Consider the following 130,466-nt stretch of genomic DNA (forward strand, 5'->3'; position numbering starts at 1 on the left):
CGAATTGGGCCCTAATGAAGTTGAAAATTGTTGAGGGAAAGGCTTCTGCAGCGCACTAGCAGTCTGCTCTTCGCTGGGTGACGTCATCCAGTGGAGTTTCTTGAGGAGTTACGATGCAGCAGATCTCAAGAGGCACAGGATTACAAAAAATCCTCTTCACGACAGAACGATAGGATTAATTAAGACATAGTGAAATAAAAACAAGACGAACACCGCACTTCATTCAAGATTCAAGGATTTTTATACATTTTCCATAGACTGACATTTCATTTTAGCAGCATTATGGGTTGGTCGAGGTATTTCTATGTTTATACACTGGAAATCAACTGAGCCATTCAGTCATGTACAAAAGAAAAGTGTGAACCATTGCATTAATACACACACATACTGTAGACAACACTCATTCCTAGTGACTTGTGCTTACAGACATGAAAAAAACACACACACGCACGCCCCAATCACATACTATACAGTACATACACACAAACATAAAGTCAGGTCCATAAATATTTGGACATCAACACAATCTTCATAATTTTGGCTCTGTACACCACCACAATGGGGCGACAATGGCTCGGGAGGTAGAGCAGTTGTCTGGTCATCCGGAGGTTCCCAGTTCAATTCCCGCTCAGTGTGTCAAAGTGTCCTTGAGCAAGACACTTAACCCTTAATTGCTCCCGATGAGCAGGATGGCACCTTGCATGGTTGCCTCTGCCGTCGGTGTGTGAATGTGTGAGTGAATGGGTGAATGTGAGGAACAAAATTGTAAAGCGCTTTGGATAAAAGCGCTATATAAATGCACCATTTACCATTTATTTACCATTTACAATGGATTTGAAATGAAACAATTGTGGTATTTGCATTTGGAATCTGTTGCTGTAAACTCTCAATATGAAGTCCAAAGAGCTGTCACTATCAGTGAAGCAAGCCATCATTAGGCTGAAAATCAAAACAAACACATCAGAGATATAGCAAAAACATTAGGTGTGGTCAAATTAACCATTTGGTACATTAAAAAGAAAGAACGCACTATTGAGCTCAGTAACACCAAAAGACCCGGAATACCCCGGAAAACAACTGTGGTGGATGACATAAGAATTCTTTCCCTGGTGATGAAAAACCCCTTCACAACAGTTGGTTAGATCAAGAACACTCTCCAGGAGGTAAGCATATCTGTGTCAGTCAGCAATCAAGAGAACACTTCACCAGAGTGACAAAACGGAAGGGAAAATGTCCCAACAACAAGCAGGACCTGATGACAGTTGCGGTAGAGGACTGGCAGAGAATCACCAGGGACAAAACCCAGTGTCTGGTGATGTCTATGGGTTCCAGACCTCAGGCTGTCATTGACTGCAACTGATTTGCAACCAAGTATTAAACGTGATTTTAATACAGAGCCAACACATTCTGAAAGTTGTGTCAATGTCAAAATATTTATGGACCCGACTATGTGTGTACACACACACACATACACACACATACACACACACACACACACACGTCTTGTGCTGGCAGTAGCTGTAGCAGGCTTCTGTTCAGAGTGGTCTGTTTTAAGGCAGGCATCCTTAATGTTGCAGTTTTGGCTGTCAGGACAGAGGGAAAATAGTGATTACTTGTAAATACAAACAGGGAAGGAGGACACAACAGCAGAACAATAATAGTTTCATTAGGCTGTGTCAGAGCTAGATAATCAATAAAACTATGACATCTTCATATAATCAATAAAACGATGTCATCTTCATTTTCTACACATACATTTTATGGTGTGCACTGTGCAGTCCATCTCATTTAATGAAATGTTTACCACATACAAGTCCATTCGTGTTTCTGTAGGATTCTTGTTGAGGCATATCTGCTTAATTACATGGTAGTCAGTAAAGAGGAGGAAGCGAGAGAGGGGGTAATCCCAGAGACCATTCAAAAGCAGACAAACCAAGTCATTCTCACTTCCTGTAATGAGTTACATGGCCTAATAAAATGGAGTATTGGACCGTGTTTACCGGCTGGGTATCGCAATACGTTTCTAGTATCCGTGTATCGCGCAACCCTAGTTGTGAATATATATGACAATGTTCTTTACCGAGCTACCAGGATGTCCTATATGTCTCTACTCACTCTTTGTGGATCCATCGTCTTCTCCAGGCCCCGAGCCAGTGGAGTGCCCATGTTCTGCCCCCTCCAGAGCAGACTGGAGTGGGAGGTGGAGGCCAGGCAGTGGGCCTTGGGGGCCCTGGACAGTGATGGGCTGAGGGGCGGCGGTGAGCCACCGCTGGTCTTGCGCTTCTTAGCCAGACATCTATGGTCATAGCCCACCAGCCTGCGATGCATCCCTGGAGGCCTCCCCCTGCCTCGGGGGGAGGAGTGAGGGGGACGGAGTGGCGCAGGAAAAGGGGGACCCTTCCCCGCACCCAGTGACATCGAGTGCCGCTCCGAGGGGTGTGGCAGCTGAGGAGGGCATGGCTTCTTTCCGTGTGACAGGGCACCGTTGATTGGTCCTTGAGGCGAGGGGGCAGGGGAGGGGTAGACCCTGGCGGAGGAGTGTGTCTGGTCCTTCTCGTGGAGGGGGTGGTCCCTGATGCGTTTAGAGGACTGGTCCTCGTCGCCATGTGGGGGCCTGCCGGCTTTGTCTGAGGCGCTAGCGGCATGCACAAGCTCCCGCTCCCTCAGCCAGGCCTTGCTGGGTCGGCCCACGGGGTTCCGCGGTCGGCCCGGCCCCAGGACAGCAGAGCGGAGGGTGGAGGAAGGCGGTTTGGTGCTGAGGGGGTTGTGCTTACTGCTCTTGGTGTCCGATTGTCCTGAGGAGGCGGAGCCAGGGCCGGAGAAGCAGCTCTCTCTGCCTGTGGCTCTGTGGGGAAAGGATGTGGGGGGAGGAGACCTGAGGGAGGAGCCACTGGGTGCGGAGGCTCTGCCCCCTTTCCTGACAGATGACCCTGTGGCACTGGTTGTGGCAAGATGTGACCTGAGACCTGTTGACACCCGAGGTATTTTTCTGCAAGTGGAAACAAAAACATGTGGATTATTATTATATATATTTTTTTTAACTTTATTTACCCAGGGTAAAATAAATTTTCTGTTTTTTTTTTTATAGTAACAATCTGATACAGTCCCACACATTCACACTGCTGCCCAGGTCACTAAGCAGCTCCACTGGAGCAGTTGGAGGTGAGGTGCCTTGCTCAAGGGCACCTCAGGGTAATTGTTGAGGGAGAAGAATGCGTAATGCATTCACCTTCCCCATTTTGAGGATCGAACCAGCTAAATTCCAGTAAAGTTTGCTTCTCTAACCTTAGGCATAGTACACATTATGTGAATATAAAATTAAAGAGAAAGATTACCCAATGGAAAACATTTCAGATATGGTTTTACTTATCTTCAACTGGTTCTGTTGGATTGCATCAACATCAGCCTCCTTTCTCAGTAGCTTTGCACAGTGGCTGCACCCTCAGGGCTACATTTCTGTATAGTTCTGCTACATTTCTGTATAGTAGTCATGTGAAGGTTGCAAAGGACATACGGTATATCTCTATAGTACAATAAATACAAAGAGTAGATGTACTTTTAGACGGAATGCCTGCCCCTCCTTCTTGTGAAGCTAGCAAACCTTGAGACACATGTAGTTCCATCACAGACTAAAACGTTTTTTTAGGAGCACACCACATAGCGCGCTGAGTCGCGAAGCGGTCGCACCGGGTTCGATTCCCCGACCCGGTGGCCATATGCCGCATGTCTTCCCCTCTTCTCCTCCCGTTTCACCCTATCTCCTCTATCAGTCCTGCGTGGCCGCTGCCGGTCCTGCGTGGCCAAAAAAAGCTGAAAATGCTATAAATAAAATCTTAATTTTTTTTAAAGGGCGGCTAAGTGGCGCAGTGGGCAAGGCGCTCGCCACTAATGCAGGAGATGCTGGGTTCGAGCCCAGCTCTCGGCATTGCTACCAGCTTGGCTGGTTGTTCATACTAACACAAGTTAGCAGGTGAAAAGATGCGACGGCTGCCTCCTCGTGTACCGGAGGGGACACGTGATGCAAGGCTTCGTCCACATTGCAGCCGACCAGTGGGAGGCATGGTCTAACAACGTTCGAGACAGGGGAGGGTAGAATTGGATAACACGAAAATTGGGATGGGAGACAAATAGAAAATGGGGAGAAAAAGTAGATCAAAAAATTAAATAAAAAAATATTTAAAAAATAATTTTTTAGGCAACCTAATTGTTTTGCTCAGTTCCATCTCTGGAACGTTTCAATACACAAGGTCAAGAACACTTCAGGTTATTCAAATGTATTTAGTGAGTGCTGCCACTAAGTCGAACCACTGAGTAAAGCTGGCTAAGCATGAAAGGGGGCTGAGGTTGCTACTGTCCAACAAATGCCTCAGAGTAAGTGATATCAGGGTAATATCTCAACATTAGGTGGTGTAGGAGCCAAATTCTTCATACCAGAGTATGGTGAATTTTTTTTTTATTGCCCCATTAAATGAGTTTATTATCATATATAATTATGGAAATCCAATATGGAGTCTTACCTGGTCTACTCCCTTTTTTCCCATGTTTCCCCTTAGAGAGAGAGAGTGGTACCATACAGTTTTTGACCGCACTTAATTGTTAAGATTGTCTTCATTTACAAAACCCTTTTTGTTTGTTTGTCTGTCTCTAATGTAGATGGCTGAGGTGACACTCACTTCCACAAGTGAGCGCTGATGTGGTGCTCCACCATGGCACTGAAGGCAAACCGCAGGTGGTGCAATCGCCGGTCAAAAGTGAAGATGCTACAACCTAAAGTGCGGCTTCCAAAAGTGCATTGCTAAAAAAAGAAATAATAATTAAGAAAATAAAGAGAACAAGTACAGTTTTCTTTAGTCATCTTCATTCATCCAAGGACATAAAACCAGACTCTTTAACAGCAGTGTCTTATCTAAGAGTGATTAAAGCCACTGTGCAACTAAGATAAGACGTCTTTTGAGCAATAAACCTCATCTTATTAGTTATTAGTTGTGATAGTCAGTATCCGTGTACATTACAGTGTGTAATATGAAAGGAAGTATTCGTATTCTAGTGGCTGCTAATGGGACAGCTGTATGTTTTAGCACTCACCCCAAGAGGCTTTGGGTGCCAGGGAGTGGCGGGGAGGTCTCTGACCTCCTCCTGCCCCTCTCCCTCGCTTTCCTCGCTGGACAGCAGACTCTGGTTGAAGGGGTAGGGAGGCTGGACCTCCAGCTCCACAGCGCTGTCCCCGTCCTCCTCTGGACAGCTCTCCGACGACGACGACGATGACGACTGCCTGGACCTGTGGAGGGGAGACAGAGGACAATAGACCGTAAAAACAAAGATGCGATAACGACAGAGCATTGATACAATGAGCTCTTGTCCACTCCGGGCCCACATGCACAGTGTCCCAACAACATTAATGTATTGAATGTTTCAATGTTGGACTGAGTTGTATAGTTTACGATCTATTGCACGGTCCTGTGAGGTCCTACTGTCCTTGTGTCAGTATGTTACTATGAAACTCTTTTTAAGTTGCATCTCAACGCCAATATCACAAAGACCAGACAGATTCCTGTATATTTGTTGTACTTGGTGAATAAAGTGATTCTGAAATGTACAATAGGCATCGGCAACTACAATATGTACACTCCTGACTCCTGAAATGGAATGTCACGTTTTAGTTCCGTCAAGAGATTCGCGTGTGGATGCTGCACTGGTTCCATCGGGTGCTGTGTTTTGAATAGAGGCAGTGGTTGTGCCGCTCCCCGTGCTCATCTATAACCTCTAGTCTGCAAGGCGATGCACGCGCCGTGACAAAGGAAAAATATTATTAGCGTGTGAGCAGCTCGGCAGCGGACAGCGGCTTCCGCGATGGAGCCTGTGTGGTTTGGAAGTCGACGTGCCTCCTAAATAGAAACGAAGCATTCCGTACCTGAGAATTGCAAAGTTTCTGCCGAGGCCACATTTGCTGTGCTGGGGTGCCACTGGCTCCTCTGGGGCCTCTGTGTGTGGTGGAGTTGCTGGAGCAGTGTGGGCCTCCCTGCAGGCCGGGGGTCGCTCCAGATCCCGGCCTTTACAGCCCGTTCTCTGCTCCACAACCAGCTGATCGAAGGTCTTACTCCTTCCCAGGACTTTCCGCCGTTGGTGGATGGAATGAATCTACGAAGGGAGGAATGGCTTTTACTTCTCAAATTGGACACTATTTCCACTTAAATGTCTTTGTAATGAACCAGATAATATTTTTTTTTTTAAACACAAGTCACTTTAAAAAGGAAAAAAATCCACAATTTAATTCGTATTTGTCACAAAATGGCAGTGATTTCAGTTTATAAAAAAAACTAAAAAAACACTTGCACCAAGATGTAGGTTTTCGAGTTATATAAATGAAACGGAAAATGTTGGGCTGCTTCCTATACCTGAAAAACCCTGGTGGACGTGCTTTTTCTTTGGATGTATCGAAAGCACTCCCAGTTAGCAAACCAACAAATGTGGACCATCCATTTAAGATGGAAGAATGACATATATACCATAGCTGAGATAACAGTAATATTTGGGTTTATTTGCCAAGAGGGACAGTGAGGAGATCCTGAGGGCGTTTACATTGCACATGAGCTGCCGCGTGCACAGCTTCTTCCTGCCTGGATCCAGAACGCCACAGTGTTTGTCCAGGTCACATTCTTTCTCTGGCAAAAGAAAACAAACACAGTAGCCAGTCAGCAGCAGCAGTGTGACACAGACAGTCAGGGATCTACAGTCACTGGGTTTTCAGACTGTCCGCCACGTACTTGAAAAAGATGGCATTCATTGACAGCCTTGTTATTTTGGGCCTATGTGTGTGTATAACTAATGATACAAGATAGGCGGTCAGGTGGCGTAGCGGAGATTGCGTTCGTCACCAACGCCGGAGACGCTGGATTCGTCTGTTCGAATCCAGCTCCCGCCGTTGTCTCAGCTTGGCTGGCCGTTCACACTAATACAATTGGCAGTATTAGAGAGTGGGAAAGCTGGCGGGGTGGGTCCGGGTCGTTGTAAACAGCGACTCCTACAGTTCGGTCGGGGCGCCTGCTCAGTGCGGATAGGATCTAAGGGGGGTAGTGTGATCCTTCCACACGTTACACCCTCTCAGTGAGAGTCCGCGCTGCCAGGTGAAAAGAAGCGGTTGATTGGCTAGACGTGTGTTGGAGGAAGCACGTGATAGCCTCCACTCTCCCAGACCGACTGTGGGGGGTAAGTGCGCAGCGACCAGGAAGGGGATTGGGAATTGGCATAACGACTAACATTGGGATGGGAGAAAATCGGAGAAAAAAGGAGGGGGAAAAAAGATACAAGAGTTTTATTTGTCACGGCATACGGGTATACAGTGAAATACGGGGGGTATGTAATTACTGGTCTGTTAAACCCATGTCCAGCCTCACACAATAGTTTAGAGTATATGTAATTATTAGGGCTGTCCTCCACTAAACTAAAGTTCTTAAGTCACTTAATAGTCATAGGATTTTGTTGACACATTTAATTTATCTAAAATTGTGTTTCCCCAACACGATTGTCCTTCTACACACCAATGCAATCATGCAGAAGGTCTTCTTTACATCTAGTGCTCATAAAATCCCAAAGCACGTTTGTAAATACATGCCAGACAAGTGCTCATCAACATGAAAACAAATTAATTTAACATAAAATAAAAAATACTTTTATCACCTAACCTAACATTTTATCACCAGAAATCTTAGTTGGCCAAGACCCTGAGGACCCATTAATTGACAAATTAACCGAGGGGATAGCCCCAGTGGGTATATCTTTTTAAGTTATATTCTACTACAATCCTGCACATCCCTGTCCTATATTCTATTCTATTTATATTCTAATTTAGTTTATATATTCCATTTTATTGTATTCTACTTAATTGTCTGTTAATGTTGATGCACCAAATGACCAAGACAATTTCCTTGCATGGTTACTTGGCAATAAAGACTTTTTCTGATTCCAAAGAAGAATACGGATTCAGGCCAGTTTAAGAAGCAGTTGGGTTGCTGTAGTGCAATAGACTTACTGTAGACTTTCTTGTATGTTCGACTATAGGTCCTTGGGCCCCGGAGAGGACTGTGCGGGTCATCCGTCTGCCCAGCGACAGGCTTCTGCAGCGGGGCTTTCTCTGGTGAAGAGGAGAGAGGCCCACCAGGGGGCTGGGGTCCCGGCTGCCAGGGAGGAACCCTGGGGCGAGGTGTAGAGGAATAGGGAGGCGAGGGGGGGGTCTCCTGAGGGAACTTTTCCACCGTAGGTAAACTGTGGAGATATAGGTAGAGAAATAAAATGCAGACTTAAAAGACGAGAAACCGTGGTGAGATGTGTTTTTTCATACCATTAAAAAAGACAGAATAAGACTTATTTTCTTTATGATCATCAAGGTCTCCGAGCCGTTGTGAAGTATAACAGCTTGTTCCAGCCTGACTTACTCTTTCTGGGCCTTGGCTGGTCGGTGCTGTGGAAGAGCAAGTGGTGTGGAGGGGGGTCTGCTGCCCTTCTGTCTTTCACTGGAGGAAGAGAGGACTAAGGGGGGCCGGTCAGGACGAGGCCGCTGCTGGGGGGCAGAGGGTGAAGACTGGCTGCACAGCTTAGTGAGGGGGCCATGGCGCCTCTCGCAATGCTTTTCAAAGGCCTGGGGCTTGACCACTTGGCCACAGTGGCTGCACACCACCAGGTAGAAGTCATCATGTGCTGGGCAATGGCCATATATGTGCATATCTGTAGAGGGAAATGCAACGTTTAGAGGCTATACATTTAAAGGGTGTGTGTGGGGTATTGTACATTGTGCAAGCCATTCAAGTAATGTTCTAGCCACAGAGATTGTTGACGGAGTTTCATGGAAATCTCACCCTCTTTGCTGAGGGTCATGGTCTCTGTGAGTTTCTTCCCATACTTGCTGCATTCTTCCACGTTCGACCCTGCTGAATGTAAAGCAAAGACATTCAACATGATACATGTAAATGACAACATAGAGAAAGACACACAAACAGATGCTACCGCTAGACTAAGCGGTGGTTGCAGTTGTAGAACGTCCATAATGTGCCATGTCGTCAGGTGTCCAAGAAGTGAGTCCAGATTGAACAGGACACACTCTCTGTGCCTAACATACACCCGCTGTCAACAGTTTCCTTGTTATCAGCCAAGCCCTTGCTAACTAGCTGGCTTGTTTCGCTGTTGTCTTGTCAAATCCCTTAAGCAACGCTGCCGTGCTGTGTGGAGTTGGCTACGTTGTTGTTACACCTGCCCAAGGTTGCGCCTCTTTTATTGGCCCATAGCTAACTGATACGAGTCTGGGTTGTCTTGGCAATATGTTACATCAATGGGGCACGTAAGAAAACTAAATAAAGTAGGGTTTCTGGATTGTTGACTGACGCACTAACTGGCTAGCTAACGTTTGCTAGCCAATGTTTCTAGTAAACACATCCTGCACTAGGACCCAGTGGGTCTTTTGTTTGGGTTGCGCTTTATGTCGGGGACGGTGCTTTATTGCAGAAATAAATCACAGTATAATGTGACAAAAGGGAGTTTTGGGTCTAGGGGTGTGACTCACCTTCAGGTGCTAAAATATTTGCCCTATCTATCCAAGAACTCCAATTTAATCCAACAAAATCGTCGAGATTAGGATTTCGCCGATCCAAAGCGGCCATTGCTCCTTTTGCGCGTTCACGAATTGACACCATCAGTTCACGCGCATTCTATCCGCGTCATTATTTTCGTGCCCGTGTCGGATTATAAACTGCGTGCTCGTGCTCAGAAACGGCACCATAAAGAGCGAATGCAAATAATGACTTGTTTTTGTATGTTACCAGTAATCTTGCAAATTATGACTAATCTATAACAGAAGAGGAATGTGTGTGTCTCATACCATAAACACGTTTACAATGAAGTTATTTTGGAGGGCACATAATCTTTCATATAAACACAAAGAATATGTCCAGCTGTTCCTCAGTAATTCTGCATGTCCTTGAGCAAATGAGCAGTAACTATCAGATGACCCTTATATTATTATATATATACATTATATTATATTCAGTTTGACAGAAAAGCACACATAGAAAGGACAAATCCAGCTCTTCCATTTAATAATTTACAACATGTTATTATGCCTACTATTGTAATGGAACTTGAAAACATTTACCTATCTTTCACTCATGCTACAATAACGCTCACGGATACACAGATAGTTACAGATCAAAAATCAAGTACCAGAGGGCAGGGGGCAATGCACTAGTCCTACAGCACAGTCTATTCTAAAACAAAATGATTGATAACAATCATGAAAAACAATATTGCCTTCCCTTATCACTAACTCGAGGTAGAGGAGAGGCACAAGGAAGCTAAAGCTCGTTATCCGTCAGTTGAGAGTTAATGGAGGAACAAGGAGTTAAAAATATTAGGACTAGTCCTTAATTGTTAGAAAACTTAAGATATACTGTAAATAGTCTACTGTAGGAGGTTGCTGGTTTCTTTTCTAAAAAAGAAAAAATATATATTTAAACATCACAACCCATGCAGGACAGAGGGGGAAAAACAAATATTTTATCAATGCAGTTTAAATTCAATATGGCACCACTGATGCTAAAATGAAATGTCTTCTTTCAGAAAAATATCAAATTCTTCCCCTTAAGTATAATGTAGGTTATACAATGCAAGATTATTGACATAACAGTTACATGCTCTAAACTGATACAAGCATCATCATGCACTTTTAATACAACAAAACACATTATGTATTAGGTAGCCTAACATGAAATGAGATTAAAAAACAAGTGGGGAAGAAAGAGAATAGAACCCCACCCTTCATTTTGACATATCTCAAAATGAGCATTTGAAAAACAGTGTTCAATCCATGCCTTTAAATACACACCCAGATGTGATATTTGTTGAGTCAACTGAAATGAGTTTCTGACTACCTATTCTTAATTGTCTCTTCTCGTCCAGAACATTGACATGTGTTATTACCAACACATTGTGTGAAGAATATTAATATGAACAGTATTTGAGTTCATAGCAGCAATTCTTAAAACATTTTTGCATTTGCCTCTTAGCTTGACCTGGAGCATTTACACAAATATTCATGTGTCATCAATCATAAAAGTGCTGTGTCTTGCTACACAATTTTACAGTAGGCCGCTAAGTAGATAAATTCAATACAGTATTATGTTAAATAAGTGGCTTTCAAACTTTTTCCAGAACAAGTATTTTGACACAAATTGAGTTGGCAGGTTATTGTTCAGGCTAATAGGACAAAGATTATTCAAATTTATTTTCAATGGACATAAGAGGGCTTTGATCCTTCCAGAGAATACTTTGGGGACCCATTTCAATCTTCCCAAGACCCACAGGTGGGTCCCACCCCACACTTAAAAACACTGTTAAATCATTGACCTCATGATGTTCTACACCTGCATTACCATTTCAGACATGTGGGGACTTGGGTGCTCCAATTTGATCAATTGGATGTAAAAACTTGACAACATTGTTCCTGCTTTGATTTAATTCCCAACTTTCAGTACCTTCAGGAACTTATTTCCTACATGAATTTGACCTAAAACATAAAACTGCACCACGTATCACAGACCAGTCAATGCTGGACTAGACCAGTGGTACTCAACATGGGGTTTGAGGCCTTGAGGAGGTTCCAGGGCATCCCCAGAATAATTGGGAATAGTTTAATTTAAGTGAGGCCAATGAGAAAATATATAAGAGTGACTATTCTAATTATAGATTTAACTTTCTTTTACTGGTGTCACATCTATATAATTCTGGACATAATCATATCGAACAACAAATATCTTCTCAGATGGGGCTCCCTGAGACAAAGGTGGTCCGTGGGCCTAATGTGTAACAATTCAGGGGTCCTTGGTTGAGAACCAGTGATCTAGAGAATGTTGCTAAGAAGAGCCAATACCAAAGATACACTTTTGCAATGAGGAAACTGTGCAGTTAGGATGGCCCGACTCCTCCTCCCTCCACATTCTCAGGCTGGTCGGCTGATTTGTGGAAGGGTGTTTCCTTGAAAATGAACCAGCAGTTGCCACCCCACAGGATGAGGTTGAGAAAGCCAAAGGTCTGCCAAAGGAGGATAAAAAAATAGAAAGACCGTCCGTCACATGTGTGTCGCAGTGTCAATACATAAATATGCAGGAATGGACGGTAGTCGCAAGTAGCCTACCACAGATGCGTTAAGCCGGCCCATGTGAGGAACCCCACCCGGGATGCATGTGTTGCCGGTATCTGCCTTGCAGACATCAATGAGGGTGACAATGGTTGAAGGACTGGTAGCCCATTTCACATCAGTCAAGCCTTTGCCCCAGGCCGATGCCGACGCCAACCACAGAAACGCCAGGGCTGCAGTTGCCAGCAGGTCCTATTGGTAGCATGGGAAAATCAGTACAGCAGTAATGGCAATTAAATAAAACCGCCAAAAACCCAAACCGCTTTGCATGAAGCAACATATTGGACACGGTGGCTGAGAGTTTTTCTCATTTCAATAGAAACGCCCCCCCCCCCCCCCCCCCCCAGTGTTAATTTACACAGTGCTGTTAAGTGCCCTTTCTCTGACCTGCTGAGTGCCATAATAAAGGGCAGCTTTCTCTGGGACAAGTCATTGGGGATTGCCGATACTACAGACATCTGTGGAATTAAATAATTATACTGATAATAAATACGACAATATTTGTATCATTAACAATTACGTTTTGCATTTATAGTCCTGACTCAATGAGGCATTGTGAGCATTATACACACACACACTGCAAACTAAATAAATAAGAACTAAACTGATCGCCGCGGATATAGCTACTGTATAGTGGAATATACTGTATTAATATGCCATATACTGTCTTCTTCTGTATGATATTATTTATTGTTGGTTTGATTCCTATTGCTAGAACTAAATAAATGCGTGAAGAAATGGCTTAGTGAGGCAGCCTCAGCGCACAAGCACACAGGTCTACTGTACGTGCTAAATGAATCGTTCCAGCAAAGTAGGCTTCTATTATTCTAAGGCCATGGTTACACTGGGGAATACAGCAAAGTTTTTGTTGCTGAATGATTACTTTTGCTGTCCAAGTTAAAAAGAAACGCCGTTTTGGCAGGAAAACTGAAAAGGTGTTTTCGTTTTGGATACTCGCCAAAACTCGCCGACAATGGTGCCATGTAATCTGCGTGAGCCGAATACGGAGCCGTTCTGCCCAATGCCCATGTGCAGTAGAGACCTGCACGGTTATTTCCAGTGTTTACAGCAGAGCTGTACCAAGTAGCTGCGGCTACCAACGCGTTGTCAAGTTATTGTTACCACGCAAGAGTCAACTGCATAAGCAGTCAACATAACAAGCATTAAACAAAATGACCCAGTCATCTATTCACTTTTGTTTAATACATGAGGCATTGTCTAATGTTATCTAGCTACTGATAGCTCCTGATATCAACGTCTGATATCATCAGTTTGGTGCTGGCTGGCTAGCGTCGCTTGTGAGCTAACGTTAGCTACCTAGCTAACGTTACTTTCAGACCCCGTTAGCTGCGGCTACCAACGTGTTGTCAAGTTATTGTTATAAGGAGCCCAGTCCAAGCTACAACAGTCTGCATTCCCTTTTGTTAAATAACATTTACATCCATTCATTCTGCTAGCATTAACGTTACCATGCTGCTAGCCACAATGCTATACTGTTATATTCAAATCACGTTAGCACGTAAGCTAACGAAATCTGCGATATTTTTGTGAGACTAAACTATCCGCTCTTGGTGGTAAATTGTGTTGATGTTGGTTTTGTTTCATCAACAAATGAGAGGCAGAACACAGTGAATGTATCCGTTTTGTTTATTGCACTTTCTTTGCTGAAAAATAAATGCTACGTTGGCTAAATGGCTCACGCGAGGCATTTAAAGATGGTGGATTGTTGATGTTTAGCAGGAAGTGTATTGGCACATTCAACTTTTCTGATTGGTTGAAAATGGCCTTCATGTTTGAACTACATCGCCACCTACTGCCACCTACTGCTTTGGCATTGTACTACATGTATATACATCACTGTGCTCAGGAGGCAAAAACGATGTCCAACTTGCCTGCCATTACGTAGCGTTCTGAAAAGCGAAACTGAAACTGAAAACTGAAACGAAAACCGGGCTTAGTGTAACCGCAGCCTAAATGTTACTTGTCCTTTCAGACAAGTTATGTTTTTGTAGGTTTTTATAGATTTTTGCTACCAGGGGCGGGCAGTCCGGTAGAGAGAGGAGGAATGGGAGATAGACCGGGAAGACATTCGGCAAAGATCACCGGGTCCGGAAGTCAAACCCGGGTCAGCCACGTTGCACTGTGACCGTAGTGCTGTATGCGGTGCGCCACTCGGGCACCGCATACAGCACTCCTTTGCCTTATAAGGAGCTGGTGGGGCGTGTCTGTATGCAAATTCAGGTGTATGAGAATGCGCTTTGCAGTTTAATGAGTGGCGTTTTTCATTCATGGGAACCAGAGGAGGATTTTTGTAAATTTGTTAGTATGAAGTTTTTACCAAGATATTTACAAAGGTACTTACGAACATGTTCGAGAATGAGGACCATTGTCCACAAGTTGAAAGAGGAACAATCTCAGTCTAAACCTAGACTCTCTCTCACTAATGACTCACTCCTCTTAATGACTTTTCACACAGAGCTCATGGGAAGTTAACAGTATGCTTGCCTGCTTCAAATTGACACTCAAATTCTTGAGGCAGGGGACATTGAGCATATTCACACAAGTTGTTCGAGAAAGTGAAAGCACACATCTCCCTCCGTTTCTGTGAATATCTCCCCTGCTAGAATACAGACCAATAGAGATGTTTTTGTACATTCATTATTGTGGGCCAATCTCTATGTATGAGAGTCCATTGTGGAATTCCCCTTTAAAACACATTCCTGGCCAAAAACGTATTATGTTTTTAACTCGTTTTTTCTTTTATTGGATTTTAATACCCTATTCAATGTCAGCGAGCTGTATTTTGCCTGACCAGACCGGGTGCCACACTGAAAACACTCCGGGCGGACTTTTCTACTAACGTGAACCTATGGCTTCACCCGATCGCATTGAATAGCCCTCGGGACCCCCGACTCACCACGCTGTGGTGGGTTATATCGTGGGTCAAATGGACATATGATCTACCAGATGGCAATCAAATAATTGGAATATTCTTTTTGGAATCCGACCGGCCACAGGTAAGGACAATTTATCGTCAATTTCAGCTTGATCGTGCAAGGATTTCATAGCCATCCCCCTGATCAGCGTATGTTGTGGTAATAACGAATGCCGTTATTGGCAATCAATTAATCAGAAGCGACCCCCCCCCCCCCTTTCATGCATTCATGATGAAACATAATACCATTTGATTTTTTAACTGTAGCGTGTGTAGGGACAAAACGCCAATGAATTTGGTATAATACACGTTGCAGCTTATAAATAGCCTCACAGGAATTAGCCCTGATCATTCCGAAATAACACTGATATTCACCATGGTATAAAACGGGAACGTTTTGATCCACTTTTTCTCCCATTTTCTATATATTTTTCTCCCATCCCAATTTCGTATCATCCAATTCAACCCTCCCCTGTCACGAACGCTGTTTCTTGCCTCCCACAAGCCGGCTGCAATGTGGACTAAGTCATACATAGCACAAGTCCCCTCCGGTACTTGAGGTAACAGCAGTCGCATCTTTTCACCTGCGCAGCTCGATCTCTCAGTGGCGAGGAGTAACGCGTGGGAGGCTCACGCTGCCCCCGACACTTCCTGATTCTACTGCGCAGGCGCACCAACCGACCTGTAGGAGTCGCTGTCCACAACGCCCGATCCCCACCCATCAGTTTCCCACCCTCAATACTGCCAACGACCAGCTAAACGACCAGCTAAACTGAAAGCAATGTGGAGCGCTGGGCTCGAACAGGCAAGCCCAGCGTCTCCGTCATTTGTGGCGAGCGCCTTGCCCACTACGCCACGTAGCCGCCCTAAAACGGGAACGTATGGATGGATTTTTTTTTTAATTTTTTGCATCTTGAACAGAAGGTTCATACTGTCAAATGACCATGATATTGTATCCATAGCTATAATATAAAATATAGATTTAGCTCTACAAACAACGTGATTCACAGTGAACGTTTGTAATGGAAAGCTGGCGTTCCAGCCACATTCCAGCCACATTCCAATGGCCGTGAATAGTCATAACTGTTCCAAGTGTTTATCTTATTTGCGTTTGTTGCAGGTGGCATATACAAGCACAAGCATTACACGCACACGCACACAAAACTAACCACAATGGGGCCACGGCTAGTCTGTCTGTACAAGTGTTGGTAGCCAAGGTAGAGGACCAGAGAGGCGGTGCTGTAGAGGAAGGCGAACACTCCGATACAGACGAAGAACTGTGCCGAAGAGGAGTGGTCTCCAGTCAGGTAGAGGTCAGTGGTGCCGGTCTGATTGGCTATACAGTTGGGGACTCTGTATGGATGATCCATCAGCCTGTGCAGGGGAGACGGAGAATATAATTGAGCAACAGTTTGGAGGGTCAGGACTCAGGACACAAGGAGCAGGGTTTGAGATAGGTCAACGTGCCACATGATCTTAATCCAGATGGCACGATAATAATCACGGGGCAGTTGTTTGAATGCAATGTTCACATGCATGTTAGTGATTTTACACACCTGAACGGGTAGTTAAAAGCGGCAGTTATCTCTTCACTGCTGCCCCCTTTACACTGAACGTTGATGCTCGTGGAGCCGACGTAACCCCCAGTAGTAGCAAAGGCAAAGATGGAGAATATCTGCAGCCACATCCCAAATACACAAGCAAAGGGAGGACATGTTGACACACAAAAAAATGTATCTCTCTCATATGAATTCGATTCTTGCCAGATTTGATTATTGATTATATTATTATTAGATTGTTGTGCAAGGGGAGTGCAAAGTGTCAAACAATAATGACAATCTGACAGACAGACTGTCACCAATATTATCTAATAGATAGATACGTGTTTTGAGGGAGAATGGTAACTAATATTATCTATAATAGATAAGTGTTTTGAGGGAGAATGGTAACCAATATTATCTATAATAGATAAGGGTTTTGAGGGAGAATGGTAACCAATATTATCTATAATAGATAAGTGTTGAGGGATAATGGTAACCAATATTATCTATAATAGATAGTGTTTTGAGGACTTGAATCTAAATTCTATTAGCCAGATGAAATATAGTTCCTAATTCACTTGGGGGGGGGCTAATCCGTCACATTTTACAATAGGCTACATCATTCCAATCTAGATCGTTTACAAGACTGAGCTAAAGCATTTGGACGTTGTGTGCCAATTTGATGGGCTGTATCAAACCTTTAAAACAATCGTACAACGCAGAAATATTAAAATCGCATAGCCTTGGGCGTGCTGTACGTCACAAGACCAATTTGCTAATCAATTTGGAACACGGAGCTGTGTGGGATGGACACATCATACATTCAACACAGCCTTCGTATAGTATGTTAAGAGAATACTTACCCATTCGAGCAACCTAATAAATGCCAGTGGTTCTTTCATGGGTCCCAGGTCTAGACTGAATCCCGACATCAGAATTTTCTAATGATAAACAGATACAAATGTTGCAACATAGCCTTAGTACTTGTCAAGTCATGGGCGAATATATTTATAGGAGCGTAATTTTTTCTCTCCACTAAACGTATCGCTCTTTCTGTAAAAGTGTTACCTGGGCGACTCCTTCCATCGTTAATCCAGAAAGATCTCTTGTTGGTGTCGGAAATGTATTTTTTCTTTTGCGGTTCTTTAGGGGGGAAGCTAGGTGGTCTTGTCAAACTTTTTTCCAACTTCAGCGTTAGGGTTTCGTAGTAGCGTTCACGTGACCGCTGACACTCTTAAAGTGACGGGCGGAGGTAGACATGTGCAAGTTAGTGAAAGTGGCTGCAAAAATACGTTTGGTCAGCATACATTTACCAGTCTAATCAAATGTTTATAAATTGTACTCTACATTCACACAGTATGTGACCACGTAAGGATGGGATTATGTTCGCATGTGTGCACTACAGTAGCTATATGAGTCACACACTCACAATGCCAATGGTGCCCCACCCTAATCACATTCATTCATCAATCCTGATTAATTGAAAATGGGGGACCCTGATGTAAACAAGACGAAAGTCTTTCTCTGGTCTGCATCCCCTTAACAATTGTGTGTATTGAGCTGTACTGTATTGTACCCATTCTGCAATCTGTTAATAAAGTGTTCAATCAATCAATCAATCAATCAAACGGATTTATGTATATTCTGTTGTCATTTCATGGAGGGGGGGTGCAATTATTTACACTTGGCCAGTTCCCGGGCCCTATAAACGTTCAACAGCTGTGGCTGCACTAGTTATGCCAATTCTATATTCACCCCTGCAGCTAACTATCAGGTCTGCATTTTTATGAATTTGCCCCACAATCACTTGCATATTCACTGTAACAACTGAGCGTCATCTGGTTATTTTTAAACTATCAGCTAATTTTATTCAGCCAAAACTGTGTAAAATGCAATTCATAAATGGTTCAAATTCAGCTCAATTCAATTTCAAACAGCACATAGTATTTTTTATTATGTATAGGTTACTAATAATTATTTAATCAATATTAATTAACCCCAATTCCAGTTTTACAGTGATATGCCTATCTCACATTTCCCCTTGTTGTGCTGTGAATTAAACCTGGGGTATTCGCACAAGCCATGGAAATTATGCCTATCATCATATCCTGACAGCTATACCATTATCACCACCAACATGTCCTCATGAGCCAGCCTGTGTATTGTATTCAGTCATATCAAGAGATGAACATGGATGATCACTGAATCACTGAACTGTGAGATAAGAGGCCTATAAACTGCTGGCAACCTATGGTTATAATTGGAACACATCTGCTCTAGGACTTCAGTTCAGTTAATTGACACAAGAGGTCGCCATTTCCTCACTGAGTGAGCATAAAATAAAATTGGCCTTGTTCACCCAAAGCAAGTGTAGCGTTCACAGTGTTCACCCCATGACTCCCATAATGCCATCTATTAGAGTAATCTGATCCTATTCACACGGGCAGTGTACGTAATGGCATCTGACATCGCTGTAGGCCAGTGTTTTTTGAACTATGGGTTGGGACTCAGAAATTCTGGGTCAGAAATCCAAAATGCATGGCTCACACAGCACAGGCCTTTTGAGTCCCAAGATGATAAGAGAAGTATGTAGTACCACATGTAGTACCACAACCACTACACCAGAGGAAGCTCAACAAATCATGTTAAACCCAGATTCGGCTCAAACAAGGGACTAAACACGTTTCGCAATTATGCCACAACAATGTGGAACGCCCTACCCAAAGCTGTAAAGGAATGTGAATCCCTGCCCACATTCAAAACCGCCCTTAAAGAGCACCTACGGGAGGCTGCAATTCGAAACTGGCCACCGTAAATGCCCAAAACCCCCACCACCTCCTAATAGACAGTCTCCTCCCCACCGCATGTATATATTCCCTCCCCGCCGTATGTATATTCCCCTCCCACCCACCCACCCCCTCCTAATGTACAGTCCCCTCCCCATCATATGTATATACTCTGTCAGGATCTAGGGGTAACAGTACTGTATATTTGAATACCGCCTATGTCACAAATGTATCAGTACTAAATACCTATATGTCCCTATGCCATAAATGTCATGTATGTTATGTATGTCATAAATGTCTATATGAATTGAAAATGGGGGACCCTGATGGAAACAAGACAAACGTCTTTCTCAGGTCTGCATCCCCTTAACAATTGTATGTATTGAGCCGTACTGTATTGTACCCATTCTGCAATCTGTTAAATAAAGTTTTCATTCATTCATTCATGTTTGTGTGAACCCAGGTCCCACGTCAACACTGGATTTACTCAAACAGGATCGAAAAAGGTTGAGAAATCAACACAGCTCTTTCTCTGGGCCAGTCGGTGCAAGTTCAGGTTCAGCAACACTTGTGTTGTGCCCATCCCATAATTCACTCTTTCTCTGAACCCCAAGTGGTAGGGGCTAGGAACAGTCATGTGTTTGTGGGAAGGCACAGTCTCCTCTGTATCACAGTGCACATCTCGAAGGAATAAGAGTTCCTTTGTTCTCCACCTTTTAATAGTTGACTGGGCTGTCGTGGGGGAGGGGTTGCCACTGCATTGTACCGGCCCTTTGCAGAGGAATGTCAGTGCTCCCCAGGCCAGTTGGTCGTGTATCTTGAAACATGGAATATGTATCCATTAGGGGGGTGGTGGTGGGGGAAGTCACAAGCCTTTTACACAAAACTTTGTCACAAACTCTCCTGACTTGTTCTACTACACCATCAGCTTTGCTCCTCGTGTGACGACTCCTCCCTCATTCTGGTCTGGCAAACTTGCCAAACTGGTCTGGCGTACTTGCCAGGCTGGTATGTCTCACTATGTGCTATAGCCTTCTCCTCAGTTGCCGGCAGAGTTTCAATTACCCTGTTAGTGTGAATGTTGAGAGCGTGTCCTCTCTTAGCCTGTTGGAAGCCGTAGAAGAATATGAGTCAGCAGCCATAACTTCAGAGGAGCTCAACAGTAATAAGCACCGGTTCAGATTTGTTGGTCAATAGGTGGGTTGTGTCCAGTCAGTCATATGGTGGCTTTAGCAGTGGGGATATTTTCTTTTTTTTCAGCACCACATGACCTGCAGTCATGGGTTCCTTTTTAGACCTTTTGCTCCATCACATGACATCACACACATCTAATCAAGAACAAAACATGTCTCCCTGCAGTCTGTATAATCAAACAAATCTACAGGAGTTAGACCGTTAAACAGTTTTTCTCCATTTTTGTGTGTTTTGTGTATTTTTGGGCAGGCCTGAAATCATGGCTCGATGACACTATATAAAAACTAGAGCGCATTAGCATGGTTCTCTCCACTAGGTACCCATGTACATGTCGAAATAGGCCGCAATTCGAAACTGGCCCAGATGAATGTCCAAACCCTCCCCCCACCCAAGTTCCAACCCCCCCCAATATAGTTTCCTCCCCCTCAAATGTATATATTCTCTTTTAGAAACTCTGTCTGTAAATAAACAGTACTGTATATTTGTATATCTTGTATGTCATAAATGTCTGGATGTAACAGTACTGTATCTGTATGTCATGTATGTCATAAATGTTATGAATTGAAAATGGGGGACCCTGATGTAAACCAGACGAAAGTCTTTCTCTGGTCTGCATCCCCTTAACAATTGTGTGTATTGAGCTGTACTGTATTGTACCCATTCTGCAATCTGTTAATAAAGTTTTCAATCAATCAATTCAGTCGGTTGAGTTTCCAAAGGATTTAATTGTTCTCGGGGAGTTGTCATGAGGTCATGCCTCAGCTGCCTGGCATGACTGCATGTTGCTAAAACGTTAGTGTGTCAACTGCAATACTGCATTCCATAAATTGTCTAACTTCTCTGCACTGACCAAATCTGCCCGTAAAAACACAGATCATTGATGATAAGGAGGGGACATCCAAGCTCAGCCTGTTATAATATCTTGTTTGAGCCTTCCAGTGCCACACACCAGACCACTATGGTCCAGATATGAAATCCCTCAGAGTCAAAGTGAATCCTCTGCAGCACGGGTTTCACTTGTGATTTTGAGTAGTGAAATAATTAGGACCTTGTAGTGCTGAGAGACGGGAGTCTGAGGCGATGTCCTGAAGTCGAAGGTAACTCCTTTAATATTCATCAGCACAACTACAAGATACAATACATTACTAGAAAGCTAAACAGAATGTCTGCCATTGCTTAAAGGCATGCTAGAGGTTTCTAGAAGGTACTACTATGACATCATCACCAACGTTCCAGAATGTTCTACTATGACATCATCACGAACGGTCCAGAATGATTGGGCAGTACTAAGGTTCTAGAATGTTCTGTCATACTATGACATCCTCACCAACGTTCAAGAACGTTCTACTATGACATCATCACGAACGTTCCAGAATGATCGGGCAGTACTAAGGTTCTAGAATGTTCTGCCATGACATCATCACAAACGTTCCAGAATGTTCGGGCGACACTAATGTTCTAAAATGTTCCTAACATTAGTCCGTGGGTGAATTATGTACCATTACAATCACTACACAAGCCTTCCCAGAATTCACCCATAGTCAAAATCCCCCCGGCGGGGGGAACAACTGCCCGGCCTCGGCGTGTGCGGAAAACCGGGGGGGGTAGGGAGCGGCGTAAGTGCTCTCGCCCTCCCCGACACCCGGGGGCACTGACATCTGTGAGGTCGCCGGTGACTCCGTGGGAGGCAGATCCCGGAGTAACGGCGGACGGCCTCTGCGGGGGGGTAGGGCCAACTCTACGGGTTGGGAAACGTCCACGTGTGCGGGCTTGATCCTGTCTACTGACACAGTCTCCTTCCTACCGCCCATGTCGATCATCAGGTCCTTGTCACCGTGCTGCAGGACCCTAAACGGGCCATCGTAAGGGGGGTGTAGGGACCCCCGGTGCGCGTCGTGGCGAACAAAAACGTACTCCGCCTTGTGCAGGCCGCGCGGCATCCGGGAAACGGGGGTACCATGCTGCGACGTGGGCAGCGTGTTGGCTGACAGCGGACCAGGGGGTCGTCGCGTCCGGAATAAAATCCCCTGGGACGCGCAATGTCTGGCCATATACCAGTTCCGCTGACGAGGACTGCAGGTCTTCCTTGGGGGCACTCCTAAGCCCGAGCATGACCCACGGCAGTTTGTCCACCCAATTGCTGTCCGTCAGGCCTGCGCGCAGCGCTGTCTTCATGGACCGGTGGAAGCGTTCGCATAGCCCGTTGGCCTGAGGGTGGTAAGCGATGGTACGGTGCAGCTTAACCCCCAGGCTGCTAGCGACCGCGTTCCAGAGCTCCGAGGTAAATTGTGAGCCCCGGTTGGAGGAGAGGTCGGACGGGGTCCTGAAACGTGCGACCCACATGCTGATAAAGGCGTGGGCCACGTCGGAAGAAGATGTCGAGGCGAGGGGAACGGCTTCCGGCCATCGGGTGGTCCTGTCCACCATAGTAAACAGGTAGGTAAACCCGTGAGAGGAGGGAAGCGGGCCCACAAGGTCAACGTTGACATGATCGAATCTTCTCTCGGGGACTTCGAATGCCGCCAGCGGGGCCTTAGTATGTCGGTGCACTTTAGCCCCGTTGGCAGGCCACACATGCGTCGACCCAGGTCGTCACGTCTTTCTTGAGCCCTCACCACACGAATTTCTGTGAAACCAACCTGCTCAAAGCCTTCCTACCGGGGTGAGACAGGCCGTGCACCGCCTCAAAGGCCCGCCTACGCCAGCTGTACTTGCGCTCCTTAGGGGTCAGTTGACGGCTGAAAAACGCCAGCGGTTGCCAGGCGCCGTCCACATACTGTTCATGTATGGCTCCCATCGCGTAGTCTGACGCGTCGGTGGTAATGGCGACCGGGGCCCCAAGCGCCGGGTGAGCCAACATAGCGGCATCACCCAGGGCCGTCTTGGTGGCCGCGAAGGCGGTTGTCCTCTCGGTCGTCCAGTCGACAGGCTGGTTGGGGGACTTGCTCTTCAGAGCCTCGTAAAGTGGCCGCATGATGTGGGCTGCCCGGGGGATGAACCGTGATAAAACGTCACCATCCCGAGGAACTCCCTGAGTGCTCGGGCCGTCGGGGGTCGGGGGAAAGCGGAAATGGCAGCCACCTTCGCCGGGAGGGGGGTCAACCCGAACTGGCACTTAGCCGGGTTGAGGATTAGGCCGTGTTGGCCAAGCCTCGTAAAGAGGCACCGGAGGTGTGCCAGGTGCTCCTCGGGCGAGGAGCTGGCCACGAGGATGTCGTCCAGGTAAACAAAAATAAACGGCATGTCCCTGAGCGTCGAGTCCATTAGCATCTGACTGTGCCGCGTTCTTAAGTTCGAACGGCATCCGCAGGAATTCGAATAGTCCGAAGGGTGTTACCACCGCCGTCTTCGGGACGTCCGAGGGGTGTACCGGCACCTGGTGGTAACCACGTACCAGGTCCACCTTTGAACAGACCAGCTTACCCGCCAGGTGCACTGAGAAGTCCTGGATGCTGACCGGAGTGTCGGACGTCCCGTGATGAAGGCCGGGAGGATGCGACCCTCTCTGCGTGCCCTCCTGTCTCCCTGTCTCCGGCAGTCTCGTAGTGGTGACCGGAGTGCTGGACGTCCCGCGATGATGTCGGGGAGGTTGCGACCCTCTCTGCGACGCCCCCTATCTCCCTGTCTCCGGCTGTCTCGGAGCAATGACCGGAGTGTTGAATGTCCTGTGATTAAGACGGGGAGGATGCGACCCTCTTTGCGCCGCCCCTGTGCCTCAAATAGATTCGCTATCAGCTCTATCTTTAATCTTTCAAAATGTTCAGTTGCTATCGCTATCAGCTCTATCTTTAATCTTTCAAAATGTTCAGTTGCTATTGCATGCACTCATCTGTGTTTCACTACACACTTGAGTGCATGCTTACCAACTGTTAGTCTGCAACACTACTATCACCGACATCTAAGAAGGGAGATCCCCCCTTGAATGGCCCTTCTAAGGTTTCTCTCCTCCACACTGCCTGTGGAGCATTTTTCCCTATTGTTAGGTTTTAGTGAGTTTTTCCTTACCTTCGCGTGGGGTATGTCTGGGAGTGCTTGCATTCTTTCATTTATTTGCATTTATTTTTAATTTGTTGGACCTTATGGTGTTCTTGTTCTGTTCTTGACTTATTGTTATGTTTCTTCTTGACTTGTTTAAAGAAGACGTGTACGGCCCATGGGGACATTAACGTGTGTTGTCGGGCCTTACATATAAATGTGATTTGATTTGATTTATGTGGGGGACTGGGTAGCGGTCTGGCGTCGTAGCGTCGTTGAGGCGTCTGTAGTCGCCGCACGGCCTCCATCCGCCATCCGGCTTAGGAACGATGTGCAGCGGTGAGGCCCAGGGACTGTCCGAGCGCCGGATAATCCCCAACCTCTCCATGTTGGCGAACTCTGACCTAGCAACTGCTAGTCTGTCAGGATTGAGCCGGCGGGCCCTCGCGTACACGGGAGCGCCTTCGGTCTCGATGTGGTGCTCGACCCCGTGTTTGGTGGTCACGGCAGAGAACGTAGGCTGTGTTAAGCTGGGAAACTCCCGTAGTAGGCGTTGGTACACGTCCCCTTCTGCGAGCGAGCTGGCTAGCCCGCGGTATACCACTTCATCGCGCATGCATGTCAATGAAGCATATGTCTGGGCGTCTACTAGGCGGCCATGCCTATCGACCACGAGGAGCCTGTGTGCACAAAGGAAATCCGAACTCAATGTCGGCGGTGACGAAATCCCACGTGAACCGCTGGCCCCCAAAACACAATTCCACAGTCCTCGTACCATAGGTGCGGATAGGGCTACCGTTGGCGGTCGTCAGTCGCGGACCTCCCTCCCCGCCGGCGGTGTCCCCCACCGTCGCGGGTAGGACGCTCCTCTGCGCCCCGGTGTCGCTCTCGTGTCGGGGCCAGCATCTCTGGGGCTAAGAGCTGAGTGGCTAGGTAGAAGCGGTCTGCCTCTTCTGCCAAGGCACGGGGCTCCGTAATTTCCATATTGGCGAGTGCCATTTGCACCTGCGGCGGCATGCGCCTGAGGAACAGCTCCATAAACAAACAGTTAGGCTGTTCGGCGCCCAGTAGGTTCAGCATCCTTTCCATGTGCTCCGACGGCTTGCTGTCCCCCAAGCCTTGTATGGCTAACAAGCGTCGGGACCGATCTGGCCGCGACAGCTCAAAAATTCTGAGCAGGTCTCATATTTATCCTGGGCCGGTGGAGCTGTGATGAACCCTACCGTCCTCGCCGCCGTAGTGCTGTTGAGGCTCGAGACGACGTGGAAATATTTTGCGGCGTCATCCACAATTCCCCGCAGGGTGAATTGCGTGCCTCCGTTTGGGCAAACAATGCCGCTGCCAACTGCTCCCAAAATTCTGGCAGTCTGAGGAACCCGGCATTTGCTATGTTCGGTTTGGTCTCTGAAACTTCAGCGAGAAGTTTGTCGGGGTTACCAGTGTAGTGCTGAGAGACGGGAGTCTGAGGCGATGTCCTGAAGTCGAAGGTAACTCCTTTAATATTCATCAGCACAACTACAAGGGGATTAATAAAGGAATATCTTATCTTATCTTACATTAGTTTCAAGTTCAAGTTTCTTTAATAGTTGTCATACAGAAGTACAGAATACTTTTATACAAAATGCTTCTTACTGTTACGCTCCAGAGACTGTGCAGACAAGATAAGTATGAAATAAAATAACATAGTATAGCATGTAAATTAGAAGTAAAAAAAAATTAGGTCACAGTGTTCAGTATAGACATATGTACAATGTTCGATGCAGAATAGACGTAACTGAGTTACCATATAATATACAATACTATGCAGTGTACTAATATACAATACTATATAGTGCAAGGCAGAAATGGGATTAGGTGCAATTTAGGTACAATTTACAGTAGGTGTACGAGTTGTAGTGCAAATCCTTTATCTTTTTTTTTGAACTTTCTTTTATTTTGTGTCATATTGAACATCACATTGCATTAATCATACAGTATAATATACTTGATTCACATAGTCAATGACATTTGTTACTCAGGCTCTTCCCTCTTATTCAATTTGTTTAAGGTATTCAGCGTAATCAAAATAAGCTGTATAATCCGAGTACGCCTCTTAAACAACCCAGTGGGGAGGGATTTGTACAATATTTTTTTTTATGATTTTTTGTAGGATAAGAAACGAAAAAATAAATAGAGAAATAAATTTAGCAAAAGGAAAAAAAAATATACTTTAACAGAAAAAAAAGAACAACAAAAAAAAAAAAAAAAAAAAGAGAGAGAGGGCGTCAGGCTCATGCTAATGTATCTCCAGGTACAAGGTTACAAGTGACCATCTCTGCATAAACATATCTTTTTTCAGTTGCAATTGTGCAGTCATTTCTTCCATTGTATACATCTGTCTCAGTCTCTTGGTCCATTGTTTGATTGTCGGTGGTTGATTTTGTAGCCATGCCATAGTTATCATTTTCCTTGCTATTAACAGTATCACTCTCAAGATATATAACGTATCTCCATAGTATGTGCCTTTCGGTATACATCCCAAGATATAGTACGATGGATTCAGAGGTAAGTCAAGATCTAGAATGGTTTTAATCTCATTTTTGATATTCATCCAAAATGTCTGCACCCTTGGACAGTCCCAGAAAATATGTGTATGATCTCCGATCATTCCACATCCTCTCCAACATAGTGGTGAGGACCCACCAGCAAATCCGGAGAGAACTTGAGGAGTCCTAAAGTACCTGACCTTGACCTTCCAGTCAAACTCCTTCCACATTGGGCTATTTGTGATTTTATGATTGCTTGAATGGCTGTCCTCCCATTCTTCATTTTCTATGATCACATTAGCTTCCAACTCCCATTTTTCTTTAATATAGGTGGTGTCTCCTGGATCGTCTAGTTGTAACATGTTGTAAATATTGGATATCTGCTTTCTTTCCATCAAGTTTTTTTCTATTGTGTTTATAAAGTACCGCTCCACATTTGTTGGTGGTCTCTTAATTGCTTCCCACTCACTGTGAGTCATTACATAGTGTCTTATTTGAAAGTATCTAAACATGTCTTTCGAAGGTAGATCAAAACATTGCTGTAGCTGTGCAAACGATTTAAAACAGTCTCCTTCCATTAATTGATTGATAGTAACCAGGCCCAAATCCGCCCATTTTTTAAAACCCCCATCCTCCATAGCTGGCCGGAATTCTGTATTGTCTGCTATTGGCATGGCCCTAGATATTGATCGTGGACCTCCCCCCTTTTTCCTTACACTTTCCCATACCTTTAATGTATTTGTAATCCATTTGTTACCAATCTTAATTTTTTTCCAGTATGCTTTCCCCAGGAATATTATGGATCTGAGAGGGGTCTTTGGAATTGAGTTTTGCTCAATCTGTACCCATCCTGAGTCTAGGTCCTTTTGTATCCAATGCACAAGTATGCGTAATTGAGCTGCCCAGTAGTAGTTTCTTAGGTTTGGTAGACCAAGACCACCCTTGTTCTTTGGCAAACATAGTGTTTTAAGCCTTACTCTAGGTTTTTTCCTCTGCCAGATAAATTTGGATAGGAGTTTATCTAACCTTTTAAAGGTAGTGGCAGGTATTGGTATAGGTAGAGACTGGAAGAGAAAAATAAGTCTAGGTAGCACATTCATTCGAATTGATTCTATTCTTCCCACTAGGGAGAATGAATGAATGAATGAAAACTTTATTTAACAGATTGCAGAATGGGTACAATACAGTACGGCTCAATACATACAATTGTTAAGGGGATGCAGACCTGAGAAAGACGTTTGTCTTGTTTCCATCAGGGTCCCCCATTTTCAATTCATATAGACATATATGACATACATGACATACAGATAGTCAGTACTGCTACATCTATACATTTATGACATACCAGATTTGCAAATACAGTACTGTTTGTGATACAGAAGGAGTCAAGAAAAGGGAGTATATACATTTGACGTAGAAACTGTACATTGGAGGTTGGGTGGGGGGGGTTGGGTACATTGGGATATTGACAACCATACTGGGTAATTTACATTGGAGGTGGTTGGGGGGGGGGGGGGGGCGGGGGGCATACTGTATAAACAAGTAACACTGTACATTGAGGGGGGGGGGAGGAGACACTGTACAAACAAACACAATTGTACATTGAACTATTGACAAAACCATACTAGGTAAATGACTGTACATTGGAGGGGGTTGGAATGATTGGGTTAGGATATTTACAGGGGCCAGTGTTGAATTGCAGTCTCCCGTAGGTGTCCCTTGAGAGAGGTTTTGAAAGTGGGTAGTGATCCACATTCCTTTACAGCTTTGGGTAGGGCGTTCCACATTGATGTGGCATAATTGCGAAACGTGTTTAGTCCCTTATTTGAGCCGAATCTGGGTTTGACATGATTTGTGGAGCTCCCTCTGGTGTTGTGATCGTGGTATTCACTGACCTTTGGGAAGTATTTTGACATGTACATGGGTACCTTGGTCGTGTAGTGTATCTTGTAGACCAGGCCCATTGCAAGTTGTTGTACTCTGTCGTCTACTCTAAGCCATCCTAGGTTGTCGAAGTGGGCAGGGGTGAGGTGGGTTCTAGGAGTAAGGTCAAGCAGTAGTCTGACCAGTTTGTTTTGAGATGTTTGTAATTTTGTTTTTAGCGCCTTTGAGGTGCTTTGGTACCTCTTGAGAGAGGTAAAATGTCCCATCTGGCCATGTCTGATTTGATTTGTACAATCAACTTTTCGTAGTTTGCTTGATATAACTGATTGCTGCTGGGAGTCAAAATGATTCCTAAATACCTGAATCCGTCTCTAGCCCAATGGAAGGGTGCTATACTATTCAGATGTATTGGCCATGTTCCCACTATCATCATGGCTTCTGATTTGGTCTCATTTATTTTATAACCCGACAGTTCGCCGTAATTTCTTAAATCCATCATTATGTTTGGAATTGATTCTAAAGGGTTTTTGATATAAAGTAAAATGTCATCAGCAAATAGCGAGATTTTGTGTGTAATGCCTTTTTGGTCATCTATTCCCTGTATCTGAGGGTTTGATCTAATCATCTCCGCTAGTGGCTCTATGCCAATCGCGAATAGTAATGGAGACAAAACGTCTCCTTGGCGTGTCCCTCTCTGTATGTCAAAGAAGTGAGAGCAGTGACCATTCACCCTTACTCTAGACTTAGGATTTTTATATAAACATTTTATCCATTCTATAAATGTGTTATTGAATCCCATACCTTTCAATGTTAGTTCAAGGTACAGCCAATCAACTCTATCAAATGCCTTCTCGGCATCTAAGCCGAGAAGCATTGATGGTTCTTTTCGAAATCCAGCCACTGTTTGCAGATTTAAAGTTCTTCTGATGTTGTTAGCACCCTGTCGACCAGTGATAAAGCCAGTCTGGTCTGGGTGTATCAGTTTTGTTATATGTTTCTGTATTCTTTTTTTAAGTATAGATGTCAATATCTTGAAATCGTTGCAAAGGAGACTTATGGGCCTATAGGAACTACATCTTGTGGGGTCTTTACCTTCTTTATGTATTACCGAGACAATAGCTTCTGACCAGCTTCCTGGTGGATCTCTCTCAGATAGGGCATAGTTATAAACTACACTTAATACTGGTGTTAATTGTTCAGTGAAATGTTTATAAAATTCATTTGAAAACCCATCTGTACCTGGTGATTTATTGTTCTTAAGCATCTGAATAGTTTCCCCTATCTCCTTCTCCGTAATAGGGGAGGTTAGCTCATCCGCCTCATCTGGGGATAGTTTAGAAAGTTTAAGGTTATCTAAGAAGTTGTTGATTTTTTCTTTCTTGTTTTCCAATTGCTGTGCTTTGTAGAGGTCGGTATAGTAATCTGCAAATGCATTAGCAATTTCTTGCGTTTGCATTACTTCCATGTGTGTGCTGGGGTGTTTAATCTTTGGAACTATCCGACTTGACTGTATTTTGTGGAGCTGGAATGACAGTAGCTTGCTTGCCCTATTTCCCATCTCATAGTAATTCCTACCAGCAAATCTAAGGGCTCCTTCCGATTTGTATGTCAACAGGTCATCTAGTTTTTGTTTGCAGGTTAGTAGAGCTTTTAAATCTTCTTCATCTCTGTTCAGTTTATGTTTCCTTTCTAGTATTTTTAACTCATTTTCTAGGTTCTGCTGTTTTTCATTTCGCTGTTTCTTTAGTGCACTTGAAATTGAGATAATTTTACCTCTCATTACAGCCTTTGCCGCGTCCCATAAAATTGATGGTGAGACATCCCCCTTATTGTTGAGATCAAAATAACTCTTCAGTTCTTCACTTATCCTCTCCCGTGTGTGAGAGTCAGACAGCATGGATACATTGAGCCTCCAATATTTAAAGATTTTATTGGTACTGAGGTTAAGTTGAAGAGTTAGAGGTCCATGATCTGAGATGGTCGCTGGTTCAATGATACATGATTCAACTTTGTCAATGTCTTGCTTGGAAATACAGAAGTAATCTATCCGAGAGTAGCTACCATGGACCCCAGACCTAAAGGTAAAGTCTTTCTGCCTAGGATGGTGGAAACGCCATGCATCTATAAGTCCAAATTCTTTTATCATTGCATTCAGTGATCTAGATTTTTTTGAAATGGGTCCACAATCTACAGGCAGTTTGTCTACTTTTGGATTTAGTACACAGTTGAAATCACCGGCCATAAGGATAATTCCTTTGGCATTACCAGCCAAAAGTGAGGCTATACCTTTAAAGAAATTGGGGCAGTCTTCATTTGGTGCATATATATTTAGAAAGGTTATGATTGATCCTCCTATTGACCCCAGGACCATAACATATCTGCCCTGGTCATCTGCAATTTCCTTTTCTTTGGTGAAGTATACTGATTTGTTAAATAGAATAGCCACTCCTATAAGCAAATCCTTTATCAATAAATATAAAGTGTGTTTGTGTGATCTAAAGTGTGGAGAGTGGGTGCTGCAGTGTGTTGTTTGTTTAAGTGAGTGTGTGCGTGCTGTGTGCATTTGGTGGTTGTTGCATAGTGTTATTGTTCGTTTAGCAGCCTGATGGCCTGGGGATAGAAGATTACTAGAAAGCTAAACAGAATGCCAGTGGCAGGAACTGCCACCGCTTAAATAGGCATGCTAGAGGTTTCTAGAAGGTACTACTATGACATCCTCACCAACGTTCCAGAACGTTCTACTATGCATCATCACGAACGTTCCAGAATGATCGGGCAGCACTAAGGTTCTAGAATGTTATGCCATGACATCATCACAAACGTTCCAGAATGTTCGGGCGCACTAATGTTCTAGAATGTTCCTAACATTAGTTCCGTGGGTGAATTATGTACCGCCATTACAATCACTACAACCTAAACAAACCTCACAGTCAAGTCTCAACCTTTTTCTATCCCCCTTTTCATTTAAATGTAAATATGTAGGCTATTTAATTCACACATCTGATAGGCCAATACGGGTTTACCAGTTGTAGTGGATTAGTGTGTAAAAATGAAGGCTATATAGGATATAACCAACACTGTCCTATATTGAGTACTAATCTGAAATCATATGCATGTGTAACTTAATATGGTTAGACAAGTGTAGAGGGAAGTAGGCTGGATCAAATACCAACACTGTGGATAGGTATATCTGACCGGCGGTTCATCACAATCACTACTAATACACTACTATTCATTACTCTCTCTCTCTCTCTCTCTCTCTCTCTCTCTCTCTCTCTCTCTCTCTCTCTCTCTCTCTCTCTCTCTCTCTCTCTCTCTCTCTCTCTCTCTCTCTCTCTCTCTCTCTCTCTCTCTCTCTCTCTCTCTCTCTCTCTCTCTCTCTCTCTCGCTCAACCTACCTTGAAACCGCTTTGACAGCTGAGCACATAGTTAGTCTGTGCGCTCTGGTTTTGAACCAATCAGAATAACCAACGCATTTGTCAAATGGAGGGCCGACTGAGATAAAGCTGGGAACGAGGTTAAGGGCCGACCAATCTCAGCAGTGTATTTCTTTCTGCGGAGGCGCTCGTCTCACAGACCATTGTCTATTTGAGTGTTCGACTGTTCGTTATTGTATCACTTTGGCTAAGGAGTTGCAAGTCGCACCACTTCTGCTAAACGTCCCATCAAATTAACGAATGTGTGGTTTCCGCCTTTTTATCACGTTTTCTTTTGCCGATGCAGAAGCGGAACTAGAAGCTTAGAGCGCACCCGCCGCCTCGAAACGTCTATGAGCCGCGCATACAAAGCCCGCAATAGCCGACTCGCTGTCAGGACTACTGTGTTTTTGTTGATGTCATCAGCAGAGCTGGAGCGACCGTCAATTTCTAGGGAAGAATAGGATAGACAAGGTCTCATTTTCGCTTCTTTTTGTTTGCCAGTGGCCCACGATGAAAATGGGACTGCTGGTGTACTGTGCTCTGTTTTTACTTATCAATTTAGCAGTCGGTTTAGATTTTAAGCAGGGAACCAGAAACCTGCACGGAGTCGGACAATCGATTTTTTTGAGGAGACCAAAAGGAGGTGCGATTATCGAGAAGAGGTCTCTTCCTGAATGGCTTTCCCCATCAAAGCACAATAGACACAGGAGAAGCACAGACCAAGGCTGTAAAGCAATTCAAGGATATGACACCAAGTTAGCCGACAACACCCACACCGTGAGTTACCCACCACACACAGGTCCTATTACACCTTTCACAGGTGCAACAATTGCATCGTTTAGTAAGGAATACACGATTTCTAACCCACTGTCCCAATTACAGGCCCACTAATCTAATCATATAATCTATTATAGAAGCACGCTGATCAGACTGTTTCTCCTGGATTGCTCATTCAACTGTAAACCACAATAGGAGGACATTTCAGAATATGCAGACGTCTTTATTCCTTTACAAAAATGGAAATTAGGCATATAGAATTTTATGTAAATGTTCTGCAATCAGCAGGAGTGATGCCCACACATGTTTTGGCTAGTAAACCTATTCCACCGGGCGGTGACCGGTCACATAGTCAAAGGCTATGGGGTCCTTGTCAGCATCCCCATGTTTATAACACCTTGCTTACCTCACTGTACCAACTCTGGACAGAAATAATGATGTATCCCGTCTTTGGTGATGATGTACTATGTAGTAAAAATTTGTTTAGTGCAAGTGTGCTGGAAGAAATCATACCTACATATGGCTTCAGGATTTGTCCTGCAACGTGCCATTTAGTACTGTACGTGATGCAGGAAGTCTACTCACGGTCCAGTGTAGGGCTAGACTACTAAGTTACTCCTCAAATGTTTACCTAATGGCCACAATTACCTATATTTTGTAAGTCAAGGATGTAACTATAGATATAATATATTATAGTGTCCCATTTTTCCTTCCTCACCGAGTCAGAACGTCGCTCTTGTTGTTGTCCTTTCATTTCCTAGAATGTTTACAGGGAATAAGGCCTAGATGAAACCTTGTGACTGCCAGTGAGGTAGTTATCATTTAATTGCAAGCAGTGCAATACAGACACTGTCTTCAGACCTCAAGGACCATGGCCTTGAAATCGGAGAGAGAGAGGGGGAATAATAATCTAAATTTGGTACACCAGATGTGGTAAAGATTTCACTGTCTCAGTACAGGATAAACCAGGTCACCAGTGTCTCGAGAGGAATTAATGTATTTACTCTTTAAAATGCACTCCTACCTTAAATACAGAAAGTGGAATTCAGCCTCTAGAATACAGTATCTTAAGAAGACAGCAACAGCAAACAGTGAATCCAGCTAAACCTGTTGTGTTTATCCCACGAGGTCAGACCTGTTAGTCCGTCTGCAGCCGCAGGCCCTCACAGAGAGAGCGCTGCTTATTTGCCTACATCGTCAATGGCATGTGATTCACTTTACGTTGCCTTCCCTAAAGCTTGAACTGTGTAATCTAACTGGAAGGTAACTCTCCTCCTGTAGTGGACCCTAGCAGCACCAGAGCTGCTTAGAGCTGACGGACGTGGTCCTGCTCTCGCACAGTCGAGAGCGGAGGGCCACTTGGAAGAGATTAGGGATTTAGATGTCTTTATTTGGGACAACAGGAGTCGCTAAGAGTAAGACTGTAAAAGCAAAAGTATTTTTGGACCTCAGTCTGGACACACACACACACACACACACACACACACACACACACACACACACACACACACACACACACACACACACACACACACACACACCCGCACACACACACACACCTCCTAATAGCCCGGACTTCCTCATTGACTTAATGTTTTGATTGTTCGCACCAGTTTGTACTGGTGTTTTCTTTGGGCCAGTCTCCGCTGAATACATTTGCTCACTCAAGTGCTGATAAGTAGCGCTTCACTTTATCCACTGAACTCGTAAAACTCTGCAAGGAGAGAGGGAGGAAGTGAAATGTAGAAATTCACCGTCAGTGGTGTGAATTCTTGAATAGGCCTTGCTTTGCATGTTTGTGTAAGGTGCTATTGTGCTGTGAATCTTCCCTTCCCTTTCTTTTTGACCTAATGACTCTAGTTGTTCTGCTAACTGCTAACAGTGTGTGTGGCAGCGTTTTCTGAGACACATGCAACTACTTGAGATACAGTACACATACTCCAGAAATTAGACCCCATTAGAAACAAAAATGAGTGTACAGGGCACTCATTGAAATACTTTAAAATTCAAAATGTCAACCCTAGAGTGTTATTACAAGATATTTTTTCAATTGTACTCCCCCCCCCCCCACCCCCCAAATTTGTAATTTTCATGTTGCAAATCAAGGTAATTGAAATGTTCATATGGTTCCTTGCCGGTCTAGGGTAAAATATCAATATCAATGAAGTGTTCAAATATGGTTCCTCGCCCTTCGAGGGGAAAACATTTTCCAGAAAGTGTATAAGAAATATAACAACAAAACACATATACAATTAAAATAATGTTTATTTTGAAACATCAGCAGAGGTGTTGTGGTTGCCTGGAAGTACTGAACTTCTACGGGGCAAGACGTGACTGGCCTCTGGCTGCTGGTACTCTTGAACACCTGGATCTTGAAGTTCTTCAGTGACAGGCCCTTCTCAGCAAGCGATGACATCATCATTCAACATAGTCACACTCCACTGCAGTGAGAGGGACGCTTGTCACTCAGGCCTGGAGTGTCCAGGTTGTGGGTGGGTGGGGTGTAGTCGGGATCTCCCACATCATCGTCTTTCTCAGAGCCCTCATCATCACTGATGGCAGGGTGGACTGGCACAACATTCACCCTATTTCTGTAAAAAAAAGTGTTTTGAGTCAATATCAAGCACCGTTTGAGTTATTTGTAAAGAAAAACAGTAGCAGTGAAGTGTAGATCTACTGAAAACAAAGTATATTTACACATACGTTGTAAATGGCATATATAACATTATAAATACCGGTGGTACCACTTATTTTCTTCTTAAAATGCAATCAGAAAAAACTATAAATCACTTCACAAATATAGGGCGGCTACGTGGCGTAGTGGGCAAGGCGCTCGCCACGAAATCTGGAGACGCTGGGCTCGCCTGTTCGAGCCCAGCGTTCCACATTTGCTTTCAGTTTAGCTGGTCGTCCGTACTAATACACATTGGTCGTATTAGGGGGTGGGAAACTGATGGGTGGGGATCGGCCGTTGTGGACAGCGACTCCTACAGGTCGGTTGGTGCGCCTGCGGCCCTGCGCAGTGGAATCAGGAAGTGTCGGGGGCAGCATGAGCCTCCCACGCGTTACTCCTCACCACTGAGAGATCGAGCTGCGCAGGTGAAAAGATGCGACTGCTGTTACCTCAAGTACCGGAGGGGACTTGTGCTATGTATGACTTAGTCCACATTGCAGCCGGCTTGTGGGAGGCAAGAAACAGCGTTCGTGACAGGGGAGGGTTGAATTGGATGATACGAAATTGGGATGGGAGAAAATATAGAAAATGGGAGAAAAAGTGGATAAAAAAAAAAATCACTTCACAAATATTGAATTACTAAGTACATTTTAGCAGGCTTATGTCTAAAAGTGTACATACTGTCAATTTCGCTAGTCTTAGGTGGCGGGATGATGAGGCATGTCCACTTAAGTTACGAAATATGGTTCCCCGCCCGATAAAGGGAGTTTTTACTGGTGTTTTCTTTGGGCCAGTCTCCGCTGAATGCATTTGGTCTGCTCACTCAAGTGCTGATAAGTAGCGCTTCACTTTATCTACTGAACTCGTAAAACTCTGCAAGGAGAGAGAGAGGAAGTGAAATGTAGAAATTCACCGTCACTGTCAGTGGTGTGAATTCTTGAATAGGCCTTGCTTTGCATGTTTGTGTAAGGTGCTATTGTGCTGTGAATCTTCCATTCCCTTTCTTTTTGACCTAATGACTCTAGTTCTTCTGCTAACTGCTAACGGTGTGTGTGGCAGCGTTTTCTGAGACACATGCAACTACTTGAGATACAGTACACTACACATACTCCAGAAATTAGACCCCATTAGAAAAAAGAATCCTATTAAGCTGTTACCCTTTTACAATTTACAATTTAGTAATTTAGCTGACGCTTTAATCCAAGCGATTTACAGATTTTGAACAACAATCACCAGGATGGGTACATCTCTGGCAGCTATGGGTCAGTGGCATTGTTCGTCAAATAATGTCAAGTTTGAGCATTACACTCTGAGTGCATAGTAGTATAGAAATATTTGCAAGATAGGTAGTAGTATAATAGTATATATAGTATAATAGTAGCGTAGGGGAGCTCCAGTAGCTCACCGCGTACCTCGGACGCCATTTCGGCATCGGGGACAACCGTGCGCGTCACGGATCTGGGGTACACGAGTTCGACTCCCGGACTCGCCGTATTTTCTCAGAGTGTCTTTCCCCCGATCTATACCCCATTCAACCTGTTTCTGTCGGTCATGCTTGACCAGAAAAAGCGATAAACGCTAAAAGAACCAGCTGACTGGTCAAAGTAAAAAAAAAAAAAAAAAAAAAATAAATAGTAGCGTAGTATTAGGGTACATAATAGTAAAAAGGTATTTTTTTTTCACATTATTTCAGATATAGTTTGAAGAGGTGTGTTTTTAGTTGACGGCGGAAAATTGGCCGGGTTTCAGTTGTCCTGAGTGGGGAGTTTGTTCCACCATTGTGGAGCGAGGACCGAGAATAGCCTGCTTCTCTTTGATGACCCCCCAGGAGTTTGGATAGTAGTGGGTCTGAGGCGGCCAGAAGATTCAGAGCGTAGGGGTCTTGAGGGTGTGTAGTTGGAGACCATTGACCGAAGGTATGAGGGAGCCGTTCCCCTTGCTGCACGGTATGGCAGGTCAAGAACCTTGAAGCGGATTCTTGCAGAAATGGGAAGCCAGTGCACTGCAGCTCTCTAAGAAGTTGGGTAACGTGGGCTGACTTTGCTAGATTGGAGATCGGCAGGCTTCTGCGTTTAACTTGTCATATTGTTTGTTCCAGTGAGTGATTTCAGGACCAATGCAGTCATGAGAATAATGGGTTTATATTTGTGATTACTAGCTAATCAGAAAACTCATATTTTTCTTTGCTTTCCAGTATGCCTTCAATGACTTGAGTGGATCAGTCTCACTGGCCTGGGTTGGCGATGGCACAGGGGTAAGTGATTTTATATTTGTCCATATTTGTCCACTGAAATGTTGTTCAACTGTGACACACTGATGATTAACGGGGCTACCGTGGACAGGGTGAGCAGCTTTAAGTACCTGGGGGTCCACATCTCAGAGGATCTGACATGGTCAACACACATAGACACAGTAGTAAAGAAGGCGAAACAGCGCCTCTACCACCTGAGACAGTTAAGGAAGTTCAGAGTATCGGGGAAGATACTCCAGTCCTTCTACTCAGGAGCTGTAGAGAGCATCTTGACCGGAAACATCACTGCCTGGTATGGAACAGCACGGCACAAGACAAGAAGTTCAAGTTCAAGTTCAAGTTCTTTAATAGTTGTCATACAGAAGTACAGAATACTTTCATACAAAATGCTTCTTACTGTTACGCTCCAGAGACTGTGCTAGACAAGATAGTATCAAATAACATAATAACATAATATAGCATGAATTTAGAAGAAGAAAATGAGGTCACAGTGTTCGGTATAGACATATGTACAATGTTCTGAGTTACCATATAATATACAATACACAATACTATGCAGTGTACTAATGTACAGTACTATCTAGTGCAAAGCAGAAATGGGATGAGGTACAATTTTAGGTACAATTTACAGTAAGGTGTACGAGTTGTAGTGCAATCCTTCATCCATAAATATAAAGTGTGGGGAGTGGGTGCTACAGTGTGTTTGTTTAAAGTGGGTGTGTGCTATAAAGTGTGTGGAGTGGGTGCTACAGTGTGTTTGTTTAAAGTGAGTGTGTGCGTGTGGATGTGTGTGCTATGTGCGTTTGGTGGTTGTTGTTGTGTAGTGTTCATTCATTGTTCGTTTAGCAGCCTGATGGCCTGGGGATAGAAGCTACTTCTGAGTCTTTCTGTGCTCACCTTGAGACTCCGGTATCGCTTGCCTGACCGCAGCAGTTCAAAGAGGCAGTTGTTCGGGTGACTGGAGTCTTTAATGATTCTCTTAGCCTTGCCCTTGCAACGCTTGTAGTAAATGTTCTGGAGGGTGGGGAGCCCCCCTCCAATTGTGCGTTCGGCTGAACGTGTCACTCTTTGTAGTCTGCTTCGGTCTTTTGCAGTGCTATTCCCAAACCAGGAGGTGATGTTGCCGGTCAAGATGCTCTCTATTGTACATGAGTAGAAGTTCTTAAGGATCTTCTGGCTGACTTGGAACTTCCTTAGGCGCCTGAGGAAGTAGAGGCGTTGTCGTGCCTTCTTCACCACACTGTTAATGTGTGTGGTCCATGTCAAGTCCTCGGATATGTAGGCTCCGAGGTACTTGAAGCTGTTGACTCTCTCAACCGGTGCCCCGTCGATGCTGAGGGGGCTGTAGTCCTTGACCCCCGACCTCCTGAAGTCCACAATCATCTCCTTTGTTTTGCTGACGTTCAGGGAGAGGCTGTTTTCCTGGCACCATCCCGCCAGGACCTTGACCTCTTCCAGGTAGGCCCTCTCGTCGTTGGCAGAGATCAGGCCCACCACCACTGTGTCGTCAGCAAATTTGACGATTGTATTGCTACTCCGCTGAGCCACACAGTCGTGTGTGTACAGGGAGTAGAGGAGGGGACTCAGAACACAGCCCTGGGGGGCCCCTATGTTGAGGGTGATGGATGAGGAGGTGCAGTTGCCTGCTCTCACCACCTGGGGTCTGCCAGTCAGGAAGTCCAAGACCCACTGGCAGAGGTCATAGCCCAAGCCCAGGTCCCTGAGCTTGGCTATGAGTATGGAGGGGACTATGGTATTGAATGCCGAGCTGTAGTCGATGAATAGCATTCTCACATAGTTCCCCTGCCTCTTGTCCAGGTGTGATGCTGCTGTGTGCAGCACATGGGATATGGCGTCCTCCGTGGACCTGTTGGGGCGGTATGCAAATTGCAGGGGGTCCATGTTGATGGGGAGGGAGGAGCAGATGTAGCCCTTTTCTAGCTTCTCAAAGCACTTCATGGCTATGGAGGTGAGAGCTACAGGGCGGTAGTCGTTGAGGCAAGCAGGCTTGGATTTTTTGGGTACAGGGATAATAGTGGACTTCTTCAGGCAGGTGGGGATGACAGCCTGTTCTAAGGACAGGTTAAATATGTCAGTGAATACTGGGGCCAGTTGGTCGGCACAGACTTTTAGGACGCGGCCGGGGATGCCGTCCGGACCTGCTGCCTTCCTGATATTCACTTTTTTAAAGGTCCGCCTCACCTCATGCTCTGTTACCCTGAACACTGCGCCTCCATCAGCAGCCGACCCCCCCCCCCCCATTGCCGAGGCTTGTGAGCTGGTGTTGTTATTACCAGCATCAAACCTCGCATAGAAGGTATTGAGGTCGTTTGCTAAGGAGATGTCACTGTTCAGTTTGAGGGAGGCGCCTTTGTAGTCTGTCATCGTTTTGAGCCCCTGCCACATAGCTCTAGAGTCAGCTTGTTCAAACTGGAGTTCAATTTTATCCCTGTAGCGCCGTTTGGCCTCTGACACTGTCCTCCTTACGTTGTGTCGCGCCACCTTGTGGTCATTCATGTTGCCTGCCACTAGGCCGTCATTGTATGCTTTGGTGCGCTCTCTCAGAGCTTCACGGACGGATTTGTCTACCCAGGGTTTTTGATTTGGGTAAACTTTCATTTTGGTAGTGGGGATTGTTTCTTTCACCCTAGTACAAACATAGTCCAGCACTGTCTCCGTGTAGGCCAGGGTTTCCGTTAGAATTTTTTTTTGCAGGTCTGAGTGTCCGGTAGATTTCAATCTACCGGACAAATGGGATAAATTCCGGTCAGAGTTTATTGAGCTTAAAAACAATTGATATGCCTATATAAAGAATGACATCATCAAGGCATTTATAATATTTTAACTTAAAACTAGGCTACTTTTGTGTATATACAGTCATTAATATATTCCAAATAAAATAAGTCCCTCGAGACTTCGTGCTGCTGCCGACTTGAGGTGTCGGTGGGCAGTCTGCCCGACCTTAATAAACAGCAGTCTGTTATAATCACATTTTTATGAGCTAACGAATTCCGTTATATTGGACATTTATATTAATTATATCAAGCGAAGAACTGAACATTATCGTGGGTTTGCGTGATTTATATCTCCACCTTCAATGTGGAACGCCCTACCCAAAGCTGTAAAGGAATGTGGATCACTACCCACTTTCAAAACCTCTCTCAAGAGACACCTACGGGAGACTGCAATTCAACACTGGCCCCTGTAAATATCCTAACCCAACCCCCTCCAATGTACAGTCATTTACCTAGTATGGTTTTGTCAATAGTCCAATGTACAATTTTGTTTGTTTGTACAGAGTCTCCCCCCCCTCAATGTACAGTTTTGCTTGTCTATACAGTGTGCCCCCCCCCCCCCCCCCAACCACCTCCAATGTAAATTACCCAGTATGGTTGTCAATATCCCAGTGTACCCAACCCCCCCCACCCAACCTCCTCCAATGTACAGTTTCTACGTCAAATGTATATACTCCCTTTTCTTGACTCCTTCTGTATCACAAACAGTACTGTATTTGCAAATCTGGTATGTCATAAATGTATAGATGTAGCAGTACTGACTATCTGTATGTCATGTATGTCATATATGTCCTGATGAATTGAAAATGGGGGACCCTGGTGGAAACAAGACGAAAGTCCTTCTCTGGTCTGCATCCCCTTAACAATTGTGTGTATTGAGCTGTACTGTATTGTACCCATTCTGCAATCTGTTAATAAAGTTTTCAATCAATCAATCAAAACCTCCCAACGACTTGGTGCTGGTCATAATGTCCGGTGAAAATAATTCCCTCTAAACACAATTTGATTATTTGAATTGTATTAAAATAGGCTAAAATTAAATAGCCTATGCGATGAACGAAACAATCATTTGTTTCATCGTTGCTTCACCAAGCAGCCGGTCTAATAATGACATTCTGTTGTCAGCGCGAGCTGGCTGCTGATATATTTACGTGAAGCATGGAGCAGCAGTGTTTTTAGGTCCGGTCTGGAAACCGCTCAGCAGCGCCCCCACCCAACAGCTGAATTGCCAATGGCTGAATTGGAGTACTGCACCCTGCCGGCCGGCAGATGGATGCTTCTCGCAAATATATCAGCAGCCAGCTCGCGCTGACAAGACAATGTCATTATTAGACCGGCTGCTTAATGATTGTTTGTTTCGTTCATCGCATAGGCTATTTAATTTTAGCCTATTTTAATACAATTCAAATAATCTAATTGTGTTTAGAGGGAATTATTTTCACCGGACATTATGACCGGAGAGATTAAATATGTCGGACTTCAACAGATTTTGCCGGTCAAAAACCGGTAATTACCGGCTAACGGAAACGCTGGTGTAGGCATTAATGTTATCTGTGTCGCGGAACACAATCCAGTCTGTGTGGTGAAACACTGACCGGATCGTCTCTTCTGACGTCAGATCCCATTTCTGCACCTCTCGCGAGACTACGGGAGTACTTTTAATTCTCTGTTTGTACTTTGGTGAAAGAAAAATTGACGCGCCCTACAGAGAGTGGTGCGCTCAGCCGAGCGTACCACGGGTATTGCACTACCTCCCCTGCAGGTTCTATACAACAAGAGGTGCAAATCCAGAGCCTGCAGGATAATGAAAGACCCTCACCACCCCAATAACAGCCTGTTCCAGCTGCTGAGGTCAGGCAGACGCCTGCGAACCCCAGCTACTAGGACAGAGCGGCTTAGGCTCAGCTTCTTCCCCCAGGCCATCAGAGTCCTGAACAATGAACATTGAGTACCACTGTAACACTTTAGCATGAGCGGGCACACACTCAGGCCGCACGCACCCTCACTTATTGCCAAAAGTGACAAATAAAACTCTTGACTTGACTTGACATGACTGGGAGAGACTTGGGACTTTGATTACTCAGCCGATTGGTCACAATGTACGCAGGGTTCACTTCACTCATACATGACAGAATGAGTTCACTCATATCAGGGTCTCGGGTCGCATGAATAAAATATCTTCGTCCCAGTTGCCTTATGCTGAACCTCGCTTTTCTCCACAGGTCATCCTGGTTCTGACGACGTTCCAGGTGCCGTTCTTCATGCTGAGATTTGGCCAGTCCAAGCTGTATCGAAGGTAGCGTACGTCTCATGTTGAGATCCATTGAGGGAATGAGTGTTTGTTGTTTTATTTGCATTTGATTTGACTTATGTTCACCTGTCTCCCAGTGAGAACTACGGCAAGTCATTCCAGGATGTGACCAGCCTGATCAACAACACCTTCATCCGAACAGAGTTTGGCATTGCCATCGGCCCCGAGAACTCTGGGAAAGTGAGTCATTGTTTGATGAAACCTGCCGCTGGGGCAAAATGTCACCACACATCCTTCAGCAAATCAATTGCATTTATTTATTTATTTATTTATTTATTTATTTATTTATTTATTTATTTATTTATTTATTTATTTATTTATTTATTTATTTATTTATTTATTTATTTATTTATTTATTTATTTATTTATTTATTTATTTATTTATTTATTTATTTATTTATTTATCTATTTATCTATTTATTTATTTATTTATTTATTTATTTATTTATTTATTTATTTATTTATTTATTTATTTATTTATTTATTAATTTGAATCTCGTATACTTGCGTCTCAGGTGATCCTGACGGCTGACGTGTCTGGAAGGGCTGGATCGCGGATCTTTGTCTCCAGAGACTTTGGCAACAGTTTCACCCAATGTGACCTGCCTTTCACCCCCCTGATGCAGATCGCCTACAACCCCCAGGACGCCAATGTGCTGACGGTCATTAGCAACGATGTGAGTTAGAGAGGGTGGGGGTGGTGTATATAGTTGTGGATGTGAGTTAGAGAGGGTGGGGGTGGTGTATATAGTTGTGGATGTGAGTTAGAGAGGGTGGGAGTGGTAGTGGTGTATATAGTTGTGGATGTGAGTTAGAGAGGGTGGGAGTTCTATATAGTTGTGGATGTGAGTTAGAGAGGGGGGGGGTGGTAGTGGTGTATATAGTTGTGGATGTGAGTTAGAGAGGGTGGGGGTGGTAGTGGTGTATATAGTTGTGGATGTGAGTTAGAGAGGGTGGGAGTGGTAGTGGTGTATATAGTTGTGGATGTGAGTTCGAGAGGGTGGTAGTGGTGTATATAGTTGTGGATGTGAGTTAGAGAGGGTGGGGTTGGTAGCATTATAGTTGTGGATGTGAGTTAGAGACGTTGGGGGTGGTAGTGGTGTATATAGTTGTAGATGTGAGTTAGAGAGGGTGGGGGTAGTAGTGGTGTATATAGTTGTGGATGTGAGTTAGAGAGGGTGGGGTGGTAGTGGTGTATATAGTTGTGGATGTGAGTTAGAGAGGGTGGTAGTGGTATATAGTTGTGGATGTGAGTTAGAGAGGGTGGTAGTGGTGTATATAGTTGTGGATGTGCGTTAGAGAGGGTGGGGGTGGTAGCATTATAGTTGTGGATGTGAGTTAGAGAGGGTGGGGGTGGTAGCATTATAGTTGTGTATGTGAGTTAGAGAGGGTGGGGTTGGTTGCATTATAGTTGTGGATGTGATTTAGAGACGTTGGGGGTGGTAGCAGTGTATAATAGTTGTAGATGTGAGTTAGAGAGGGTGGGGGTGGTAGCATTATAGTTGTAGATGTGAGTTAGAGAGGGTGGGGTTGGTAGCATTATAGTTGTAGATGTGAGTTAGAGAGGGTGGGGGTGGTAGCATTATAGTTGTATATGTGAGTTAGAGAGGGTGGGGTTGGTAGCATTATAGTTGTAGATGTGAGTTAGAGAGGGTGGGGGTGGTAGCATTATAGTTGTATATGTGAGTTAGAGAGGGTGGGGTTGGTAGCATTATAGTTGTGGATGTGAGTTAGAGAGGGTGGAGGTGGTAGCATTATAGTTGTGGATGTGAGTTAGAGAGGGTGGAGGTGGTAGCAGTGTATAATAGTTGTGGATGTGAGTTAGAGAGGGTGGGGGTAGTAGCAGTGTATAATAGTTGTGGATGTGAGTTATATGTATATAGTGTATATAGTTATTTTACAACCTGTCAGGATGCCGTCATGTGCCGTCACTTAGATCTTTATAGCCTATCTCTCCTAAACAACTCCAGGACTGTATCGTAAATCACCCATAGTTATAAACATACCACGAATAGAGAGCCAGAGTGACCTTTATCTGACCTGCATAGGCCATCATAGTTCCATTATACCAAGAGCAATACTCTTATCATAGTTCCATTATACCAAGAGGATCACTGCAACATGTTTATTTGGGTACGGTTACTCTGATGGTTGGCCTGTAAACTGAGTTATTCTTATGGACAGCTTTCATATAGCAAAATCTTTATACATCTGTGAACTAGGGGTGAACTAAACTGATACATTTGTTGATAGTAAAATGGACCGTTTGATGAGTTGAAATAATGAATTTCTTCAATCAAGGACAACCCTGCTGTTGGCATCTGTTGTGCTACCTGGAGTGTATAGGCCTCTCATGCATTGTCGTCATCACGACAAGCTCCAGTTCCTTTTTTTCCACCCATGCTGAAAATGAACAGCATTTTTCTTTCCTGTTTACCCATGATTCTGTCCATTAAACTGCATGTGGGGTGAGAGTTAAAATTACGTTTTACAGGAGGCTTTTAAATGTGGCTAGTTAAAGGAACACGCCAACATTATGATGGGAAATGAGCTTACCGTCCTCTCCAGAGTCAGAAAAGAAGATGGATACCAATTTCCTTTGTGTGTTCAGTAGAAAGCTATAAATTGGTATCCATCTTCTTGTCTGACTCTGGAGAAGACGGTAAGCGCATTTCCCATCATAATGTTGGCGTGTTCCTTTTAACTAGCCAAATTTTAAGAGCCACTTTGCTAACACTAATTGACCGGATGTTGCAATGTCATAGAGACATGGTCATGGAGGAACCAAGCCTGCATGTACCACAGACAAAGCTAGGAGCGATCTATTCATAGTTACAATACACATGAGAGGTCTATTGCAACATAGTATTGTAGTATCTGTTGTGCTACCTGGTGTGTATTGTAATGCAATATAGTATCGGCCGTGTCGATAACTGGGGCCCGTATCAATGGGACCTGGGTCTGTTCTCTTGAAGTTGCCAGTGCTGTTTGGTGGCAATTACGGGCAATGTTTGTCGATACCTGTCTGGGTCTGTTGAAGTTAGCAATGCTGGAAATGGTGTTTCTATACTTGTTGACATGTAGATTTTGAAGTAGTATTGTTGGTTAATAGATTTAGAAGTTATATTGTTGGCAGAGAGGTACCAGTACCTACACAATCAGACAGAAGCTACTAACCCTACTAACCGGTCAAAGATCTGCTCCAACTGTGCAGTAAGGAAGTCATGTTTTTGTCCTTTGATTGATTGATTGATTGAAAAGTTTACTGTACAACTGGGTTAGGACATTTGTAGGGGCCAGTTTCGAATTGCAGTCTCCCGTAGGTGTTCTTTGAGAGAGTTTTTGAAAGTGGGTAGTGATTCACATTCCTTTACAGCTTTGGGTAGGGCGTTCCACATTGACGTGGCATAATTGCAAAACGTGTTTAGTCCCTTGTTTGAGCCGAATCTGGGTTTAACATGATTTGTGGAGCGCCCTCTGTTGTGATTGTGGTATTCACTGACCTTTGGGAAGTATTTTGACATGTACATGGGTATCTTGGTCGTGTAGTGTATCTTGTAGACCAGGCCCATTGCAAGTTGCTGTACTCTGTCGTCTACTCTAAGCCATCCTAGGTTGTCAAAGTGGGCAGGGGTGAGGTGGGTTCTAGGAGTCAGGTCAAGCAGTAGTCTGACTAGTTTGTTTTGAGATGTTTGTAATTTGGTTTTTAGTGCCTTTTGAGGTGCTTTTGTACCATGAGGTGCAAGCATAGTCGTAGTACCCTTGAATGAGTACCCTTGTCATGGGGGGAAAGAAATCAACACATTGCATATTATTAGCGTCAACAGTAGCAATATGCAGCATCTAACTTGGTTGGGGCGTCACATCATTTGTGATAAACAGACAAAAGTAAACAGTTGCTGTAATCCACTTACACTTGGAAGACGCATTGTCCACATGGTGGTTTCAATTGGCCGCTTCCATGATTGTTTTGGTTGTAGAGTACGTTGTATTGTACTCTTTGGGAGTGTAGTATAAATCCACTTCCTGAAAGTAACCATGCTAAGCATACTCACTAAAACACGGAAGACATCCAGTGATTTTAAGATTACTGAAAGGGTACCCAAAGAATGCTCATTCAACTGTCAAAAAGTTAATAATAGTGAGCATCCGTACTGAAAAGACCGTACTTTGGGGGTAATTCACTGGAATTCACTGTTGAGCCTTCTTGATGGAACCTCTATAATGGAGGTGCTTACTTGATTACTCCAATGACGTGTGCACTCTCTGCATTGTGCCCCTTTCCCCAGTCATTTACATCTGATCTATTGTCCTACAAGTGGAATCACCTCAGTATATGGCACAAGGGATGACTCCGGGTCATATCCTATGTATTGGTATTACTGTCACGGCTTTGTGTAATTCCTCATCTGAGGGAGCCTGATTTTGTGTGTTTTCAGAACGAGCTGTGGCTGTCTGAGGATTTTGGGAGCAACTGGAGGAAGATCCACAGCACCGTCTGTCTGGTCAAATGGTAAGAGTTGCCAAAAAGCCAGATACCCCAGAGTGCACATTCTTTTGTCTGGGAGCACATAGCTCATCAGGCGTGCGAGCGAAGGAGAAAACGAGATGACGACATCACTTCCTTCAGGTGTTCAGGAAGCAAGTGTCTTATTCCTAAATGAGATATTCACTGCTTAGAAAAAACAAGCTGACACGTACTCTCTCTTGACACAAAGGGTTGCACTCTCACTATGGAATATTGTTGACATTTTTTTGTTGTGTTTATTGCCTTGCATAAAAAATTATATAATTTTAGAGGATACAATTATAATGAATATCATGTAATGATTTGATTCCAAAATGGATTATACGGTAGCCTATAGCATTTTGTAATTATACCCTTCAATAATTATTTCCAGTATCCTTAAGCGTCCTGGTCTTAGTGTCAGGTCGGTAGCAGGGAAACGTCTCTTTGTAAGGAGCAGGTTGAAGAGGAATGTCAGAAACCTGTTCTTATCGGTCTGTTAATGGGTAAAGGTTTCGGGAAGACTTCTCTGTTTGCACATATCCGCTTTCTCATTGTTCTGCTCCTCCAGCCGAGCTCTTAAGTGCATAGTTATTGAAAGGTAAGGGGGAAGGCACTGGGTTTTCACTTCTCCCTCTTCACGGGGAAACGGGTACCGCGCCATTGATTCAGGCGAAATTTTGTTTGCTTGACTTGTTCTCTCTAGTGGGAAGCTCGCTGAATATTTCCAGGATTTTAATTAACATGAATCATTCTGAAATGGAAACGTGTTCAGAATACTTCCCCCTTCCAAGAATATATATATATATTTTATTTTCTTCTCATTGCTGCATCGTAATAAAACTTCAATAAAACGACGTTGCAGTCTAGGCCAAGCCAAAAGTGAAACTCATCTGGAGTTACTGGAGTAGGCATCATTGAATGACAGTGATAGCTGCATGGTTTTGTTTGTGTTGATTCTGATTTGCTCTGTGACACTCGGGCTGCTGAGTCTGAGGGCGTTACACAGTTTGTTCTCTGGCTCAGCCTCTCGTCCCACGAGGCCTAACCTTGATATGAACAGTCCATGGGAAAATAGGTCAAAAATGCAAGTGGGGCAGGAGGTTTAAAAACGAAACAAAAAACAAAAACAAATATATATATAATGATTAAGTCATAATACAACACTTAGGGCAAAGTACATATTTGGGAAGGGCAAGGCTGTGTATATAAGCCACGGTACATGACTCGAACATGCTTATGACCGATTGAGTGTCAAAGAAAATGGGGCGAGTTCCTCGCGTCTGCAGGAAAACCATGCCAGTCGAGCAAGCATTGTTTATGCTCATTCAGTTTGTTTATATAGCGACAAGAAATTGTGAATGAACAAACCATTCTTATTGGCTACCTAGCATCACCTCACTATCCCTATACCGCTGAAGTGATTGTGAAAATAGATAATGATTCATGTTTTTTTTTCTTGTGTCATACTGAAATGTTCTGAATGCATGTGTACAACCATCTGCCGTTCACGTCCAGTGCCTTGAGAACTGAGTGTGCTCATTAGCGAAGCAGGTCTGCCTCTGTATTGTGAGTATTTACATGGCCTTGTCTCTCAGAGCAGATATGAGGACGGCTGCTTATCTGACCTGTGTGCTGCTTTTCTCTCTCTTGTGTTTCAGGGGAACGAAAAGCACCATCTTCTTCACCACGAACAACAACGGCTCCTGTAGTGAGTGGCACCTTCTTAAAGCTTAAAGCCTACTCAAATTGGTTGGAACTTCTTAACACTTTGGGTGCCGTGCTGTTTTTGGGGCCCATCTATTCAGTGCCACGCTATAAACGATAGGAGTCCGTCACCTTGTTTGTAGAGCTATAACTATATTCTATATTATAGCTATGGATACAATACTAGATGCAAAAAAGAGAAAATATTTTCATGCGCATTATACCGTGGTGAATATAAGTATGTTTTAGATCGGTCTGGGGTAATTCCTGAAATGCTGAGGAATAGCCTTATAGCTATTATTATACTATAACCGTTGTCGTTTCTTGCCTGGACCCGCTATTATTCTCAAATCAAATCTATATCATAGGTATTATGTTTCATCATGAATGCATGAAAGGGGGGGGGGGGGGGTAATTTCTTTCCCCTTCTGAGCACCCAAGGTCGCCGTACAGGGTTAAAAACAAATACAATTTCACACAGTAAAAACACAGTATTACAGAGTTACATAATTACATAGGGGAGCAGTTGTAATAAACTTAAAATGAAAGTGAGTATGCCAGAATGAATAGATGTGTTTTGAGACGGGAAACAAAGGTGGGGAGGTTATCTATTTCACAGATTTCTTGTGGTAGGGAATTCCAGAGGCGGGGGGCGCAGAGGGAGAAGGCTCTGGATCCCATGGTAGTCAGACAGGAAGGGGGAGTGACAAGTTGGAAGGAAGAGGAGGATCTGAGTGACCGAGAGGGAGTGTAGGACTGGAGAAGTTCCGTGAGATAAGGAGGGGCTAGGTTATAGAGGGCTTTGAAAGTGAGTAGTAATACTTTGTAGTCAGTGCGTGACTTGACAGGCAGCCAGTGAAGTTGGTGGAGAACAGGAGTGATGTGGTTGGTGGAGGGAGTTCTGGTGATAATTCGGGCGGCTGAGTTTTGGACCAGTTGGAGTTTATAGAGGTACTTGTGTGGGAGACCAATGAGGAGGGAGTTACAGTAATCCAGACGGGATGTGACCAGGGCGTGAACAAGAATAGCGGTGCTGGTGGGTGTAAGTGAGGGACGGAGACGATTAATGTTGCGTAGGTGGAAGTAAGCAGACCGTGTGATGTTATTTATGTGGGATTTGAATGACAGTGTGCTATCGAGGATGACACCCAAACTCTTAACCTGAGGGGAGGTTGAAGACTGTACAGTTGTTAATGGTGAGGGGAAAACTGTCGGATTTGGCTATGGTGGATTTGGAACCAATGAGGAGTACCTTTGTTTTATCATTGTTTAGTTTTAGGTAGTTGAGTGTGTGAACCATAAATAAATTTCCTTTAAGCATTCAGTAAGGGAGGTGGTGGGGAGTGCAGAGTCAGGTTTGGTGGGAAAATAGAGCTGGGTGTCATCCGCGTAGCAGTGAAACTGTAGACCAAATTTTCTGAAGATGTTGCCAAGGGGTAGGAGATAGATTAGAAAAAGGAGAGGGCCCAGAACAGAACCCTGGGGGACACCGGTGGTAACTGAAGTGGAGTGTGATTTAACATCTTTCAGTTGTACATATTGAGTGCAGCCTGTGAGGTATGAGTTGAACCAGTGAAGAGGGGTGCCAGTGATGTCAATGGAGGTTAGTCTGTCTAAAAGAATGGAATGTGAAATGGTGTCAAATGCTGCAGAGAGATCCAGAAGTATAAGTATAGTGAGGAGACCAGAATCGGCAGCCACTAGTAAATCATTTGTGATTTTAACTAGGGCTTTTTCAGTGCTATGGAGAGATCGAAAACCAGATTGAAATTGCTCAAACAGATTGTTGCTGGAGAGGTGAGTGTGAACCTGGGCTGCCACAGTTTTTTTCCAGTATTTTGGCAAGAAATGGGAGATTTGAAATAGGCCGGAAATTATTTAGGATATTGGGGTCTGCACCAGGTTTCTTCAATATGGGAGTAATAGCGCCTGTTTTGAGGGCAGATGGAACAAGACCAGGGGTAAGGGAGGAGTGTATGATTGCAGTTATTTTAGAAGACAAGGATGGTTTTTGATGCTTTGATCGCCACCAACGGCATACGTTGTGGACTAACGTTACAGACACACATTCGGATCGAGCTGAAGACATGCTTGGATCAACGCAAGATTGATATCATATAGCCCTTACCTTGACTAGGATGTACCCCAAAAAGTATATTCCAATTACCTGATCGCGATGTCCATCATGTCGCCAACATAATCCACCACACATCATGCGTCAGGAGCATTTGATTCTTCTCAATCCGACCGTTATAAACGCTGAGTTTGAGCAAAAAAAAAACTACCCAGACCCATTAGATCGACCCACAGGCCAAGATACTAGGTTTCAAAGGGTGCTCAATACCGCCGTCTAGCTGGATGCGGCCGGTATTGCACCTTGGCGACCTCAGACTCATTCCCTGTGGTAACAACAGGCTCCCTGGGTGGATAATGAATAAAAATATTGAAAAAAAGGAAAAACGACCCAGAAACGTGTTAACACGTTTTTGGCACTCAACGGTCGGGGCCCAGAAACGTGTTAACACGTGATTGGCACCCAAAGTGTTAAAGGGGCACTTCACCAAAAAACGATGCTGATTTATTTTGCACATAATCTCACACATCCAAAAACTCAGTTTTACACACATTTGTTTAGTTTGACAGTTATTGAGAGTGAATTAGTTTGAATATAGCCACCAGTGATGTCATCGGCGACATTGAATCCTTGTGTTGTGTTAATTACAGCTCAATGACATGTTAAGGTAGTAGTCCCTACAAGACAAACACATAACATAATTAAGGACAGTACACACCCCCAGCACAGACTCTTCAACCTCCTGCCATCAGGCAGGCAATACAGGAGTCTGAAAGCCAGAACTACGAGACTGACAAACAGTTTCTACCCACAGGCCATCAGGCTTGTGAAACTGATCCCCCCCCACCCCGGTTTTGTTCCAGGCAGACACTAATTGCTGCGGTGAACACACCGTCACCCTTTTTAACTGCTGCTGTGACCCACTGTGACCCCCATATAGTGCATGTATCCATACATTCAATACTTTGAGTACATATACCTAACAAGATTCTCTTTAAAAGCTGGATATTTATTTATGGAAAATAAACTTGTTAATGTTATGAGTCAAAATACATTCATGCGTAACTGCTGTATATTGCTGGTGGTTATATTAAGAGCTCTGTAAATCAATTTGAGAATATTTCCTCCTTTTTTGGCACCAAGGCAGACGCTTCCAATGCATCTTACATGCTTTGCATCCAGACCAAAACTAACGTAAGGTTATGTATATAACCAAGTTCTATGAATTCTGGTGACACTCAGCGTCAGTCTGCACTGACTTCACTTCGTGCACGTGCACTGAATAAAAAATTCCACAATGTACCTTTACATACCAACATTCGTCTGGCCACACCCCTATCCGCTTACCTTCATAAGCAGGTGTGTGGTCACCTACTCGCCTCCTTCCCAAACTTTCACCACAAGGCGAGATCAAGGGCCGCAGCGGCGTCCTGACGCTGAGCGTCACCAGAATTCATAGAACTTGGTTATATACATAACCTTACGTTCTATTTCATTCTGGCCTCCGCTCAGCGTCAGTCTGCACAAGAGGAGCTGAGCGGAAGCCAGAAGCTCGACAAATGTACCCCGCTGAGGCCCCCCACAACCATCAGACCGGGGAGGACCGAGCCCCCCGACCCTCCCTAATGGAGGGATACCCTCCCTATTGGAGGACGGGAGGGAGACAGATCCGACCGTGCGAAGAGGAACTCGAGCAACTCAACGCACAGGGTGAGCAGACCGTGGCTTGACCCCACGACTACGCACACGCACAACCCGCATGCCACCAGGGAACGAACGGAAGGAACAACCCTCGTTACTGCCCCCAAAATCACGGGGTCAAGAGCAAACTCAATCCCGTGGCAAGGCCGTAGCAGCGGAGCGCGAAGGAAGACCCAGACCCACTGAAGGGACTGGATCCCCTGGAAAAAGGGGGGCCCGGAGAGGTCAATGACGCCAGACATCAAGACCCCACCAGGCGGCCACTTAGTGACACCGCCCCCCACATCGCCAGCGTATTCGGACAGGGCCCCTCCAAGAGCGGGCCCTTTCCCCCCATTAGTACGCCGCCTGGCACACTGACCCTGCAACACAGGCAGTCAGCATGGCCGTAAAGCACTCAAAAGGTTAACCAACGGAAGCAGGCAGCGCACCGGGGAAACCAGGCAGCAGGCTGTAGACCTGAGCCTGGAGCACTGCGGACGAGACAGGCGCCAAAGGGGTCAACTGAAAACAGCCCCCCGGCGGAAGGGGCGTATGCTGGCATTGTTGGGCACCATGACAAAGCCCCCATAAAAAAAAAAACCACCCAGAGGGGTCGAGGCAGAGAAGGCTGACACGATTGGCAGACGTCATGAACGTGCAGGGGCACACTCAACCAGGTAACCCGGGAGTTGACTCTGCTCCAACACACCAGGGAATCAACCACCCTCTTGGTACCACATACGGTGGTTGTTCCTATAACCCCTCAAGAAAAAAGGGTTATCCCAGGCCTACGGTTTCAACGAAACATTACTTCGGACCGGGCCCGGCGGCTCGGGAAGCACACAGGGTTACCAGAGGAGGTCCAGAAGACCACCCCAACAGCCCCCTCTTTGCCATGCGTGAGAGAGGAGCGAAAGAAAGGAGAACCAGCCCCTTATAATGGTGCCAGGTACAACGTGTACCCAACAAAGGGTCTCCATAACACCTAACCCTGTGACACCCGGGCCGACCCGGCATTTTTCCCCCCGAAAAAAGCACAAGTCCCTCAGGGTACCAGAACAGCAGATCTGCATCCCCGGCGGACAACGGGTTAACTGACCTGGACCAGCGCGACCAGAACCAGTCCCGTGCACTAACCATGCCGACATGCCCACTCCAGGAGAGGGGGTAGGTATGCGTGTCGATCTAAAAAAAGAGGGCGCCACCCAGACGGTCCCATTCGTACCGCACTCAGTGGCCCACCCCAAGGGCGTGAGACCCCTCTACCTATGTTCTGATCTATTCCGTTAACATCCCCCAGATATGAACGAGAATCCGTCGAGACCCAGTAACAGGCTCTCGGAAGAGGAAAAAATCCCCCATCCCAGTTGCCCTATAAAAACGCTGTTTTAATAACGAGCAACCAAGGCGTACTAGCCTCCCGTATGATTCTTAACAGAAACACCCCGAGCCAGCACTATGTATGCGTCGGGACCCAAACACATCAATGGATAGTCTAACCAGACACCAACATTGGTCCTTCAAGTCGCCTGGGAGAACGACAAGAAGTTTGTCGTGCTTCATATTCTCCACTCTTTTTTATTAAAAAAGAAAGAAACACCAACTGACATGAATCCCACGTGACGCAGCCGAGGGTAAAAATTGTTTACATTTTTACATCCCGCCACCCTCACCACAGAGGAGAGACGGAACTCCTCAGAGAGACTTCCCACGTGAGCCATAGATTGAAAAGTCACGGTAACATTGAGTCATGTGACCAACCGACTCAAGTTACACGTATATCGAGCGTAGTAGAACATTAAGTTCCTACGCTCTGCCCTGACAACTTGACAACAACAGACCCTACATACGGGTCTAAACTCACGGAAGCCGTCGTCCAATAGAAACGTGCCTAGCGACGTTTGCTATGACGGGGGGAAAACCCAAGACTCAACCGCCTGTGATAGGTGCGGAGTCTGGGAACCCCCCCCCGTGCCAAGCTGCCTTAACAGCTTGGCCCTGACCGAATGAAAAGAGAGTCCAATAACCCCCTGACCAATCAGAAGAGGGAAGGAGGGGTTTATCCGGTACCCCCTCGCAAGCCCAACCCTTGCATACGACAACAACAACAGCCAAATGATACCTTCAGTAGCAACGCTAATGAATAGCGTAAGCTAATTCAATGCACGCTAGCCACAGACACATCTGTGAACAGGGTTTATAGCAAGGCCAAGTTTTAAAAACTTTGAAGAACAAGCTTTCTTGCATGATTTATATCATAGCGACATTGAGAAAGTTTCCCTCATGTCTGATGTTGATGCTGCTTGGGATTATTTTCTGATGACATTTATGTCTATTTGTGATAAGCATGCCCCCATCAAAAAGTATAGGATCAGCGGAAGAGATAATCCTTGGTTTTCAGATAATATATCAACTTCTCTGAGACAAAGAGATGCTGCATGGGCAAAAGCTAGGAAATCGAATGCCCCTGCAGACTGGATCTCTTTTAGATCTCTCAGAAATAAGTGTACACGTTTGATTAGAACATCAAAATCAGAATTCTATTTGAAAGCAGTCACTGAAAATCTGAATAATCCAACAAAATTTTGGAAATTGGTTAAATCTGTAGCTGGTACAAGTGATTGCACCAGCCTTCCAGACCACCTTAGGACCGATGGCAGTGAGATCAAAGATAAAAGTAACATTGTAAGGATTTTTAATGAACATTTTATCTCTGCTGGATCCATTTTGAATAATTCTGATACTGTGCCCTACACCTCGGCGGGACGCCCAATGGTGCCCCCGGCTGTAAGCTCTGTTGTGAATCCTTTCCACTTTAAGCCTATCACTGTCACTGAAGTCTGTAAAGCCCTGAAAGACATAGACTGTAAAAAGTCAGCAGGTCCGGACAACCTACACCCAGTCCTCCTAAAGACAGCTGCTGATTTTATTGCTGAGCCCATTGCCTCAATTTTTAATCTTAGTTTTGTGACTAGTACCATCCCCAAAGTGTGGAAGTCTGCTTTTGTCCTTCCATTATTAAAAAGTGGGGACCCCTCAGATGTTAATAATTATCGCCCCATTTCTAAGCTCCCTGTCCTGGCCAAAGTTTTTGAATCCTTTGTGAACATTCAACTAAAGCAATTCCTATTAGAAAATAACATCCTAAGTGAGGTTCAGTCAGGCTTCAGGTCTGGACATGGTACCATAACTGCAGCTATGCTAGTGGCTAATGACATAATCAACACACTTGACAATAAACAACATTGTGCAGCATTGTTTGTTGATTTATCAAAAGCATTTGACTCCGTAGACCACAAACTATTACTGGATAGACTGGACAACATTGGCATTGGACAGGAAGCGGTAAATTGGTTCAGAAATTACCTCTCAGACAGAACACAATGTATATTTGCAGAGAACTACAAATCAAGTTTTTTAGAAATCAACAAAGGTGTTCCCCAAGGGTCTATTTTGGCTCCGGTTTTATTCTCTATTTTTATAAATGACCTGGGGGAAAAAATCCAGACAGCCAAGATGCATCTTTATGCGGACGATACAATCCTGTATACAAGTGCTCCCTCCCTTACTCAGGTGATTGAGAACCTCCAGACTGCGTTTAATTGTTTTCAAACCTCCCTTTTTGATCTTAAACTAGTTTTAAATGCAAAGAAAACTAAATCCATGATGTTCACAAGGGCTCGCTCACAGCCAGTGAATCATGTTCATATCGTTACGCTAAAGGGAGCAACCATAGAAAATGTTTCATCCTACAAGTATCTTGGGCTATGGCTGGATGAAAAGCTATCTTTTTTTCTGTCGGGTCCCAGCTGCAAAACTGCAGAGTTACTGTATTGCCCTGTATTTTACTGTCGTACACTTTTACTGTTATGTAGACTGTTCTGTTTTGTGTTTTTATGTTTATGTGTGATGTATTGTGTACATGCACTTTTATTATGTTCTTGTGTGATGTACCGCACATTTTATTGCTGTCTGATGTTTTCGGGTGTTATTGCTGTCATCTTGGCCAGGTCTCCCTTGCAAAAGAGATCTTGTATCTCAATGGGACTTCCTGGTTAAATAAAGGTTAAAAAAAAAAAAAAAAAAAAAAGTAGCAACGCTAATGAATAGCGTAAGCTAATTCAATGCACGCTAGCCACAGACACATCTGTGAACAGGGTTTATAGCAAGGCCAAGTTGTGTATGTGTGAACCCGACACCCGTATCTATGTTGTAAGACACCGAAAAATCTGATAGAGAGAGAGAGAGAGCGGCGGAGCCGCGGTACGTTTTCATACGAGCATTACTGCAAACCAACACAATAGTGTTGCAGCTCAATATCACTGTTTAAGCAACAGAGCACACAACTAACCTCTACCTTTATGTGAAGATTCAGGTCGAGGCAGAAAAAAACTTTTTTCAACCAAGTGTAGGCTGCAGGTCTTGCTTAAGCTCTAACATGAATGTAACGTCTAGCCCTCCTATCAAACCCATACTAGCGAAAGATTCACACATTGCATCCCCATCATATGTTTGGTGAATAAACACAGTTTGTTAACAAAAAATACAGTCCCTCCCTTAGGAGGGACTCTTTATTTCTCTCAACAAAAATCATAGTAGGGCCGGGAAGGGAACAGGGGGGGACCACAGAGGGAAAAAGTCAATTATTTTAGCGACGCCTGCCACAAGCCGCTCTGGGTTTTCCACCCCGTGGAGCCCCGGAGGGACGGTAAACGATCGGCGGCTGGTCTCGACGATCCCTACCGTCACCTCCGGGCGTAGATGGGCCGGCTGCAGTGGCGGAGGCGCCCTCTCTCCTCCTGGCCTTCTTCGCCGAAGGTCCAGCAGTGGCGGTGGTAGCAGCGGCGGCCACGGCGGAGGAACCTCGACGACGCGGTGGCCGTCTGACTCCACCGGCAACATCGGGCGGGGGGAAATGAGGCTGGAGCACGGAGCGCTCCTCCTGCATCTCCCTGCAGGTTGAGGTCATCAGCTGCAGTGCCGACCCGAATAGTCCAGCCTCGGAGAGGGGTGCCGTCAGAAGTGGAGTCCTCTTCTTCTCCGGCACACGCGCCTGCTCCAGCCAAAGGTGGCGCTGGATCAGAGTGGCCAGGGCACGCACTTTCCCAGCGGCTATAGCCTGCGGCTGAATCAGATGCAGGATGGCTCCTGCCGCCTGGGCGAGCTGATCATGCTGTAAATCAGTCAGCTCCGTGCCGCCCGTCAGTATCCCGGACATGAATCTCGCCAGCTGCGATGTTGGAAGTGGCAGCCAGAGATTGCGTCGCGGAGATAAATGACTCCACTAAGTCACTCCAGTAAGCCAACCGCCTCGCCGATTTCCCTTGAGGAACCGGCTTCCGTAACGGCTCCCACACCACCTCAGGACAAAGGAGCGCCGCCATCGGTCTATCAAGCCGAGGCACGCCCTCCTTCATGCCTTCTACCAAACCCACCAGCCGCGTGACTTGCACGTAGGCGGTAGTAAGGCCCATGATGTGGGAGACCACCTGTCCCTGACGGACGTAGGCCGCCATTGAGGGGAAAAATGGGCAGACAACGTCCACCCCTCTCACCGGGCGACGTTGCCATAGATGACCTATGAGATCGTCAGGGATAGGAACAGGCAGCGGCATGCCGTTTGCGACTGCCGCCGCCGCCATGAGCTCAGGGAACAAAGCACGCAGTTCCCCCTGCATGCTTTCCCCCACCGAGCCCGCGTCCCTCACATGCAGCAGACTACTGGTTAAGGAGCCACATTCTGATGTGGCTGATAGCAGGGCATCCCGCCGCCGAGTCGGAGGTTCTAACCCAACATCTGCGGACGAGGAACCCCAAGGAGACATCTCACCCCCCTCCAGTGTTACCTGGACGGGCGGGAGACATGTCTCCACCGGGCCTTTGAACAAGAACCCGTCCGCTTCTATCATGTAGTCCTCTGTTTCCATCGGCCATGTAGAGTCAGACGCATCCTCATCCGGCTCCAGCAACTCACCAAAACCAGGCCGTTCGCGTCTGCAAGCCACCATCTTGCGACGGGAGCGAGCTGACACAAAAGGTTTGCGTCTCAAATCCCCCGCAACCAAAGGCGCCGGCCGCCCAACAGCGGACGACTCCCCGGAAGCAGAGGAGCCGGAACCAGGCCATCGCACAGGAGACGGCGCTGGTGCACCAGCTCCTTGGAGAGGCAAACTACCCATCGGACGCCTACCGGGCGTGGCTGCCGACCACGAGAGAGGCCTCAACCCCGCAAAGACGTACGACAGAGGAGAACCGCTGGTGAAGGGTGGCGTTGCGAGTGCGACCCTCCGAGGTAGACATTATGACTTAGCTTTTTTCTTTTTGAAATATATGAGAGAAGAAAAAAGCAAGAAAAAATGTAAACACGTATCAACTTTCTTCAACTAAACAACCTCGTCAAGTGTGGGTATCTACCGAAGGCACTTCCTTGTGGTGAAAGTGAAGAAGGAGGCGAGTAGGTGACCACACACCTGCTTATGAAGGTAAGCGGATAGGGGTGTGGCCAGACGAATGTTGGTATGTAAAGGTACATTGTGGAATCTTTTATTCAGTGCACGTGCACGAAGTGAAGTCAGTGCAGACTGACGCTGAGCGGAGGCCAGAATGAAATAGAACTAGTTAGCTGCTACCGGTAACTAAACTAAGCTAACCCGGCTCAGAGGCAGAGAAAACAGTGAGGAAAGGGAGGGGGCGGGGGAGCCTCAGCCTCTCTCTGTCCCTCTCTCTACGTCAATGATTTTAAGTAGGTGAGGTCAAAGGAGTTTGATAGTATTTACTGAGGATGGCCAGATAATGTTGATATTTAAACATAACAAATATAATACATAATAAATGTATACATGATCATGCAACATACAAAATAATTAGGAACTGTTTGGGAGAGGGAGGTAGGGCAAGGTTTTAGGTTGTTAGTTCCAAAAATTTTAACTTAGTTATTTCAAGTTTAAAGCTAAATATATCAAACCGTGGCACTTTACAGTGAACAGGAGGTCTATTTGTATTAAAAACAATATTGTTTTTAATTTAAATGTCTGGAAGAGCTAAATAAATCTTTTTCAAATTATATTTTCGTTACCTTTTTTGAGTTGATATAAATGTTACTGATTGTGTTAAATGGGCTTATGATATTGTCTCATATCGATTGCAGGCACCTGCATAGTATCGTAATGTGGCAGACTTTGTGATATCGGCAAATATCGTATCGTTGTCCAAAGAATCGATATCGTATCGTGATGAAACTGGTGATTCCCACCCCTAGTAGAGTCCATACAACCAACACCAAATCCCATAATTCCTTACACGTAACGTGTCTGGCTGTGTGATGTCAACTTGTCAGCATGAAAATGACAGCCAAACATGGCACTGCAACTAAATAACACAAATACAATAGGCACATTTGTGACTGTTACAAATATAACACGTTTTATACTTGTGCTACAAGATTTTGGCCTGTGCTACAAAACTATCAACCTCTGTAGCACCAGTGCTATGTGCAAAAAAAGTTAACATACAGCCCTACAGACATGATGTGACCCATGTACTGCATATTTTATACTGAGGAAGAAAAACGGAGCAGGATTGGTAAACGGGAGTGGGATGGGAGTGGGATTCTATAAAAGTTTGCTCGGGATTGGGACGGGATTGGGATCAGTCCTCTGTGGGAGTGGGAGGGAGTGGGATTTTATTTCGAAACTCTCACTTGGGATTGGGATGGGATGGGATGGGATTATTTCTGTGGGAGTGGGAAGGAGCGGGAGTCAAAATCCACTCGCATGTCAGCCTCTACAGTCAACTCTGAGTCTGCTTCACATTGAAAGTGATCTCACAGACAAACTTAAAGCAGAAAAGATCATTGATGCGCGAAACGTCGCATTTTTTTTTTGTTGCATTAAGGTAAGACAATGGTTAATCATATTGGATGCCTTAATTTGAACAATTAATTTGCACTATATGAAATGAGTGGGGCTCACTGTAGTAACCTAGTGTATTGTATGAAATCAGAACCTGGACAGCACCGTTTGCGTGCACCATTTGCGTGCAAGCAAAAAAGAAAAAGGAAAAATGTTGCGCGATCCACGCGACTCCCGTCCCATCTATAGCCTACCCTAATGTCCAGCACACCCGCCTCCTATGCCCAAAGTATTATCTAAAACACTCTCCAGAGGCTTGTTCTTCGTAAGGTAGCCTAGCTATCATGACAGTGATGTCACTCAATGTCAATTTCTCGCAGGAAAATAGTTTTAGGAAATAGAATGTGTAAATGCTGCAAACATGCTTATGGTTCGTTTTACCATTTCCACTTACAGTACGTGATACATCAGGGTAAAGCTAATTTAAACCACAATTAAAGCTGGTAGCCTTCCTCTAAAGGTCAGCCACCATGTTTGATAATACTGATGATGACAATATATATTCTTTGCAATGATACCTGATAACATTTTAAGCACCAAAATTATAGTCAGCCATCACCTCGGAGAATATCACATCATATATAGTGTGAACTGATATCTTTCTGAATAATTACTGTTTTTAAATGTCTTTTTAAAACTGATCTTACTTGTAATCTGGGTTAAATATAGCGGTCGCCTGTTCCAGTTCCACGTTTAGATCTTATACATTTCCTCTGTTTGTGTTCCAGATGAGCGGGGTATGCTGAATCTGAGGAGAACCGCAGACTATGGGAAAACCATCAAGACTATAGCGACCAAGATCTTCTCCTTTGGCCTCGGTGGACGCTTCATCTTTGCCTCTGTGATGACGGGCAAGGTTAGTATGGCCGTCACAGGTGTAACTCACTTCCTCTCCTAGGTTGAAACCCGTACCTCCTTGACCCAGTTTGGAACTGTGAGTCCGGTGCATGCTACCCCAAAAGGCAACGGCGCTAACGATGGAGCCAAATCACAAGGGTACACTTTGATTTGACTGGGTTGTTGTCCCAAACTCTACACTACATTAGCTAAAGTCACCAGTGTTATGAGAATAAGTCTCAATCTGCTTCACTTGTATTAGAACTAGGGATGCTCGATATTGGCTTTTTTACCTATACCGATATTGTCCAACTCTTAATTTCCGATACCGATATCAACCGATACCGATATATGCAGGGTTTCCCCCCCAAAAAACTGAATAATTTCAGGTAATTAACATTACATATCTCTTGTTGTGGAATTAACACAACATTATGCATACTTTTGACAATAAATAAAATCAGAATTTGTTCTTACTTGCTTGCCTGGGTAAATAAAGGTTATAGAAATGTATATATATATTTTTTTTTAAAACCGATACCGATATTTTTCGATATCACATTTTAATGCCGATATCGGCCGCTAATATCGGTAGGCCGATAATATCGGACATCCCTAATTAGAACTATTGTTTGTGTTTGAGTATGGGTCTGAATTGGTACCGGTATCTCTCCTCAGAATGAAATGGTTTTGAAGGCAAATATTTCTACAGTGTCTGTAAATGAACCTGGCGTCTTCCCCTCTCGTATAAAGAGCGGAATTTTGATGTTTTTTTCCCAGGCTCTGTATATAAAACCCTGTGTCAGTGTCCTTTTCGGGACCGGTTCCCTCCTGGTTCGACCCAGACGGCGGAGAAACGTTGTGGGGGCTCTTTCTTGTTAGAATTCGCCCGCCACCGTTCTCAGGTTTTACGAGCCTACACGCTGTTTATATCAGTGCTTGGTCTTACGGGACCGGTATCAGCGCTCGGGCATTAAAGCGCTCCGTCTTGAGACGGATATCCGTCCATTTGATTTGGAGTTCCGTCATTTGATTCGGAGTCGTGACGGATTTTAACCTGAGCCAATCAGAGGCGTCAAATATCATGAAAAAGGGCATTTTTTTCCCTACCGCGGCCGCGCCAAGCAGTCATTGCGAGCATAATGTCGCGGTGCTATGAAAAAATCTGTTGGCAATGAATTAATTTACTGCGTAGCTGCCTGTGTGAAAAAAAGATTTGCGTGTGAAGTGAATCTGGGCCACGCTATATACTTGGTAGTTGTAGTCTTATCGTGCGAATTAACACTCTCTGAAGTCGACGGGGGTTTTTGAACCCGTCGGTGGAGAACAAAATAATTAGAATGTCTTCTAAATGCTCAAAGTACATCTTTTCAGAAATCGATAAAAATAGAAAAATGACAATTTCGAGTGCTTTGACATGTAATGTATATGTCTTTTTACTTGCTAAACGTAATACGACTTTTAAATACGTTTAATTCTTGCTAGATGGTATGATTGTAATTATCTCCGTTTGCCAGAGAACTACAGCGCGTCACGAAACGCACATACACGCACGTGCGCACACACACAAGAGCTGCGTGTGCGCTGTGAAAAGGTGTTAGACCCCGCAGAGGTGAGAGGTATCAGAGACTCTTTACCCCCCATCCAAATTCTAAACAACAGATTGGCTTTTCATAATATGTATGAATTATCTCTTGCAATAATATCCACGGGACTCGACTTTTTGCAGTCGTTGTTTCTCCTGCGTGAGGACATTCGCGGACATTCTCTCATATAGAGAAAAAAAAGCTTTATACTTTTCTGCCTTTTCGTTTTTGGGCAGTTGTCATTTCATAATAGCAGCGTGGACCAGCTCTGTAACAACGCATCTCGAGCTGCTTTTTATGTGCAACATTGTACTTTTTTTGGAAATACTTGATGTGGCCGTGGAACATTATGAATTAAAAGTAGTCTAACATGCTTTGCAAACCTCACCACCAGTGTATGACGTCGCGCTAAAACATTAACTACTGCAATGTTATCTCCTGAGTATTCCAACTAAGCTAAGCAGAATAATGCTCTGTAACAACTCATCTCGCGGGCTACGTGAACTACAGTATCAGCCACTGGCTGTTTGTGGTTTTGGTCACCCCGTTTCTCACATTGTCATTTATAATAAGGAAGGAAGAGGTCCTGCATTATTATTATTATCATTCTCGAGAATACACGGACCCGACCGAACGTTATGAATTAAAAGTAGTCGCCCATGTATAAAGCGTTGCGCTAAAACATTAACTACTGTCTGTATGGCAGAGACAGAGTGCGTGTGTGTACGAGTTATGAATTATCTCTCGCAGTTCATTCAGGCTGGCTACGTGATGACAGCTCTCTCTGTTATTTTTCAACCTCGGCCGTGAGAGAAATAGAAAGGAGCGCTCAGTAGTGCATGAATCTCCACCAGGCCACAGTCACACTCTCTCTCTCTCTCTATATACAGACAGCACTATACACTATTTGCACAGCCATTTGAAATCTACAGTTACACATTGCTGTATTTAGTGAGGTAAATGAGTACAAGACACGTATGTTTCACATTTTTACTGCATATGCTCTTTGTAATTTTAATTTGTTCACAGCATTGTGGCCACATATTTTCATATTCTCTCTCTCTCTGAAATTACATACCTAGGTTTCATCCTAGAGGCAAATCTTTCCTGTGACAAAATGGAATCCAATGTAATAAAAAAAGTCAACCAACAAACTAGATTCTTGTCTCTGGTAAACAAGAATACCCTGAAGGCTTATGGCGGCACACGATGTGATATTTCCCCCGCGCTGCCCCGGGACGTGCACAATTGCCCTTTGGCCAATTATATTACGACCCCATCGTCTTACATTTACATTTACATCTAGTCATTTAGCTGACGCTTTTATCCAAAGCGACTTACAAGTTCTGTACGACAAGTCATCAGGAAGGGCACAACTCTATCAGCTGAGTAACTAACAATGTTCATCAAAGTGTTGAGTGCTACAGTGTAGGTTAGTTTATTAGGACAAGTGCATGACAGTAAGGTTAGTTAGGGTTGGATTTGAATTTGTGTTGTTTGGCTTAGGATGAATCCAGCCTCATCAATGAAAATAAATTCATGCGGCTGTGCAGCAAGTTCCTGCTGTTGTGTGAACAGGCTTGGCGTCCACCCCAGAAGGTCTTCTAGTCATTCTAGAGAAATACAACCACAAATTGTTATTGGTTTGCTTCTTTTTCTTACACTACTATATATACTGTACTTTACTGTATATACTGTACCATCCACTGTACTGAAACATCTCAATATAAGTAATCATGGTATGCTGCAAAAGGGGCATTAGCACCCTGCAATACAGTACATGGTAATGTGATATGGTACAGTACTGTATATACCATCTGAGTAGAGTAGAAAGTAGAGGTAGAGCTGTTTTCTCTCTCTCTCTCTCTCTCTCTCTCTCTCTCTCTCTCTCTCTCTCTCTCTCTCTCTCTCTCTCTCTCTCTCTCTCTCTCTCTCTCTCTCTCTCTCTCTCAATTCAAATGGGCTTTATTGAGGAAGGGCACAACTATATCAGCTGAGTAACAATGTTCATCAAAGTGTTGAGTGCTACAGTGTAGGTTAGTATATTAGGATGCCTGAACAGTAACACAGAATGACACCAGTATCACTGACTACCATGGCAAGCCTATAGAAAATGATTCTATTTAATAATAATAATAATAATTATTATTATAAATGTTTCTCTTTCTGTCTATATCTCTGTATCTTTCTCTCTCTCTCTCTTTCTCTCTCTCTCTCTCTCTCTCTCTCTCTCTCTCTCTCTCTCTCTCTCTCTCTCTCTCTCTCTCTCTCTCTCTCTCTCTCTCTCTCTCTCTCTCTCTCTCTCTCTATCTATATATTATATTACTATACTATTATATCTAATGTGTTCAGGTAAACCTCGATCTTAGTTAAATACCATGTCCCGTCTGCGTAGAGTCCATACATCCAACACCAAATCCCATAATTCCTAGCGAACAATCGAATCGAAACTGAATGTGGCCTATTGCAGCAGCATCGCCAAAGAACTTCCTTTCAATAAGTTTAAGCCGCTAATTTTGCTCTGCAAGAAGAACGGAGCGGATATCAGTCCATCTTATGACAACCACGTCCGATGTGGAGAGATGAGACCATAGCCGATTAAATTAAGTCGGATCTGGCAGTGATGATTGACGGGGACACACTTCTAGCGTTCAGTTCAGCCATGCATTAGGTGAGTCGCCCACTATTAGGACGTTTTTCAATACTTAAATACTGTCTACTTAAATTTCCCTCCGGGGATCAATAAAGTATCAACCTATCTATCTATCTAATAATGAGACAATATGCAAATAAGATAATACTAATAATTGTCACGGTTCCCCGTATGAAAGTGGCTTGCAATTTACTGCTAGTAAAATCACTGTTTATTTCTCGTTTTGCATAGTATTACATTCCTCTTCTATAAATAATCAAAGTCCTACCGTAAGAGCCTCATACGGGTCAATTAAACCTTTTTGATTAGTCTTTCCTTCGAGCTAAGTTGAACTGAACATTTCACTGTCAAAAGCGCAAACTTAAACAAGGTTGCGTCGCAACACAGTTTTCAAAATAAAGGTCACATATACAAATACCTCTCAATTCTTATAAAAAAAAGTCCCGGATATACATAAACATTAATTGGCATAGATCTCCAACACATTGATCACTTTAGGCACACACTGAAACCAGTAACCAGTAACATCACAAATATGAAGCGGGTAATTACCCATACAAATAATAAACCTTTCATGGGGTTATTTACAATAATAATAATTCATTTAATTTATAAAGCACTTTTCATTGTGAAACAAAGGTATGGAGAGTTTCTTGTCCTCCTGATTAATGCAATGGTGTGTGTGTGTTGTGGTGATCTCATTCAAGGAGCACTACAAGCGCGCGCACACACACACACACACACAGTTTGTTGTTTTTGTTCTATTAGTGATTTACACACTTTCTCAGTTGGTTCATTATAAAAGATACAAACCTGAAAACAAACGCACTTAAATGTTAAATAAAAGGACCACAGTAATGAGGCAGGAGGAACATATTTTTTTGCACTATAATGGTAAAATTGTTATTAAAAAATGTGCCCCTAAAGAATATTCAAGTGTGCCCCTAGTGAAAAAGCTTAGTGTACAGCCCTGCTAATGTAAAGTCTCCTCCCCATATGTATATAATCTCTGTTAGGATCTATGGGTAACAGTACTGTATATTTTCTCCCACCCACCCACCCCCTCCTGATGTACAGTCTCCTCCCCATCAGTATAATCTCTGTTAGGATCTATGGGTAACAGTACTGTATATTTGCATATCATATATGTCACAAATGTAACATTACTATATACCTGTAGTATGTCATGTATGTCACTATGAATTGAAAATGGGGGACCCTGATGTAAACAAGACAAATGTCTTTCTCTGATCTGCATCCCCTTTGTTGTGTATTGAGCTGTACTGTATTGTACCCATTCTGCAATCTGTTAAATATTGATTGATTGATTGTTATTAACAGATTGCAGAATGGGTACAATACAGTACAGCTCAATACACACAATTGTTAAGGGGATGCAGACCAGAGAGACTTTCATCTTGTTTACATCAGGGTCCCCCATTTTCAATTCATCATAACATAATATGACATACATGACATACAGATAGACAATACTGCTACATCTATACATTTATGACATACCAGATTTACAAATACAGTATTGTTTGTGATACAATAAGAGTCTAAAAAAGAGTATATACATTTGACGAAGAAACTGTACATTGGAGGAGGTTGGGTAGGTTGGGTGGAGGGGGGGCGGGGGAACTGTACATTGGAGGTGGTTGGGTGGGTAACTGTACATTGGATTATCGACGAAACCGAAACAAGTAGGCTCCCTTAAAAACGCTAACGCTATTAAAAAATAAAAAATACAGTGGAGGTTAAAATAAGAATATGACTTGGCCTGAAAAAAAGTTCAGTCAGGAGATTTTTTTTTGCTTTAATCCCTGAGCGCTGGCCCGGGCGTGTTTTTCAGGTGTTTATTTGAATCAGCCTTTGGGACCAGCGTGCCCTGGTCTGGCCAACGACATAAAACAGCGTTTTTTATGCGGTCTGCCGGGACGTTTTTTTTTTTTATCTCTACCGAGCGCCAGCTCACTAAGCTAGCTCGAGGGCTCGCGTGCATCTCCGGGGGGAGATGACTGGGTAGGTCAAACATCGGTGGGGGGGTTTCACGCCCGTTAAGTGGGCCACCGGGAGCTGTGCGTTCGCGTGCAGACCGTCTTGGTGGCGCCCCCTGTGATGTTTTTTTTATCGAAATGTGTACCTATCCCAGCAGCGTGTGAGGGCACGGGACTCATCCTGGTTGCGCCGGACCGGATCAGTTCAACCCAGTGCACGCCGGGTCACAGATACGTTCTGATTAACCCAAAGGGCCCTGAGCTTTTCCGGGGGGAAATGCCAGGGCGGACCGAACGCCACGGGGGCTGATGTCATGAATGTTTTGTGTCATAGGAATGCCACTACGAGTTGATGATGGGGACCCTGATGTAGACACGACAAACGTCTTCCTCTAAAGAGGATCTACATCCCCTTGACAGTTGTGTGCATTGGTCCATACTATGTTGTACCCTTTCTGCAAACTGTTAAGTGGGTTTTTTCCTTCCTCCATTCATTTCACCTCCCCCCCCCTCCCCGCTCTCTCTCTCTAATAAGGGGCTTATTATCAGTCAGCCCCTCTAAGTGCCCCTGTGTAGTTCCCGGTCCTCCAGGCATGGGTCGGGCCTTGCCCTCGTTACCTGTTGGCCTGGGTTAACCCTTTTTTAAGCCTGAAATGCCTTCAACTGCATTATATATTGTGTATACGCGCAGTTGTGTTTCCCGTTTTTTTTTTTTTTTTTTTTTTTTTACTTTGGCCATTCCGCTGGCTCTTTTTGCGTTTATCGCTTTTCTCTGGTCAAGAATGACCGACAGAAACAGGTTGAATGGGGGTACAGATGGGGGGAAGACACTCTGAGAAAGTTACGGCTTTGTCCGGGAATCGAACTTGCTACCCCAGATCCGTGACGAGCACGGTTGTCCCCGGCGCCGAAATAGCGCGCAATGTACGCGGTGAGCTACTGGAGCTCCCCTGTTTCCCGTTTTTTTTATGGGTTAAGGGAGCAACCCTTTTCTGTTGGGATGGTTGTCTCCCCGGCATGCCGATAGCGGAGTCAACTCTCTGATGGGGCCTGGGTCCGGCCCCGGCTCCGCGAGGGTCTGCCCCCACATGTTTTATGACGTCTGCCAATTGTGTCAAACTCTTTCTCCGAACCCCGACCCTGTGGGATTAATAAATTGGCGGGATCAGGGTTTGTGGCGAGGTCAGTTTACTGGCCCCACGAGATTATGACATTGTGCACGGCATGTCGAACACAAGCGGGGGGGCCGCCGGGGTACTGTTTTTACAGTCAGCCCCTCTAGGCGTGCCTGTGTAGTTTGCAGTCCTCCGGGCACAGGTCGAGCTCTGCTCTTGTTACCTGTCGGCCTGGATTAAGGGATCAACCTCCTTTTTGGAGTGTTTGTCTCCCCTGTAGGCCCTGTCCGATACGCTGGCGGTGTAATGGGTGGTGTCACCAGTGAACGCCTGGAGAGGTCTCGATGCCACAGCCTTGTTGACCTCACCAGGTCCCTTTTCTGGTGGTCCTGGCCCCCGGACTCGGCGGTAAGCCCGCCTTGTGTCGCCTGGGGCTGGGACCCTCTTCGCGCCCCGCTGCTACGGCTTCACCCGCGGGATCGTTTTTTTTTTTAGCAACCCAGACCCCACAGGCTTTTGTTTTCACGTACGTTCCCTGGTAGCGTGCAGGGCGCTTTTGTCCCGCGGTCTGCTCACCCTGTGCGTTTGTTGGGTGCTGTCCCCTCTTTCGCTACCTGGTGGTGTCCTGTTCCCCCACCCCTCACTAGGGGGGGTGGGGGGGCCCGGACCCTCCCCTGTGTTCTGATGGTTGTAGGGGACCTCAGCGGGTACATTTGTTGGGCTCTCTGCTCTGCTCCGCTCTTGTGTTCCAATATTGAGCAGAGCGTAAGCCACTGCGCTATATAATGAAGGTTATCCTATAACCCTAGTTATATGAGTAGTGGCGAGCGCTCTGCTCTCACTCACTGAAGACCCCTATTGGTCATCCGTTTTAACGGTCAAGACTAGGGAAGAGTGGAAGTCACACCCCTCGCTTATATACATGTGGGCGTGGCCGGACAGGTGTAGGTGCATTGTGGCAGAAAGCTTTCAAGTTCACAATATGTGATAGGGATTGTTCCAATACATATATATTTTTTATCCCCCTCCTTTTTCCGTTTTTCTCCCATCCCAATGTTAGTCGTTATGCCAATTCCCAATCCCCTTCCTGGTCGTTGCGCACTCTACCCCCTACCGTCGGTCTGGGAGGGCGGAGACTATCACATTATTCACACTATTCATCATTCTAAAATTAATTCTAACATTCTAATTAATTAGTTAATAACTAGTTATACATGCAAAATGGACAATAGAACACTGGAACTGGAAATCTTAAAAAAATCTTCAAACAGGGACTGACTTCGCATATAGACTTTTTTTACCAGTCTGTTGTGGCCAGCATCCTCTTCTATGCTGTGGCATGCTGGGGAGGCTACATCAACTCAAGGGACACCAACAAGCTCAACAAGCTGGTGAGGAAGGCTAGCTCCGTGGTGGGAGTCGAGCTACCTAGACTTGAGGTGATAGCAGAGAGGGGGATGATAAGGAAGCTGGCTGCCATCATGGAGAACCCCTACCACCCCCTCTACGACGAGCTAGTCAAGATGAGAAGCTCGTTCAGCCACAGACTCATTCCCCCCCGACACTCAACTAACCGCCTCGGACAGTCCTTCATACCAGCGGCCATCAGGCTCCACAACAGTGGGCAGCGACTAGCAGCCTCCAGGCTCCACAACAGGGGGCAGCGACAGCGACTGCTACCAGACATTGACCTGGGACTTATAGGAACCCAAGGAGGACAACCTACACTACCTTAGGCTTACTGCACCTTATGTGGATACTGTGATACTGTGAATAATGTATATTTCAGTGGATACCGTGATACTGTGAATAATGTATACTCAGTAGATAGTAAATTATAACACTACCTTATGCATACTGCACCTTATGTGACACTGTGAATAATGTGAATATTTCTTCAGCTAGTCAGATAGTAAATTATATTGACCATATTGACCAAATTGTTTACACTGCCTGTGTTGTTTTTACTACCTGTACACTGTGTTGTTTTACTACCTGTACCCCCCCCCCCTCCCACCCATGCTGCTATGATGCCTGAATTTCCCCAAGGGGATCAATAAAGGAATATCTTATCTTATCTTAGACTAGGCATTTACAGCTGTTCCAATGTAAATGTGCCTTCCTCCGTGCGCTTTCGCCCGCTCTGAAGTCGGACTCTGTGTGGACGGCCACGCGCTCTGTTCTCGCGCCTGGTGGGGTCCCGGCGGCGTGTATGCCTTCTACAACAGAACTTCGTTTCCGCGTTCGAGTTTTGCACTCTGATTGGCCAGGTCATGTGACATGTGCGCCAATCGTGGGACAGCAAGTTCTGCGCCTATTTCCGGGTCTAACAGCCTGCAAACTACCTGGCGTTCTATCGCCATGCTCTAAGACAAACTCTAACATTAACCAACTTCGAAAGTGCCTAAGCTTAACCGTCGGAATCAGGGCAGGCGTTCTATCGCCATGCTCTAAGACAGGGGTGGGCAACTTTGTATATGGTGAGGGCCACAAAATGTCCACAATCAATCTGGGGGGCCGCATTGTTTATCGGCAGTCCCGCCAGTAGTACCCCATCACTCAAATAGCCCATAATAGTCACAGATGTGATAAATAAGGTATATAAACAATTATAATTTGTTGTAACTTTGTTTTTATTCCATTTCAAATGCATTTAGTAATGCAATTTCAACTTTATGAATTTATAAACAGCTGAATTTAAAAGTATTGCTGTAACCCCAAATATATACAAAAATGATCAATTATCTTTGTATATCTTCTAATAAAATAAATGTATGAACTTAAAGCCCACTGCTCAACAAACACAAAGCAGCATTCCTGCTGCATTTCACTACAACAGTAAATCAAAAGTGCAATAATAAATGATTTTGTTAAATGTATAAACTTTTATCCTGCTACTAAACAAAACATTATAACACTGAAATGCATGTTATGGATATGAAGCACTCAGGAATGTTTTGTTTAGTAGCAGGATACAAGTTTATACATTTAACAAAATCATTTATTATTGCACTTTTGATTTACTGTTGTAGTGAAATGCAGCAGGAATGCTGCTTTGTGTTTGTGTTATTAGTGTTATCTGAACACTACAAAAGTAAACAAGTAAAGTGCAAGTAAAGTAAAGTGCAATACTACATGCCTCCCATTGACCCTTAATCAAACTGGCATGACATTCACCCTCGCCCCACAGTGGGTCAATAATGGTTATAATAATAATAATAATGGTCCCCTCTCTACACCTCTCCATCACCCCCCCCCCCTCTCTACACCTCTTCATCATCTCTCCCCCCCCTCTCTACACCTCTTCATCATCTCCTTCCCCCCCTCTACACCTCTTCATCATCTCCTCCCCCCCCTGTCTTTAATGAGACACTTGTGGTCTCTCCATTTGGCGCACAATAGCAGGAATGTCAACTTCAATGTTTGTGCATGCAATCTGTATCAGATGAAATAATGTTTCATCCGACAGCCTGTTTCTCTCCTTTGACTTGATGTGCTTTATGTTTGAGAAATTGCTCTCACGTATGTATGTGCTCCCAAACATACTGGCCATAGAGAGGGCAAAGTCCCCGAGGAGTGGGAAGCGGGGCTCAGGTAGCAGTTTCCAAAACGAAATTGCCCTCTCATTTCTCTTTGCTTGAAAAAAAGGATCTGACTGTAGCTCGCACAGTTCAAGCTGCAACGGTGGGGGCTGCTCTGACACCGTAGCGGTGAGGGGGCCGGCAAACAGCGCTATCCGTGACTGCATGCCGTTGAAATCTTCAAACCGATCATTGAATTGCATTTGCAGTGTTTCAATGTCGCTCCTGTACTTTCCGACGGCTCAGCCATCGGATTTCTGTGTGTGCAAGTCGCCATAATCAGTGTCCATCTCTTCCAAAAAGGAGACAAACTTTCTATGGTTTAGTGACCTGTTGCCTCCACGAATTAGATTGGTAACCTTGGTAACCAAATCCATAACATGGCTGTATTCAAGCTTCTTGGCACAGAGAGCCTCCTATATCAGATAAAAAAAAAGAAAAACGATTTAACGACTCTCGCATATAATTTTACTACACTCGACTCGCATTGGTCATTATAGTGACGCACAATAGATGGAAATTATGTTAGCGAACTTACCTGATGTATAATGCAGTGCAGCATTGGACACTCAACGCCACTCTGCCTTAGAAGCCCGGCGAATCCATCGGTAACAACAGCCGACAGTTTATCAAAACCCCCATATTGCTGCACGGCACTTTCAACAGCGTTGAATATGTGCACACTAGGGCTGACCCCTATTAGTCAAATAGTCGACTAATCGATCGAAAGGAGTCATAGTTGACTGCCAACTCTTCTTAGTCGAATACAATACAAAAAAATAAAAAAATAAAAAAATAAAAAAATAAAAAAATAAAAAAATAAAAAAAATAAAAAAATATTATAATTTTTTTTTTTTTTTTTTTAATATTGGCCTGGGGCCGCATGGAACGTCGGTGAGGGCCGCATGCGGCCCGCGGGCCGCCAGTTGCCCCTCCCTGCTCTAAGACAAACTCTAACCTTAACCAACTTCGAAAGAGCGCCTAAGCTTAACCAGTGTAGAAACTTGCGGTCCCACGATTGGGCATACATGTCATATGACCAGAAATGACCTGGCCAATCAGAGACGCGGAAACAAAGTTCTATTGTAGAAGACATTCAGGCGTCCCGGCGTTAGCCACTATGCCCATGTTCATCTCTTTGCATGGTGTAAGACCAGTTCACTATGTGAGAATGCTTCCCATTCCTTGTTTTCTTTATACTGTCAACCTGTATGGTTTGATTTTGTTTTCATTATACCTTTAGCCTGTATTGTCTAATTAATTAGTCTAATTAATGTACTGGCCCCAGAGGAGCTGTCCAGACAGGGGCGACAGTGGATCAGGAGGTAGAGCGGTTGTCTGGTAATTGGAAGGTTCCCGGTTCGATTTCCACTGTTCTCCCGGGCAGTGTGTTGAAGTGTCCTTGAGCAAGACACTTAACCCCTAGTGCTCCCGATGAGCAGGTGGGCACCTTGCATTGTGGCCTCCACCGTCGGTGTGTGAATGGGTGAATGTGAGGAACAAAATTGTAAATCGCTTTGGATAAAGATATATAAATAAACCATTTATCCATTTATATAAATTGACCATTTATCATTGTAACTGGTAGTTTTATTAAGGGACCAAGCAGCTCACTGGAAACCTATTGTATTTATTATGATTTACATTTTCACATGAATCACCCATAGAGTCCTCTTCATTTTATGGCATTTTTTTTTCATGAGTCATAGCATCAATATATGCTTGCAGCTTTATATCAGTATAATAATTCTGTGAGTATAGCTTTTGAGGACAGAGTCTTTATGTGTTCGCTGGTATTCCTGTGTCTTCCTCTTTGCCTGGGTATGTATTGTAGACATAGTTTTGCATAATTATGTTTGTATATGCTATTTTTACTCTAAGCTTTCCTGGCTGCTCTTGCTTCTCACTCACTCATTTCACCGTCTCTCTCTCTCTCTCTCTCTCTCTCTCTCTCTCTCTCTCTCTCTCTCTCTCTCTCTCTCTCTCTCTCTGTGTAGGGCACTCTAAGGATGATCCATGTGTCCGTTGATCAGGGGGAGGCGTGGAACATGGCGCAGCTGCCCCCTGTTGGTCACGAGCAGTTCTACTCCATCCTAGCAGCCAATGACGATATGGTCTTTATGCACGTGGACGAACCAGGAGGTCAGTTAAAAGTTTAAATGATATAAGTGAAGAATAAATAAAATAATATGTATATTTTTGTATGTTTGATTTTACAAAACAGGGGAAGTTCTCGATAAGCCTCTAGGCTTCTAAACTTCTCCTACACAATGTATTTTTTTTCTTTCTTTTGTTTAACTCTTTGTGTTAATAAATAAATAAATACAAAATACAAATACTCTTCATATCTATCAACGTGTTTTCTGTTGAATATCAAGTGTCACCAATCTATATATATATATATTTTTATTTTTACGGAAATCTACTTTCAAAGTGATACAGGATAATACAATGGAATAAGGCCATTGTAAAAGCCCGGTAAAGTGTAGAAAGCACATGTCACATTTGCTCTGAATCTGTTGCATCTGTCTTTTATACGAGTAATCCGACGTGAATATTTCAACAATGTACGTTGGTTACCAAATGTCCACAGATACAGGATTCGGCACCATCTATGTCTCAGACGACCGGGGCACGGTCTACTCCAAGTCTCTAGAGCGCCACCTCTACACCACCACAGGGGGAGACACTGACTTCACTAACGTCACCTCCCTGAGAGGGGTCTTCGTCACAAGTGTCCTAGCCGAAGGTAAAGCTGTCATCACATGGAGTCAGAAACACAAACAAACTCCAGCACATGACGGCACAAAACTTCTCTCTCTCTCTCTCTCTCTCTCTCTCTCTCTCTCTCTCTCTCTCTCTCTCTCTCTCTCTCTCTCTCTCTCTCTCTCTCTCTCTCTCTCTCTCTCTCTCTCTCTTTATTTAATTTGTTTATTTGGACGGGACAATGCAAAATTAATGAACACTGGAGTGTAAAAATTGCCGGATTTAGCACGAGGCTCATTTCCATCCGTTGTCCCCAAACATAAAAACAGGACTCATAGAAACAGTAAGAAATGTACAAATACATAAAAACAGGACACTTAAAAACAGTAAAAAAATTACAAATACATAACAGCATGTCACATGTGTTCACATGACTGGTTGGACTTCAGCAATTTTTTTTAGTTGCCCTCTAAAAGAAGCAAGGGTGGGGCTTTCCCTTATGGAAATGGGGAGACTGTTCCATGTTTGACTGCCTTTTATGGACAGGACGTTTTGGCCAAACGTCCTTTAACCTTTTCAATAAAAACACAGTTTGCCGACTCAGTGGAGTGCTGAGCGCGGAAGCCAAATTGAAGTGGGTGGAGTGGGGTGTGACCTTTGTCCAGATGTTTTTTTTTTTTTTGATCAAATTTTTTTATTATTAATTACATGAAACAGGACAACACAATAACCACAGTAACAAAAAACATAACTTCACAGGAGAATAACAAACAATAATAATACAGAATAATAAATTATAAAGACAAAAAGAAAAAGAAACAGCGTCCAACCTATCAAACATAGATGGCTACTTCAATAATAAAAAGGGTCTTCAAAACATGGCAACCTTTCCCCACCTTTACAAAGTGGAGTGACTTAAAAGATTGTTTATGAGAGTGTTGCCGCAGATTTACTGTAGATAGCCTAGGTCCCTTACACATGTTCAAGACTGCCAAACTCGCAGAAGGTAAAGTGTAAGAAGAAAGAATTCTTCCTCCAAGTTGGTTGACAGGTCAATCAGTCTGCCAATATTAGTCCCTTGGGGAGATGGCATGTGAATTGACATATAGCGCAGATAGCTAAATACCAACCCCCCCTAAAATCCCCCCAGTCAAAGTTAAGAAGGACAAGACAAAAACCAAGACAGACAAGACATTTCCTCCTCCCCCTCCCCAGAGACCGCCGGACCCCCCCGATCAAGCGGCCCAACCCCGCTCAGCCGCACACGGCGGTCTTTACCTTCTCAGCTGCTGCGAACCACAGGTCAATGCCAGCCTGCCCTACCCCAATCACCCGAGCCGTGGATATCTCAAGATAAATCACATCCAATAGAGTTAGGGACCAGTTAATCATTGTAAGCTTCTCAGGCTCCTTCCATCTCATTGCTATAAGCTTCTTCGCTGCTGTGACGCCCGCTAGGACAACCCTTTTCAGTTGTACGGACGCGGGTAGTGTCGTTATATCGTTCAGGAGTAGCGTAACAGCTGTGAATGGGATAGTTAAGCCACACAGATCTGAAAGTTTGTCCGTTATTGACCTCCAGAAACGGGCCACTGGTGGGCAATCCCAATACATATGCATATAAGTGCCAGTGGCCTTTTGAGAGCACAAAGTGCACCGAGAGTCGGTTATCAGTCCCATAGCAAATAGCTTCCTAGGTGTAAGATAGGTCCTATGAATATAATTAAAATTAATTTGCTGGTGATTGGGGTTGCGGGAAGATAATGCCACATTTGCCCAAACATCATCCCAGTCAAACTCGGGGTCCAACTCCGGGATATCCACACGCCAGATTGTATCCAATGATACATTTTTATACGTGGATTGAATTAAGAGCGTATAAAAGTCTGAGACAAACCCTCTGGATGTCGTTCTGTCCACTATGAGCCTGAGGAAGGGGTGTGGGTGCAAAGCTTGAGCCCACGGTACGCCATGCGCCCTCAGTGCTGACCTTAGTTGAAGGTAAAGAAAGAAGGACTCGCCGGGAAGATCATAAAATTCTCTTAAGTCCTGAAACGCACGGAGGCCGTTCTTATCATAAATATCCTCCAGAGTATGCACTCCCCTCCTTTGCCATTGAGGAATATTAACCGGCTTGTGCCCTACAAGTAATTGCTGGTTATTAAAAATTGGAGAGTCCAGGTGCCATGGGCATTTAACCCCACACGACCTCTGTACATTACGCCACGTTTGGATCACGTGAGTTATGATCGGTCCATACCTCAGCCGGCATTTCGAAATAGAGACAGTGGAGTACACCACATCCTGCAATCTTAGCGGAGATACCGCCGCCGCTTCTAAGGAGCGCCACGATACAGCCTCTACAGGGTCTAGCCAGCACATCAGAGGTCTCAGTGAAAAGGACCAGAAATAAAGTTTAAAATCAGGGATTGCGAGGCCCCCATCTTGTTTTCTACGTTGTGTATTAGCCCTTTTGATTCTCGGGCGTTTGTTATTCCAGATAAACTTAGATACCATCGATTGTACCTTGCGCCAGTGGTCTATTGGAGGGGGCAGGGGGAGCATTGAGCTAATAAAATTTATCCTAGGCAGGATGTTCATTTTGATTATGGAAGCCCGGGCTTGTAAGGAGTTAGGAAGGGACGACCACCTGTCTAGATCCTGGCGTATTTTATCATAAGTACCCGTGAAGTTGTACTTAGTAGTTTGGTTCAGCGTGGGGAATATCTCTATGCCCAAGTATTTAAAATGTTCTACTATGGGGATATCAGCTGGTAGTCGTACCGCCTTGGCCAGCTCATTAAGAGGTAGGCAGGCTGATTTGTTCCAGTTAATCTTAAAGCCTGACAATTTACCAAAGTCGTCGATTATCCTCAATAGTTTTGTGGCCGACCGGGAGGGGTCGTCCATGAAAATCAGCAGGTCATCCGCGTAGAGAGCAATTTTGTGTGGAGTATTATTGACCATTATGGGGACGATGTCCTCCGATTGCCTAATAAATTGGGCCAAAGGTTCGAGGGAAAGCGCGAACAGTCCTGGGCTCAGAGGACAACCCTGTCTAGAAGATCTGGAGACCGGAAAGAGTGTGGAACAGTTTTTGCCTGTCAGTATCATCGCAGACGGCGAGGCATACAGGACTTTAATCATATGAATAAAACTCTTCCCAAGACCCATGACCTCAAGTACCTTCCACAGGTATGACCACTCAAGTCTGTCAAACGCCTTCATGGCATCCAAAGACAGAACTGTGGATGGAGTTGTATTGTCTTTACTGTTATCGATTACATGCAACAGCCTCCTAAGATTATCTGCAGCCAGACGCCCCGGGATAAAACCAGTTTGATCGCAGTGTACCAATACAGACATAAATCTCTGCAGGCGACGGGCCAGCACCTTGGCAAACACTTTTAAATCGGCCCCGAGAAGACTCAAGGGTCTATAGCTACCACAATCATTGGGATCTTTGTCCTTCTTGAGAAGTAAAGAAATCAACGCCATATTGACATCTCTTGAGAACTCCCCTTGTTCGATAGCGTAATTGATCATATCGAGCATCAATGGACCCAGTTGGTCCCAGAAAGCTAAATACACTTCGGGTGGAATACCATCCCAGCCTGGTGCCTTACCCCTCTGCATTTCAACAATCGTCTCCCTCAATTCCACGAGAGTAATCGGTCTCCCCAGTTCCTTGGCCTCTTCCTCAGAAATGTGGGGTATCTCAAGCCCGCCAATGAACGATTCAAATTTAGAGTCATCAAGATTACCCTCTGAGCTATATAACTGTGAGTAAAACTCTTTAAAAGTGTCATTGATCTTTTTCGAATCAGTAGTGACTGCACCCTGGCTCGTCCTAATCGAGGGGATATCCGAGAAATGATCATTTGAGCGTATTTTCATTGCCAATAGATGGCTAGGTCTGGAGCCGTGAAAGTAGTAATTTTGTCTTGTCCTATGTATCAAGAACTCAGACTGTTGTTTAAGTATGGAGTTTATTTCTTTTTTGACTATCTTACGTTGTGTGTTTAGTCGTTCATTATAGTTAGTTTGCAAGGATGCGTATAGGTCCGCATATAATGATTCCAGTCCTTCTAGCTTTTTTGACCGGGATTTTCGCAAATTGTAGGCAAATAGTGTGACATGACCCCTGATAAATCCTTTCAATGCGTTCCACAGGACCCTAGGGTCTTCTACTGTGCCAACGTTGATCTGCAAAAATTCAGCTAGTTTACTCCTGAACTCAGAACAGAAGTCATCGTTCTTTAGCAAGGTCGAATTAAAACGCCATCTGGGAGCTCTTGCGGAGAGCCTGCCAAAGGTTGCCGTAAGGAAAATCCCCTTGTGGTCTGAGAGAGCCAAGGGAACCAATGAGACATCGAAACTATCAAACATATTAGGGGACGCGAATGCATAGTCAATTCGAGAGAAGCTTTTGTGTCTGGCTGACAGGTGAGAGTAATCTTTGAGGGTGGGGTTGGATAAGCGCCAAAGGTATGTGAGCCCCGTGTCCTTGGCCCACATCCTAAGGGCCTTAGAGGCCCGTTTTTGGTCGCTCGTTTCAGAGGGCCCGGACCTATCCATCTCCGCATCCCAGCACGCATTAAAATCGCCACCCACAATGAGAGCGTATCCATTAAGTTCCAACATATTCTTCGTGATTGTATTATAGAACGCTGAATCAAATGTGTTAGGAGCATACAATGCTATTATAGCCATCTTCCTATGCGAGAATTCAACTTTTGCTATAGTAATCCTTCCCTCCGTGTCCGACCATACATCCAAGACTTTGATATCAAGGTTACGTCTTGTAACTATGACTACTCCTTTCGTCTTATCATCGGCTGAGGATGAGGAGATAACGTGATATTGCCGATTTGCCAGTCTTGACACGTCACCTACCAATAAATGCGTCTCACTAAGGAGAGCAAGGTCAATATTTCTCCTCTTCAATAGCCAAAGGACACTGGCACGCTTGTGTGGGGCGTTAAGCCCTCCTGCGTTCCAAATTAAAATATTCAATTTAGCCATGGTCGAGCTTGTATAAATGCGTAGAGAACATACCAGTGCAGCCAGGCTGAGTACAGAGGCGCTGATCCAGGCGGGCCCAGACGGTCAATCCCAGGAGTTCAGAGGAGGAACAATTACACACATATAAGACAACAGTACATAAAACACATAAAAATACCACCCCAGCTACAACCCCCCCTCCTTCTACTCTAAACCCTAACCCACCCGTCCTATTATAAGCCCTCCTATACCCACTCTCCAATCCCCACCCTATGCCCCATCCACTGAGGATGGTCATCTTCCTATCACTTCCCACTAGAGACATGGATCCAATAAGACGCTCCCCACTCCAACCCCCCTCTAGATAAACCCCTGAGTAAACCCCCACTAGTCCAATAAACACAAATAATAATAAAAATAAAATTCAATAAAGATATCTGTCGAAAACCACCTGAGCCTTGGCCCCAACATGAGACAACCATAATGGTAAAAATAGCCATTATTAAATAATAACTCCACATCAACCTGCAACCATCTATTTCCGAATCTGCGCTTCAACGTCGCAATGTTATAGCCCAAATGGGTACAGGAAAATTCAAAACAAAATTTAATTAAAGCATCCCAGCCGATAGTCTAAGGCAGGATCGGGTCACAGGTTAATTGTGCAAAATTGTGTGAACAATGTCAATTCAACAATGACAATAATAAGAAAGGGAAAAAAGGGGTTATGGTCAAAGTGCACCCCTGTAGCAGTCCCTCTGATCAGGCACAACGGCTGAAATGACATAACCTATGTAAGAATAGAATTAAACACATTCATTAATCCGGGGATGGTAATAGGCAACACCTGACACCACCTGTTATCATACATTGTTTCAATAAAGATATCGGTCGGAGCAGTTAGTCCAAGGTAGGATCGAATCACAGTTAAATTGCTCATTCAAATGCCATTAAAACAGCGACAATAATAGGAAAAGGAAAAAGAGGGTTATGGCTAAAGTGCAAGCAAAGCTAAACCTGACCCATCCTGTTAGTGTTATCACATATTTTATGTATATTCGTTCGAGAGCCAACGTGAACCTTGGCCCTAACATGACAACTATAATGGAAAAATTAGCCATTATCATATAATTACTCAACATCAACCCTGTAACCATCTACCTCGTAGTCTGCATATTAATGTTGCAACGTTATAGTATAAATGGATAAAGGAAAATTCAAAACAAAATCAAAGCATATCAGCAGTTAGTCTAAGGTAGGATCGAATCACAGTTAAATTGCTCATTCAAATGCCATTAAAACAGCGACAATAATAGGAAAAGGAAAAAGAGGGTTATGGCTAAAGTGCAAGCAAAGCTAAACCTGACCCAGCCTGTTATCACATATTTTATGTATATTCGGTCGAGAGCCAACGTGAGCCTTGGCCCTAACATGACAGCTATAATGGAAAAATTAGCCATTATTATATAATTACTCAACATCAACCCTGTAACCATCTACCTTGGAGTCTGCATATTAATGTCGCAACGTTATAGCATAAATGGATCACGGAAAATTCAAAACAAAATTAAGGCATATCAGCAGTTAGTCCAAGGTAGAATCGGATCACATTTAAATCGCGCATACAGATGACATAAAAACAGCGACAATAAGAAAAAAAAAAGGGGAAAAGAGGGTCATGGCTAAAGTGCAAGCCATATAACCATATAGCCATGAAGTGCAAGCCATACCCGACTCAACCTGTTATCATATATTGTATATGCATATTCAACCGACCTTGGCTTCTACTATGGATCCCAAAGCTCAAAACAACCTGGATATAAAAATAAAAGCATACCAGAAGTTAGTTAGGGACTCGATCACTCTTGAATTGTGCAAACCAATGTCCCTTTGAACAGCAACAGCAACCAAAATACGTAACCATTAACGGGTCTCGAATGTCTCAGCGCAGACGATAGACGAAGCCCGCTAGCTAGCCCGAGGCTAGCGCGTAAGCTAGTGATGAATCCGGATAGCACGTTAGCCTATTATGTACATTGTTCAGCTAGCTCGTTAGCTTCCAAAGAGGCGATACACAAGTACGACCATGAGGTCAGCTTTAGCAAGTAACAGAAGTCATTGGGAAGCCCCGCTAGTTGGATGGGCAGTGGGCAGTTAGCATGTCTGGGCATGACAGCAAGTATTTGTGAATAGTCGGCCTAATCAATGTATACAGGCCCACACCGCCAAGTCACTCACCCGACATAGATATCAAGCAACAGTCTCGGGTATCCCCGCGAGATATTCCTTCGCTTTAGCCAACGACCAAAATGCACGCTGACCATCGACCTTCTCCAACACAGATAATTTCGCGGGAGCGAATAACGTGGGCCTCAGGCCTAGTTTCCATAGCTTAGTCAGGACCACCTTGTATTCGCCTCTCTGTGCTTGAACCTCCGGCGTAAAGTCTTCGAAAATGGCCACTTTGTGATCGCCAAGCCTCAGATTACCCCTTCTGGTACGAGCCGACCGCATGATGAGTTCTCTCTGCTGAAGCCTGTTCAGCTTGACTATGATGGGCCTCGGCTCTTTGTTCACGCCGGGAGAAAACCTGCCCGCTCTGTAGGCCGACTCACAGACAGGAGGCGAAGGGAGGACGTCCGTCCCTAGTATTTTCTGCAGCAGTTCGGGCATGGTCTCAGAGAGACGGCCTTCACCGCTGGCCTCCGGTACTCCAACAATCCTGACGTTGTGGCGTCTATCCCGGGACTGCATCTCATCCATTGCCGACTGTAGTTTGTTGACTTCAGCCTGCCTAGCCAGCAGGGCGGATTCGAGACCCGCCATCTTCTCGCACTGTAATGATACCTCCGTCGTTAGCATGGCTAGTTCGTTAGCATTAGCCGATGAGGCAGCGTGAATCGACTCCATCTTGTCTGTCAGCGGGACTACCGCCAGCCGTATTTCTTCTGATATCTCACGACGGAGGTTGACACAAAAATCCGCCAACACTTTCTTCTGTGCTTCAGCGACGCGTGCCTCAGAGTCTGCGTGTAGCTTGGTCATGACCAAGAGCACAGCTTCGCTTATCTCCCCGACACCGGACGACGATGCGGCCAGGCCCGGTGGTGGTGGTTTGCTGGTTGGGGCGCTCATGGCTCTGGTTTCCACCCCCGTCATCGCAGAAAGTCGAAAAAAGTCGATGACAGTATACTAAACACGACGACCTAGCAAACAGATAAAAAACAAATAAAAATAAAATAAAGACTAATGGGGAGAAACGTATATTCAGCACGGTAGAAGGGAGCTCATGTGAAACACGTCTACTCCATGATCGCTCAGCTCCGCCCCCCCACCTTTGTCCAGATGTTTAATCATAAGTTTCGACACCCACTTTTCAGCAACCTTAGATATGGTGGATAGGATGCTGATTGGCCTGTAGTTGGCTACCGACATCCTGCTACCAGATAAAGAAATTGGTGTTACCGTGGCCACCTTCCAGAAAGATGGTACCTCCTTTGAACTGATCGATTGATTCACTTGGTGATAGGTTTTACTAGAGCGTCCGAGTGTGTTTTTATAAAATCTGTGTCCAGGCCATAAGTGTTCCTGGCCTTAGAGCGTTTCAGCGCCACAATGATTTTTCTTACCTCATCCTCTGTTATTTCCTCCAGCTCAAAGAGGGGCTCGGCTTCCACAGTTGGGCTGGGTGATGCACCAGAGGGGGCAAAGAGTTTTGTTATTTCCAATACACTATTTAAAAAATAATTATTAAAAGTACACGCCAGTACAGTGAGGTCTTTAATCAGGATGTCGTTGACTTTTAATTCCAGGATGTCATTTACCTGTTTGTTCTGTTTACCTAGTAATTTATTTAAGATATGCCATACCTTTTTACCGTTTCCTTTTGCATCTTCAATTACACTGATAAAAAAGTTGGCTTTGGCCTTTCTTAAGGTCCGAGTCACCTTATTGCGTGCATGGGTACATTTCTGCCTGTCTGTCGACAGCCCAGATTTCAGGCTTTGTTTAAGGAGTGAGTCCCTAAGCCGTAGTAGTGAACTGCAGCTTTGGTCCCACCAGGGGAGGTGATGCTCCTTCCTGGCCTTTTGGCTTCCCCTCCTGGAAAAAGAGGACATTATTTCATTGATTTTATCTGTGAACAGACTACAGTTTGTTTCTGTGCTGGCAGAGGAAAGGGTCTCATCCCAGTTTATATTTTTAATAGCATCTCCAAAGCATTGTTGCATGTTTTTGGGGATGAAGTTAGAAGAGGAGTTTTTATTTGGTGCATTAAGGAACCGTTTTTTATTTAATTTCCTAGCAGTTTTTTTTAAATTATGATCAGAAAGGCCGGTCAGAGAATTGTAGGTTTTAGCAATTCTGTCAGCTTTGTTTGTGAATAATAGGTCTATCCTGGTTTGGGAGGTTTTGGTTACTCTGGTCGGTTGCTCAATTAATTGTACTAGGTTATCTCTCTCTCTCTCTCTCTCTCTCTCTCTCTCTCTCTCTCTCTCTCTCTCTCTCTCTCTCTCTCTTTCTCACACACACACATGAGGCCAAAGTATTTTGCCGATGACTCAGACTGCTCTCTTTCGGACTAGGGGACTCTTATGTAAATATTTCATTAGCTGTCCAGTGTGAGATGTGCTGCCCGTCCTGAAGCTGTAAGTAATGTTCTCTGTGCGTCCGGCCATTTGTTGCAGATGGCTCGGTGCAGTCGGTGGTGTCCTTTGACCAGGGAGGGGAGTGGCTTCCCCTACAGAAACCAGCCAACACCAAGTGTGATGCCACGGCCAAAGACCCGGACAAGGTAAACAACAGACAGAGGAGGGCGTATCTGAAGAAAGCGTCAACAGAGGACAGGAATGTGGTTAGAAGTGTTCTCTGTAGAAATATGCTATTCTTGTCCGCTCATCCCCTCTCCCTCTCGAATATCCAATTCAGGTTTCCATCTACGTTGACCTGGTTTATAGCACAAGGGATGATTGACCTCTCAAACCCCACCCTCTTTTCTTGATCCTTTGAGATAGGTAAATTACTAGGGATGCACCGACCCTGCTATCAAGAATCAAGAGGTTTATTTGTCACATGCATACCAGGGCATACAGTGAAATGGGGGTGGTCATGCCTGCATTGATTGTGCAAAATACAATAATAAAAATAGGCATAGAAAAAAAAATTCCTGCGAAACTGGTTCCTATATACACTACTATACAATATACAATTTACAATTTTAACTCTTAATGTATCTAAACTATACTATTAGTACCTCCTTCCTTTAAAGTGACTTTCTATTTTTTAAAGTGACATTTTGTTTAAGTGATTGTTTTAGCAGTTGCCGAATGAGTGTTGTGTGTGTGTGTGTGTGTGTTCATGTGTACTTGTGAGTGGAGAGTTCAGTGTTCAGTAGGGCTGCAACGTTTAGTCGACATAATCGACAACGTCGATCATTAAAACTCGTCGACGCCGAATTTTTGCATCGATGCGTCGTATGAAAGTGGCTTCTTAGCTCTGGTCCAGCTGAAGACAAAGCAGAGGAACAGATTGGACATTGAGCATGACCTCAGAGTTGCTTTGTCTACCATCACCCCAGACTTTGAGACTCTTGTCAGGAGCAAACAACATCCCCAGTTATCCCATTAGTTCCCTGGGATGTTAAGCTAAGAAGTCTGCTAAGAAGGATATATTATTTATTATTATTATTATTATTATTTTATTTCATTGTGTTTTAGCCCTAGTTGCACTTTTGTTGCAACCCCAGTTATCCCATTAGTTCCCCCAAACTTACTGTCGGTCTGTTATGTTAAGCTAAGAAGTCTGCTAAGAGCCCGGAAAAGGAGCCGCGCCCACAGGAAGCAGAGATGGAGGGTGTGACAGAAATAATCGTTAGATTAGTCGACTAATCGGAAAAACTATCGAAAGATTAGTCGACTACCAAAATAATCGTTAGTTGCAGCCAGGGACGTAGCTGGAGATTCTGGGCCCCATGAAAGAATGTATTTGTGGGCCCCCAATCCATGCGAGCGCGCGTTAGCTTAAAAAACTGAAAACGCGTTAGCTTAAAAAACTGAAAACGCATAATATGGTTTTTACCTATACATTTGGATCAGCAGTTCAGCACCTGAACTGTTGGTGGGTGAGCCTAGTAAAGGATGTCGCATTGCGTTGATCTTCAATGAATGGACCAATGCAATAGTCTACCAAAGAACCTTGAGTCGCACTAGGCTAGGCATATATTTTCCCCTACTCTTGTGACAATGTTTTCTGATACTTAACTCAACATACAAAAGCTGTTACTTGTCCTGTCTCTCTGTAATCCCATCTCCAACACAAATAGTCTACTCAAGCACACTATTAGGTTGACAGACACTTACATTTTGATGTGCTCTGTAGTATATACTCGCTCATTCTGTCAAACAGAGTAACAAGCACCTGTTTGTTTCTTTTGTGACGTTTTTTTTAATACAGGCAATTATAATTTTGAGTAATCTACATTAATTTACTTTAGGATAATAATAAAACCATATTAATATCAAGATAATAATAGTGTTATCAGGGCCCCCTCCCCAGTGCTGGGCCCCTGGGCCCTTGGAATCATCCTAACCCCCCCCCCCAGCTAACCGTAGGCGCTTGCCTGACTGCAGCAGCTTGAACAGGCTGTTGTTGGGGTGGTGGGGGTCTTTCATAATTCTGCAGGCTCTGGATTTGCACCTCCTATATCAGATATATAGGGCAAATATTTGACCGAACCAGGGTATCCGTATCATATAATTGACTCCTTACTGAAATCTGATGACAAAGAGCTACGTGAAACATGTTAGAAATTACTTGATATTCTGCATTTTGGGTGTGTAAAAGGATTCTGGATTTAAATCTGTTTGGGTGCTGTTTTGTCCAGTGATGTTCTAACATTTTCAGCTAAATAGATTAATTGGATCTGTACTTGATTAGACGATACTTAAAGTGTAATCCTTGGAATCTGTATTAGCCATGGAAAAATGGTATTCTTGCATCCCTAATAATTCTCTTAGATCCTGTGTATTGGTCAAATCTAGTATGGTTTAAATTGAACTTTAAATGTAAAGTCTAAAGGGTTGGCTGTGTTTGTGTCTCTACAGTGCAGTCTCCATATCCACGCAGCCTACAGTATCGCTAACAGTCTGAACGTCCCCATGCTGCCTCTGACGGAGCCCAATGCCGTGGGCCTCATCATCGCTCACGGTAACCTCCTCCACACACCACCTCAAGCTCTGCGTCTAGATAAAACACTTGCAATATCCATGACTCATTGTCTTTATTAATAGCCTTTCTTTTAATATAACGAATGCATGCTCAGAAGTCGCATAGCAAAACCTCACTGACATTATTTTGGCTTATCCTACAAAGAAGTAAAGTTAAACATCAACACGGATTTTCTCAGGGTAGCCTATTTGCTATTTGTTTATCGGTCAAAACAATGGGTTGGTCGGGCACAGTTGCAAAGTGTCATGGAGATTTTTTTTTTAAAAGATCAAATGTTGGAGGTCTTTGTTTGTTCCAGTTGAGTAGGATAATAATAATAATAATAATATATATATATATATATATATTTTTTTTTAAAGCTATATATGATATTATCCCAATTCTCTTCACAGATACAGGATCTAATGTCCTGTCCAATTCAGTACCAAAGAGATACCTTAGGTTTAATGTCTAACGGAGTTTCCAAGACTTTAGCAGTCAAGTCATGAACCTCTTTCCAAAGGTTTTCTGCATTCCCAAAAAACATGGGTAATTGACCCTGTGCAAGTCTTACAACGATGGCATCTAGGGGATGAGTTAGTGTACATAATCTTTCTTGTTTAATACATTTGTAGTGTGTAGTTCCATAGTATTCATAGGTATGTTGGACTTCAGGTGCTTTCAGGCCAAACACTTCTGGTGACTCTCTGAGAGGAACTACCCACTGGGGAGCTCCCTGAGAACGATATACCTTCAGGGTTGCTTCTGTTTGCATTCACACCACCAATAGGAACACTAGGCCCTGTCCACACGAACGCTGGGTTTTATGTAACCATGATTTAATGTGCGCAGTTGCACTGTTCGTCCACACGCAACCAGGTTTTTGGAACACTGCAACCGTGTCCTTTCACAACCGGAGTCCAGGGTGGAGTTTTGGGCTTACCCCGGTTGCATTGGTTGCGTGTGGACATAGTAACCGAGATTATTTCCAGTGTTTATGGCAGAGCTGTTCCAAGTAGCTGCGGCTACCAACTAAGCTCATGTGTTGTCAAGTTGTTATAAGGAACCCAGTCCAAACTACAACAGTCTGCATCCCCTTAACAATTGTTTGTATTGAGCCGTATTGTATTCTACCCATTCTGCAATCTGTTAAATAATGTTTTCATCCATTCATTCTACTAGCGTTAACGTTACTATGCTAATGTACACTAGCCGCAATGCTATTATTATTATTTCTTTTTTTACCAAATCTTTTTATTTTCATTTTTTCAAACAAGAAACAACACGGCACAATAATGACAATAATACATAACAGACATCCAAGAACACAAACTAACACAACAATGACTAGACAATAAATTAGACCTATATATATTGGATACACAACCAGTCAATACAAGTTGTCACAGAGAAAAAGGATAACAAAATAAAATCTTTACTATAAAAAGTGCTTACTGAGCCAAATTCCAATCACATTAGCATGAAGCTAACAACATCAGCAATCTTTTTGTGAGACTAAACTCTCTGCTCTTTGTGGTAAATTGTGTTGATGTTGGTTTTGTTTCATCAACAAATGAGGCAGAACACACAGTGAATGTATCCTTTTTAGTTTATTGAACTTTTATTGCACTTTGTTTCTTGCTGCAAATAAATGCTATGTTGCTAATGGTTCACGCGAGGTAATTTAACCCTTTATCTGCTAGGGATTATTCTGATCATATACCCCTATCTGCCACTGTTGAAAGTCTATGGAGATGTTCCCCTTCTTTGCAGGGCTATAACTTTTTAAATTGTATTGCTAAATTGACATTACTATGGCCCATTCAACGTCAAGTATCTATCGTTTAGGATGTAGCAAAGTTTTACTTTTTCATTCACATATTCATACTAAAATATGGTCTAAAGTATAAATATGTTTTTATCGTTTTCTGCAGCATTCTGCAGAATGTGATTTATAGCCATAAATGCATTATATTGATGATCAAATACAGTTTGATAGCGATCGGTGCCAGATAAAAAATGTCAAATGTACGTGCTTCTAGAAGTTACTACTCATCATCTGATGTTGACCGGATGGGGGGGGGTCGTTTATAATTCCGTGGCCAACGTTAGATGATTCATGTAGTGTGGGTGATATGATCATCAGAGCAGTTTGTATCGAACACAGTAATAATAAACGCTGAAACTTACCCCAGTCTCCTCGGGCCGTTGGGCGATCAGCTTGGAGTAGAAAGTTTCCTATTATGGGATGTTGATCTAGATGAACCATTTCCAGGTTGTATAATACTATATACGTCCAAATAACGTTGTTTATTGAGTTAGGGCGGGCGATTGATTATCCAGTGTGTCGAGATGGAGCCCCGGGAGCTATAGCGAGTGGCCGGACCGAATTTGGATGAGCACCACTTTCTGTTTCCGGTTTGCTGTTTGGGCGATCCGCCGATCGGCCACCAGATGGCGCTCTTGAACCGTTGGAGAGTTGAGAGGAGATCAACAGGAGATCTCAAGTCTCTGCGGGTGAAATATGATTGCCATCACAGATTTTTGAAATATTGATCTCAATGACGTGTTACGGCGTCATTGGCAGATTACGCATGGCGGAGAATGACGTGTTAACTCGTCCTTGGCGATTAAAGGGTTAAAGATGGCGGGTTTCTGTTTTGAGCAGGACGTGTAGTGACGCGTTCAACCCTTCTGATTGGTTGAAAATGGCCTTCATGTTTGAACTACATCGCCACCTATTGCTTTGGCATTGTACTACATGTATATTACATCAGTTTAAACCACTGTGTATGTAAGGAGGTTTATTTTCTTTGAATAATTATAAAACCTCTGTGTCAAAAATACCCGTGATCGTGTGGACTGTGCCTGAAGTGACACAAGCCAACCGCGCTTCTGCCTTCTCCAGAGACGGACAGTGGCCGGGGCGTGTTGGTGAGAAAGCTTGGCTGCATTCCAGTTTGGCCAAATAGCGAACATTGGAAATAATGTTACTTCACCTATAAGCAACAACACTGCTTAACTTTGTATAACTTTCCTATATATCTCTTGTTGTAACTAAGAGATTAGCTGAACAAAGTAATTGTTTTCATGCATAAATCACACTAGATTGATCAACTTATGACTAAGCATTTCCTGGTTAATGACAAAATGAGCCAATAGTGAACTAGAAATACTTAACCAACAAATATGAGACTTCTGACGGCACAATATAAAGAGGTTCTCTGGGAATTATCTTTTAATGCATATGTATTTCAACTACAATACGAGGTTTGACTCCAGCATTGGCATGTCTGCTCTCCAGCTCCTGTCATACATATATACTTTTTCTTTCATATTTGAAGTCGCTGGTAAATTACTTACAACACAGAATGTTAAGTCAACTGTTAGATTGGTAAAAAAAAAGATTTTTTTGTGGTAGAAAAAATGCCATTTTTCCACTCAGACCAGCTTCTACGCATGCGCCATGTGGCAGAATTTCTCCTGTTACTTTGAGTAAAGAAAGGATTTTCCACAAAGGTCAAGGGTACATAACTTGTGTATTGTGTGTAGCACAAAATCTTACAACAGCTGAATGCCAAGTTATTAGCTCATAGCATTATGTACGTTACGGTCATTAATTTGATGAATATCAATTATTAATTGAAGCTGGATTCCTATATTCATACCCTGATCCGTTTTTTATACACCTAGCTATAGGGCTGTACCGAATGTCATTTTTTAACATTCAAAGCTTCGATTGAAGTATTCGAACGAAGCTTCGAATGTATATAAAAAAAAATACTTAAAAAATAAATAAATAAATAAATAAAATTTAAACTAAATCCTCAATTTTAATAAAGTGATTAATCTGATTAAATTAGTATTTTTATTTTATTAAATCAACTTTCTTTAACACTTTGAGTGCCACGAGGTGGCGCCAGAGGTAGCGCTTCAATGCCACCATCGGCGCCAATGTTACGCTTAATATCGCCTAATCTATGTTTTAAATTATGGCTATGTGTCTAATCTGCCCGTCGCTTATCAAAGAATCCTTTTCCAGTCAGTGCTGTCAAGGCAGATTGGTTTTTTATCGCTTCATTTCCGTTTGAGAGCATTTTGAAAAGCACCCGTTTTGAGGTAAAAACAGTTCATTCTAGACCATTCTATGATAATCGTCTTTTACTGGAATATTCCAGAACGTTGATATTTGTCGGCCTATTTATGAATCGTTTTCAAATAAACGCTAGATGATCAATATTATACGTGCACGCAAGCACATTCGAGCCGCGCACGGATAATCGCCGTGTTCATTTCCTCTTGGACTTTTACAGTGAAACCGAAAGAGCCCATTTCACAAAACAGCCTATATCTTCATCAAAATTTGTCTGATTATCCTAACACTGATAACATCGATTCCTTACCTGACATCAGATGGTATCCAACTGGTATATTCCAATTCCTGATCACCATTCGAAAAAATCGATAAGTGTATGGATCCAACGTGTGTACAGTGCATTACATGATTCCGCGGGTCTGAGAGGCTCCAGAATGAACTGTGATAACCCCGGCTGCATCAGTGGACTGGAAAATGTGGAGTACAGGATTTTTTCCCCCATCCATTTTCATTGAGTCCATTCCAAAATCCCTTATGTCATCTGGGAGACGATAGGGGGCGCTTTTTTCCACATCTGATCGCCGGCGGCGCTCGGGTATACTAGGGTAGGCTCGCGTGATGCAATATGATTTCAGATCGCTAAAAAAAAAAAAATCCGAGAAATCTCGTGAGTGGCTTTCAACATAACTATCGGAAACCCGAGATATCTCGTGAGTGGCAGTGAAAGTGTTAATGAATATAACTCATCAGTTTCATCAACATAAATAGGGCACGGTTTGTATGAAAGTGATGGTGACGTCTTATGTATAATATTAGTGTAGCCAAACCCCCATTGGTTTAAACGGATAGATTTATTTTTAAAGATTTAAAAAAAGAAAATAATTAAAATTTAAAATTCTAATGTTGATTTAGAATTTGAATGTCAACATTATGATCGAAGCTTCGAAGCATTCGGTACAGCCCTACCTAGCTATAGCTTCTGTTGTTTGATTCTGTGTCTCTAATCTGTCCTGGCTATACTTTGTGCTGTTTGGTTCTGTCTTGGCTTGAGCATGTTGGGGACCCATGTGGATATTGAGTGTTATTGTTTGCTTCTCAGGGAGCGTTGGTGACGCCATCTCGGTGATGAAGCCGGATGTGTACGTGTCTGATGATGGGGGCTACACCTGGCTGAAGGCCCTCAATGGCCCCCACCACTATGCCATCTTGGACTCTGGAGGTCTGTTGGTGGCAGTGGAGCACAGCAGCACAGAACCCATCCACCAGATCAAGTGAGTCTCACTTATAGGACTTTCACACCGGTTTCATTTTGAACCGTCCGGCACGCTCAGACCGAAAATAAATGGGTTCGGAACCTGAAAAGTTGGTTCTCAGCTGGAACCACCTTTTTTGTTTTTTCCTTGTGAACCGTGCCATTATCAGTGGGCGTGTCATATTCTAGGCTGCAAAAGACAAGAGGAAGAAGGAAGGAGACGATGGCAGCGACTGACAATAATGTCAACAATGTTCAAGTCAATGGAAAGAAATTATTTGCAATGGTCTGCCGAGGAAACATAATGCTTGGTAGTGATTTGGGCATCAACAGAGTTCCATTTATTTTCAAATGTTTGAAAGACGCTTTGGTTTTTAGATACCAATGTTAAATCCGTTCCTAAAGAGCAGCTTCTTTATTTACTTCCCCAGATAAGCATTTCCCTGTGATTCTTTCCTTTTCTTTATCGTACAGTTCACCACATAATTAGGGATGCTCCGATATTGATATCGGATATCGGCCCCGATATGACTAAAATAGCTGGATCGGGTATTGGTAAAAGAATATATATATATATCGGATTTATTTATATTTTTTATAATAATATAATAATAAATAAAATTATAAATAACAATTCAGTACAGTTATATCTATGTGTTAATTCGTTACATTTTGTTTCACTAAGTTATGGGTATCGGATCGGTACTCGGTATCGGCCGATACCCAAAGCCCAGGTATTGGTATCGGGACTGAAAAAGTCGGATCGGTGCATCCCTATTCATAATGGTGTCCCCTGTAGTTATACTCATACCTTTTTGTATCGCTTGCTCTCCCATCAGATTCTCCACCGACGAGGGCCAGTGCTGGGGCGTGTACAACTTCACCAAAGAGCCCATCCACTTCACAGGGCTGGCCTCGGAGCCCGGGGCTCGCTCCATGAACGTCAGTGTCTGGGGCTACCGGGACTCCATCATCAGCCAGTACTGGGTGTCTGTTACCATCGACTTCAGGGAGCTCCTCACCAGAGACTGTGAGTACCGTGGGGGTTCACCCGCAGACGGTACACAAGAAAAAGATGCGAATGTGATACTGACGACATTTAGTAAGGAAATACTGTATACCATATAGTATACTATACACCACGAGATGTCCAACGCGTGATGTGTTTGCCACATCTGTCTGAATATACCTGCTGCTTGCGGCTACATGTAGGCTGTTTTAGTGGGGCTAAACAGAGGAGTATAAACACTGACACGCATTGTAAAATTATTTCGTTCCAAATCCAGAATATGCGTCTAAACTATTTATTCTTTCACTTAATGAAGTACATAAACTGGTACCAGCGCTGTTGCGATATTGTGCTAACACATTGGTCGCCAAAATCGCTTTTCAGCGTTATTGCCCGCCATGCGTTGACCGCCAACATCGCTGTACAGCGTTTTTTAGATCAATATTTCATTTTTTCGCCATGGCATTCATAATTCATCCACCCAACCCCCGATGCCCTAGCGGGACCCTAGATGGGACTGCAACGGCTCAATACCGCCGCCTGGTGGATGGTCGGGCGAGTTACACTCTCGCAAAAACCGGAAGTGTCATCGGTGCATCGAGGAAATTCCTCCGGCAGTCACATCTCGCTATGGGACTCCTGACAGACACTATAGTACATATGGATCGCTTTCTAAACTTAATAATCGATATGATTTCGGCGTTTATTGCGCCATACAAACCGGAAATGGACCTAGGCGATCGGCGTAGAATAATTGGGATCTTTCACCGGCAGTCTCATCGGCCCACGGTAAGAGCACAGTAACGTTATTTTCAGGCCGATTGTTTATTAATTTCACTGCAAACCATCTGATCAATATATCACCCATACTACATAAAGCCGTTACTGATGATCAAGGAATTATAAACGACCCCCCCCCCCCCTTTCCTCCATGCATGATGAAGCATAATGTATACCGATCATATACATTTGAATTTTTTAATATAGCGTGTATGGGAAAGAATCGCCAATCGATAATCTATCATATGCGTTTGGGCCTATAACTAGCGTTTTTGGAATTACAGCAGAAAAGATTAAAAACATACTTATATTCTCGAAGGTATTAACACAACAATGTATGAATGAAAAAGTATAACGTTCCCACATCCTGAACGATAGATAATCGATGTTGAATGGGCCATAGTAATGCAGATATAGCAATACAATTTAAAAAGTTATAGCCCTGCAAAGAAGGTAAACATCTCCATAGGCTTTTAACGGTGGTAGAGAGGGGTATGAGATGGGCACAACCCCCGGCGGTCAATGTGTTAAGATATTTTGCAATCTTGCTCTTGCGTTGTTGCGCTCTTGCGGTCAATAGAAAAGATACGCTGAGCTTTTTATATACCTGCATATAACTCTGTATGATAGCATGTACAATAATGCTGTATATACTGTATATATATATTTATCCACATCTGTCTGTATATACCTGCATATAATCCTTTTTACATACCTGTAGATACTATATATAGATATATATCTGTACATATCCCTTACCTACTCTTACCACTGGCCAGTATGACATACTACCATAGGGTCTTCATACCTGTATCACTGTACATAATAATAGTATAACACTGTACATACATCTGATTAGCATTATTACTCAGTACAACAGTATTTATATATACTCCAGTTTAATCACCTACATTCTATATTGCACTTTACTGTTACGTTTTCTCTGGTTAGATGCCAAACGTCTTTTTGTTGTGCTGTATAATGTATAATGACAATACATTTGAATCTAAACTAGACTCTAATATATATTCTTTAGGCGTTGACAATGACTACGTGCAATGGCTGGCACACTCCGATGACATCAGCGACCCCGATGATGGCTGCATGCTGGGCTACAAAGAGAAGTTCCTGCGTATGAGGAAGGACTCTGTCTGCTGGAACGGACGGGATTACGAGGTCAACACCCAGCACTCCCCCTGCGCCTGTACGCTGGACGACTTCCTATGGTAAACATATCATACACACCTACACAGTCTGGCATGAGAGAACATCCATGTTTCCATATTTCTTGTATATTTCAGGGTTGCTATTAACTCTCCAACTTTGCTATGCTGCCACCTTGCAGTGACTTTGGGTACTATCGTAAAGAGAATAGCTCGGTGTGTGTGGAGCAGCCTGAACTGAGGGGCAAGGTCCTGGAGTTCTGTCTACAGGGCAAGGAGGAGATGCTGCAGACTAATGGGTAAGGCTCTTACAGACGCTTTCAGTGGAATTGCGTTGCTAGGGAACAGCTTGGGTCCAAGTTATTTCCTGGTCAGCTATTGATATTAAAGACGGAGTATAATGAGAAAGACCTATGGCACTGACGCCACTAAATATCTAAAATACTGCTGTGCTGAAGCACTTTTATTTTTTTTACCCTTTTCATCAACCATCATCAACAACCGTATTGTGTCAAATCTAACTTAAAGTACTGTGTTGATATGTGTCTATTTTATGTGTATCTTCCAATTTCATGATTGTATATGTCTATTTTATGTATATCAATGTATTTTTTACTGCTGTGAAGCACTTTGAGCTGCAATTCTTAATAAAGTGTATTATTATTATTATTATTATTATCACCAAACCCCGCAATAGAAAATAAACTTGGGTCCATGTTGTTTGTTGTCAAGTTGAAATGTTTTTTATATATATATGTTTTTCTTTTTTTTTTTTTTTTATCATTCCCACACCAATCAGTGCTCATCAAATGACTGGTTCATTCCTTTTCCACAGCTATAGGAAAATCCCTGGAGATAAATGTGAGGGAGGAAAGATGCCACAGCGGAAGGAGATAGACCTCAGCAAGAGGTGTGTCAGCGACCTGCTGGGCCCAGAATTACTGGTGAGAAAGACCTGGTACTCATGAAATAACCTGGTACTCCTCATGAAATAACCCATTTACCATGGAAAACAAAACCATACAAATCAACTAAGTAATTAAGTAAATACTTCTTTAGTTTAGGAATAAGGGGCAGGTAGGGCGGCTACGTGGCGTAGTGGGCAAGGCGCTCGCCACGAATGCGGAGACGCTGGGCTCGCCTGTTCGAGCCCAGCGCTCCACATTGCTTTCAGTTTAGCTGGTCGTTCATACTAATACACATTGGCCGTATTAGGGGGTGGGAAACTGATGGGTGGGGATCGGGAGTTGTGGACAGCGACTCCTACAGGTCGGTTGGTGCGCCTGCGCAGTAGAATCAGGAAGTGTCGGGGGCAGCGTGAGCCTCCCACGCGTTACTCCTCGCCACTGAGAGATCGAGCTGCGCAGGTGAAAAGATGCGACTGCTGTTACCTCAAGTACCGGAGGGGACTTGTGCTATGTATGACTTAGTCCACATTGCAGCCGGCTTGTGGGAGGCAAGAAACAGCGTTCGTGACAGGGGAGGGTTGAATTGGATGATACGAAATTGGGATGGGAGAAAATATAGAAAATGGGAGAAAAAGTGGATAAAAAAAAAAGGAATAAGGGGCAGGTAACTATAAGATTTATTCTTCTTCCTGCTCCTTTTGTCCATGGAATGTTTATGATTGTGTAATGAAGAAACTCTGATTGTATGATTCCATGTGGCAAATAAAAACTCTGAACTGAACTGAACTGAACTGAACTAACCTACCGATTATCAATTAAGAGGGGGCAGCCCTATAATCTATTATACCGTGGGAAAGCCATGCTGAAATAAGACTTGCAGCTCTAAACGTGATTCTGGAAGCTGTGAAGTGGCATAGACATGTACAGAATATATGTATTCCAAGATGTGCCAATACTGCTTGGGTAATACTACATGTGAAATAGTATGTAGCAGATTTCTGTATATTGTATATATACCATATATATATAATTTATTCTCACCTTATATATATATATATATATATATATATATATATATATATATACAGTACTTAGATAGTCCTTTACTATAATATATATGTACATATTCTACTCTTACTAGTACGCTACTGGCCAGTAGTAGTCATACTGTCTTTATTTATTATACTAACATTACAACTCTGTACATACATCTGATTAGCACTACACTCTTGCTATATTTTGTACCCAGTTTAACCACCTGTACATTGTATATTGCTGTTGCACTTTACTGCTACATTTGCACTCTGGTTGGATGCCAAAATTATTTTAGTTGTACTGTACTTGTGCTGTAATACATTTGAATCTAATCTAATATTTGTAAATATTAAAATGTTCCGATGTGTGTTTTTATCTGTTGCTATCCCCCTTCCTCTTGCTCCGTTTCCAGACCGAGGGTAATCACTCCAAGTCTGCACCCATCATAGTCACCGTCATCATCGTCATGCTGCTCAGCGTCGTGGCCGGAGTCTTCTTGATCAAGAAATATGTCTGTGGTGGCAGGTTAGTACGCATTCATAACTATGTATCCTAGATTAGTAACCAGAAACCCATCCACGTCAAGGGAATGTTTTCAGGGTCTCATAGGCTTGACGACAACACACTGAGTCACTAGTACAGTGTGATTATTTTTTGTCACATCCCTATTCTGTTACAGCATAGAGGAGTGAAATTATTTTGTTCTCGTCTCCTCTGCCTAGCAACCGCATCAGTAATGTAGGACAAAAAAAGAAAGCAATTAAAATAGTATAAAATAGCAATGATAGAAAATAGAACTAATTTACAATACAATAACCACAATGTAATAAACAGTGTGGATAAGATATATTCCTTTATTGATCCCCAAACGTGGTTTGTAATCAACATGTCCCGATAGTCAAGAACTCGGGATATAGCCTGGCCACATGCAGTCTGCATATTATGAATGATGTTAAGAGATGGAGATGAAGGAGCAGGAGAAAGCAATGAGAACGACGGGTGTTGACTCACAGCAATGCCAGACAGTATATTCACCGGGTGGTGCGTCAGCAAGGCACACAGGATCCTGAAAGACCCCAGCCACCCGAACCACAAACTGTTTGAGCTCATGCCGCCTGGCAGACGGTACCAGTCTCAGGTCCACATCCAAAAGAACACTGAACAGCTACTTCCACCGAGCTAACACTGATGGATACTCTGAATTATCACTAATGCTCATAACTATTATGAGCATATACACAAAAGCACCTTAACACTTTGGGTGCCATGGGTTAAATTCATTATATACCATAGGTTGCCGGCTCTATTTGTCTATGGAGAAGTACCCCTTCTTTGCATGGCTATAACTTTTTAAATTCTATTGCTACATTGCCATTATTAGGGCCCATTCAAAGTCCTATATGTATTGTTCATTGTGTAGCAACGTTAAACTTTTTCATTCACATATTCATAGTAAAGTATGGTCTAATGTATAAGTATGTTTTCATCTCTTTCTGCAGCTTTCTCCAGAACGTGATATATAGCCCCAAATGCATTATATTGATGATGAAATACAGTTTGATGGCAATCGGGGCGATATAAAAAATTTCAATTGGACGTACTTCTAGAATGATCTACGTATGATCTGATGATGACCGGATGGGCGGGGGATCGTTTATAATTCCGTGGGCAGCGTTATATCATTCATCTAGTGTGGGTGATATGTTCATCATAACAGTTTATATGGAATACGATCAAAAATAACGCTGAATCTTACCGTATCCTCCTCGCGCCGTTGGGCGATGAGCGTGGAACAGTCATTTACCTATTATGGTATGTAGAAATATCGGGTCCATTTCCAGCTTGTATAATAGTATATATGTCCAAATCATGTTGTTTATCGAGTTATTGGCAATCGATCGCTATGTATTGTGTCGAGATCGAGTCCTGTGAGCCAAACAGAGTGCCCGGAAGTAATATGGTCGACCAGCACAACCTCCATAGCACTTCCTGTTTGGCGATTGCGCCGATCGGTCACCAGATGGCGCTCCTGAACCGCCAGAGAGCTCAGTGGGTCCTCCTGGTGGATCTCAGGCCAGCGGAGGGGAAATATGAATCCGATCGCAGATTTTTGAAATATTGATATAAGGACGCTGTACAGCGTCCTCCGGCAACTTGAGCATGGCCGGGAATGACGCTGTAAAGCGTTTTCCGGCAGTCAAAGTGTTAAGTGGCTTACACACCACAAAAGCACACTTACTACTTACTTTTTTTTTTTTTTACCTTGTATTGTATAGTTTGTATAGTTGTATATTGTCGTCTATAAATATACTACGGTTGAGGAGCCGGGAAAAACAAGCATCTCGCGTTTTTCTGAATGTATGTACATTTAAAAAAAACTCACAAAATAATTTTAATCTGAATCACAACAAAGAACCTTCATGATGAGATCTTTTTCAGATCTCTCGGAACAATTTTTCTTCCCTCGCGTCATGTTCTGACTGTGTGTGTTTTGCTGGTGTCGTTCAGGTTCCTGGTCCACAGGTACTCCGTGTTGCAGCAGCACGCCGAGGCTAACGGCATCGAGGGAGTGGACGACCCGCTGGAGAGCAATCACGCGCAGAACGGCAAGAGAGAGTACCATGACGACTCAGACGAGGTACACATCCCTCCTTCACACACAGGCGGCAAACATGGTTTTCAGTAAAGGGGGGAGGAAGTGGGATTACGCAAACATGGTTTTCAGTAAAGGGGGGGAGGAAGCGGGATTACGCAAACATGGTTTTCAGTAAAGGGGGGAGGAAGCGGGATTACGCAGTTAGCCAGATAACCTTCCAAAAAATACCATTGGATAACTTCTGATACTTTGTTCATAATTAGCCTCTGCCATCTGATGAAGAATCCAATAACTCCATTTAGTTTTAAGAGGAACAATGTTTTGAAACTTTTATTATTTAAACATGCCAAGTGTTGTGTTCATTCATAGTTAAAAGACAGAAGAGGTTGAACACTTTCTTGTGATAAAACACATTCACACTCCCAAGTGATTTGGATAGACTTCACAACTGCAAATATAATACTGTTATAAGGTTCTTCATTGCAGGGGTTAAGTTTGTACGACTGAATGACATTCCTGAACCTAATAATCCAGTTTAGTTTGACAGATTCAAATCCAAGATATAGTTTAATCTTCCTCAATGTTATCTGGTTAGCTTGCTAATCCTGCTTTGTAAAAATACTCTCCAGCAAAATACTGTAATGTTGGCTCTCCCAACGTAAGATGTAAGGGCATTACACACACAAGATTTAATGTAAAGTATGTAATATGCCAAAAAGATATTTTTGGACATCAGTGTCATCTTGTGTACTCACACAGGACCTTCTGGAATAGCAGACACGACCATCCCTACAGCCGTCTGCTGTCTCGACTCTTTCGCAGCTACTTCCTCCTTTTTTGCACCTTCTAGCGTGACCGCTGACCTCCGCCACCCCGGACGGAGAGTCTCCCGTCGCCCCTGCTCTCCTCCGCGAGGAATCCAGTGAATGTACAGAGGCTTCCTGTAACCCGGCACTTAACGCCAGGGGGTCGAGGAGAAGCGAGCGAGGGGGACTAGTGTGCTTCCACCATCGATTCTGTTTAGCGTGTCATCCCCCGGGTTCTCTGGGAGGAACGACGCGGCAGTTCGGACTTAACAGAGCGGGGGGGGGGGGGGGGGGTCAAAGAGCGCTGCTGCGGAGCAAGTTAGCGGTATTAACACATCACCGTTGCATTATGGGTTCCGCCCTCACTCAACCACCTGGGGAGCATTTCTGGGAATAGTATCCACTCCCGGTCGAAGATGTGCGCCTCCTTCTCACCCCTCTCCTCATGCACTTGTACATAAACCTTTTTTCCCCCTTCCTTTTTACATTATTGTTGTTGATTTAATTTTGGGTACGTGTGGTAATGAGATTGCCGTGGCTTGGCTTATGTTTATATACCCAGGTTGCGCGATTTTTTTATCTATATTGTCTAATTGACGAGGTGCAAGTGAGGGAGCTCCCCTTTGCATTTCGTTTGATAGCAATAACATGTCTAGATACACTGTGTACGGCACACTTAACACTTTCCCCAGCCGGAAGAATTTCTCCAATTGGGCCATTTTAATGAATAAATGATGTAACAACGGTATGCAGGCTGAGGTTCCACACGTCACTCTCTTGTGTTGAACCCTGTGTGTGGCTGTTTTCAAGGCAAGATTCAATTCCTAAAGTAATAACTGCAGCTGTGACTGCTTGAAGCACAAGGTCCTCTGAATGGGGGAAACAATCCTAAATGTGGCGTCAGGACTAATGTGATAAGACTGGAATTACTACTGTAAAGAAAAAATACATTGTATACGAGGCATGTTTGTGATTAGTTGAGCTGTTTTTTTTGTCAAAACAAGAACATAACTTAATTAGGATATGACGTCAAATCAATGTCAAATTACGATGTAGTCTAAGAGTGACTACACTGTTGAGACAATTAGAAAATATATTAGTTTGATAGTAAATATCTGCAGCTATTTTGTATAACTTACAATGCATAATTTTATTAGGACAGAAGCAGTCTAACACACGATAAGAGCAAAGCAATGTAATTATGTAAATGTAGTCTAGTATGATTGATGCTAGCATATTTGAAGGGAGGAGTAACAGTAACAGGCGTGGTTGTATAAGCTGTCAATATTTTTCTGCACTGTATGTCTTTGAAAACGAGGTGAGCAAACTCTAGAATCACAGGCATATTAAAGGTTTCCAACTGGGGGGTAGGGGGGCTTTTAGGCCATTCTACTCAACTACTGCTGTAAAGAGTACTTTTTATCCATCTGAAAATTACAAAGCTACTATTTTGAAAGGTTAACTGAATGGCCATTGCCTGCTCTCAACAGTTAACCTTATCCCTCGTGCCATCGGTCAGGGTTTTTTGTGCTCCTTTCGACTTTTGTCCTACAATTTTATGTTGTCTTGAATGTGTTTTTTCCATAGGTTTTTATTTATTTGCGATGAGCAGGTTCAGAGTGCAATGAATGTGATAATTGTCTGGATGTGGTTATACAAGTGCCTGGTAGGAGGATATATGAGCCCTCTCAACGTGTGGCAAGCGTGTATTCACTGATAATTGTTTGCAATCAACTATTAAGTTCAGTATATATGACCAAATTATTCTCCTTACTATGTTTCACTTAAGAGACATCATCTCTTGGTCTTAATTGAGAATAAGCTCAACTGAAGAGAGAGTACACACAGGCATATGTAGCTGCTACACACTGACTGGGCGAGACACTTGTTTTTAATTATTTAATGAAGGTCTGTTGAATTGAGTGGTGGCGACACTTTTTTTACAGTTTAAACTGCTGTATAAATTAATAATTCATTTGTGATGGTTCTGTAAATATACAATGTTACATCTTTGTATCCACTATGGTTTCTCTACTTCTGTATATTTGAGACAGTTTGCTTTTGGTTGACCAATAAATTAAAGTTGTTCCTTGACTTCCCCAAAACATCTTGCCCTTTTTTTTTTAAGTCAAAGTGAAAACTGAGGCTAATGATGAACACAAAAAAGGTGTACAAATTGTGTGGCTGTTGACTGTAGTTTACCAGTGGTGACATTTTCACTAGTCTATACATACATTTATAGAAAGTGCTCAGTCTTCACACAACATTCCTGTCACATTTGCCACAACAAGCGGTTTTGGATACCTTGAACGCTGGACAAATTCAAGCCAGTATCATTGCAACACCCGGGTAGAGCATCTCTAATCAGTAAAGAAGCTCATTTGATCCCGAGCTACAAAGTGGACGGGAGTCAGGATTACTTCACAACTCACACCAGCCAGTGAGTCATACAGGAAGTCCTCAGATTCTATACAGGAAGTTACCCTTGCTGTCAAAGAACTCTATCCCAACCTGCACCGCTGGAGAGGGCTTTGCCAACGACACCATAAATTCCTCAAGTTCTTCTTCTGATAACACCAGTCCATCCCAGCTGTCTTCTTCCTCCACGTCCTCCTCTTCATCATAAACGGTGTCGTCTTCTTCCGCTGTCGATGTTGTCGTCACTGACGCATGTTTGCTATAAAAGGCTGGTGAGGCTGAGAGCTCTGTGGACAGAGTGGCGACAGCAGCAGGACCGGCGGTGGTTGCTAGGTATTTAGGATCGGCGGTGGTTGCCAGGGCTTTAGAGCCGGCGCTCTCAGGCATCAGAGTCTGACTGGCCAAGGTGACCAAGGAACCTGTCCCACTCCCGGAGGACAACATGGATGGCGTACTAGCGTACCCGGGCAGCTCACGTCTGTCCCGTCCCATTTCACTGCCCATAGGCAGCGCCGGCTGTGTGACTCCGAGGCGTGCCATTACTTTAGCGTTCTGCTTGGCTTTTCTTTCCGGAGTGGGGGCGAATTTGCTCCTGAGGACTCTTAGAATGACGTCTGGGGTGACGGAAAAGCCCAGAGCTAAGCGCTCTACCGTCCACTCCTCTGGTTCCTCCTGTTTCAGATATCTGGGGGATGAGTGACGGAAGAACATTTTTACATTTATGTGAGTTAGAATAGAAATACTTTTATTATCCCAAGGGAAATTTGACACTGCAAATCGCTCACATTAAACATTTAGACGGAACAAGTCACGAATAAGAACAACAAAACAAATGTCCTAAGAATAGAATAAAATATACAGTAAAAATATACTGGTCTACAGTAGGTGTAATATTGCACAGTGCTGTTTCAAAAGTAAGAGTCCAGGTAGATGGTAACTGTCACTCTGTGCTCAGTGATGCATTGTATAGTCTGATGGCTGTCGGAATGAAGGACTTCCTGTGCTGTGCCGTTCAGTGCTGCATTTAGGTAGTGTGAGCCTAGCACTGAACATGCTCCTCCTGTCAGCCAAGTCTGTGTATAGTGGGTGGGAGGGGTTTTCCCTGATGGCCTGGAGCTTAGCGTTAGCAAGGCTCCTCTCCGCCACCCTCGCTAGAGAGTACAGCTCCACCCCAACCACGCTACTGGCCTTCCTGACCAGCTTATCCAGCCTGTTTGTGTCCCCTGCTCTCAGTCCGCTGCCCCAGCAGGTCACAGCGTATAAGAAGGCGCCCGCCACCACCGACTCGGAACAACATTGAACTAGATCTCAGCCTTCTGAGGAAGTAGAGTCGGCTCTGGCCCTTCTTGTACAGTGCCTCTGCATGTTTTGACCCGTTCAGTTTGTTGTCCATGTGCACACCGAGGTATTTGTACACCTCCACCATGTCCACATCAACTCCCCTGATGGAAATGGGGGTCACAGGTGCACTCCTTCTCCTCCCCAGCTCCACCACCAGTTCCCTGGTCTTCGCCACATTTAGCTGCAGGTGGTTTTTATCGCACCATGTGACGAAGTCCACTACCACCACTGTACTGTGGTGTAAAAAAGAGAAAGGTGCACTACTGAATCAGAATGGTCTTTATTGCCAAGTAGTTTACACATACACATTCCACTAATATGTCTCCTTCATTTCACTATATGTCTTCTTGTGTATGTATGTGATGAATAAACCTCTTGAATCATACAATTAATTAAAAAAAAAGGGCATCTTGCCTTTTTTATTAATTTGTTGTACCTCACTGTCTGCATTTCTACTTCATTGTACTTAGGTTGTACTTAAGTTGTACTTTAGTTTGTATAGTGGTGGGACTTATTCCTCTTTTACTTACTTTATTTTACTGTATGAAGCACATTCTCAGGGGCTCATACAGCCAAGCATTTCACTGTAATGTACATGTACTTTATTTATATGTGACAAATAAAAGCAAACCTGAAACTGATTTGGTCGTTGGACAGAATAATATAAAATGGAATATTAACTAAATTAATATAGCAGTACAATATTGCATATTGCAGCGGTCATCACCTAATCTGCTCCATAGCCTCCCAACTCAGCTTCCTCTCTGGTGGTCCTGATGGAGTCATTTGTCGCCTCATCGTATGGTATTTCACCGTCCTCTGCTTTTTCCTCTCCTTTCTGAGAAGCACACGAGATTGTTAGTTGACTTACCCCAGGGTAAGATCACCAGGGCACATCCGAATGATTTATACAAGTAATCACCCGAGCAAGGACTGGAGCTTGTCCTCCACGTCGTCCACGTCATCGGGGTCCTCTTCAAACCTCTCGTCCTTCTGACTTGACCTTCTGTTTACAACTCTGTTCACAATGCTCTGTAATGTCCGGACATTGGCATCTCTGCTGGCAAACCGACAGATCCTTACTGATAAAGTGGACACGACTGGGAGAGAGCTAAGCCTGGCGGCCAGGGAGAACATTCGGAGAGGCATAGCCATGTTTAGGGATCACGGGTCAGAACGACTGACCTATTGATCTGAACACTGCGTAACGTTAGTCGATTAGTATTTGGGCGCAATTAGCTAACGCCATGAACCCTAAATCGACCATGTCCACTCTTCTGATTCTCTGACCACATTCGTCTCACTTTCGCAAATTGGAAAGACCCGGTGAATACGGTGGAATATTTTGTTCACCGGTGTTCCTCGTCAATAAAATAAATACGATTCCATGCCGAAAACTCGTGGATACCGATACATACACTACTCGACTGCTTCCGCAAACACTGTTATAGTAACGTTACATGCGAAGTACTGCCGACTAGTGGAGTGGAGGCACTGTGCAATGTGCATGTTAACATTGGGCGGACTCACGCATAGATATATATAGAACACTAGATAGCTTACCCGCGCTGTCGGCCAATGGAGAGCGACGTCACTGAACCGCCGCCATCTTGCCCAGGTCAGCCTTAAGTGAGAGTGAGTGAGCTGCACAGACAAAAATACTCATAACTCGCTGAAATATTGACGGATTTACAAACGGTTTGGTTTATTACAAGCATACATATTTAATTTTTTTTATAAGTATGCAGTATCATAACTACATCTTTGATGTTTATAGCAAACCAACCCGTTTGTAAATCCGTCAATATTTCAGCGAGTTATGAGTATTTTTGTCTGTGCAGCTCACTCACTCTCAAGGCTGACCTGGGCAAGATGGCGGCGGCTCAGTGACGCTGGTGACTCCGCCTTAAGCTATCTAGTGTTCTATAGATATCTATGGACTCACGCCTCCCCACTCCAATAGGGTCCAGCTGCAGACTCGGAGCCTCGGTCCAGATTGGAACTTCCGCCCTGCCACAGGACTATTACTCCTGTGACAGGGCAATGCGCTGATTGGCGGAAAGTACGGAAGTATCTCGAAGTACGTCTGACGTATCTCGAATTACGTCTGACGTTTCTCTACGTTAGCGAACATTAAACGTTGTATTCATAAAATAATATAAATTCAGCAGCATGGGGAGGGCCGGGGGGAGGGGAGGTACAGGTAGTAGAAGACATAGTTATAGTACAGTGGAGAAGTAAAAATAGAATAAAAAGGCAGTGGAAACAATATACAATATTATTAACTCTAATAATAACACCCTCGCGGGCTCATTATGTGGGTCTGCATTGTATAGAGCGGATCCCCCTATTCAAGCGCTGGAGCGCTTTGCGATGGATAAAAGTGTATTAATATAGTAGTAATAATAGTAGTTGGCTAGTTGCGCGCTTCTGGCCACCTCCCGCAGTGCGCGCATACACACATACTGTCTGTAGCCTATACAGTACGTGCAAAATTAGTTGTCAAGAGCCAATCGCACAGGTTGCCTCATCTCATCTGGCTCTGCAAATAGATCTAGAGTCTGAATATATATAGCCTGCTGATGATCTCTCTCAAATCCATTCTGAGAACGGAATGCAGTGCCTGCGACGCGGGTCTTGATTGATTGATTGATTGATTGATTGATTGAAAATTGTATTAACAGATCATGCTGGACCTACAAAAGGCCTTTGACACTGTCAATCACTCCATTCTTGATTGAACATTTTATTAACAGATTGCAGAATGGGTACAGTACAGTACAGCCCCCCCCCCCCAACCACCTCCAATGTACAGTCCCCCCCCACCCCCAACCTCCTCCAATGTACAGTTTCTACGTCAAATGTATATACTCTCTTTTCTGGACTCTTTTTGTATCACAAACAATACTGTATTTGCAAATATGGTATGTCATAAATGTATAGATGTAGCAGTACTGTCTATCTGTATGTCGTGTATGTCATATGTTATGATGAATTGAAAATGGGGGACCCTGATGTAAACAAGACAAAAGTCTTTCTCTGGTCTGCATCCCCTTAACAATTGTGTGTATTGAGCTGTACTGTACTGTACCCATTCTGCAATCTGTTAATAAAATGTTCAATCAAGAATGGAGTGATTGACAGTGTCAAAGGCCTTTTGTAGGTCCAGCATGATCTGTTAATACAATTTTCAATCAATCAATCAAGACCCTCGTCGCGGGCACTGCATTCCGTTCTCAGAATGGATTTGAGATGAGGCAACCTGTGCGATTGGCTCTTGACAACTAATTTTGCACGTACGTACAGACAGTATGTGTGTATGCCGCACTGCGGGAGGTGGCCAGAAGCGCGCAACTAGCCAACTACTATTATTACTACTATATTAATACAGTTTGATCCATCGCAAAGCGCTCCAGCGCTTGAATACGGCCGGGGGATCCGCTCTATACAATGCAGACCCAGACCCACGGCTCTCGTATTATGAGCCCGCGAGGCGTGTTATTATTAGAGTTAATAATATTGTATATTGTTTCCACTGCCTTTTTATTCTATTTTTACTTCTCCACTGTACTATAATTATGTGACCTGTACCTCTATGTCTTCTACTACCTGTACCTCCCCTCCCCCAGGCCCTCCCCATGCTGCTGAATTTATATTATTTTATGAATACAACGTTTAATGTTCGCTAACGTAGAGAAACGTCAGACGTAATTCGAGATACGTCAGACGTACTTCGAGATACTTCCGTACTTTCCGCCAATCAGCGCATTGCCCTGTCACATGAGTAATAGTCCTGTGGCAGGGCGGAAGTTCCAATCTGGACCGAGGCTCCGAGTCTGCAGCTCGACCCTACTCCCCCTCCCTCTTGGCTTGTTCAAGATGGGATAGGCGGACGCAGATCTGCGCAGGTTTTACTACGGCCTCGCCAAGCGCGTTGCATGACGGTTAGAATGTTGTCCGATTTGCTCTGAAAATCTGGCGAGGCGAGGCGCGGAACTCCCGCGGGAGCGAGCCGCGCGCAGCATTCAGAGCGAGGCTCCACAGTACCTCTCAACCGGCTGCTCCCGGCTGGGAAGCGACTTGCTACGGTCGCGCAAAGCGCCTATTGGCTCAGAAAAGTTGTCAGTCACCAGCCATGTGACAGCCAGGGAGTTATGAGACGTTTGATTGATTGAAAACTTTATTATGTTATGCGTTATCAACTTATCATCATATCATCATGATAAACTTCAAGCTGTCAGACACACATACACATACAGCAGTGTGTTGTGTGTGCGTGCGGCCAGGAGCGCGCAACAAGATGGTATACATTATGGTATATGAATAGTATATTCCACTGTAGCAGTATATGGTGTGCTGTACATTTGAATCTGATCTAATTTTGCACACGGCCATCGCATTATAATGAGCTGGACAGGTGTGTAATGTGTGTGTGGTGACGTGAAAGCGTATCTGCCGCGCGAGACTAGGCGAGGGGCTCTCGTGAAATCGGCAGTGTCCGCCCTCTTAACTCCTCCCCCGGCTTCACTCGGCTACTCTCGTCTACTAGTCGAGGCAAACCGAAATCCATCTTGAACAAGCCTTCTCTCTCTCGCGTGACAAGAATCTTCTTCTTCTTTTGGCTTTCGGGGCAGTCTAGACGCCCGTCGGCGTATTGCTGCCTCACATCGATTGTTTTTAGGTACTGCACAATTCTGTGGCCTTACGCCGTTCTGATGCATTCCATAAACACATGTTATGTTGCACCGTTTCTTCTGCCCCACATTCACACAGACAATCCGTTTCCATGCTTCCCAAATTATGCGAGCCAGTCCCCCTGCTAGTCCACAGTGTCCAGTGGGGGACCCTGATGGAAACAAGACAAACGTCTTTCTCAGGTCTGCATCCCCTTAACAATTGTATGTATTGAGCCGTACTGTATTGTACCCATTCTGCAATCTGTTAAATAAAGTTTTCATTCATTCATTCACACCTCAACCTTGTCATTATCACCTGTTCCCTTAATCCCTTCTGCTGTTCCCCAGAGTGACGTTCCCTCCCCTAACATTATTCTGTAAACTGTAATAAAACCTTCCTCTCTTTTCTCCATCCCATTCCTTCTGCCACCTCCTGGTAATCTCCTCCTTTATTTTACTGCAGTATTCTGATACCCCCAAGGCTAAGCCCACATCCACCTCCTCCTTCCTCAGGGCCTCTTTGGCTGCCAAATCCGCAGCCGCGTTGCCCTCCACCCCCACATGGGCTGGAACCCATATGAACCCCACTTCGATTCCTGCCCATTCTGCTCTATACAATGTAGTTAGCAGTTTGCAGATGAGATCTGACCTAACCCGTGACCTCCCACCCTGCAGAGCCATCAGCGCAGCCGCAGAGTCCGAGCAGATAACCACCTGCTGCGGCCTCACTTCTTCCACCCAATTTACTGCCCATAATAAGGCCACTACTTCTGATGTCAAAACCATTTGACAGCCGTCTGCTCTGGGTGACCCGCAGGGCGGTAATGTGGATTGTAAACCCCACCCTTTTACTGTTTGGGTCCATGGACCCATCTGTGTATATTTGTAAGTGACCTGTCCAGTTCTCCTGCATCCGCTCTGTAGCTAAGGGGCTACACAACCCGGACTGTATTAAAAGATTGTTTAGATTAAACCACTACTAAAGAATATTAATAGCCAGACAGTACAGTTAGACAAAATGGCGGACACTCAATTGACTGCGCGGGGACAGGGATACCAAGTTAACAGCATTTTAATAGTCATAGCAACATACATATTATTCATTACGGTTCTCCTTTAATAATAGAATGTCAGTGCAATAAAGTCAGCGGTAACGAATGGTTCCTTTATCTACTCCTTGCGGGAGATATTAAATTAAACCCGGGCCCGACTACACGACTACAACAGAAAGTGATGAATCAGAGGCTCCCACAAATAGTGACGGCTACCGTCGCGATCAACAATAATGACAACAACATCCTTTTCAACGACACCAACATCCTAACACCGGCGTCGGGTGCATACATTCCACCCGTCACCGGAGCAGTGATGACTGCCGTCGCGATCAACAACGACAACAACATCCTTCTCACAACAACAACAGTGTCAACCCCGGACCCAGCCACGTCAGGACCCCCGTCAGGACCCCCGTCAGGACGCGAACACAGACGCGACGACTGGGTCTGGCTCTACAGGATGAAACGATGGCTTCGGGTGCCTACTTTCCACCCGATGCCGGAGCAATCAACACACCCGGCGCCGCCGCAGAGGAACACACGGGAGGACGAGACGTCTCCACAGCAGGGAGCCGGCGGGATGGAATAAACACAGCCCCTGGCCCATGCCCCCTCCCCACGGAATTCCACCACCAGGCGACGCCAGCAGATGAACATGACAAAGAATCTCACCCACCCCCCCCCTCCCACACACGGACCAAATAATAACAACACAGCCCCACCCCCCTCCCGTCGCGGGACACCCACCTTGATCAAAGGATCCCCCACCCCCCCTCCGGACATCACAGAGCCCCCCCCCCTTCCCACAGAAGAAGAATCCTACCTTTATCTCAAGGATATTGACATCACAGCAGATAAAAACGGACTACATATCTTTCATCTTAATGTAAATAGCCTCAGGCACAAACTGGCAGAAATAAGACAACATTTCAGTAGCGGAAAGGTAAACATACTATGTTTCTCAGAAACTAAACTGGACTTATCAGTAACAGACCCGGAAATTGAATTAGAGAACTATTCTTTAGTCCGCAATGACAGGAACAGGCATGGAGGAGGTGTCTGTATGTACATTCATAAAGACACTAAATGTATTAACCGTACAGACCTAGATCATGAGGCTATTGAAACTGTTTTTGTAGAAATTCTATTTGAAAGGGCTAAATCTGTTCTAGTCGGCACAATTTACAGACCGCCAGACCAAAATGGCTTTTATGATGTGTTGGATGCGTGCTTAGCTGGAGTTGAGGATACAGAAATGATTCTTATTGGGGATTGGAACACGGATATGCAACAAAAAGATGCACCCGTCTTCAAATCCTACAATAGGTTTTGTGATCTGCACGGCCTCAGCCAACTAATCACACAACCCACACGTGTGTGTGAGTCAACTCAGACTACCATTGACCTCATCCTGACCTCTGACAAGTCCAAGATCGCCAATAAAGGGGTTATAGCATGCGGGTTAAGTGATCATTATATGATATTCTGTACGCGCAAAAAGCTAAAACAAAAGGCTGGCTGTCACAAAACAGTCACATCTAGAGACCTCAAAACCTACTCTAGCGAGGCCTTTAACCTTGAACTGGAGAGTCTGGACTGGTCAGATGAGCTCAATGGTACACTGGTTGAAGAAACATGGCTTGGCTTCAAAACCAAATTTTCAACGATACTAAACAACATGGCCCCCCTAAGAACCACCAGGGTAAAAAATCGCGCTGAGCCGTGGATGCACGCTGAAATACTGACCGCTATGAAAACCAGAGACAAAAAATGCTCAGAGTTTCGTAAAAGTCAGTCAAAGCTTACCATAAGCACGAGCAGTGAACTCCAAGCCCACGTGACTGAACTCAAACTGGAAAGAAACAGACTAAGAAATGATGTAAACTCCATGATCAAAACAGCAAAAAAAAAATTCATCAATGACAAAACCGAGGAAAACAAAAACAAACCACGTGAACTTTGGAAATTACTCAATAACCAACTAGGCTGCAGTAAAAAACTTAAAACCAGATTCTCAAACATAAACATAAAGACAGACAACACGCTCATCACAGAAAAGCTGGATGTAGCCAATTACTTAAATAGTTTCTTCACAAACATAGCCACAACACTGGTAAACAAACTACCCTCCCACTCAGGGCATTATGGGGTAGAACACATAGTAGCATACTACAAGAACCTAGGGGTCCACAAAGACGACTTCAAACTGGAAATGGTAACAACAGATGAGGTACTCAAAAAACTGAGCGCCCTCCAACCCAACAAGGCCACTGGCCATGACAACATCCCCTCCAAATTCCTCAGAGACTCAGCAGCCGCCATCACCCCAGTCATCACACACATAATAAACCTCTCCATAAAACAGGGACACGTCCCCAAGGACTTCAAAATTGCGAGAGTGACCCCTCTGCACAAAAAAGGCAGTAAATTAGACCCAGGCAACTACCGCCCTGTTTCTATCCTTACCTCCATCTCGAAAGTCATGGAAAAAATTGTATACGAACAGGTCGAAAAATACCTTGCGGAAAAAAATCTAATCTACGAATTCCAATCTGGCTTCAGAACATCCCACTCCACTGACACATGCCTTCTCTATTTAAACGACCACATCAAACAAGAGGTGGACGCGGGCAAATACTGCGGCATGGTCATGCTGGACCTACAAAAGGCCTTCGACACTGTCAATCACACCATTCTGATTGACAAGCTAAAAGCAATTGGTTTTGATAGTCTATCAGTGAGCTGGATGCAATCCTACCTGGAGGGGAGAGAGCAGATGGTGGAGGTAAACGGTACCCTATCCCCCCCCCTCACAGTAAGCTGTGGTGTTCCACAAGGAAGCATACTAGGTCCGCTACTGTTCCTAATTTATGCAAATGACATGTCGTCAGCTTGTGACTGCAACTTGTTCCTGTTTGCGGACGACTCAGCCCTGCTGGTCTCTGACAAGAACAAGTTACAGGTTGAAAAAACCCTCAGCTCAGAACTAGGCAAAATCTGCATATGGCTCGCTGATAACAAACTATCATTACACATGGGCAAAACAGAGTCCATTCTCTTCGGTTCAAATAACAAACTCAGCAAGACCGACGGCTTCTCAGTTACAGTGGGTGACAATATTGTCACAAGGAAAGAAGATATTACCTACCTGGGTTCCATCCTAGAGGCAAATCTTTCCTGTGACAAAATGGCATCCAATGTAATAAAAAAAGTCAACCAACGAACTCGATTCTTGTACCGGATCTCCTCACTGGTAAACAAGAATACCCTGAAGACTCTAGCAGGAGCACTCATTCAAGGGTACTACGACTATGCTTGCACCTCATGGTACCAAAGCACCTCAAAGGCGCTAAAAACAAAATTACAAACATCTCAAAACAAACTGGTCAGACTACTGCTTGACCTTACTCCTAGAACCCACCTCACCCCTGCCCACTTTGACAACCTAGGATGGCTTAGAGTAGACGACAGAGTACAGCAACTTGCAATGGGCCTGGTCTACAAGATACACTACACGACCAAGGTACCCATGTACATGACAAAATACTTCCCAAAGGTCAGTGAATACCACGATCACAACACCAGAGGGAGCTCCACAAATCATGTTAAACCCAGATTCGGCTCAAACAAGGGACTAAACACGTTTCGCAATTATGCCACATCAATGTGGAACGCCCTACCCAAAGCTGTAAAGGAATGTGAATCACTACCCACTTTCAAAAACACTCTCAAAAAACACCTAAGGGAGACTGCAACTCGAAACTGGCTCCTGTAAATGTCCGAACACAACCCCCTCCAATGTACAGTAAATTACCAAGTATGGTCTTGTCAATAATCCAATGTACAGTGTTGTTTGTACAGTTGTACAGTGTCCCCCACCCACCCCTCCTACCCACCCCCCCCCCCCCCCCCCCACTCCTACCCAACCCCCCCCCCCCCACCCACCCATCCACCTCCAATGTACAGTCCCCCCCCACCCCCACCAGGCCATGTGAGCGAATCGGAGCGTGAGCGGCGCGGGGCGCGGAGCGGGCGGTTTTGACGTGAGCGAGGAGTGGGTTTTAAAATGGGTCGGCGCGACGTCCGGAGCGAGAGTTCTCCTCCGCTCCAATCCACTCCAGGTCGCTCACAGTGGTTTAACACTGTTGATGTAATATACATGCAGTACAATGCCAAAGCAACAGATGGCGATGTACAAACATGAAGGCCATTTTCAACCAATGAGAAGGGTGAACCTGTGATATCCGGTTCAGGCTTTGTCACTGTAGAGACGCCCACACTCACTCCTGATAGAAAACGTATCGACGCCATTGTTGTTGACGTTAGCTTACATGCTAACGTTAATGGCAGCGACCATAGCATTGTGGCTCGGCTAGCCTATCATCGCTTAATAGAGCTAGTGGATGGATAAACAACGTTATTTAACATTGCAGAATGGGTACAATTACAATGCGGCTCAATACAAACAATTGTTAAGGGGCCCAGGGGGTGTAGACTGTTGTAGTTTGAGCTGATTTACACCATGCTCAAAAAAAAAAAAAAAAATCTGCCGAGCGATCTGGCGCGGGGCTCGATTCAAGGTGAGCGGGGAGCGAGCGGAGAGCGACTTGGGGGCGGGGTCAACATGATCGATTAGCGGAGCGGACCAAGCTTTAAGGAGCGAAGAGCGGATTTCTCGGCCGCGCCGATCCGCTCACGTGGCCTGACCCCCACCTACCCAATCCAATGTACAGTTTCTACGTCTAATGTATATACTCTTTTTTTTCTGGACTCTTTTTGTATCACAAACAGTACTGTAATTGCAAATCTGGTATGTCATAAATGTATAGATGTAGCAGTACTGTCTATCGGTATGTCATGTATGTCACATATGTTACGATGAATTGAAAATGGGGGACCCTGATGTAAACAAGACGAAAGTCTTTCTCTGGTCTGCATCCCCTTAACAATTGTATGTATTGAGCTGTACTGTACTGTACCCATTCTGCAATCTGTTAATAAAGTTTTCAATCAATCAATCAATTCCTAGACTACGGATACTCGACCGGAGCTCTGAAGGGAGTGAGACGAATCGAGGCGATACAGGGAAAAGCAAATGGTGGCTGGAGACGATGGGTTCTCTCTAGAGCTCCTGCCCCAGAGAGACTGTAGACTGGTCGGATAATCCTGTCGCCGCTGGAAGAAGGGGTCTCGTACAGAAACGGTCCTTGTAATCCTAGCGCCCGATGGCAGGGTTAATAGCTATTAATCCAAAAGCCTGTTGGCATAGATGGTAGCTAGCTAGCTTCGTTTGTACTTGAAGCTAACCCGCAGACGGTCTCCAATGAGTAGTTATATCCAAACGGCGCTGGGTTTAACTATAAGTCTCTCCACGTTACTTCGCTTACACGAGTCACTATACTGTGCCAATAATGGCTTGACAATATTATAGTTGTATCTAAGTAGCCATTAGCTCTCTATAACGATACACCGCTGTCGGTCTGCGTACAACTGTACCGGACGTCTCACTCTCTCGCTCTGCTAGTTTTCCTGTGGTGTTACTGCCGCTGCTGCGGCTTGCACCGTCTACACAATATACTCAATCTGATCCCTATTGGGCTCAGCCTATTCACCTGTACAGAATCAATGCGCTTGCTCTGGGCTTGTCTGAACGTGTCTGAACATGTCTAGAAACCATGTCTAGGGGGCGCGTCTCTGGCGCCTACAACGTCAAGGATGGGACCCAATAAGGCGAGCGAAGAATACTGTTATGCAAACAGGTGGCGCAAAGATATATATCTTATATATATAAACAATATACAAGTTATACAAAACAATAAACGCAGACTTTCAGTGTTAATCTGGACCTTCAGAACAGCCGCCCCCTAATTAGTCCGCACCTAATTAGTAAATAAAATATGGGGCACAGATTAATATTAAGGGTCAAGTCAACTTCTCCATAATGTGCTATGGGGAGTTGGAAATAATCTATAAGGTCAGTGGGTTATCGTCGTCGTCAGGGGGGTCAGGGAACGCAGGAAGCTCTATCAACTTAGCTACTGGTCTGTTATAAGTCCGCCCTTGGACGATGACTTCTGCCGCTCTGACCTTCCCATCTGAACCAGTAATCACTCTGCTCACACGGCCGGCTGGCCACGTAGCTCGGGGTAGTGACTGGTCTATTATCATCACGACGGTATCCACGGTCAGGTTGTCCCTGTCTTTAACCCACTTCTGACGGGCTGGAAGGGAGGGTAGGTAGCGTAGGAGGAAGCGGGCCCAAGACTGGTCGGCCAGTACTTGGCTGTGTCTCCACATTCTCCGTCCGTTCATTCCGTCCTGTCTGTACACCGTCTGAGAAAGGGCAGGGTCCGGCCGCCCCATCAAGAGGCGGTTTGGGGTGATGGGTTCGATGTCAGCTACGTCGCTTGGAGCGTAGCTGAGGGGCTTGGAGTTCAGAACTCCCTCTTCTTGAGCCCTCAGGTAGGCCACTGATCCGTACGCCACTTCTGAGGCGTCGCTGAAGACGTGCAGGTCTGTCTGACACTTCTCCAGTCGCACGGTAGGGGGGAAGTGACTCCGCGGGATGGCCACCTCGCGGAGTAAGACAAGTTCATCCTCCCACTCTCTCCATGTGGTAGCTAGGTGCTCGGGTATGGGGTCTTCCCAGCCCTGCTCCTTGGCCCACAGTTCTCTCACCGGCATCTTCGCCCGGGTGGTGTAGGGGAGGATACACCCCATTGGGTCGTACTGGTTAGCGACTGTTCGGTACACACGCCGCCGAGTGGTCAGTCTAGTCGTGGACGTCTCTTGATCCGTCCTCAGAGGTGTGTGTCGGTAGTGAAGCGAGTCCGTCTTGAAGCGCCAGACGAGGCCCAGGGTCATCTCTTGCGCTTCGCCTGGGGTGTGCGCCATCCAGGTCTCGCTGCTCACGGCCTTGGTCTCTGGAGGGAGGTGCCGGAGAACTTGAGGGTCGCTACTGGCCCACTGTCGAATCCACCGTTGGCTAACGAAGCCCGTAGCTTCATTAGGATGCTCTCTGCTTCTTCTGGCGTGGATACGCTCTGTAGGCAGTGGGCATCCCGTCCCGCCTCAAGAGTGGGGTTGCGTATCTGAACACTCCGTCTACCTCGACTCTCGTAGTCTTCTGATCTAGTAGAGCGATGGCATACTTGTCCTCTTTGGACCGAACCATCTTGCGTTCGGTCTTGAATGGCAGCGCGTCTAGTGTCCATAGCCTCTCAACGTGCTGTAGGAGAGTGTTGTCTGTGTCGCTCACCTTGATGTAAAGGCAGCGTGTGGACGTTGGTTGGCTGGCAGGTCCATAGAGGGGGCCCTGGAGCGTTCACCCCAGTCGGGTCTTAACCGCGGCTGGGCATCCTTTGGGTCCGATGTGGGCCGCCTTGGTTGGGACAATGAGGTCCGCGTGGTCGGAGCCAATGAGTAGGGTCGGTGTAGCTCCGCTGATGAGCGGTATGGGCAGTTGGCGTAGGTGGTCGTACTTTTCCCTCAGCTGTGGGATGGGGTAATTGTAGCGTGACAAACCTATGTCGTAGCTCATGAGCGCCTTGCTGATGCTGTACCGCTTCTCAGGCTGGTCGATCGCTGCAATAGTGAACGAGACGTTTTCACCTTTGATTGTCTGTAAATCTTGACGAATGGTACGGAGGGTCATGGTCTCCTCTGGTCCCCGCAGGTCCAACTGGGTCGCGGCGGAGGCGAGGAGTGTCTTCTCCGACCCATCGTCGAGGACGGCGTAGGTGTCGAGTACCTTGTCCCCGTGGCTGAGGAGTACTCGTACTACCTTGAGGAGCACTCTGGGGCTCCCACGATTCGCGGGGTCGATGTGGAGCACTTCTGTTCCCTGGTCGCTTTGTAGAGCTAATCTTCGCTTGTGGGCCTCGCGCAGTGATTCGCAGTAAGCGGCATCCTGCTTGTTAGCCTCACCCCACTGATTCATTTCGGCGGGGGTCAGTTTCTTGTATGCGCCGCACCGCGACCGCCAGTGTCCGCTTTGGCAGTAACTACATGTGATCTTGAATTCTGGAACCTCCATTTCCCATTCCTCTTTGGCGGGGGGGTTGTGACTCTTCTGTTGTGACACCGACTCGGCCTGGTACATCACTGTGATGGGCCTACTTTGGTCTTCTGGTGGGCGCTTGTTGCTCTCGTGCAGTGCTTCGAGGTGAGCGCCGTCACACTTGCCACACTTCTTCTTAAGGCGGCATTCTGCTGCCATGTGGCCGCGCGCGCAGCGGAAGCAGCGGCGGTTATCTTTAATCCACTGACTTACTTCGGCGGTGGTCAGTCTCTTGAATGCGTCGCACTGTGACAGCCAGTGTTCACTGTCGCAGTATTGACAGGCAGTCTTCCATTTCTCCTTGGCGGGGGGGTTGTGACTCGTCTGCCGTGACACCGACTCGGCCTGGTGCATCACTGTGATGGGCCTGCTTTGGTCTTTAAAGCTCCTCTGTCCCTCTTTAATGTTCGAGCCACCCCATGCGAAGGTGTCAATTCTTAGGCTGCTAACCTCCCTGGCTAGGAAGTCAGCGAGATCCAGCAGTGACTGTTCTGGGCCATTCGGGTCACGGTAGCTTCGTTGCCGCCGAAAGCGTTCTTGGCGGAATGGGGGGAGCTTCTCCAATATGCGCTCCACATTGGAGTTGGCGTACAACTCGTACATCCCCTGGTCTCGTTGGGACCCGAGCATCCCTACTAGGGACTGTACCTTGACGTTTAGGTCGTCCAGGGCTCGGTTGTCTCTAGCCGGGGGGAGACGTTCAATCTCACTGTGACGTACATGGGTACGTGGGTTGGTCATTACCATTATTACTGTATTTATGACACCATCTGAACATCAGGTTAGTATATTTAATGTGTTATGTTTTGTATGTGATGTGTGTGTGTCTGTGCATGATGGCTAATGCTGTCTCTTCTTCTCTTCCTGCCAGGTGCCGCCCGTCCCTACACTGAAGAGTGCTGATTGCCTAATGAGTGACAGCTGATGGCAATCACCTCGAGAGGGGCGGGTGGACAAATACCTGACAGCACACACACATCGGGGCGCCTCATTCTGTCAATTGCCAGTGACCAGAGTGGAGTGAGGTTGCCATTCTTTTCCACTGTTGTGTGGGATATATATATTGTTAGCCACTTTTGATTCATCCTACACTGTGAGCTATATGGTTAGAGTGGTGATTCATCCTACACTCTAAGTATTAGGGTTAAAGTGGTGTTCATCCTACACTGTGAGCTGCATGGTTAGAGTGGTGTTTCTTTGTTTATCCAGGTGAGCTTGTACCTTTAAGTATATATATGTAGATATTGTTGGCCTCTGCGCCACTTCTCAACTATTGAGTATTCTCTTGTTGGCTTTAGGCCTAGTTCCACTGAGTGTGGACTTGTACCTTTGATACCTTTTGCTGGGGGTTTTCCCAGTACCAACCTCTGGCTGGTTGGTTAGTGCCTGTGGGTGCTTATTTAGTTTACTTGTATTATTATTACCTTGTGTGTTCTCCCATTACCCTTCTCCCTGTTTGTTAATTGTTTGTGGGTTGTTTTTTCCTTTTGTTCAAATATCAGTGGAGGTTTCAATCCCTACCCTGCATAATAAATATAATTTACTATTTTGGAAAAGCGCCTTGTGTACGTTATTACCTACCTGCCCGGGACTGTTTTGAAAGCATTTACTGAGAGAGGCTGTTTTTGCTCATGTGCAGCCGGCTCCAGTTATTATTCTGTGTGGTCCTTAGACCTTTGTACATGACATGGGGGCTCGTTAGTTTGCACAATTGTATAGTTCCTTGTTGTTATGTGACATGTGGACTTGTCGATTGGAGCGTGTCAGGTAGGTTGCGTTTTTTCATTTGGTAAGTTATATTATTATATATCCATTTTTCCGTGCTGCACACTTGACTGTTGTAAACCATTGTTGTAAGTTATGCTCTTAACCATTCTATTTTTTTCCACATAGGTAATCACCATAGGGTGGATCACCTGCTTGGTTAGGGGGAGGGGGGCACGCGTCGTCTATCCCGGTGGAGTGCGCAATGAAATCGGTAAGCGACTGAAGATATGTGTAGTCCTCATTCCGCTAGGGAAGTATTTTAGACGGGGTAGTTAGTGTTACCCAGTGTGATCCTAGTTAGGTGGTTAGAACCGACATTTATTGTTTTCATGAATGTTAGATGTGGATATTAAATCGAATTGGTCAGGTTGTCATACTGCATAATGTGGCTGTTAAGTGTTGCACAGGGACATTATTGAGTACTATAGGGGAGTGGCTATTTTGTAGGGCTTATTGAAGTCTGATTTGTTGTAGTATTGTGGGTAGTATTGTGTGTTGCTACGGCAGTATACTTTCTTTCATAACTGTATTCAGGGTACAGAGTACAGAGTATATAGTGCAGAGTGCAGAGTGCAGAGTGCAGAGTATAGATTTTTCATGAGTAGAGCTATGGAGGTTTGTGATCAGGATGTTGGTGTGTCGGATCATGAGAGTTTTGACTCTGCATTAGGTTCAGACCATGGTTCTACTACTTCTGCTGGTGAGTTGAGCGCACTGAGCGCTGAGCTGCGTTTAGCCTGTCTAGAGGAGAGGGCGGCTTTGCGCAGGGAGGATAGAGAAGAGAGAAAGGAGGAGAGAGACTGGGCAGAGAGGGAAAGAGACAGAGAAGAGAGGAAGGAGGTGAGAGACAAGGAGGAGAAAGACAGGGAGAGAGACAGCCTGGAGAGAAAGGAGGAGAGAGACAGGCTGGAGAGAAAGGAGGACAGAGAGAGAGACAGGCTGGAGATAAAGGAGGTGGCTGATAGGGAATTTCAATTGGCGATGAGGAAACTGGAGTTGGAGTGTGGTGACGTTAAACGTAGCTCACCATTTCCTCTCCAGTACTTTCCGACCCCCAGGCACCCTTTGATATTATGTCCTTGTACATGACACTCACGTATCTCCTGAATGACATAGTCCCATGTACATCCGTAACGTGCGTTGAGGGCAACCAGGGCGTCAGAATAGGGAGTTGGTGAATTGGAGTATGCCAGCGCTATGTTGTGCGCTCTAGTTACCTTGAGGTGCTTAAGGAGAATGGCATACTTGTATGACTCGTCCTGTACTCCGGACATAATTGTCTCTAGGCACATACGCAGCTCGGTATACTGCGCTCGGTCTTCTCTTGTGAAGTCTGGGAATGTGGGTGTCCCAATGTAGTGTGCCATGGATGGCTGCGACACTGACGCACGTGGGGGGAGAGGCATCCGTGGCGAGTCTCCCTGTACGTTGGGTCGTTGGTTCGTGCTGGGCGGGAACCAGGGGCTGGGTTTCCAGGCACTATTGCTTGGTGCCGTCTGGTGCTCGAACTCCCCACTGGGACGTGTTGGGGGTTCATAACGCAGCGTGTCGGGACTGAGACCGGAGCTGCGCTGAGCCTCCTGGTCTGAGATGGGGTAGTGCGGGTGGGCTTTCTGTCCTCCCTCGTCCTCCGTCAGGCTTTGTAGTCGCTCGGCTAGCTGCTCTGCGACGTAAGCAGGTTCTTCCCGTAGGCGGGGTCCCGTGTAGCTTTGTCGGGGAGGGGAGGGTGCCCTCGACACTTGTCGTGATGATCTCCGGGAGCTCCGGGTGGAAGAGTGGGGTGTCACCCTCTGGAGCGCTTGCTCCATCACTTGTAGACGGTCTCGCTCCGTCTTGCGCTGCGCATTGGCGCGGTCTCGCTCCATCTCGCGCTGCGCATTGGCGCGGTCTCGCTCCATGGTTTCTTGAGCCTGGAGGCGCCTCTCTTCCAGTCTGAGATGTATCGCGGCGTCTGCCTGGAGGCGACTCTCTTCCAGTCTGAGATGTTCGCGCTCACTCTCTCGTTGCGCCTGGAGGCGGTCACGCTCACCCTGGAGGCGGTCACGCTCACTCTGGTGGCGATCACGCTCACTCTCTTGTTGCGCCTGGAGGCGATCTCTTTCCGCTGAAGCGGTTAGCGTGGCGATCAGGACTTGCGCTAGCCTCTGGTCGGCCTCGCTTGGGGATGACGCTGATGATGGTGATTTGGAGTTGGCAGGGCTTGGCGGTGACCTGGTCTCCTTACGCACTCCGAGGTCCATTTCGGGGGCGCTGTACTTTGTCTTCTCCCGCGCTCCGAGGTCCATCTCAGGGGCGCGGTGCTCTTTACTCTGGTGCGCTCCGAGGTCCATCTCGGGGGCGCATTCTTTACCTTCTTGCGCCCCGAGGTCCACCTCGGGGGCGCGGTGTTCTATGGGTTCATGCGCTCCGAGGTCCACCTCGGGGGCGCGGTGTTATATGGGCATAGTCAAGTCATGTCCCGCTTGTCCCCCCCCATGAGCTAAGTCAGTTTCACTTAAACTAGCTTGGGTCTCTACCCCTGGGGTTGACAGGTCGATAAGGTTGGGCATACTTGAGCTACTAATGTTATCCTTGCTTAACGTCCTCGTAGATAAGCTAGGAGGTAGCTCTACAGCGTAGCTCTCCAAGTGGGGAGGGGGCTGACGCTGGCGCCTAGGGCGCTCTAATGGGGGAGAGCCGATTGGAGAGTGTCCGCCGCTGGCCATATTATTACTAATATGATTATTATTACTGATACCATCCGGTTCGAAGGACCAATTGTAGCTAAGGGGCTACACAACCCGGACTGTATTAAAAGATTGTTTAGATTAAACCACTACTAAAGAATATTAATAGCCAGACAGTACAGTTAGACAAAATGGCGGACACTCAATTGACTGCGCGGGGACAGGGATACCAAGTTAACAGCATTTTAATAGTCATAGCAACATACATATTATTCATTACGGTTCTCCTTTAATAATAGAATGTCAGTGCAATAAAGTCAGCGGTAACGAATGGTTCCTAGACTACGGATACTCGACCGGAGCTCTGAAGGGAGTGAGACGAATCGAGGCGATACAGGGAAAAGCAAATGGTGGCTGGAGACGATGGGTTCTCTCTAGAGCTCCTGCCCCAGAGAGACTGTAGACTGGTCGGATAATCCTGTCGCCGCTGGAAGAAGGGGTCTCGTACAGAACCGGTCCTTGTAATCCTAGCGCCCGATGGCAGGGTTAATAGCTATTAATCCAAAAGCCTGTTGGCATAGATGGTAGCTAGCTAGCTTCGTTTGTACTTGAAGCTAACCCGCAGACGGTCTCCAATGAGTAGTTATATCCAAACGGCGCTGGGTTTAACTATAAGTCTCTCCATGTTACTTCGCTTACACGAGTCACTATACTGTGCCAATAATGGCTCAACAATATTATAGTTGTATCTAAGTAGCCATTAGCTCTCTATAACGATACACCGCTGCCGGTCTGCGTACAACTGTACCGGACGTCTCACTCTCTCGCTCTGCTAGTTTTCCTGTGGTGTTACTGCCGCTGCTGCGGCTTGCACCGTCTACACAATATACTCAATCTGATCCCTATTGGGCTCAGCCTATTCACCTGTACAGAATCAATGCGCTTGCTCTGGGCTTGTCTGAACGTGTCTGAACATGTCTAGAAACCATGTCTAGGGGGCGCGTCTCTGGCGCCTACAACATCAAGGATGGGACCCAATAAGGCGAGCGAAGAATACTGTTATGCAAACAGGTGGCGCAAAGATATATATCTTATATATATAAACAATATACAAGTTATACAAAACAATAAACGCAGACTTTCAGTGTTAATCTGGACCTTCAGAACACGCTCCCTCACCAAATCTTCTGGGTCTCCTCTACCCTTCTCCCTCGTTCTCTCAGATATAATAAAGTCCACCTCCACTTTTGGTAGCAGCCATGGTGGAACAGCAGGCCATACCACCGCAGTGCCCCCGCACCCCACTCAATCCCAGCTCCTCCTCCTCCACTCTTCCTGAAGACAAACCTCCCGCTTTTCCCACCCCCTCCTCCCCATTCCCAGCACTCCTCCAACAACTGCCTGCCTGGGTGAACTTGTTCATGCCCATTTAGCTTGGCTATATAGTGCAGCAAGGCTAGCTTCCTTCTCCTTAACGCTAATGGGTCTCTCCCATCTCCACCAGCAAGGCTGGGATTGGAGTTGAGCAAAAGCCCCGCTAGCTACACACTCTCAAAGCCTTTGCCTGTACCCTATCCAGTTTTGCCAGGTTGGTTTTGGCTGAAGGCTGAACGGATCATGGCTCTGTATACCACCAGCTGTGTGTCTCTGTCTGCTCCCCATGTGCTCCCAGCAAGACATCGCATAACATTTATAATCTTCTCACATTTAGTCACAGTTTTTTCTATATGCTTTCTCCATGTTATCATCTCTTCAAAAATCACTTCTAGAAACTTAAATTCCTTGACTCTCTCTACTGGCTTGCCATACATAGAGAGCCCCAGACCTCCAGTCTTTCTTTTATCAGTGAAAATAACAAATTTGGACTTTTCCACAGACATTTTGAACCCCCACTTCTCAGCCCAGTCTACCACTTTATCCAGTGCCCCTTCACCCCTTGTATCTTTCCTGTTAAAAACGTAATACCCCCCCCCCCCCCTCTTTTCCAAATTGCCCAATCATCAGCGAACAACGATAACCCAAACCTTGCCCCCACCTCTTGAAATATATCGTTAATCATAATGTTGAATAGCACTGGGCTAATAATAACCAGGCATGCGTTGTTCATGGGACGGGGTAGCACGGTGTGCAAGCTCACTGAGTATTAAAGATTTGAGCAGAAGCGCGTGCACGCACATGCATGGTTGTGCGCGCATGCGCGTGCACTCAAGAACGCGCTGCGCTCGACTCGGCTCGTCTGTTTACCTGCCTCCCGGCGGCCTGTAACTGTTCCGCAACTGTAAGTTACTTCCGGGGTAGGCCTGATTGGCCCCGACAGGCACGTGACGCGCAACTTTCTCTGCCGCGCGGCACGCTCCGCGGAGCGGAGTGGCAGAGCTTGCGGAATTATGTAACCGCCCTAATCCGCCATGATTTTCATTCGGCGCTTCAGCTCACCTGGCAGAGCAGGGCCAGCCGTGTATAGGTGTAACAGACTGACAGCCAATGAAATGGGTGCATTTGTCACGCTGTCCAAGGAGTTGAACTGCTCTCGTGCAGCCGTGTTCGAATCCCGGTCGGGGCAAAAGCCTGTCATACATTATCAAAGATAAACAGCTATGTTGAATCAATAAACATGAATATCACTAAATAAACATGAATATTGCACAGATTTAGATTATAATAGTAAAGCTATTATAATAGTTCAATGGTTGTGATGGCAAAGTTCGTGTCAGGTTCCTTACTGTATATTTGCATATCGTATGTCACAAATGTAACAGTACTATATACCTGTATGTCATGTATGTCATAAATGTCACTATGAATTGAAAATGGGGGACCCTGATGTAAACAAGACAAACGTCTTTCTCTGCATCCCCTTAAACATTTTGTGTGTATTGAGCCGTACTGTATTGTACCCATTCTGCAATCAGTTAAATAAAGTTTTCATTCATTCATTCTGTCCATCTGTCTCTCTCACTTGTTTAATCTTTGACTCCAACACTGGTTCTCTCGCAAAACCCCAAACATTACAATGCCCGCTACGATTGTGCAATAAAACAATAGTTTCGTTTGAGTTTACTCCGTTTATTTGATCAGGGACAGTGCATATCAATCAACAGTTTATACATTTATAAATTAATACAAATTACAGAAGAAAAAACATTATTATCAAACCAGATTGGAGGAGTGTAAAGGGGATAGTAAGAGACTATGGAAAACATTGAATGCAGCTATGGGTAGAAATAAAATGGGCAAAACGATATCATTTATTGAGTCAGATGGTATATTCATCACTAAACTATTTGACATTGCAACCCATTTCAACAACTACTTTGTTTCCAAGTTAAACACAATTATAAATCAAATGTTGCCAATGAGTGGTTAGCTGTCAGACTCTGTAATTAAAAAAACATATAATGTATGACAAGAAATGCAGATTTAGATTCAGGAGCACAAGTCCAAATGATATTGAAAAGCTCCTCCTAGTACTTAAACCAGATAAACCTTGCGGTGTTGATATTCTGAATGGAATACTGCTACAAATCTCTGCAAAATGTGTGGCTAAGCCACTATCACATATATTTAATTTTCTTTCCTCAGCCTTGGAAAATAGCCAAAGTAACTCCACTACCAAAGAACTGTAAAGAGACATTTACCGGTTCAAACAGTAGGCACATTAGTATTTTACCAGTAATAGGTAAGTTATTGGAAGGAATTGTGTTCAAGCAGATTCAAAAGTATTTCAACGAAAACAACATTAATTCTGATTTCCAGCATGCATACAAAGTAGGATACTCTACAGGAACTGCTTTAACATCTCTTACAGATAGCTGGCCACAACTGATCGATAGGAAGTTAGTTGTGGGTACAGTGCTCTTGAATTTCAGTGCGGCTTTCGACATCATAGATCATGACCTATTATTATTGAAATTACACACATATGGGCTTGAAGACACTGCCATGGAATGGATGAGAAGCTACTTGTCTAATAGACAACAATGTGTTGTATTTAATGGTTCCATGTCAAATATGGTAACACTCCAGTGTGCTATTCCCCAAGGAAGTTGTAAAGGAACCCCTCCTTTACTCTATATTTGTAAATAATAATAATAATCTTCATTTATATAGCAATGTATAGAGCCACAATGTGTTGTATTTAATGGTTCCATGTCAAATATGGTAACACTCCAGTGTGCTATTCCCCAAGGAAGTTGTAAAGGAACCCCTCCTTTACTCTATATTTGTAAATAATAATAATAATCTTCATTTATATAGCAATGTATAGAGCCATAACATACTGGAATAGGATCCCATTACATATTATACATTTACATTTACATTTACATTTAGTCATTTAGCTGACGCTTTTATCCAAAGCGACTTACAAGTTCTGTACGACAAGCCATCAGGAAGGGCACAACTCTATCAGCTGAGCAACAATGTTCATCAAAGTGTTGAGTGCTACAGTGTAGGTTAGTTTATTAGGACAAGTGCATGACAGTACGGTTAGTTAGGGTTAGATTTTTTTATTGTTTTTTTTTTTTTTTTTTTTTTTAATTCAGATAATGGTTGAAGAAGTGCGTCTTTAGTCGACGGCGAAAGATTGGACGTGATTCGGCTGTCCTAACTGGGGTGGGTAGTTCATTCCACCATTGTGGGGCAAGGACTGAGAATAGGCGACTTCTCTTTGATGACCCTCCCGGAGCTTGGATAGGAGTAGGTCTGAGGCGGCCAGAAGATGCAGAGCGTAGGGGTCTTGAGGGTGTGTAGTTAGAGACCATTGACCGGAGGTAGGCGGGAGCGGTTCCCTTTGCCGCACGGTATGCTAGGTCGAGGGCCTTGAAGCGGATTCGTGCAGCAATGGGGAGCCAGTGCAGGTCCCTAAGAAGTGGGGTGACATGGGCCGACTTCGGTAGGTTTGAGATCAGGCGGGCCGCTGCGTTCTGAATGAGTTGAAGAGGCTTAGTGGCAGTGGCCGGGAGGCCAGCGAGCAGTGCATTGCAGTAGTCGAGGCGGGAGATGACTGTTGATTGGACGAGGAGTTGGGTGGCTTCTTTTGTCAGGAAGGGGCGTATCCTTCTGACGTTGCTCAGGAGGAATCGGCAGGTTCTGGTCGTCGCTGCGATGTGAGCAGAGAAGTTCAACTGGTCGTCGAGGACAACACCAAGGTTCTTGGCGGTCGGGGACGCAGTCACAGCTGTATTCTCGACTGTGATTGAAAGGTCGGTTAGGGGGGAGGATTTGGCCGGCAGGTGGAGCAATTCTGTTTTGCTTAGGTTCAGTTTGAGGTGGTTGGACGTCATCCAGGCTGAGATGTCGGACAGACAGGCCGAGATCCGCTCAGAGACGTGGATATCTGAGGGAGGGAAGGAGAGGAAGAGTTGAGTATTGTCGGCATAACAATGGTAGGAGAAGCCATGAGACGTGATAATGTTACCCAGTGATTTAGTGTAGAGGGAGAAGAGAAGGGGTCCTAAAACCGAGCCCTGGGGGACACCCGTCCGCAGGGGGCGGGTGGCCGACAGGGTCCCTCTCCGTGACACTTGGTAGGAGCGGTCATTGAGGTATGATGACAGCCATGTCAGCGCAGAGCCAGCCACTCCCATTCCTGCGAGGGCCGCAAGGAGGATCTGGTGGTTGACTGTGTCGAAGGCTGCAGATAGATCTAGGAGAATCAGGACAGAGGAGAGGCCTTTCGCTTTTGCTAAGTGAAGTGCCTCTGTGACCGCAATGAGGGCTGTCTCATTATACGGACGGAAAACAAGGACAATCACAACAAGTTCTTTTCTTAAAGTGCGTTTGTGTATGTGCGAGTGCAGAATGTTATCGCCCTATTTCCAGATTGTCTGTAATGGCCAAAGTCTTTGAATCTCTTGTAAACAAACTGAAAAAGTTTCTAGCTGACCATAATATTCTTAACGAGTTTCAGTCAGGCTTCAGATCCATAGTACTTCAGTGACTATGCTAGTCTCAAATGACATAATTGAAGCACTAGACAAGAAAAAACTGTGCAACATTGTTTGTTGATCCGTCTAAAGCGTTTGACTCTGTGGATCACGCATTATTGCTGCACAAATGGCCTTCTGTATTTGTATTTGATTTGTATGTTTTTTGTTTAATGCTCTTGTTTTTATGTTGAAACTTGTTGTGTGCCGTGTTGGTCAGGACTCCCTGGAAGAAGATATATTGTATCTCAATGGGACATTCCTGGATAAATAAAGGATATTAAAAAAAAATAGAAAAGAAAATAGCTGACACTTTTATCCAAAGCGACTTACAAGTTCTGTTCGACAAGTCATCAGGAAGGGCTCAACTCTATCAGCTGAGTAACAATGTTGACCAAAGTGTTGAGTGCTACACCCGAGGCCTTCCTACACCTGCAGAGAGAACCTGAGGAGAAAGACAGCCATAGAGACAAGGCAGGATGTAGTTGTTCCTGAGTTGCTCCATTATGGCATGCTCAGGCCTCCAGATGAAGAAGGGATGGAGCTGGAAGTATTTGGGTGATGGCAGCTCAGAAGTGGAATCAATGAGTTCAGGCTGAGGTGGATGACGCCACAAGGACACCATATTCATAAGATGCCGGACCGGTCGGGACCCTGGCCATAGACCCAAGGCTTCCAGCTCAGTCTTTGTCCAGATGCGCTGTTGGAGAGAGCAGTTCCATTGGCTGACATCCTGGTCAGAACTGGGGGCAGAGGCAGGCTGGGCAGGTGCAGAGGAGGCTGCAGGCACATTTCAGAAACAGTAGTTAGTAAAGAATTGTGAGTAATATTATTGGCAAAACTTAGCCTGAAGTATATAATTAGGTTGCTGTTTATCAAAAAAATAATAATAATTGTTCTTGTTACTGACTCGTGTCAATCTTCCATGTTTTCGCTATAGTGTGTAGACCTTGCTACACATGTATTTCGTTCATATTGTTTATGGACAATGAGATGGGAGTGGAACTTTGTACATGCCCTTTGGGCTTCGTTCCCTCCTAGCACTGTTTTTTTAAATAATGTGCTAAATAAATAAAATAAAATAAACATATGAAGCTA

The 130,466-nt window shown here is 44.7% G+C and overlaps 4 protein-coding genes across 5 annotated transcripts; 1 reads left to right on the forward strand and 3 right to left on the reverse strand.

Moving 5' to 3' along the window:
- Window positions 1-294: 294 nt before the first annotated feature.
- On the reverse strand, window positions 295-9,683 carry atxn7l2b (ataxin 7-like 2b; the record flags this gene model as incomplete). Of its 2 annotated transcripts, none has more annotated exons than XM_084333285.1 (10): window positions 295-1,583; window positions 2,116-2,989; window positions 4,674-4,795; window positions 5,086-5,278; window positions 5,912-6,138; window positions 6,580-6,662; window positions 8,030-8,262; window positions 8,433-8,721; window positions 8,853-8,921; window positions 9,554-9,683. In XM_084333285.1, the coding sequence occupies 10 exons, from the start codon at window positions 9,681-9,683 to the stop codon at window positions 1,566-1,568; spliced, it is 2,238 nt and encodes a 745-aa protein (XP_084189411.1). In that variant the 3' UTR covers window positions 295-1,565. The 2 variants fall into 2 exon arrangements, with proteins under 2 accessions (XP_084189411.1, XP_084189410.1); XM_084333284.1 differs by having other exon boundaries at window positions 8,853-8,924.
- Window positions 9,684-10,075: 392 nt separating this feature from the next.
- sypl2b (synaptophysin-like 2b) lies at window positions 10,076-17,864 on the reverse strand. Its single transcript, XM_084334213.1, has 6 exons — window positions 17,726-17,864; window positions 17,521-17,598; window positions 16,673-16,791; window positions 16,286-16,490; window positions 12,179-12,373; window positions 10,076-12,075 (listed from the first exon to the last, which is right to left on the reverse strand). The coding sequence occupies exons 1-6, from the start codon at window positions 17,741-17,743 to the stop codon at window positions 11,950-11,952; spliced, it is 741 nt and encodes a 246-aa protein (XP_084190339.1). The 5' UTR covers window positions 17,744-17,864; the 3' UTR covers window positions 10,076-11,949.
- A 14,715-nt stretch (window positions 17,865-32,579) lies between these two features.
- Window positions 32,580-103,254, forward strand: sort1b (sortilin 1b). The gene is made up of 20 exons (XM_084334132.1): window positions 32,580-33,217; window positions 38,086-38,145; window positions 43,160-43,233; window positions 43,326-43,428; window positions 43,764-43,925; window positions 47,688-47,761; window positions 49,417-49,466; window positions 61,858-61,985; window positions 74,899-75,043; window positions 75,495-75,650; window positions 85,297-85,403; window positions 87,712-87,814; window positions 93,010-93,181; window positions 94,002-94,192; window positions 95,988-96,177; window positions 96,297-96,413; window positions 96,950-97,058; window positions 98,470-98,582; window positions 100,566-100,695; window positions 101,413-103,254. The coding sequence occupies exons 1-20, from the start codon at window positions 32,951-32,953 to the stop codon at window positions 101,425-101,427; spliced, it is 2,466 nt and encodes an 821-aa protein (XP_084190258.1). The 5' UTR covers window positions 32,580-32,950; the 3' UTR covers window positions 101,428-103,254.
- A 446-nt stretch (window positions 103,255-103,700) lies between these two features.
- On the reverse strand, window positions 103,701-106,615 carry ngrn (neugrin, neurite outgrowth associated). The gene is made up of 3 exons (XM_084334133.1): window positions 106,141-106,615; window positions 105,946-106,056; window positions 103,701-104,562 (listed from the first exon to the last, which is right to left on the reverse strand). Exons 1-3 carry the CDS (start codon window positions 106,371-106,373, stop codon window positions 103,920-103,922), a joined length of 987 nt encoding a protein of 328 aa, XP_084190259.1. The 5' UTR covers window positions 106,374-106,615; the 3' UTR covers window positions 103,701-103,919.
- Window positions 106,616-130,466: the final 23,851 nt, after the last annotated feature.

This window comes from Notolepis coatsorum (assembly GCF_963971535.1).
Source record: "Notolepis coatsorum genome assembly, chromosome: 17".
In the NCBI taxonomy this organism is placed as follows: domain Eukaryota; kingdom Metazoa; phylum Chordata; class Actinopteri; order Aulopiformes; family Paralepididae; genus Notolepis; species Notolepis coatsorum.

What these genes read in the sequence shown, in the direction of transcription:
- sypl2b (XM_084334213.1), bottom strand. An exon ending in TTATTAGGTTGCTCGAATGG is followed by an intron (nt 16,792 to 17,520) that starts GTAAGTATTCTC and finishes ATGTGGCTGCAG; the next exon opens with ATATTCTCCATCTTTGCCTT. An exon ending in CTAGCCGTGGCCCCATTGTG is followed by an intron (nt 12,374 to 16,285) that starts GTTAGTTTTGTG and finishes TGCTACCAATAG; the next exon opens with GACCTGCTGGCAACTGCAGC.
- sort1b (XM_084334132.1), top strand. Translation starts at nt 32,951, where the DNA reads ATGAAAATGGGACTGCTGGTGTACTGTGCTCTGTTTTTACTTATCAAT. An exon ending in CGGCCAAAGACCCGGACAAG is followed by an intron (nt 85,404 to 87,711) that starts GTAAACAACAGA and finishes GTGTCTCTACAG; the next exon opens with TGCAGTCTCCATATCCACGC. An exon ending in AAATATGTCTGTGGTGGCAG is followed by an intron (nt 98,583 to 100,565) that starts GTTAGTACGCAT and finishes GGTGTCGTTCAG; the next exon opens with GTTCCTGGTCCACAGGTACT.
- ngrn (XM_084334133.1), bottom strand. Translation starts at nt 106,373, where the DNA reads ATGGCTATGCCTCTCCGAATGTTCTCCCTGGCCGCCAGGCTTAGCTCT. An exon ending in AAGCTCCAGTCCTTGCTCGG is followed by an intron (nt 106,057 to 106,140) that starts GTGATTACTTGT and finishes TGTGCTTCTCAG; the next exon opens with AAAGGAGAGGAAAAAGCAGA. An exon ending in GAGGCTATGGAGCAGATTAG is followed by an intron (nt 104,563 to 105,945) that starts GTGATGACCGCT and finishes CTCATCCCCCAG; the next exon opens with ATATCTGAAACAGGAGGAAC.